Here is a 144,179-nt window from a genome sequence, read left to right on the forward strand (position 1 = left end):
TGAGGATCGAACACATGACCTCATGCTTGCCAGGTAGGTAAATGCCACTGAGCTAAATCCCTGGCTCCTAAATTTCTCTGTCTCTCTCTTTCTCTGTCTCTCTCTCTGTCTCTGCCTCTCTGTCTTGCTCCCTGTCTGTCTCTCTCTGTCTGTCTCTGTCTCTGTCTCTCTCTCTCTTGCTCTCTTTTAGTATTTTAGTCACTCCTAGTAGTAGCTTTAGAACTGATTATCTTTGCATATATGACTGATCTGATTTTACTTTGAAGTAGGAAAATTTACAGATGAAAAATACATTTTTCTTGAAGGTGAAGAATTGATATCATATTCTATGCTAAAATTAAATTGTGTTGGAACTGGGAGACAGAATAATAAATCCAGAAAATAAAAGGGAATTTTAAGGTGTTTTTAGGATCAGATTTGTGGAAATCTTGCTGCTGGGCTGAACATTAACCCTTCAATTGTTGGATCATGAAGAGGGATGGAAGCCCAATGAAAGGCATGGGGCAGGCAGGGAAAATGTGTACTGGGAAGAAAAACCTACAGGCTTGTGGAAGCAGTTTCTTGCTAAACCATTAAAACATATTTCAGTACTGTAAGAAACCATAACTTTAACAACTTAAGCAGGAATCCTTCCTGGATAGAGTCAAGAAAAAAAATTTCAGGGATATCAATTTTATAGTTAAATAACACTTTCAGGCATAGAGGTTTTTGGTTTTATAATTCCTAAATTTAATGCTAAATAATTTTGCAAGGTAGAAGTTGAGATCTTTGAGACATCTGTAAATACTTCTCTAATTCTCCATTTGAGGTAACCAATTTCTTATGTTTTGAATTTATTCTTATGTATGTTTCATTCATGGATCTTTTAAGCTCCTCATATAAGAAATACAATTTGTCTTCAACTGTTTACAATCTAGCAGTTGGGACAGATCCCTATAACAGAATATAGATGAATAAAAGGAAAACAGGCACACTTATTAATGTGTGCAATGCATATAACAAAGGAGAAAATTTAATTGAAAAAAACAATTGCTTATAAAATCTGGTTTATATAGCATTTAAAAAAATAATAATAAATTTTTAGAAAATTACAAGGAAAGGAAAATAGTTTTAGTATCCCAAAGGTAGAAAACTATAGGAATATGTAGGGAAAAATTAATGGAATAAATTTTGCTTACAGATACCTCTGGTGACATGTTTGGCTTGATAAAACCTATCTCTAGCAGAGAAAAAAATTAAATCCTGTCTTCAGAGGAAAACATGGGTGTTAGGGAGAGATTTTGCTCCAGTTTCAGCTTTTAAATTGTCTTTAGCTCAAAAAGAATTTTTGTGTCAAAAAATATACTTTGGATAATATAGTCTGGATTAAATTAATTCTGGTAATTATACTTTTAGGATTAAGTGAATGTCATTTTAGGATTAAATGAAATATAATTAGCTTTGGCTTTTTTATCACTAAAAAATAAATGACACTTTACTATCTACATTTATATGCAAACATTTGCCACACGACCAAAGAAAGTCAATGGTATATAATTTCACCTGTCCTACTTTCTGCTTAGTTTCAGACTATTAATTTTTATACCAGGTTTATATATTCTGTCTTCACAATATTTTACTATTTCATTTCAATTGAAAAATTATTAACATAATTGATTTTTAAACCTTAAAAATAAATATAGAAAACAGAAGTAAATTAATAAAAATTCTGTAATTAAAACTACAGAAAGGACAGAAAGCATAAGCTCTGAATTTATTGGCTAAAATGTTCCTAAACAATAGAACATTTTCCTTTTAGCTTTATGTCAAAGTAGTTTGATGCAGAGAGTTTATGGTAAAGCAAGGATATTTTAGAAAATGTGTGCAAATGCATCAGAGATTTGCTAAAGTCTTAGCATAATAGTGATTAAAATACACTTTGTTATAACAGATAGAAATTGAAAACTAAGTTAAATATACAATGTATACACTAGAGAATTTTTAAAAAGAGAGGGAAGTTGGAGCTGAATTAAGCCATTATTGTAGTCACCACAATCTTTATTAGATAAATGCAAGGAAGTGAAACATAAAGGTGGCCATTAATAGATGTGTCGTGCAGTTGGTGTTAAAATTGACCGGAGGGATTTTCTTCAGCTGTAATATGCAAACATGTTAGAAGTTAATGCTTCATCTTTTATAACAAGAAAAAGCTAGAAAAACAAAATAAGTTACTTCTCTTGACCCCTCACAGAATTGAATTTAGAGAAATTCTAGCCCAAAACGTGGAGTGATAGTAAAATCTTTAGATTTAGTTGAGATTTGCTTACCTGGGTGCAGATCTTCAATAAGTCTTAAATTCGTAGAAAAACTTCAGTAATTTTGAGGAATTGCTAGAAACTGATTGTGTTATAATGCAAGAATGGGAGACTTAGGAGCTACACCCTTGGAGAAGCAGTCACACATTTCTGGGATTTATTTCTATGAATCTCATGAGATTCTCACATTATGGAGCCCAGTAAATCTTGCTGGATGCACTGAGGGGGAAGAGAAGAGAATAATGCAGAGTGTTCTCCATTGAAGAGGCCTATTCTCTAGCAGTAAAATCCAACAGAACATTGTTCCTGGGGTCAGGGAAAAGAGTCTGTTTCTAGTCTGCCTGTGACACTTACCTCTGGGGGTGGAAAAAACAAAATTGAAAAAATTGTAATATATATATATATATATATATATATATATACTAATATACACACTAAAATATGTACATTTATTTTAATGAAATTTACACACATATTATTTATAATATTTTGTATATATATGTATAATAAAACATTTGTTATGGCATTTTGCTGAACAAATAGGCCTTCTAGAATTTGAGATTTAATTGAAAGATTATGAAATTCTATTTCCCTATGCCTTATCACCATAATAACAGAAATCTAGTTTAATATTAGTGATCATAGCCACGTTTTACAAGATGTATATTTGTAAGGAAGGATACTTAGAGAAGACCAAGTTAGGAGTAACAATGAAGAACATGGAAATTTAGCTTACTGGTGCAGCACCTGCCTGTCAAGAGTAAGGTCCTAAGTTTGATTCCCAGCACCAAAAACAAAGTAACAATGAAAATAAGAACAATGGTGAAATGTGAAGTTTTTGTCACCTATAATTACAACAAATATTAATTAAAGCACGATTTCTAGGCACAGCACTGTGCATCATCAAACTTAAGGAACATTTACCTCTGTTTCTATTTATACATTATTCTTAATTTTCAAAGTTATAAATATAGATATATAAACAGATATAGTGGTAATATGGCACACCAAAATAGCAAGTGAAAATATGGTCTGAAGAAATAATAATTGAAACAAAATAAAGCCAATCAAAACAAAGCAGTGAAAGTGGTATAGAACTTCAAAACAAGACAATAGGTCATCAACGATGGCTACCATAGTGTATCTTGCTGTCTTCATAATCATTGTCCATTTCCTCAGATATAGTAAAATTGAACTAAACAAAACAGAATAAAACCTATCAAGACAGAGCATTGAATAAAACAAAACAATAAATCGGAACAAAACAAAACAGTGAGATCATTATTGGATTTCAAAACAAGATAGAAGTAAATCCCGCATATTGGCCATATTACATACTGTCATCCTTCCAATAGATACTTAGACTGCTGGCCTCAGTCTTGTAAAGTCAATCAAACAATACAAGCATTTATCTGTCTTTGTATCTTGATTACTATCAATTGAGCCTGTCCTGTGAATCAGCTGATTACTTGGGGGTGGAGGTCCTTGATTCTCAGCCAATGTGCCACTTGGCTCACAGGAAATCCAAACTTGCTTCTCTCTTTCTGTGCCCCACCCGGGTTGTTTGGCTTATGGGGAGATCAAACTAGCTTATTGATGTGCTCCTTCCAAATCCAGCATTGCCTCTGCTGACTCATGGGAAAAGCAAACTGATTTCTCTCTGCTGTGCCTCCAATGGTCTGCATGGCTCACAGGAAAGATTATCTGGCTTCTCTCTTCCTGGTTCCCACTTAAATCACTTTCAGATTTGACAGAAATGTTGAATGTACTCTGCAAATTTACAATAATTATGATTACTATTTTGAGGATGCCAATGCAAAAAAATAGTTTGGTAATAGACATAGATAGTATAAGCAGAGGGGTGAAAACTCCAGTAGAACAATGTAAGACAAAATTTTAGAAATAAAATAATTAAAAGGAAATGAAGGTTTTCTTCAATGAGTTCATTAGTAACCCAGACAAGATAAAAAATAAGTCAGATTGAATGTATCTATAAAACCTTTCTAAAATGAAATAAAAAGCAAAAAGGTACATGAGACATTTTAAAATGTATTAAACATACCTTATTAAAATGACCAAGCAAAATAAATATTTCACATAAGTATAGACAAGAAGTATATAAAAATTCAAAATTAGTCACAGATATCAAATCAAAAAACAAGGAAACTCAGACAATACAAAATACAAGATCCCAAGCCCTGGGAGAGTTTAAGATGATCACTTCTAGTGGTCAATGATCAGACCAGCTTCTAGCCACACTAGACTTGGCTCTGCAGGTTTTGGACTTGACTGGGCCACTCCTAATGCCCTTCTTTAAATCCAGGGACATGGGCTTCAAGAGGGGATGAGTTCCTGCACACCATCTCAAGCCCTAGGAGAGTTTAAGATCATCATTCCCAGTGGTCAAGGGCCTTCCCAGACTCCAGGCAATGTTAGACTAGGGTTGGAGGTTTTGTGGCCCGACTGGATTATGCCCAGCTACTTTCTTCAATCAGGGGAGTTAAGAGCACGTGAAGTGAGATCCATTGCATTGGTTCTTGCCTGTAGAGAGCTTTAGATAATCATCCACAGTGGGGAGGTGGCCTCACAGCTTCTTGGAACACTGGAGGTGGCACAGGAGGTCCTGTGGGCCTGATTGGACAATGCTCATCAACCTCCATTCAGTCCCAGGAGCTGAGGGCATGGGAGATGATTTCCAACACATGCCTAGGAAAAGCCTTGGAATGATACTTGAAACATGGAAATATAGGAAAATGACAAAATGAAAGACCAAAATGCAAACTCAAATCTCCAGCCCATCCCAAGAAAGCCTAATAGCCATGTACATAGAGGAAAATATATGCCATACGCCTGAACTAATACATACAACTCAAATAAAGAAGCAATTCCAGGAAGTTTTAAAGGAATTCAAACTAGAAATAATCCATCATATAAAAGAAGAAATGATAAAAGTAATGAAAGAAATGCTGAACACATCTAAAGAAGACAGTTAAAAAATTAGAGGAACAAAACAAAAAGATACAATCTCTAGATGAACAATATAAGAAACAAACAGAATACATGAAACAGATTCAAAGAGATATATACAGGAAATCAAAAATTCCATTAAAAGTTGTCAAAACTGCCTCAGTGAGAGTGAAGACAGAATTTCAGACCTCGAAGACAAGATTGCAGCTAGTGAACAGGAAAGGAAAGATCTTTTAAAAATAACAAGGAATCAGGAAATAACAATTCAACAGTTGCAAGATGATGCAAAGAAAAACAACATAAGATTGATAGGGATAAATGAAAAGGAAGGGGATGACACAAATGATATCAAGAGGCTATTTACAAAAGTAATAGCTGAAAATTTCCCAAACATGACAATGGACACTGACATTAGGATTTTTTAAGCATATAGAACTCCAAATATCCATAACCAAAATAAAACTTTAATTCAACAATTAAAATTAAACTACACCCAGACATATAATAATCACCATCCCAGAAATTGAACATAAGAATGGAATGTTAAAAACTGTTAGAGAGAAAAGACAGATCACCAATAAAGGAAAACCTATCAGAATCAAGGAGACTTCTCAATACAAACAAAGAAGTCAAGAAAAACATGGAGTGAAGTATTTCAGATCCTAAAGGAAAATGATTTTCAACTTAGACTCATGTCCTCGGCAAAACTGTCCTGCTAAATGGATGGAGAATTGATGCTTCCATGACCAATAACACCTGAAAAACTTCACGATCATCAAAGCAATCCAGCAAAGAATGCTGAAAGACAGTTTGGGTACACACAAGAAAAAACCACTAAGCAAGGCAGACAAACAGAATGGAAAGATAAAGATGCAACAGAAGAAAAATAGCATGTCAACAATAAATCAATATGTAACAGTTATAACCATTAATATAAATGGACTCAATTCAACAATTAAAAGAAACAGACTGGCAGAGTGGATCAAGAAACAACATTCAAACATATGCTGTCTACAAGAAACCCATCTAACCCAGAAGGAAACTCATAGCCTGAAAATCAAAGGATGAAAAACAATACTTCATGCAACTGGAACTGAAAAAATAAGTAGGGGCAGCTATTCTGTTTGCAGACAGTGTGAACTCAAATCAGGAATGATCAGAAAAGATAAAGAAGGTCACTACATACTGGTTAGGGGAAAACTTCAAGAGGAATAGATAACAATCTTAAGGATACATGCACCAAATTCCAGAGCACACAGTTATGGAAAGCAAGTATTAATAGAAATTAAAAATCAAATTAGCAATAACACTATTATAACAGGATACCTTAACACACAGTTGACACCAAGGAACAGAATCAACCAGACAGAAAATCAGCAAAGAAATAACAGAACTGAATCACACCTGTGAACAAAGAGACTTGATAGACATATACAGAACCTTCCATCCAACAACATCAGAATACACATTCTCAGCAATACATTGGAAATTCTCTAAAATAGACCATATACTAGCCCACAGAACATATTTAAATAAGTGTAAAGGAATTGAAATTATCCCATGCATGTTATCAGATCATAGTGCCATGAAACTAGAAATTAATGATAAAAGAAACTGTAAAAAGCCCACAAACACATGAAAATTGAACAATACACTTGAGCAATCAGTAGGTTACATGAAAAGTTAAAGAAGAAATTAAACAATACCTACAAGCAAATGAAAATACAAATACAACTTATTGTAATCTGCGATATGCAATGAAAGCAGGCCTCAGTGGAAAATTTATTATACTGAGTTCTCACATAAGGAAATCAGAATGAACACAAATAAACAATCTAATGCTACACTTCAAACATCTAGGAAAAGAAGAGCAAGTCAAGCCCAAAGCCCAAGAATGGAAGAAATTATAAAATCAGAGCAGAAATTAATGCAATAGAGACTAAGAAAACAATCCAAAGCATCAATGAATCAAAGGGTCGGCTCTCTGAAAAAAAAAATAATACTGATAGGCCCCTAGCCAACCTTATTAAAAATAGAAAAAAATAAAGTTCATAAGGAATAAAAAAGGTGAAATCACTACAGATCTTGTGAAAATATAGAAGATCATCAACACCTATTTCAAAAAACTCTACTCTCATAGGTTCAATAACACAGACGAAATGGACATATTCTTAGAAACATGGGCCAAGAAGATGTACAATTGCTGAATAACTCAAATTCTATTAATGAAATTGACAAAGTAATTAAGTCCTTATCTATTATCAAAAGGCCTGACCCAGATGGATTCACTGTAGAAATACTATACTATAAGAAATACTATAAGAAATACAAAGAAGACTTTATGCTGACACTCCTCAAACTTTCAATGAAATTGAAAGGGAAGCAATTCTTTCTACTTCATTCTTGGAAGCAGATATTATTCTTGTACCAAAACCTGAGAAACACCCAACTAAAAAGAAGAACTACTGGCCAATCTCCTTCATGAATACAGACGCAAAAACCATCAATGAAATATTGGCAAACAGGATGCAGCAAGTCATCAAGGTTGTACACCATGACCAAGTGGGATTCATCCCAAGCATGCAGGGATAGTTCAACATACATAAATTAATAAAATCCACCATATCAATGAAACCAAAAGTAGAATCACAAGATCATTTCTACAGATGCAGAAAAACTTTTGATAAGGTTCAAAATTCATTAATGATAAGAACTTTTTACAGAAAATTGGAAAAGATATTCTTTAACTCAATATGATAAAGGCCATCTGTGACAAAACAATGGCTAGCATCATACCAAATAGCCCAAAACCGAATGCCTTTACCTTAAAAATCAGGCCCAAGACAAGGATGTTCCTTATCACCACTCCTATTGAATATAGTACTGGAAATACTAGCCAAAGCAATTAGACAAGAGAGAAAAACAAAAGTGTTAAAGGTAGGAAAAGAAGAAGTTAAATTATCATTATTTGCAAATTGCCTGATGCTCTACCTAGAAGATGTCCAAAACTCCCTTGAAAGTCTCCTAGATATTATGAATAAATTCAGCAATGTAGCTGGATATAAAATCAATACTCAGAAATTAATAGCATTCCTATGCACTAACAACAAAATCACTGAGAGAGAAATAAGAGAAGCCACACCCATCAAACAAGCATTCAAAAAAATGAAATACTTAGGAATTCATCTAATGAAAGAAGTGAAAGATCTATACAGGGAAAATTATAATCCCCTGAAAAAGAAATCAAAGAGTATCTCAGACATTGGAAAGATATCCCTTGTTAATCGATAGGAAGAATGAATATTATGAAAATGGCCATTCTCCCAAAACTGTTATACAGATTCAATGCAGTCCCAATAAAAATACTACCAAGATACCTCATAGATCTAGAAAAATCACTCCTAAAGTTCATCTGGAGCAAGAAGAGACCTAGCATAGCAAAGTCAATTCTAAGCAGAAAAGGCAAGGCAAGAGGCATCACAATCTCTGACTTGAAGTTATACTACAGTGCAACTGTAATAAAATCAACAGGGTACTGGAATAAAAACAGAGCCAAGGATCAATGGAATAGATTAAAAGATACAACCACAACTACAAACACACTCAACCACCTTATCTTTAATAAAGGGGCCAAACATGTTCACTGGAAGAACAACACTCTCTTTAATAAATTTTGCTGGAAATACTGGCTCTCCATCTGCCTAAAACTGAATCTAGATTCAGGCCTAGCACCATGTACTACACTAAAATCTAAATGAAACAAAGCTCTGAATATTAGAACAGAAACACTAAATCTAAGGAAGAAAATTGGGGAAAAGTCTTGAAGAAATAGGGGTGCATAGAGATTTCATGAATCGTACTCAAACCGCATGGGAAATACTTCCTAGATTCAAAAACTGGGATCACGCTTTACTAAAAAGTTTCTGCATGTCAGCATAATGCTAAGAAAACCACAAGTTGGGATAAAATCTTAATGAACTGTCCTTCAGACAAAGGAACTCTGTCTAAAACATATAAAGAATTTAGAAAAATCAGACCCCCAAATTCAAGGATCCAATCCAAAAGTGGGCATCTGAGATGAATGCATAGTTCTCTGATGAAGAAATACAAATGGCAAATGAATATATGAAAAAATGTTTATCATCACTAGTCATTAGAGAAACATAAATTAAAACCACACCAAGATTCCATCTCACTCCTGAAAGAATGGCCAGGATCAAGAAAACTACCAACAACAAATCCTGGAGATGCTGTGGGGTAAAAGGAACTCTCTTGTACTGTTGGTGGGAGTGTAGAGTGGTGCAACCATTGTTAATGTCAGTCTGGAGATTTCTCAAAAAGTTGGGATTGGAAGTCCCATTTGATCTAGCTTTTCCACTTCTAGGCATATACACAGAAAAAATGAAAACTTCATACCACAGTGATACATGTGCATCTATGTTTATAGCAGCATAATTATTAATAGCCAGAACTTGGAAACAACCCAAGTGTCCAACAACTGAGGAATGGATAAAAAAGATGTGGTATTTTTATACAATGGAGTACTACTCGGCCATGAAGAAGGATCACCACAGTGACACATGGGCATCTGTGTTTATAACAGCACAATTTTAATAGTCAGATCTTGGAAACAACCCAAGTGTTCAACAACTGAGGAATGGATAAAAAAATGTGGTATTTTTATACAATGGAGTACTACTCAGCTATAAAGAAGGATCACACTGAGATATTTATAAATAAATGGATGCAACTTGAGACCATACTCATAAGTGAAATAAATCAAACTCACACGTATAAATACCATATAGTCTCCCTAGGGTAAGAAATGGTAAGTGTACGTAAGAGTTTATGGTAATTATGATTCCCCATTACAGTACATTGGAGCCTTATATGTTTCCATTCATTAGTTGGAATGGTTTTATCCTGGGTTGTTTGCTTTTATCATCTATGGTGGCATGAACAGCTATTTTGAAGGAAACAAGACATCATAATAACCAGTGCTGATTTAATATTATCTTGTTTTGATGTCCTACATAATTTTGTTGTTCTATTTTCATTGGTACTATCATGTTGTATCTTATTGGATGTCATTATGTGTAGTAGTATAAACAAATTTTTATGTACAATGAGAAATTATAGTAACCATTATTCATTTTCTGTTATTTGGTGCTCAATTCCCAGTAGTACTTTTATTCTCTTTAACGGTTTTATACTATTTTGCTATGTTTGATACTATTGTGTTTGAAGGAATGCTCAACTATTCCAAGGAAAAAGACATTATGATAGCTATTGTTATCATATCAGGTTATCTTGTGGTGAAATACTGTGTTGCTTAAATTGTTCTGTTCTGATCTGCTTTGTCATATCCTCTTTTATCTTAGTCATTTTGAAATTTTTAAAAAAATTAAAAATCAAAATAATATGAAGTACAATAAATCCCAAAATTATATTCAAATTGAATAAAACCAAATGCAAAGAGACCAACATTTTGTTTGTTTTTGTTTCTAGATAGAATATACTGTGTAGTACAGGCTGGCCTCAAACTCATTACATTACTCCTCACTCCAAAATCCTGAGATTACAGGCATGTTCTGCCATGCCCGATTTGAAGAAGGTAAAATAGCCTTGAGTGTACGTTTAAACACATGTTAGAATAGCAATAAGAGACCCAACATATTTCTCATAAATAATCATAGAAATTAGGAAATTGTAGTAAATAGTGTTGAGAGAAACAAACACCAACACAGAGTTGCACATCTAGTGATATAATACTGGAAAAATAGAGGAGAAATAAATGCCTTCTCACACCACAGATTCTTGCATCCTGCACAGATGTTGATGTTCCCAGTGTGTCTTGGTTAGTTTTCTCTCTTTTCTGAGACTAAATGCATGACACCCAAATTTAGGGCAAGAAAGGTTTATGTAGATTAACTTTTCTGAATGTTTCAGTCCATAATCTGCTGACTGAAAGGAAGGGTGGCATGGGGCAACACTTCAAGGCAACAGCCAGTACAAAAGAGAGAAACAAGCCTCTTCCCCTGCCTTATATTGTATACACTCCCCCCAGGGTGAGTGCAACACTAACAAAACTTTTGTGCCCTCCTCTTGCATAGCATGAAGATATTTACTGAGTAAAGATCCTGGCTCCCTGATGAGTCTGTTAGTTAAACTTCTAAACTTCTCAAATTGATGCAATATATCAACCATAACAATCCACCCATTGTAAATTTGGCAAGCAGACATTTTTCTTTAAACTTGTTTCCAGAAAAAAGTTATGCTTATTCTTAACATTATGCCATTAGAACATTGTAACACATCTTAACACACCTTAACAACACCAGCATTAAGTCTGTCAACATTATATTAAAAACATAGCATTTTGTCCTTGGCCCGCCAAAGACTCATGAATATCCATTTATACAAAAGACATTTATTCCATGTACAAGAGTTGCCAAAGTCCTAATAGTTTCAGCATTGCTGAAAGGTTTAAATGTCAAGTCTCCTCAGAGATGTAAGGAAAATCTTAGCTTCAAGCCCCTGTACAAATGAAAACAAAGTTAAACACTTGCAACATACAATGACACAAGACAAACATTCCCATTACAAAAGGTACAAATGGGGATTCAAAGGATTGAGACCAAGACAAATCCAAAATCCAGCAGGATATATGCTAAATTCTGTAGTTTCTTGTCCATCACTTGAAGCAATATATGGCAAATTGTTAGCACCAATGTGTTTGTAACTTCTGATGGTTACCGATCCCATGACTTCTGTCTTGGGCTGGCTTTGCTCCCTCCTTGTAGGTTTCCCTAGATGATCCATGTTTGTGATTTTTCCAAACTTCTGCAGTCTTCTCTGCACTTCTGGCTTCACACTCACAGCTTCACACACTGCCCTCTCAGGACTGCATTGTCTTGCCTCCCAGTCCTTCTGAAATTGAGAGACAAGTGTTTGAAGCCTCAGAACTCATGTATTCTGTATGCATCTAAAACCATCACCACATAGATGATGCTGAGTTCTTCAAACTGCTGGAGCAGTAGCCAGGCTTTCCTCTCATTTGGCTGTAAGGGTTGAGTACCTAGATCACTGAGCACTGTGAATCTCATTCTGAGGAACAGATTCTCTATGCCACTGCCATTCTGAAACCTGGTGTGAATTTTCTTCATTTTTTTTACATAAAAGTAGTTTCCCTTTTTACTTTTAATAAGCAAATAAGATTTGTACATATGTATTGAGGAGATTATAATTTCATAAGTGAAATACACAATATTTTGTTGTATCTTTGAAAGGAATTTTCATTTGCTATAGAATCTGAGTTGATGATGAGTCTCTTTATTTTACATGTGTTATTTCATTCTTATTTGTATACTGTCTAATGAGATATCTATATTAATTTTTGTATAATATTTTTTCTCCCTGATGGCCTTCTGCATTTTCTCTTAATCATGAGTTTGAACAACATCAGTATGATGTTTCTAAATTTGTGCTTTATCATCTTGTTCCCTCTTCTCTCAACTTTACATTATGATGATTTTATATATTAAAAAATTCTTGTCATTTCATATAGTATTTCTACTTCCTTTTTCTGTCTCTTCTATAATTTAGTCTTTCCAGTGTTAGAATGGTATTGTTCTTCCCATGTAGAATTCTCATTTTTTCTTTCTTTTTTTTTTCTTTCTTTAGTACTGGGAATCAAACTCATGACTTTGTGCTTATCGAGCAGGCACTTATGCCACTGAGCTAATCCCCCTGATCTCTATCCTTCTTTCTATTGCTGTTTTGTTCCACCACTATCAATTTAAATATTTCTTTTACTTTCCACGTCATTGGTTGTTTTTATAATGTGATGGACACTATCTAAATAACTATTAAAGGCATTTTCATGTCTATTACCTTGTCCTTAGATTCAAAATTTCAACTTGACTGCTTTATACAGCTCCTTTCTTTTAAATTAAATTCCACATTTATATATTTATAGTGTCTCTCTTTTCCAATATCACTTTTAAAATATTTAATCATAGTTATATTAAAATCTGACTGTTAGTCTTACCATATGGCTCTCCTCTGAAACTGATTTTGTTGATTGTTCTGAAGATTGATAGATATCCTTCCTTCCTTTGTTATTCCTCCAATTAATTGATAAATATCATATGTTCAACATTTACAAATTGGTGTAAATGTTATTCCTGAAAAAGGATATTCTTCTTCTGGTAGGTCTGTAATCACAGAAAGCTTAACAAGTCTTCTCAAAAGTTGCTTTCAGGTGGTGTTTGTTTTTGTTACAAGTACAGAAGACAGTTGCAAAGGACAATGTCAATAAGATGTTTGCTTAATTATAAAGGCCAACAAGGAAGTTTTGAACTGATAAAAATACTTTTTGTCTTGATCTTAATGGCAATTATGCAACGTATTTCCCAAAATTTGTAGAACTGTACACTAAAAGAAACAGATTTTACTACATGTAATATGTTCCTCAACATGTGTTTTAAAGGTATTCTTTGTGGGAGAGTTAGGAGGAAGATCAAAGTATGTTATATGCATGTACGAAAGTGTCACAGTGGAACTCAGTATTCTGTATAATTAATATGTACTAATGCATATTAAGCAAAAAGGAATAAATTTTCCTGTATGCACTTAGGCCTTGAAAAACACTAAACTTTTAAGTTATACAAAGAGTAATTAAAAGAGCAATATTAGGGAGTTTATATGATGAAAATATATTTAAGTTTTACATTAAAGATGTGTCATACATTTAATGAGTATAAATGCTGAAGTACATTTTCTGAATTTTCTTTCTCTAGATTTATTTCCATATCATGTTAGCTTTTTAAAATTTATAATTTGTATTTTCTATTTTAAGTGTTCTAAGTTCTAATTTTCATAATTATTTTTGCATTTGTAATTCTGTACTCTTTGACATAAAACATAATCTCTAAATTATAAATGGGTCAGCAATATAAAATCCATATTCACGTGATTTTTCACATGTAAGAACATAGTTGTCACATAAGCACTCCAATCTTCTAAACACCACAATTTTTAACTTGAAGCACAGAAAATTGCTCTTTTCTACATTTATGACTTATTTTTAGATCAGTGTGGCCACTACCATTTATGTTATGGTAATTTTATATGGATGTATATGTATGTATCTTTCTATGATCATATAATAAAATAGTAAGTAATGTACATCAGTCTCACTCAAAAAATATTTTTATAAAAAGCTTTATTCAATCCAGAAAAACTTTCCTCATGGCTAATAAAATCAAACAAAACAAAGCAATGAAAACAATGCAGTACTTCAAAACAAGATAATAGGAAATTAAAAACATCTATTATAATGTCTGTTGTTATCTTCAAACTAGCTCTCCACATCATCAGATATAAACACATAAAATTAACCAAAAAATGCAAGAAATGAGTTGCTCCTTCATTCCAGTTATTATCTTTTCAGAAATTTCAAATTATTGACATCTAATTTGTACTATCTGTGTATCCTGAACTTTTCTGTATGGGCTGGAAGTCTGAGATTTTATTTTGATCTTTTGTCATGGCATTTTCCTGTGTTCCTGTTAATCAGCCCATTGCTGCATCCCAGGTTCTTTTTGAATTGACTGTTAAATCCTCACTGTAGTGGAATGGACTAAATAACCGGGGTCCTCCAATCTGTGGTTACTATTATTGGTAGATAGGCATGACACAGTGGTTCACTTATGCTTTTTGATGCAGTGGGGTCTTGGGGTGAGGTTTCTTCTCAAGACCTGTGCTGGGCTCACTGAATCCCTCTGGGCCATTGGGTGTAGAGTTTCAGAGAATTGTTTCTTTTCCAGGCCTGTACAAGGCTCAGGTTGTAACATCTTCTCTGGGCCAGCACTGGGCTTGTAGATTCACTAGTTCTCTTCAGGCCACTTGTGTGTGGCCTCAGGGTGTAGCTTTTTCTCTGGGCCTGTATTGGGCTCATTGGATATCTCTGGACCTGTACTGGGCTCACTAGATCTCTTTGGACTGCTTGCACATGGTCTCAGGGTGTGGCTTCTTCTCTAGGCCTGTGCTAGGCTCAGCAGATCTCTTTGTGCCCCTGGCATATAGCCTTTGGTGTACTTCCTATTAAGTTCATTGGTTCAATTTTGATATTTCTTTGCTGATTTTCTGACTAGTTGATTTGTCTTCTGTGATAACGGGGCATAGAATTCTGTTATAATTGTGTTACTGCATATTTGATTTTCTATGTGTATTAATAACTGTCTTATAAATTTGGATGTTCCTGTATTAGGTATATATATGATTGTTATGGCATTTGTGCTGAATCCAGCTTTCTCATTGACTTGAATCAATCTTGAGTTATTTTTTGCTTTGTTTTGCAGCTGTTGGATTGATTTCTCATCATCTTTTGCTATTTTGAAGCTAACTTTGTTTTCATAGAAACTACTGTCTTTAAGATATGAAAATCTATCCATTCTGTGTTCAATCTGTGGCATATACTTTCAATGGAGGTTTTACTCTGTTGGATCTCTGTTTGGAACTGTTTCACGAATTCCATTTTTCTCATATATTAGGCATTTTCTGTTTCCAACTTTCTTCTAAGCTTGTCTATTCGTTTTCTTGTTTCTTCTCTAATATCTTTGATTTTTAAGCACCATTTCTTTTTGTATCTGAGGAATCATTTTCTCTATAGCCTTTTCCACTTGCTTTTTTTTTTCACTTTTGTTGTCATTTAAGAAAGTTCCAGTCTTTAACTTCCAACTTTATTCACCTCGTTGAGTTGCAGGTCTATCCTAGATGGGTTGGGAGTCTGGGGCTACCTCTGCATCTTACCATTATCCGTATTCTCTATCTCTTTTTAAATTTTATCTTCTATGTTAATCTTTGCCAATCTCCCATGGTATATAGCTCTTCCACTAGCATTGAGGGCACTCTCAAGGAGAAAAGTTGTGTGTTTCTCAGAGATGTCCTCCAGATGTACTTTTTTCCTTAGAGTTATCCTAAGAACTTACCTTTTTATGGTGATTACAGTTCTGTGATAATGCCCATGTTTCATCTCAGAGATATGCTGGTTATTAAGCTGATCTTGGCCTCTGGATGTGGGTACTGGGGCTGGTCTTCGGTTAATGGAGTTCTCCAGAGTCCAGTTGCTTCTTCAGATGCTTGCACATTACTGACCTCACTGACTATTTCACCCTTCAAAGATGTGTATGTCTGTGTACCAGGATACTGTACTGGATTTAGGAGTTTAATTTGTCTTACACCCCTACAGCCAGCCTTGCCATCTGGTGGGGTAATAGAAGTGACCAGGAGCATGAATTCACTGCCTTCTAGCTTGCTCCACTGTATCAGATATAACAGAGCAGTGCAGAACATTAACTCATTGTCCTCCAGTCAGGCTGCCAACCAGGATGCAATAGAGAGACTTGGATAGCAAACTCACTGCCTTTCAGTCATCTCCACCATCAGGGATGTCAAGGAAGGGCACAGAGAGTGAATACACTTTCTTCCAGCCTGCCAGCCCTCCAGGATGTAATGAGGGGATGTTGTGTGTAAACTCACTGTGTTCCAGTCATCTCCACCATTAGGGGTGTAGTGGAGGAATGCAGTATAAACTACTTGTCTTCCACTATCAGGAACATAATGGAGGGGCACAGAGCAAAATCTCACTGTTTTAAAGCCAGCCTGATCTCTGGCATATCTAGATGACTTCTTCTTCCCCTTCATCCTCTTCCTCTTCCTCCTCCTCCTCCTCCTCCTCCTCCTCCTCCTCCTCCTCCTCCTCCTCCTCCTCCTCCTCCTCCTCCTCCTCCTCTTCTTCTTCTTCTTCTTCTTCTTCTTCTTCTTCTTCTTCTTCTTCTTCTTCTTCTTCTTCTTCTTCCGCTTCCGCTTCTGCTTCTGCTTCTGCTTCCTTTTCCCCTTCTCATTTTCCTTCTCCTTCTCCTTCTCCTTCTCTTTCTCCTTCTCCTCCTTCACCTTCGCCTTCACCTTCTTCTTTTTCTTTTTGAGACAGTGTCTCACTATGTAGTTGAGACTATTCTGGAGCAAATTCTAACAGGAAGAAGCTCAGGAAGAATCCAGGACTTGGAACCAACCTGTTATGACTTCTTTGATAGTATCAAAAAGTTTGCCTTTCAGAGTTATTTTGATTTGGGGGAAGTCAGAAGTTGTATAGTGGCAAGGCTTGTGAATAAGATGAACTAGGACAGATGAAAATATTTTACAAACCTACATTACTGTTGGACGGCACCAGGTATCATAATTCACTGTATTTTTTTTAATAACACCACTTAAAGACACTTACAAAAAAAAGAACCTCCCATAACTACTTCAGAGTAATAAGATAAATAAGATAAAGCAAGTGGAATGCTTGGAGAGGGGGAAATGGCAACATTTCTTTTAGTGTGATAAATTTCTTAAAATTTAAACATCTGCTGTATTTTTCAATACATCTTTAAAAATTAGTAGCTTCTAGGTGTGTCTAGATGATCATGAAGGCATAAATTTGGGTACAATGTGTTTGGTCTCTATACTGAATTCCTTTTTGGCACTATTCCCCGCCTCCTAGTCTACCCTAACGACCATCTTTTCCAAAATATGCTTCTGCCATGATATGTCTCCCTCTGAGCCAGCCAACGATAGACAAAATTCCCTAAACTGCGAGCCAAATTAAAGCTCCACTCCTTCATCTTATGGGTGTCAGGTATTCTGCCCCAGCATCAGGAAAGCTGACTATTACAGGCATTTTATAATAGGGAATAGTCCAGAATTTTAATGTAGTTAAATCTTTCAATCTTTTTAATTTGAGGTTTTAAGTGTACATGGTTCCTGTGAGAAACATTTCCCCAATTTACAATGTCCACATTTTTTTTTATCACTACCAGGGTTTGAACTCACGACTGCCTGCTTGCAAGGCAGGTGCTTATGCCACTGAGCTAAATGCTCAGCCCCTTTTTCAACATTTAATATATTTTCATATACATTCTAATTGTTTAAAATTCTTTTAAAACGCTTAACATACTAGCAAGGTTTTCATGAATTCTGTACCTATAATTTTCTTCTTTGTTTAATTACCACACTTTATATTTTATGTACACAAATATTGTCTTTTTATTTTTCCAACAATTTGCTTGAGGTTTCTTAATGTTATTATTATATTAAAAATTGGTCTCAATAATTTTATGGATTAAATTTTACATCATTAATTTCCATGGTTACTTTTGTTACTTAACTGGTTTTAAGATTCCAAGTATAGTGAGCAGTCATCTCAATCCAGCAACACACCAATCAGCCGGTTTGGCTGGCTGGGTATTTTAAGTCCTTTGTCTATGTTCTACTAGTCTCTTATGACAGACTGATTTTAGTTTCAGGGTGTGTATTTCTCCTGTTTCTTCCAGTCGCTTGTGTTTTAGTTGGATTGCTCTGAGTAGCTCTGAATGAGACTCTTCCTCTATTCAGCCATGTTGTCTCCTCCCTCTTTAACTGCTTTTGTTTGGAACTTTTATGTTGAGCATTCTGTAATTTATATTGTATACTTACTTAAATATCTATTAACTTCTTTCATACTTATCTATTTACTTGTATTAGTGCTCAAGAAATGTATCCCGAGTTTTAATACATAGTATTTTCTTTCTTGAGTCTAAGCCATGATTCTGAAGTAAAATACTATTTTTTCAAGTTTCTATCAAAGTTTTGGCTCCTTATCCTATATTGGCTATATGTATCCAAAACTTATCTATACTCTGAAATCACATAGAATTTTTAGGCTTTTGGAGTGTCTTAAAAGGTATAGAAAAACCTCATGTTCATCTGGAATATACTTTATCTTGTAATAAGCAATAATGATCTAAATATTTTTATTCATAGTTAATGCATTGTCTCTACTATATATTCTTATATCACTCTCTATTATTATTGATTGTAAAGTTGACTGGATTAAGAGAAATTTTTTTTTTTTGGTACTAGGGATCAAACTTATAACCTTGCACTTGCCAGGCAGATTCTTGTGCTGCTGAGCTAACTCACCAGCGCCAGATTAACAGAATCTTGTTGAGGTAGTTAAGTCATGAAGGCACAAATACTATTAGTGGGTTAATTCACTGATGAAATGTCTGTTAGGATATGGGGCCTAAATGATGAAGTAAATCAGGTGCTATGACCTTTGGTACTGTACCTTTTCCCTGGCCATTTCCTCTCCAGTTCTCTACAAACTTCTCTCAATACCAGCCACCTGAGTTAAACAACTTTCTTCCTCCATACTTTTCTTCCATGATGTTTCTACCTGGGTTCCCAGTAACATGGACTGAAACCTAGTAAATCACAAATAAAAATAAACTTCTCTTTTAATTTGTGTGTACTGAACAGTTTGTGCCAGTAGAGATACTGACATTTATTGCTGTTCCTTACCATATTCTTTCCAGCCCATTCCTACCCATTTTACACATGTAGCTAATCTCATTAGCTTCTTGTTCATTCCTTCTATTTTTGTTTTTGAAATATTCATTACTTTTCAACTGCCTTGAAATTCCTCCCTTTTTACAAGACAAGTATTGTACTATAGATATATACCCTCTCCCCACTAATTATAGATTGCAGATCATTCAAGGCCACTTTATAGTTTTATCTACATTCTTTATTAAACTTTTATGAGATTCCAGTTTGTAGTTTTACCCTGATTTATTCAAGCATTGTACTATACCATACAATATAAGGATATTTCATTTCTTTTTTACAATTATGCTATTGTCTTTTGGGTAAATTTTAGAGTTTAGATTAACGGGGAAAAGGTCAGAATTTCTGTAGTCCTATTTAGTATTGTTAATTGACATCCACAAGTGTGCCAGTTCTCATATCTATTATTAACACGTGAAGCATACTGCTTCCCTGTCTCACCAGTAGACTATGTTGTCATATTATTTGTTTGCCAATTTTATTGGTGAAAAATCAGTGCTTTACTGTTGTTTGATTTACATTTTTTAATTATGGAAAACTTGGATATATTTTTAATTTTAGTTATTTTAATGCATTTCTGATAAATTCTCACTTCATATTCTTTTTTCTAATACATGTCTCCAGATTGTGTTTTGGTATTAACTTGTGTGTCTAATCTTTCACTAAACCCACAGTGCTTTGATTAGTGTTCTTCTTTATTTCTTGAACACATATTGATATCTAATTTTGTTTTATTCGTTGGCTCTATGAATCTTTTTTTATATTTTTATGGTTGCGCTCTAGATTTGGGTGTATGTTCTTACAGTTTACTTAAAGAAAATATAACTATACAGATATATTATTCTCTCACTTTTATTTTGTAGTTGCCAAATGTGTCATTTATATATATATATATATATATATATATATATATATATATATATGTAGGTATATATATATACCTTAAAATGCCTTCTAAGAAAGTGTCATATTTTTTTCACCAGTCATATATCTTATATCAAACATCTTTAAAGGAAATACAATATAAATTCCATCTATCTGGGTGTTTATCATGTTTTTTAGTCTTTCCTTAATAATCATGTTTGATGATTACTTATGATACCTTCTTTATTTGGTCTGAAGAAAGTCCTCTCATCTACTAGTAATTTGTTTATTTATTTTTTCATTTAAAGCAGTTTTTGTTTTGCTTTCATTTCTGAAAGTTATTTTTACTAGTCATACATTCTTCATTGACAGTTCTTTACTTTGAGCACATTAAAGATATTTCAGCATCTATAGCTACTGATACAAAAATCACAATTATTCTATTTTTGTCCTCTTTTATGGGGAAGCAATACTTTTTTCTTTATTTTGGGGGTTCAGCAGTTTAAGACATTTCAGCATTATTTTCCTTGAGTTTATCTAATTTTTGGTTTGTGAAATTTTTAGATTCTATTAAGTTGTATATTTTATCAAATCTCAAAATTTCAGCATTAGATTTACTTTTACAAGTTTTCAAATACTTTTTCATACCCTAATCTCCTTTCCTGAGAGACATGATTATTAAATGTTTTGAGTAAGTTTAGGAAGTTCCTAAATTTCTGTTTAATATTTTTATTGCATCTTTCTTTCTGATTTTCCCTTTGGATCATTTTTGCTGATCCCATTTCAAGTTGACAGATCTTTATTTTTGTCAATTCAATTCTACTACTGTCATTACTTGGTGCATAATTTATTTAAAATATTGTACTTTTAAGTTAAAAATTTCAATTTTTCTTTGTTTATTCTTATTCTGGAGAAATTTATCTCTACATTTGTTTAGAGCTTTTTTGTTTTATTTTAATTGTGAATAATGTTACAATCTGTTCTAACATCTTTCTTTGAAAATATTTGAATACTACTTATCCCATAGCTGACACGTCTCTACTGGTCCTCTTCATTTGTGATTTTGTTAGATTTTTCTACTTAGTATGTTGAGTAATTTAGTACTGTGTCTATGACATTTTGAATATTCTCATATGATCTTTGTTGATCATTCTTCCATAACTCAAATGCAAATTTAAATACATTCCAGTCAAACTACTAGTAACAGTTATCACAAAACTACAGAAAACATTTCTAAAATTCATATGGAACAACAAAAAATTAAAAATAGTGGAAATAATTTTGGACAACAAGAGAAAAGCAAAGGCATCACAATACCAGTTGTGCTACAAAGCTACACTGATTAAAAACACTAAGATACACAAAGACAAAAATGTATATCAAAGGAAGAGAATAGAAGATGCAAAAATAGCTCCAGGCACATTCAGCTGACATTTTAAAAGGAAACCAAAAACACACTGCAGAAAGAAAAATCTATTTAACAACGATTGTTGGGAAAACAGGAAATTTACAGCAGAAAATTGTGTCTAGAACTCTATATCTCACTGTGTACCAAAGTAGAATCAAATTGGATTAAAAATCTAAATGATAAAACAGAGATAGTCTGATGGAACATAAATTGGTAAAAGTTTAAAGACATAGGTATAGTCAAAGATTTTAAGAACAGAACCCCAGTTGTAAGGAACATTGGCCAAATGAGTGTTTGAAGTGAATATGAAGAAGAAAGGACTCTGCATAGAACACTTTAGGACTCCTAGAATGAATAGACTAAGTGTAGAACTGATCTTCAGGGCAATAGTCAGCAGAATTAATACACGTATTTTCAAGAAATGTTGACTTGGGGCAGTGTGTTCCCAAGCCTCCAATAAGCTTTGATGGATTTGATGGGCATATGTCATATAACAAACCATCCTCCTCACTCCTTGTCTCTTGGCCAGAACTCCTGAAGTAAATTTTTTTTTCTACTTTTTTGTTCTTGTGTCCTTGAGTAACAATCAAGCAACCACAGAGGTCTCAGGTCACCGTGATTTCCCTGAGTTCCTTAGTTCATTTGAACTAAGTCTTGTCTCTGAATAATCTTTGGCAAGCTGTTTGTAGCGGTGGTTTCACACTGCAGCACCCACTTACACGAGAAATAGCAAAAAATCAACAAATAGAACTTAAAAGTTTCTACATAACAAATAAAACAATCAATAGAGTGAAAAGATAACATTAAAAATGGGGAAAAAATTCTCAGCTACTGCTCAGACAAAGCACTAATATCTAGAATACATAAAGACCTCAATAAAATTAGACCCGCAATATGAAAGCCCTAAACAAAAAGTGCAACTAAAATAAATAGATACGTCTTAAAAGAAGCACAAACGGCCAATAAATACATGAAAAAATGTTCAATCTCTGGCCTTTGAAGTAACGTACACTAAAGCAACATGGGTTCCACCTTACTCTAGAATAAAATGCTTTTGATCAAGAAATAAACTATCAGGGGCTGGAGGTTTAGCTCAGCGGCATAAGCGCCTGCTTTGCAAGCAGGCAGTCGTGAGTTCGATCCCCGGTACCGATAAAAAGGAAAAAGACACACACACACACACACACACACACACACAAAATCTAATAAGAAAAGCTGGTGAGGCTGTGGGTAAAACAATGTTTCTGTATTGTTGCTGAGAAAGTAAAGTAGTACAACCTCTGGAAAATCAGTATATCTAACAAAAATTGAAACTAGAAATTCTATTCAAACCGGTTATTCCACTTCTAGATACCTTTCCAAAGAATAAAGACATAATATTTCTTTCCAAAGATTAAAGATATAATCTTTAATCCAAAGATTAAAGATATGCATAACGACATGCATAGACATGTTAGAGCCTCACAACTCATAATAGGTAAATCTTGGAAAAAGCATATTTATCTATCTATCTACCTATCTATCAATACATGAATGTTAAAAAAAATTGATATTTGTATCCAGTGGAGTACCACTCTACAATAAAGTTCACTTTGAATTATTTCTAGGAAAACCGTCGCACCTTGAGCCTATATACTTAAGTGAAATAAATCAGACACCCATGCTTAAATATTACATGGTTTCTATTATATGATAAATATAAAATATAAATACAAATCAAAATAAAAATAAATAAGGAAATGTATTGCAAAACAGAAGGGAACCAAGAGATGGAGAGGCAGAGGGTAGTAGAAGAGGGGAAGAGGATTAAACAAAAGAATGATGTACTCTACACTTTCCAACTCTCCATGGAAATGTAAATATTCTGTACTGCAAACATAAAACCAATAAAACTTTTAAAAATTAAAATTGTCTGGAAAAGTTTATTTGTGACTGCTGCTGCTGTTGTTGTTGCTGGTACTATTATTGGTGCTATTAGAACTGGCTCTACTCCTAGTTAGATGAGCTTTGCCTTCTGTGTGAAGAATTCAATGTCAGCTCATTTTTCAAATTCCTTTCAGTAGTATTTGTTAATGTTCCTCATGTTTTAATATTTAAGCTTTGACTTGGACTTTAGACAATCTTTCAGTTGTTAAATGTGCTATCCTTTTTTGGGGCAACAAACCATGCATCCATAATTTGGGGCTGGCGCCTGAACTTTTGTTGGTTCATACCCAGAATCAGATATTTTCAGGTTTTGGTTTTTTTTGTGTTTTGTTTTGCCCCCCCCCCCCCCGCGCGCTCAGGATTTATCCTATACTGTCTAGCCTTTGCAGAGTGGGGTCTATTTTCTCACTTGTCTCCCTAGAAAGTTAGAATTCTCTCAGTTTTAACTCCCTGTGATGATGTACAAATTCTGGCCACTTGGACTGTACTTGGGATTAAGTGATAAGAGAAAAAGTTAGATAGACAAATTATGAAATTGCCCCCTGCACAGCACGTAACAGGGAACGCTTTTCCAAATTTATGTATTTAAAGAGATGGATCTTCTCTCCTGGTTTCCAAATTTATGTATTTAGAGAGATGGGTCTTTCTTTCCTGGCAGAGTGATCATGCCATACATCCTTTGCCTTTGGCTTGCATTAAGGTAGGGCTGAGAGGGAAAACAGGAGTAAAAGAAAATAAAAGATATCAAAAGGCAGGCTTTGTGGTGCAGTCTCTTACATGACCAGCCTGCCACTTAGTCACTGGTTTGATCTTAAAACTGGAGTTACAACTGGAATATAAAGAAAGAAATGAAAGGCCAATAAAAGAACAAATACCTTCTCCATATTTTCATTAAGTTTTGATTTCCTGCCCCAAGGTTCTAGGAGTTTTCTTTTTTAATTGTCAGGTAGTCATTTGCTTTTGTAGTCTGCATATTGTCTTTTTTCAGATGTAATCAGTGTAAAGCTTAAATGTTGTGCTTTGTGACTGGAATCATTATATATATATTGCTACCAAGGATCGAATTCATGACCTCGCACTTGTCAAGTAGGTGCTTGTGCCACTAAGCTAAACCACTGGCCCTATGTTTTTATTTTAAAGTGATAAATAAATGAAATTTATTAGTTAAGTTTATTGAAAAGTGTTAAGAATTGGCAATGCTAAATCCTAACCTTTTTTTTCCTATGTTAATATTTTGTGAATAAAATCTTGTTCTCTATACCATCAGTAACATATTAGTTTAAAAATATCATTAATGTCTAAAGCAAAGAAACTGTACCACTGCATGACCTTCACTTTTCATTCTGGTCTTTCTTTTTGTTTTTCAATGAGAAACCAGTTCTCATTTTATCTCAGCCTGAGTAAAAAGCAAAATAAGACTGCTTTATCTTAACATAAATCATGGTAAACAAAGCAAACACAGGAAAAAGAAAAGAAAGTTCTCATAATTTACTTCCAAACAAAGTTAAAGGTGATTTTTCAACTGTCAACTTATCTTCAATTTTACGAAGAAAAACTATTTTTTTGTAAACAATTGTATCCTCAACAATCTGAGTAGATTAGGAGTTACAGAGCAATTTCTTTTAAGCTAGAGTCTTTACAAAGGAAAAGACACATCACAGCAGGCAGAGTGAAAATTGAAATAACCAAATAACAGATAATCATTTTCTAATTTTCAGACTATAACTGCATATATTTTCTTAGCAAGTAATTTCTTCAAATGGCAATATCATCAAACTTGTGTGCTTGCTTTTTTTTTTTTTTTTTGATGATCATCAGAGAATAATAAAACTTTTCTGTAGGAACTCTGAGAGTGAAAATATGAAGTGTGTATGATTTTTTTTTCATAAAATGGATTACAGAAATTGATAGAATTCTTCTTTAGTAGTTATATTTACTTATGTTAGTACATAAAAAAAAACACAGTATGTTCCATTTCTTTCAGTGAAAGTCAGCACCATTCAGGATATTAAGTTAAAACAGATACTTTTTAAAAATGTATTTGTATATATTTACAATACATGAAGTTTGCATTTACCTTAGGGAGTAGGTACATGTACATAACACATCTTGATTATTTTTATTCCCCTTCCCATTCCCACTGATCTTAGTCTCTCAAAAAAACTCATGTTAAAGAAAAGCACTCTAAATAATTCCTCTGAGAATTAATCAAATTCTGTTAATTTAGGAGTTAAATTACTATCTGAACAATGCATTTACAAAAACAGATCCTATACCTAATGACACCTAATGAGATGTTTACTACAAATCAATATTCATGGATATGATTTATAGCTTGGGCTGAGTCTAGGTAAGACTGTTCATAGGAGCAGTGTTGCACATGACCATTTCCATTGACTTTAATGAGGATGACATGGTGCCTTTTTTATTCTTGACATATGGGATCATTTTCAGTTAATTAAAATGTAGCATAAAATATAGTCTTTGAAATGAAGGTTATTATAAGATTATTACCCAATATGAAGTATTAGTGCGCAATAAAAAATAACCTTATTTTCCTACAGTCTGCCTCAATATGAAAATATTATGGCTCAAAATTGGATTCAGAATGAGTGTTAAGGAGTCTTTTTTTCCCAAGTTTTGCCCTCCTTGCCTCTGTCTGTTCTGCTTTCCACTTAACTTGCCTTATCTCTTACTCCAATTCACAGATTTTACCATTCATGTGAAAAACATTGACTGCAATTGCTGCTACACCTTAAATATAAAATAGATTCCAAAATATGCAATATAACTTTGAGCCACTGTGCAATACAAATAAATAAATTAGTAGGATAATGTGTTACAGTAGTAATGTGCAAAAGATATTGGGGAAATAGGAGCAAGGCTGGATATTTCAAATTGGTATAATTAGGAAAAGCTTCACAGAAGAAATCTGTTTTAGGGTAGTCTGGATGAATGAATACTCTCCCACATGTAAAATGGAAAACACATCACAAATATCAGAAACATTATGATTAAAAGATATTATTGAAGGCTTGGATTTAGTCTCATCCATCTTTTTACACACAGAAATTCATTTAGTGTCTGGCATACTACATGTAATTATTTTTTGCTGTAAAAAATAAAAAAATATGTAATAGAAGTTATAAATACTTTGGTTTGATTAGATTATATGATTAATGTGAAGGAGAGGTGTAAATTATGAAGAAAATATCAGTTTAAGGCATGTGAAGGACCACTTGGACAACTTTTCTTAAATAAAGAGCAATTGTCTCTATTTTGGCAGGCCCATTTCTATGTATTGTTATATAGAGAGCTGACTAAGCTATTTTTAATTACTTTAATTGGCTTTAATAGGGCTGGCTGAGGTGCTGGAATATAATTTTTGAAGCTAGGTAACAGTCTGTTTTTCTGCCACTTGACTCACAAAAATCATGGTTGACCTTAGCAGGATAAAGAGCCACTGTTCTATGCTGTCAACTATGATAGAGTCTCAAGATAAGGGGCTAAAGCTTCACAGGATAAAAAGTTACATAGCAAAATTAAAACACTGTTGGAAGTAAGAAATTATTACATGTATGTAGGTATACACATATAACTGTGTATAAGTACATGTGTGAAAGATAGATAACAATACTGCTAATTCTCTGTTATTTCATCAAAAAGAAGTTTGTACTGTCATTACTTGATTCTTTGATTATTTTTCCTACTTCTTACACCTGAACTACTTCTAAGATAAAATTATGCAATGCATTAAGTGATGCTGATTTCTTAGTGTTTTTTTTGAAATTCTATATTATCCATCTTTCTGTTTTGCTTTTTTAAAATTAAAAAAAACACTGACCCAAAGTCATTAGATGTAAATTGACTGTGTTATGCAGATTGCTCTTTCTGCATATGCTTCCCTTCTGCATACTGATGGGTGATCACAGGCTATCTATCTAGCTCAGTTCATGCATACCGTTCATGTACTTCCCAATATTATCACAGTCACTTATCCTCAGAGAAATCTCTTTTTCATGAGTTAACAAAATTCTGGTTGGGCCCTGGGTCCAGGCCTTAGTTCTAATAAATCACTAACTTTGCTAGACTTAGGACCCCTTTGGCTCCCCATAATTATAAATATGTCTTACTGTCTTTATTTTCTCCATGGATTGCAGTAGATGTGATATACTAAAGTTAACTTATTACAATTCCAGTAAGTTTATCATGGGATCATAAATATAAATTTCCCAGATCAAGATGAGAACTGACACAGGATCACAAATCCTGACCCAACTGACACAAATCACAAAAGATCATTAATACCAAGCTAATGATTTTGAACTTTTATAATGATTAGAATAAAAGCACTGTTACAGGACTCTGAGTTAGATAGAAATATTAATAGATAGTCAGCTAGTATTTGACCCTTAAAGAAGCCAGTACAGAAGACCAGAAACCTTGAAACTGTGGTGGAGACAGAATCTCCCAATGTGGGCCAGAACTCAAGACAAAAGATTAAAAAATATGCACCCACACTCTAAGGATAAACATCAGGGACTGATATTCCAAATAAAGCTCTATCACACTGAGAAAGTCAGAAGGAATCAATAACCCAACCCCTTGAAGACAGAGTCCCTGCTCGATATGCATGCTTGCTTGCTATGTGACTCACTTCTCCATTTGCCCCCAATTTAATCATTTTTACCTAAGCAATCATTTTGTCCCACCTCATGTCTACCTTGCAAGTTCTCATTTATTCCCCCACCTTGCACGTGTTTCACCTTTGTGTTTTACTATATAACTGTTCCTAATAAAAGCAAGGTGCTTGGTAAACCACTCTAGATCACTTTTGTCTATTTTTCAGAGAGAAGCTTTCTTTCTTTCAATAAGTATATTCTGCTCCTAACATCTGTTGTTACTAAAATTCATTCTTCAATTTAGAGAACATAAAATCGTACTAGACATTTAGTAGTGTGGGAGTTTCTTTCCTCTATGTCCCTTGGAGGTACCACCTAGCTCATTGGACAGATATAAGAGTTTGCTTTTGTTTTATAGACCCTAGATTAGAACATGGTTAGGTAACAAATTTTTATGCTCCAAAAATTTTATGTCTTTGCTCATTGCTTACAATTGCTTATGCTTTCTCATTTATAGTTTTATTAAATGATGTAAATCTAAGATAAAACATGGGGAGGTTATAATATTTTCATACTTCTTTAATGAGATATTTTTGTTCCTGTTTTGTTCTTATACATGTTACATTTACATTGTTTACTAAAGTTAGTGGTACTCCTTGTTTGACTTTATTTAGACAATAGCACTAGAGAGAGTAACATAAGAATACCCATAGAAGACTTCAGTATGAATTTGTGTAAAATGTATCTTCTTAAATAAAAACTAGCTCAGAATTAGGAAATATACCTATGTATAATAAAATATGGGACTTCTTCAACTATTTAAACAGCACAAGGCTGGTGTTTAGCCTTAAGATTTGGAGGACAGGTTTCACTGAGACAGGCTGGCTCTGATCCTCCTCTACACCCTAGAGTAAATAGCAATTTGTTCTACTTCAGTTTTCTTTCTGACTTTACTTCTACTCTTTTCCCATCACTTTGTACTTTCCTTTTTAGAGGCATGTAAAATTAGAAAGAACTCCCAACTGTTCAACCTTCACCTCCTAGTAAGTTAAGTTTGAAGAAAATGAAGCATTTATTAATGACAAACACAGGGAAGTCATCTTAGATGAGAGATACATACCCTGTCTGTGGCTCAGAAGAGATAACAGAATTTGCTCATCCAAAAGAACATATAAAAGTCTTCCCAGGTTAGTGTCCTGGGCAGGTCTTCTTCACGCAACTGAACCCGAAACACAGTGGAAAGAACTGACTTCTTTGTGAAACCAGAAGGAGTTATTTCCAAAAAGAGCACACTTACAAGACCAAATCACATCTGTTCAGGAGGCTTTCCAACCTTTCATTTATATTTATAAGAAAACACTCCAATAATAAGTTGTAGACTTTAAAACTTTTGTATCAATTTATAAAATGCTAGCTAATAATCTTCCTTGGGGATTTAATTGTCCCTTATAGAATGTTTACAAGCAATGGTTACTTTGCCAGCTAAATATCCATTCTTACAGTAGCTACCACTCTTGAAATAGAGAACATGTTTCCCCAGCATCTCTTTTATGAATCCCCACTGAAGCTAATAACCAATGAAATGCTTACCAGACAGACTGCTGGATTCCTTTCTGAAGACTGAACTCTGATAAACTGGGCCAAAATAAACTGAGAACATCTGAGTGTCCGTGGCCATGGTTACCATCTGGCTGATTCCCAAAGGTTCTTCAGGGGAAACTGGCTCCTGAACATAGAAAAGTCTCCACTTATCAGTCTCTGCTAGTAAACTAAAAATGTTCCCTAAACTTTTCAGGCAATTAAACTACCTCTTCTTTCAGAGATTAGACTGAGGCAGTTTGAAACAACTGTTTTCATTTTAAAGAAGCTGGTAGGGAATTACTGGCATTTGTGCCTTACTTTATGTTAATTAAGAGTAAATAGTCACCCTTCTCTTTTCAGTGTGCATAAAAGACTATTGTGTCTTTACTAACATATAATTGCTAGATGATAATACATTTAATCTGTGAGCTTCACGGATATGAAATTTAAATAAAGCATAATTATGTCCAACTGCTAGGAACTATTGCCTAGTTGGTTAGATGAGTAACACAAGTGTCTTGGAGACTTCTTTGCCCCAGGGCAAGGGGTGGAGCTCCCCAAGTCATTTGCTGACTTTCCCTGTTTCAGGAGGGGATCTCTTTCACAGCACAGCCAGAAAAGTGTCCTAACAACTACCAACTGCCTTTTTACATACTCCCTCTTCCAATAAACAAAAAGCAACAATTTGTTATGAAGTTATTCTTCCCCCTTTAAACATTCCTGCCACAATTAGGTTTATGGAAACAAAGTTCACATGCTACCTGGGAAGATAAAGCTTCATGCCAGTTCGAGGGTGGGTAGGCTGGCCAAATTTTGTCTTTTACTCTCTCCAGATGGCATCCAACTGCACTGGAGTGGAATCAATATTAGGGATTTCTGAGAACATTAGCAAATAGAAATAAGACAGGAATACCTAATTATTTATTTTTGCATAGATATCTCAAAGTCACAATCCCATACCATTTTGGAATGCACACTTAAGGCCTGAAAGATGTTCAACACTTACACTTAGCTATTTGCATTACAGACATGAGTAATTCAATGTGAAAACCATTTCCTTCTTTGCAATGTATTCTTAAGCACTGGAAGATGTTTAAGTCTTACATGTTGAGAAAAAGCTGTTTGATATTTCTCTGAACATGTGCATAGCCTACCTATCACCTAGATCTAAAATGGAATACAGAGGGAAGTGTTAATTATGACATTCTTTTGCAACCAAAATCATACTATAAGAGAGAGGAAAAATGCTCATAATTGCTTTATGTTCAACCTTTCTTTATACCAAGAGATAGGTCTTATTTATGATCAAGGTATAACTGTATTCCTTATATGACCATACCCATTCATAGTTCTCTTTCTATCAGTGACTGAAAATACATTAAGATAGAATTTTTCAAAATTTCAGATGACTCTGGTAAGTACATCAATGTCTTTAGAAGTTTTGTCAGACCTATAAGCTAGGCTGGAAAGATGTAATGTTAATCTTAAGTCAAACATTGACTTCTAATGATAGGCAAGCAGCATTACAAGCTGTTATTGTATTTGGAGATGAATATCATATTGTTAATTTTAGACAGCCAGATCAACAGCCAGTGGAACCTCCAGTTCCCACTGGAGCATAAGCAGATCTCACACAAGACTCCAACAGGTTTAACAGCCAGACAGAATATTTGAGCAGGAAACATTTTTCAAATCTGTGTTCTTGAGTGTCTAAAAAGGACAAAATCCAAGCCTTCGGGTTACTCTAGACTGTCAACTCCTTTTGAGGATAGAGATAAAAAAAAATCTCTCTGACTTCTAGGATCACTTGCTAGAAGCATTGTCGAACATACTTCCCTAGATTCTGATTCAATAGAATGACAGATTTTGCTTAAAGGCATGTTTATTACCCAGTCAACCCCAGATATTAGAAGAAAGTTACAAAAGATAGACTTTGTTCCAGAGAGTTCACTTCATACTTAAACAAAAACTATTCCTTAGTATTTTATAATCAGGACTGGGAGAAAGTCAAAGAGAGAAAACAAAGATCAAAAAGTAGCTGCCCTTGTTGTGGCCTTAAAAGAAACAGACCTGGTACTGAATAAGAACTCAACAACTAAACTCAGCTGCTCTCCTGTGGTAAACCAGGCCTCCTTAATAGTGATTGCTTTTAGATGCCCACAAAACCATGACATGAATGTAAAGGTTTCCACTGGAACAAAACTGAACTCTAAGTCAGAGTTCCAAGAGCTCAGATTCATATTGCCAGGTGGTCTTTCTGGACATAAGCATAAGTCTCTTTGTCCTTCTCCAACTGTGGCCTTCCTTCCAGGAAACATACCTCAAAAAGAGTCAAAAAAATAGCTTACTTACATCAGTAAATGGGATAACTTTCTTTTTGCCCATTTCTTTTAGTTATGCCTAAAAATCCAACTCCAATCCTGGAAAGATTTTATCTCTTACCCTACGTAAATACAGGTTGCCAACTAATCAAAATGATGCTGAGACTGGCTTTTACAAAACAGTGCATATTGTTGTTCTCGCACAGAAATCTAAGAATTTTTCATTGGTCAAAATAATATATTAATCTTATTCTATAAATGATCAAAATGTAGAGATAACTGTAACTAACTCTAGAGAAATTTTGACAAAATATCAGACTTCATCAGTAAAGGGATCTAAGAGCCAGTAGATTACAATTGCTATGCCTTAAAAATAGTTTCTAAACTTACCTGTCTGCTGTAATGCTCGTGTTTCCATTACACATAGCTTTGCCTGCAGTCTTTAATTACACATGATTTTATTAAAATTTGTTCTTGCCTCAAAAGTGCCAAACTCCAAGGCATCATACAGATAAGATCAATAGCAAATATGCCATATTTCTTTTAGAGGCTTTTTTTGTTGGAATCCACTAGATCTTGTCCAGAAAAAGTTATGACATATACCAAGGCCTTAATTAACTATGGTCACTCTCTCCTAAATAAAGATGAAAAATTAATGAGACAGGCCATCCTCCCAAATCAGATAGCATTAGACATTCTAATGGTATACAGTAAAGTACTTGTGTAGTTTTAAATACTACATGTTGTTTGTACACTCCTAATATTTCTGTTAATATCACACTAACTATTCAAAATATTAAATGGCAAATCAATTATAAGTCAGATTCTAAGAGTCCCTGATTCTTATCCTTATTTCCTTATGGGAAATGTTTTCTCTTGGTGAAAATCTTAACTGTACTCAAACTGCCATATGGGAGTATGGGCAATGACCCATCTGGCTTCTTCAGGTCTTTGCCCATTATTCCCATATGGCAGTTTTGGTTACTTCTTCAAAGGGGGGATTGTGACAGGCAGCTGAGATACATAGAAATATTAATAAGCATTCAGACAAGTTTATGCCCTCAAAAAAATCAGTGCAGAAGACCAGGCAACTTGTAACTGTGGAGGATACAGACACCTCCCACTGTGTGCCAGAAATCAATACAAAAGATGAAACAAATGCTTCCACATCACAAGGGCAAACATCAGATGTTGATATTCTAAACAGGTCTCTATCACCCAAGAAAGCCAGAAGGAATCTCTAATTCAACCCCCCAAGACAGAGCCCCTGCTCTATATGCATGCTTACTTGCTGTGTGATTCACTTCCCCATTTGTCCCCAATTCAATCATTTTTACTTGAACAACTATACTCAGTATCTTATTGGTGGGTCATGGTCCTTTCCCATCTCATGTTCAGTTTTTGAGTTATCAATATTTCCCAAACATGAAATGGCTACCTTGGTATGTTACTCTATAAATCACTAAAAATGTCAGAATCCTCAGCAACTTACTGAGGATTCCTTCTGTCTCTCAAACAGAAGCTTTGTTTCTCTCAATAAATACATTCTGTTCTTAACATCCTTTGTTCCTAAATTCATTTTTTGATTTTAGAATACACAGACTCATACAAGAAATCTAGTAGGCTGGAAGTTTCTTTCTCCTTTATTGCTATGATGAGGTTACCCCATAAATTTAGCTAATTTGAGGGGTCCAGTGGTGGGAGGAAAAGAAGTTCTAAAATGTTTGATAATTACTATGAATTGGGAAGAAATTATTCAAAAGGAAATAAGAACTAGGATGGCTGCAAGGGGAAGGAACAGTAGGGAAACGGGAAAAAATGCCAACAAGTTATACTATTAGTGTCTCTTAGTTCCTTAAAAAGGATGATTTGTGCTAACATTGATTGGAGAAATTTTTATGCACATATCTTGTACCCTGAGAAACTAATTTAAAGATAATATGTAAATATTATTAACTACTATGGTTATTCTCCTATTATTTGTTATGAAATCTTATATTACATTTTTCATTAAAAATAAATAAATATAGTAGGAGTAATAAACAAATTAGTAAGCCCTAGAAGTAGTCCTAATAAGAGACAATATGCCTTGATGATGAAAAATAGAATTTGACAACAACACAAAAAAGACCATATAGATGGGACCAAAGTTGGTGGTAGCAGAATCAATTAGGAAATTATAACAATACACGGAGAAAATAAGTTTTGAATGAATACCTTCATGGTGTAGGCTAACAAGAAAGGATATATTTTAAAAAATATTTTGAAGGTATAAATGCCATGTCATAGTGCCTGTGGATGATTGCAGTAAAAGAAATCAAAGATGAAATTCATGTTCCTAGATTAAACACACATTTAGATAATGACGTAACTTTCTTAGAAAGTGAAGAAAAACAAAATTTTAGTGAAACTCTGAAGCTGAATATTGTATTAACATGAATTCACACAAAATAAGTGAAAATGACAGTGAAGAAATTATCTGGAGTTTAGAAAGTAGCACAATTATATTGAGGTAGCTAGATATTTTACATTTGTCCTCTTTCAAGGTTTCTTGACTGCAATTTTATGTACAATTCTTTCTGTAGGAGGCTAAACTTTGTGAACTACATCACTAGATTCTCTGGTCCTCAGCCTCGCCATGAATTTAGCCAATGACAAGAAGCAGCACATAGTGAAAGGACAAGTGAAGAGGAAAGTATATGCATTTATTTATTTTTTGAACCATCTATTTAAGGTCATGGCTTGGTTTGGTCCCTCTATTGAAGCACATTTTTCCTGTTACTTTCTCATCATTAAATCAATCGTGTTCTCCCTGTCTCTGTCTCTGTCTCTGTCTCTGTCTCTCTCTTTCTCTCTTCCTCTTTCTTTGCCAATATTGTGTTAATTGCGCTCTGTCCTTTTCTCCCTTCAAGTCTGGGAGTTTATACTAGTCAGTTTTTCCAAAACCCTCAACACCCAAAATTCAAAGAAGGAGAGGTTTAATTTAGCTCACACTTCATGGCTTTTTCAATGGCCTCTATTCAAGGCAGAAATATCAGTAATGAAGGGCATGGCTATGGAAAGATGCTCAGTCCTTTGCAGCTAGGAAGCAGAGGGAGAGAGGAAGGAAGGATTCAGGTGCAGGAAAGAGTAATTCATCCTTCCAGGCATTGGTGACCCACTTCTTAGTATCCGTTCCCAACTCATAACAGTTCATCTAGTCATGAACTCAAATCAACAATGGAGTAATCCACTGATGAATATAATGCCCCTATAGTCCAGTCACCTTCCCAAAGTTAATCCTCTAAACACATACGATTTTGTAGTAATACAGATCTAAGCCACAAAACAGTTCTAAGAACTTTCTTCTTTTTTGGTACAGAACAACTACACCATTCCTTCTTGTCTCTTTTCAAACCTTGCCCAATATGTAAAAATAATTCATTTTTTAAACTCACCTTAATTCCTTGTTTCTCTATTGTTGTTCACTGTGGAACCATGCTCCATACAATCAGAAATGTACATATTTGCCATAAACATGTATGAAGCAATTGTGAAAATGAAAATTCTATTAGAAAGCCAAATGTAGGAATATGACAACATTTAACAAGAAAAGGATATATTTATAGCATAGATGAAGGATTTGAAATCTAAATAACTCAGTTATAGAAGTAATTTATTTTTATACATTGGAAAGAAATAGAAAACATAGAACAGCATTGGACTTAAATTGAAAAAGAGAGGGAAACATAAAACAATGATTTTTCCAAACTCTCCACTGCAATAGCCTCATTTTTCCACCTTACCATCATCAGTAAATATCTGGAATTATTTCAGTTTTAAGTTAGAGAGTTTAAGTTAGAGAGACTCAATGACAAGTACACTTCTCCAGCAAAAATAATGAAGAAAATTGTCCAGTAATGGTGAAACAAATAGGGTTTCATACATGTTCTTATTTATTCTGGAAAGCAAAAGTGTTTTAAAAGTGACTTAGGACACACTTAAAAGTTCTATATTAAAATGCTTTGAACTAATTCCCTTGTGAACATTTGAACACAAAAGAAAAATTATTAATTATAAATAATTGAACCATGTATTCTGTGAAAATATCAAAATTTTACAAGTCTCAGTACTTAACATAAAGATTGTAGAAATTTGATACAAGAAAATTTAAGAAGAATGTAAATGTTTTAGTTTATGGATATGCAATTTTAACAACTATACTTATTTCTTTTTAATTAGGAAAGAGGTTCATATTTTATTTTTTATCCTTCTCATACATGCCAGAATCCTAAATTCCAAAAATTGAATATTTGTTCTCATTTGTAAAGTTATTCTTTGATAACACAGCCAACAATAAAGTTGCTGAAAAGTGACAAGATTTATTTAAGTTATTTTGATATTTAGAGTACACTGTTTTTAATAGTTAATAGGTTTATTTTTCTTCATGGTTGTTAATATTATATAGTTGCATCCATTTAACTAAACTTAATTTTAATGTTGTTTTTTCCCAAACTTCTTCATTTATTTCTAATTTTGAAAATGTAAAACAGGCACAGATTTAGACATGAAACTCATTTAAAAAGTGCATTCACTATGAGGACCTGTCCATTTTTCCAACTGAAAGGACTTTTGTAAGTTAATAAACTATAGATGCTGATTTTTGAGACACTATGGTTTCAAAAGACACCTAATGAGAAATACATCTTTTCCCCAACCATCAAAACAGAACTCTGGGAAAAGTGAATTTTTTCTCTGAAGTAGGAAAAATTATTCCTAGATTAACTGTCCTCTTAACGTAACTCCATAACATCCTGTAGAAAACAAAATAGAGAGCGGCCTACAAGGTAAAATTTACTATGTCTGGGATCTAACAAAAAATTTAAATGCATATAAGAGAGTCAAAAAAACTTGACACTAAATAAGGAGGAAAGTCAAAATGTATATTGAAGGGACTATATGCTACTATCTCCCAGAGAATATTGGTTTTAGGGTTTTGTTGTTGTTGTTGTCCTTGTTCTTGTTCTTGTTGCTACTTTTGAAATCTAATGAGGTTTTATGACCTCATATGTGGCCAATTTTGAAGATATGTCATGGTAGTTCAAGAAGATATGCTTTCATTTTTAGTTTATGCCATTATGTCATATAAAATTTCTGCATTCTTGAAGTGTCCTTCTTAAGTATTGACCAGAATTTAGTATTTCTATCATCAGGATCATTGCACCTACTCATTCCTTCCATTTCCATTCAATACACTTGTTCATTACTGTATAACAGAACGTTCTGGTATGTATTATTACCAGCCAAGTTTGTGTTTTACTTGGCAATCCACCTGAAATTCTTCTTTTAACAGGCATGGAGGCCCTTATCCTTTACAGAAATTGAATATTTTCATAACAATAACTTCATACTGATGTATGCTACAATAATTTCTGGTATATTTTCTAGATTAGTTTCCTACATCATCTGATGCTTTTTTGCTCATTTGTTTGTATAAATATATATAGTGTATCTTTATAAATATATTTATCTCTTTCCATGATATTCTGTATCCCCTCTTTAAATTTTTCTGCCTTTTTAAAATCATTTTTAAATATGTTTTGACCCTCAGTACTTTGTTTTGACATAAATTTAAATCGTAAAACTTAGCATTTTGGTATACATTGTGAGATGATTTCCACAGTGTAGTTAATTACCATAAACATAAATTTATATACTTATCACGTGTGTGTGTGTGTGTGTGTCATGTGAATATTTAAGCTCCATCTTCGTATCAAATGTCAATAAGGATGATAATTAAAAATACTCTATGAACCTTTCCTTGTTAGTATTGTCATCTCACTGACTCAGGACTGTAGTTCAGTGCAAATATTTACTCATGAGGTCAGAATTCAAACTTCTGCAGAGATTTAGGAGACTAAGCTTCCCAGTTTTGCTTGGCATGGAGGAGGTCCAGAGTTCAATCCTAAGCACAAAAATAAAACAAACCCTTGATGTGCTTTTATTTCTGTGTTTAGGACTGATGGACTGAAATCTCATCTACAAATACATGCACATAGGCTCACAAGTGAGCCTATAGGTTTGTCAGGCATGGAAAGCCTTTGTTTACAATCACACAAGTGACCAGCATTCAGATCATAAGTAAAGTCTGCTCGTAAGTTAGACCTAAAGTTCTGGTCGTAACAGAAGTTGTTCATATGGGAGACCAGTTTTGATTTCTCTGTATGAGTATACTCATTTTTCTAATAATTGATAATATACTGGTGCTATAGTTCAAATATCAAATAAGCATTTTTAGCATGAAATATAGTCAACATATGTTTTTATCCTACATACAACTTACATTTAAGATCTAAAACATAATATGCAAATATTTTCTGTTTACACATGGAATCAATATTTCATCAACCTATTATGAGATAAGTTAGCTATCATTTCCACAAAGTTGCTGAGAGTTGTTGCATTGGTGTTTGCTTTTTCTTGTAATTTCTAAAGCTACCATCATTAGTCACAGGTGAAAGGTAATTTATTATCTTTTATCCTAGCAATAACACAAATAAATTTAAAACAGACTTCTTGCTTATTCCCAGGAACATGCTTGCTGATAGGAAAAGTATGTAACTAGTGCATTTTTCAAGATTTTTAAAGGCTTTTAATACTATAGTGATGTGTATGGATTTGATTCAAAACTAAAAGCAATATCTCTCAATTGTACTTACTGAATTTTGGTATCCCTAAGGGAATTGTATTATAATCAAAGAAAAAAGGAAATATACAAGAATAACAAAGTTCGTGAAAAGTGAGCACCCAAATCATGTTGAATTAAAACCAGATATCAATAAAAGAAATGTACTTACATTATATATATATATATATATATATATATATATATATATATATCTTATTTTTCTTTCTTCCTTCAATTATCCATCTTTACTTCATACTTTTTCATATAAGAAAAACCATGTAATGTTCAAGTTTGTCTCTAATTTACTTCACTGAATATGAAGTCTCAATTCCCTTCCAGTTTTCCCATAAATGCCTCAAGTCTATCTTTATATCAGACTATCCATAATGTATAGATGCCATAGTTTCTTTATCCATACATCTATTCTTGGACATATAGTCTGTTTCCATGATTTACATGTAATAAATTGTGCTGCTGTAAGTGTGGGTATGCCCTGTACAATGTCTTTAAATACCTTGGGAGGACATCTTAAATGAGAATAACTCTGTCACATGGAATTTCTTTATTCAGTTTTTTGAGAAAGCTCCATACTAATTTCCATAGTGGTTGCATCAGTCTACACTTTTCTGAACAACTAAGAAGAGCTCCTTTCTACCCACAGACTTGCCAGCATTTGTTATTTATTGATTTCTTGATGTTACTATGAGTATGTTCTATTTTGAGTGAATAAATAAATTAATCAATTATCACAATAGGATAATATATAAAGATAAAGAGTAGCTCAGTTGTTTCCTAGGTTTAGAGGGGAAGAAACTGGGAGACAAAAGCTAGTGAGTAAAGTGTTTGGGAATAATAAAAGTGATTTCTATTTAATTGTGTTCATGATTCTACAACTTTATCAATATGCTAAAATCTACTGAATTATACATTTTAAGATTTTCAATTGTATAGGATGTAAATTTAAGCTCAGGAAAGCTGTTATATGAAAAAAGTACAAACCTAATAAATACTAATACCCAGAGCATGTACTTCTTATTAAAGAATGTATTATTGTAGTTAACTGTACTAAGTCATGTATATTGCAACTTGTTCAACAACTGGATTAGAAAGTAAATGTGGCATGTGAGCAAGGAGACCTGCACTGGAGGAGTCTTGCATTCCCCCATGGCAGCAAGGTGACAGACCAGACAAAGACCTTCCCTTTCTGGAACTAGTGGCCTGTGCAAAACAAGCAGTTCTACTCCTCACAAAAGCAAGCAGGTGTTAAAAGCATTCGCTATCTGCAAATGACAGCAAAGGCACTTTGTTTGGACAGATGGCATTATCCTGGTGGGGGAACATATAAAACGTCTATGGAGAGCAACTCAGAAACCCATGGGCCTTCAACTTAGCCATAAACCATGACGGGCTAAATGTAAAAATTTCAGATCTCGGAAAGAAACCACTCCTTCAGTTACAGAGGAATTTTTTTTCTTTGACTAAAAGCCTTGATTTTTCAATTTTGTTTTATTTTTGGTTTTCCTTCATTGGCTTTTGGAGGGGTTTATTTATTTGTTTTTCCTCTTTCTGTATATTTTATCTATTTTGCCTTTTCTGTTTAAATGTTTTATTCTCTGATATTTTGTTCTTATTTCCTGTTTTTATACCTTTTTTCATATTTTTCTTGCTCATTCTTTCCTGTGGTTTTCTGTATCACTATTAGATCATCCTTACTTCTTGATATGAGCCGCTACCTCAGTTTTCTCTATTCATTTTCATATTTCATCAATTTTATAATTTTTTTTTTCATTTCCCTTAACCTGCCCATCTTTACTAGTGTAACTCTGAAGCTTTAGAAATCTCTGGACAGCTAGATAAATACATATTTTTGCTGTTAAATATTGCACTATTGCTAGTAGAGCTAGTAGTACTCAATTTAGTAGATATTTACTGCAGGTCAATATTTTGTTCATCTTACCATTCATAGTATAAATATTGATCACTTTACTGTCATGTAGAATGTGCTTTATTGACTCTTATGGTATAAGAATTTTCAGTTTGTATTTGGCACTACAATTGATGATGATATTCGTACTGCAGCCAAAGTGACAAGACAGTTACTAATAGATTTTCTTGGGATGCTAATAATTAGATCACCTTGGCATTGTTAAAAACATTGTTGCCCATCTCTGAAAATATGGCACTGCAACTTCCCATCTCAAATAATGAGACACGGTTGGATCCTGGGAAAACGTAAAGACTAATAGCCCCACTGAAAAGGGCACCACTGAACACTAGACTGTAACTAAAAAATCTTTAACTAGAAACAGAGTTTTCCAATAGGATAAACTCACAGCTACACACACACACACACACACACACACACACACACACACACACGAAGAAGAAGAAGAAGAAGAAGAAGAAGAAGAAGAAGAAGAAGAAGAAGAAGAAGAAGAAAAGGAGGAGGAGGAGGAGGACGAGGACGAGGACGGGGACGAGGAGGAGGAGGAGGAGCCAACAAAAGGCCTCTGAATCCTATCAAATTGGCCAAAGTTGACACACATAGCAATGAAATGGAGGAAACCAAAACCATAGATCTAAATTATTTAAAACGTTATCTGACATGACAACAAATGAAATTACTCAGGTAATTGGCAAGTTCGTAAGAGATACAAGTAATAAGATACTGAGCCAAATGAACTAAAAATCAACAAGTCTATGGAAGGCACGGATACAAAGCTAGAAGACCTAAAAAAATAATTTGAAACATGCATGCCCGGCAAAAGAATTGCAGTCCATAAAAAATCTTGAAACAGAAATTCAGATTGAAATTTCTATCAAAAGAGTCGGCAACAGCAAGACAATTGTGAGGACAGAATGGTACAAATACAAGGTAGGAAAGAGGATCCCAGTCCCAGAGGGATTCACTGCGGAATTCTATAAGGACAAAGAAGAATTAATGCCAACACTCCTCAAACTCTTCAATGAATCAAAAGGGAAGCAATCCATCCCAAGTCATTCCTGGAAGCAAATATTACTCTAGTACCAAAACCTGAAAACACCCAACTGAAAAACAGAACTACAGGCCAATCTCTCTAATGCACACAGATACAAAAATCCTCAATAAAATATTGGCAAATAGGATGCAGCAAATCTTCAAGAATATTATACACCATGACCACATGGGATTCAACCCAGGCATGCAGGAATGGTTCAACATGCGTAAATCAATAAATGTAATCCACTATATCAATAAAGCCAGAAGTAAGAATCACATGAACATTTTTATAGATGCAGAAAAAGCTTTTGATGAGGTCCAAAATTCATTCATGATAAGAACCTTACAGAAAATTGGAATAGATGGTCTTTACCTCAATATGATAAAGGCCATCTATGACAAACCAACAGCCAGTATCATACTAAATGGACAAAAACTGAAGGCCTGTACCTAAAAATCAGGCACAAGACAAGGATGTCCCTTGTCACTGCTCCTATTCAATATAGTACTGGAAATACTAGCCATAGCAATTAGACAAGAGAGAAATAAAAAGAGTAAAGATAGGAAAAGAGGAAGTTAAATTACCATTATTTGCAGATGACATGATACTTACATAGAAGACCCCAAAAACTCCATTGAAAGACTCTTAGATATAATAAATAAATTCAGCAATGTAGCTGGATACAAAATCAATACTCAAAAATCAATAGCATTCCTGTACACTAACAATAAAATCACTGAGAGAGACACATAACAAGCCACATCCTTCACACTAGCATCCAAAAAAATGAAATACATAGGATTTAATCTCATAAAAGAAGTGAAAGACTTGTACAGGGAAAATTATAATACCCTGAAAAAAGAAATCAAAGAGGATCTCAGAAAATGGAGAGACATCCCCTGTTCATGGATAGGAAAGATAAATATTGTGAAGCTGTCCATTCTCCCAAAACTGTTATAAAGCTTCAATGCAATCCCAATAAAAATACCCTCAATATACCTCATAGATCTAGAGAAATCACTCCTGAAATTCATCTGGAACCAGAAGAAACCTAGAATAGCGAAGACAATTCTAAGCAGCAAAGACAAGGCAGGAGGCATCACAATCCCTAAGAAGTTATTCTACAAAGCAAATGTAGTAAAATCAACACGGTGCTGGAATCAAAACAGAGTTGAAGATCAATGGAATAGATTAGAAGATACAACCACAACTACAAACACACTCAACCACCGTATCTTTGATAAAGGTGCCAAACAGGTTCACTGGAAGAACGACAGTCTCTTTAATAAAACTGTGTTGGAAAAACTGACTCTCCATATGCCGAAAACTAAATCTCAACCCATGCCTATCATCATGTACTAAATTAAAATTCAAATGGATCTAAGATCTGAATATTAAAACAGGAACACTAAATCTATTGGAAGACAAATCAGGTAAAAACCTTCAAGACATAGGGGTAGGTAGAAAATTCCAGAACAGGAATCAAACCGCATGGGAAATACTTCCTTGAATCATTAACTGCGATCACGTCTAATTAAAAAGTTTCTACACATCCAAAGAAATCTGCAGCATAGTGAAAAGAAAGCCCACAGACTAGGAAAAATTCTTAGTGAACTGTACCTTAGACAAAGGACTTCTATCTAAAAGATATAAAGAATTTTTAAAAATCACACCCCAATCCAAAATGGACATCTGAGATGAATATACACTTCTCAGATGAAGAAATACAAATGGCCAATAAATACATGAAAAAATTTTCATCATCTTTTTTCATTTGAGAAATGAAAATTAAAACCACACTGAGATTCGATCTCACTCCTGAAAGAAGGGCCAGGATCAAGAAAACTACCAGAGTAGAGGCTGTGGGGAAAAAGGAACTCTACTACACTGTTGGTGGAAGTGTAGACTGGTGCTGCCATTGTGAGGTTAGTCTGGAGATTTCTCAAAACCTGGGATTGTAAGTCCCATTTTTTTTTCATCTGTTCAACTTCTAGGCATATTCCCAGAAGAACTGGAAGCCTCATACCACAGTGATATATGTGCACCCATGTTTATAGCAGCACAATTTGTAATAGCCAGATCTTAGAAACAACCTAAGTGTTCATCAACTGAGGAATGGATAAAAATGTTGTGGTATTTTTATGCTGAGTATTGCTCAGCTGAGTACTACTTAGCTGTAAAGAATGATCACATTGAGATATTTATAAATAAATGTGTAGCTCGAGACCATACTCATAAGTGAAATAAATCAAACTTACATGTATAAATACTGAACAGTCTCCCTAGTGTAAGAAATGTTAAGAATACATAAAACAATGTGTTAATCATGATTCCCCATTATATTGCTTTAAATCCTTATAATGTTTTCATTCATTAGTTGGAATGATTTTATTCTAGGTTATTTGATTTTATTGTCTATGATGGTATGAATAGCTATTTTGAAGAAAACAAGACACATAATAGCTAATGCTGATTCAATACCATCTTGTTTTGAAGTCCTACCAAGCTTTTGTTTTTCTGCCTCCATCGGCTTTGTCATGTTGTATCTTATTGGATTTTACTATATGTGACAGTATAAATAAATTTTTTATGGACCGGGAGATAATATAGTAACCATTTTTCTTTTTCTGTTAGTTGGTTTTGAATACCCTGTAATACTTTTATTTTCTTGAATGGTTTTATACTATTTTGTTATGTTTGATACTATAGTGTACGAAGGTATACTCAAATATTTCAAGGAAAGACACTATGGTAGCTACTGGTATGTCAGGTTGTCTTGTGGTGAAACACTATGTTGCTTAATTTGTTCTGTTCTGATCTGTTTTGTTATGTCCTCTTTCATCTTAATATTCTTAAAATAAATTTAAAAAAAGAAATATAAGCTAAGATTGTTTTCAATAGACAATTTTTGAGAAACACCTTAAAAGCAACATGAAAGATGGATCCAAGATCTCATGATGACACAAATAAAACTAATCTTTGATTAATTGCAACTAGTGAAAAATCAGAAAGCAAGAAAATTTGTATTTAAAATTTTAGTGTGATAATAGAAAATTCCCCAAATGAAATTGAATTTAATGTACATATAATTAAGGCTCAGTGTCTTCATTATTTTCTCAACTTTGAAAAAAAAATTCCCCTTACCCAAAGTTTAAATGAAAAAAATACCAGTTAATTTTGATCCAAAGTATACACAGAATTCAGTTCATTCTTGGTTGTCTCCAGCATGGCAGAGGAACATTGCTTAGGGCATGTCGACAAAGCAGAGAATAAACAAAAGAGGATGGGAGGAGATAACCCCTTCTTAGCCATACTTCCATAGCTCACCTTCTCCATCCTGACTACAGCTCTCAAATGATACTGAGCTATAAATTTCTTAGAATAATTCACTGATAAGTATCATACCACCGTGATCCAATTAACTCCCCAAACACGAGCACATAAGACTTTGTGGAAGATATCTAGATATGAAACATAGCATTCTGGTCTTGCTTTCCAAAAGACTCATGTGCATCCCTTTTTTGCAAATGTATTTACTCCATCTTTAACAGCTGTCAAAGTCCTCTAACATTTCAGCTTTGTAGAAAATTACAAGTCCAAAGTCTCCTTTGACATACAAAGCAAACTCTTAGCTTTCAGTCCATATAAAAATGAAAAGTTAAACACTGATTAAGAAAGGCACAGGGAAAATAATTCAAAAGAGAGAAATGGAAGGATAAAAGGAGTAGGATCAAAATCCAGTAATTAAAACATTAAATCCTGAAGCTCTGTGTTCATCACTACATGGCTGATGCCAAGGCCTGTCACAAGCCTGCACAGCATATAAACCTACTGTTGCATCATGTTGGTGGTTTCAGACATCATTGCATGCCTGGATGATTAGGAATGCTGAGCTCAATCCAAGGAATCAATTTTCTATGTGAAAGCTATTCTGGAATATGAAGCTCTAGTGATGTCTTCTCAAAGCAGTCTTTTACTTTTTCAATTCTGAGGGTTCAAAGAGTGGGGAATTACTGGTTTCACACATTCCCTTGAGGCATGTTCCTGTTGTAACATTGTAAAGTAATAGAGTTCTTTCAATGCTAACCTTTTCAACAGCAAAGCTCTCCTTTGTTCCATTTTGTAGGCCCATACATTACAAGAGCTTCCTTTCTCACAAAACTCAACACTTTTAAATAATTTAACTGTGATTTTTGCTCTTGATTCTCAAGGTAGAACTGATTTAAAGCACCAAACAATAACCATACTATTGCCTAAACATTAGCTTGTCTTGAAATTTCTTCTACCATAGTAATTAACAGTCTGTCCTTAATCTTAAACCCTCAAAATACTTCTGGATATGAGCTAAATGCAAACACATTTTATGACACAGAAAAACACATATGGCTGGAATGCAACTGCTAATACAGGCATTGTTATTAACTGACATCTTCTGAGCCTCTCCTTTAAGGGCTGCATTTTTATCATCATTAATATTCTAATCTCTGACTAAAATTCTCCAGAAAGCTTGGCATAAAGCATGCTAAGGCACCTTCTCAGGCACCATGTCCAAACTTTTTCAATCTTCTAAAAGCTATTTATAAAACCTTCTGAGAATCTGAAATAAGAGACTCACAGAACAAGCAAAACACAGATAAAAGGCTTAAAAGAGCGAGTCAGATCACCTGACTTCTGGTGGACTGCTAGATTGTAGGATAGCTTAAAAGAGGGAAAAATGGATATTCTAAAATAGCATGACTAAAACAAGCCACACAGGGTAGACTTGGTATATAAGTTGCACTGCTTCTTTTACCTTCCTCCATACAGGGAATGCTGCAGCACAACAATAAATTCATCTGTCATGCACCACCAAAGTGAGTAAACTGTTCCCTCCCAGAGAGTCAGCCGCTTTTTGTTGTTTTGGGTTTTTAAATTTATTTCTTTCCTTTCTTTTCATTTTATATACCAAAGTGGTAACTGGAACCCCTGGGGACAATATTAAAGACTAAAGATTGTATAGTAAGTGGAAGAGCTAACACATCTCCTATGACTTGTGGCAAGAGAAGAGAAGGAATTAAACTGCCTGGCACCATAGGATTGTGGAGTGCATGGCTGTCTCTAGACTGGAGGCAGGAGTAAAAAGGCACCCCACAGCACCCCAACCCACCTAACCTCACCTGACGAAGCTACAGACTACAGCAGAGGTTGGTGATGCTGGCAGATCTTAAAAAGCAAAGAAAATTTAGCACTCTCCTTTTGGAAGAGTAATAGGAATTGGGACTGAAGAGCCATAGATTGTACCTTTAGGAGCAGAGGGTAAGACCACATCACAGTATCCCACGCCACCCTACTGCAAATGACCTCAGAGAACAGAGACTTACCAGTGGAAGAGAAACACAGAAGGCTGAGCAAAGACCAGGAGGTGCCAGCTGTGAATAGAAAAGGGAGAAGCACCTGGCTCTGACTGAAAGGGGCGCAGCAAATGGGAGACAGATGCAAAGAGAAACAGAGTAAAGAGTGGACAGGCTACCACGGAGGGATACACAGAATGTGCTGGATGAAGACTCTGGCCCCAGATATCCACATCAGGAGGAAAAGATTATGCTCATATGCAACAGAAACAATAATAGACTTGACCATGTTATCCATTAGTCACAAGAGAAATTTTGTTTTTTATTATATTTTATTTTGTCTCCTTTGTTTGATGGCTTTTGTCTTTTTCCTTTTTTGTCATTTATCTATATTTTTGATCTAATCTATTTGTGTTATTTCCCCTTTCCTCAATTTGTCTTTCTAATTTTATTTATTTATTTATTTATTGGTACCAGGGATGGAACTCACAAGCTCACTCTTACCAGGCAAGTGTTTATGCCACTGAAGTGAATTCCCAACCCCGTCTTTCTAAATTTAAGCATATTGTCGTATGTGGGAATATCTCCCTAATTTTTCTAGTTAACTTTAATAATTCCTTGCTTATCCTTCACTTTTGTCTTTTGCTCTCTCCTCCAATTTCCCAAAGCTTGAGTGATCATTCTTTGTTTTCCATCCCTGCTTGTTATCTCTGTTTTACTCACTATCCTTCACAAATTTCCCCCTTCATGGGTTAAAATCACCCTACCACATGAAAACACTTTGAATTCAAGCTCAAAATGTATGATGGATTTTGCTATATAAAGGTAGATTTTGTTCTTATGGTTTACGGTATGAATCACCAGTTACCGCAGTTTGTCAGTTTCTAAGATATACTTGATGCTATAGTTATTGCTAAATATACTACATTAGCTAGGATGTCATATCTTCTTATCAGTTGTTCTCCATTCTATAACAATACTGAGAAGCTAGGGGCTAATAAACTCATCAAAAGTCAGAACCCAAGCACTCTGACAGAGTCAACAGAGACATAGAAATACCAACATGTCACTCCTAATAAATTGGGAGCCAAGGATGTTGGGACAGACACAAACCAAGTACCTCCTACAAACTGAAGAAGTCCTGAAGAACAAATATTTCCTAAGGGGGCCTTGATAGTCACAAAGCTGCCTACTACAAAAACTTACAAGAATCAACACAGAAAGGAATTAAAAGAGAAAATGACAAGACACAAAAGCAAAATGCAACCTCAGCCCTCCAGCCCACCCAGAACAAATTCAGAGGAAAAAAAGATATAGGAAATAGAAGGAACACACCTGAAATTTCTGAAATGATAGCAATTGTAGTACAGAAATAAATCCAGGAGCCTACAGAAAAATTAGAACAAAAATAATTTCTCAGAAAAAAAAGAAATGAAGACCACAGTAAAAATGTTGTTTAAAAAATCCAGAGGAGATATAGGTTAAAAAAGAAATAAAAATGCAACAGAATAATGACATACCCCAAGAATTCCCAATAGAGGAAAGAAATAGAATGTATGAAATGGATTCAATCAGATATTCAATGAGTTAAAGATTTCACCAAAGCTTTCAAAATTGCTTGAACAAAACAAAAGATAGAATTTCAGACTTTGAAGACAGGATTGTGGCCAGTAACCATGAAAGGAAAAATTTGTTAAAAATAACAAGGAATCAAAAAAGAACTATTCAACAGCCTCAATACCATACAAAAATCCCAAGCAATGTAATCTTGATTGGTGTGAATGCAAAACCAGGAGACAAAGCAAATGACATAAAATGGTAACTGCAGGAATATTGAGAGAAAACTTTCTAAGAATGGATGAAATTATGACATAAAATGAATGAAGCATACAGAATTATAAACAACCATGATCAAAGTTAAAGTATAGCAGGATATATAATAATTAAGATTTCAAAAATTCATCACAAGAACAGAATGTTAAAAGCTGTTAGAGAAAGAAACAGATCATCTATAAAAGAAAGCCCATCAGAATCATGACTGACTTCTCAACACAAACACTCAAATCAGAAGGACCTTGGAGTGAAGTAGTTCAAATCCTGAAATAAAACAACTTCCAACCAATATTGATGCATACTTAAAAACTATCTTTCAGAACTAATGATGAAATAAGATACTTCCATGACAAAGAACAACTGAAGAAAATCACAAACACCAAACCAATATTACAATGGGTACTGAAAGGTATTTCAGGGAGAGATTAAAAGTGGACACAATTCCACAATGAAGAATAGAAAGAAACCACAAGGCTGGGCAAGTGATTAAAGAGAGAGGAAGAGCAAGGACCCAACAGTAGGAAAATATAATGACAAAGATAAGCCAACACTTATCAGTCATAAAGAGCAATGTAAATGATCTCGGTTTCCCAATGAAAAGAAACAGACTGATAGAATGGACCAAAAACAAGATTTAACATGTTGTGTGTAAGAACCACATTTAACTAAAAAGGAAATTCATAGACTTAAAGTCAAAGGTTGGAAAACTATACTGCATGCAATATGAACACAGAAAAAGCAGGGGTAACTATTTGGTTTGCAGACAATGTAAACTTCAAACAAAGAATGATCGAAAGAGTTTTAAAAAGGTCACTACATACTTGTCATGAGAAAACAACAAGTGGAAAATATAACAATCATAAATATGTGTACACCAAATATGGTATCACACAACTATATAAAACAAATATTGATAGATGTGAAATATCAAATAAAGAATTACACAATTTTATTGGGAGAATTTAATTCTCCATCATTGCAAATAGATCAATTAATTAAACAAAATTAGCAAAGATATATCACAACACCCATATATTTACTGTTTAACTTTTTAAAAGATCATAATATGCAATGTGTTAACTAAAGTTATACTTTTATCATCTTGTGAATTACTGTTTTACCTTTATTCAATAAAATAAAAAAGAAATAGCACATCTGAAACAAACCTGTGAAACAATGAACTTATTAGACATTTCCAAAGTGTTGTATCCAACAACGTCAAAATACATATTCCGCTTAGCCGAATATGGGGTGTGCTCTGAAATAGATCATACCCTTGCCCAGAGAACATGTTTAAGGGAACGCAAAGGAAATGAAATTACCCCATCCTTATTATTTGAACATAGTGCAATGAAATTGGGAATCAATAACAAAAGAAACTGCAAAACTGCCATAAAAACATGGAAATTAAATAATGCCTTCCTGAAAAACAAATGGGTCACAGATGAAATAAAAGAGGAAGTTAAACTACATCTAAAATTAAATATAAATTCAGATACAACATACAAGAACTTGTGGGATACAGTGAAAGTAATCCTAAGGGGGAAATATTTAGCAATGGATTCTCACATCAGGAAAACAGAGCACAAATAAGTTAATGTTGCACTGCAAGTTTCTAGGAAAAATAAAAGACCAACTCAAACCCAAGTCCATACAAGAGAGGAAATTATGAAGATCAGAGGAGAAGTTAATGTAGTTGAGAATAAGAAAATAATACAAAAAATCAATGAATTGAAAAGGTGGTTCTTAGATTAGATAAAATTTATCAAGCATTAACTAAACCCATCAAAGAAGGAAAAAATCCCCCAAATTCAATGAGTAATGAAGGCTACAATCAATATGGATCCTGTGGAAATACAGATGATCAAAAATACTTTAAGAACCTTTGCTCTAGGCAGAGTGACTTCCAGGTATCTGGAACCAGCTGCATGTGAGCTGAAGCCTGCATCAGTGATTCTGACCTAACTGTGCAGCCATGGGACTCTGTTTGAAACTGGTAAATCCTTGTCCAGCATCCCTAAAAACTTCAGGATTTACATCATCACTCATGTCCTGATTGGGCCCGCCCAGTGACCTTCAGGTAGCCAAGAGGTGCAGCATGTGAGGCTGCCATGTTAATCACTACCTAACTGTGCAGTGGCAGGCCTTTGCTCAGAACCCAGTAAAGCCACACCCAGAGACTCTAAAAAGTTGGGGATCTTTGGTGTGTCATGTAGCATACACTGAAAACCTGCCAGTATGCTCCACATATTAGTTAGCCTTACTACAACTCTCAGAATCTGGTAGGGCCCTACCCAGGGACCTCAAGGAAACAGGGAGCTTTGGTGAGTCAAGCGGGGAGCGTTGAAGCTCCACCCAGTGTGCACCTCCAATCTCAGGAGCCTTTAATTGCCACTAAGGATGGGAGGAATAAGGAAATGACAAAACAAAATAGCAAAATTCAATCTAAAACCTCCAGCCCATCCTAAAGAAGGCTAGAGGACACAGACATAGAAGAAAGTGCCATACATGTGATACTTCTGAAATAAATAGATCTACACCTAGACATATAATAATCAGAAATTCAACGTAAGGACAGAATATTAAAAAACTATTAGAGAAAAGAGACAAATTACTATAAAAGAAAGCCTATCAGAATCACAGCAGAATTCTCAACACAAGGAAGTCAAGGAGAGCATGGAGAAAAGTATTTTCAAAAGAAAAACAATTTCCAAACTGGAAATGATTTACCCTGCAAAACTGTCTTCTAAAATTGATTGAGAAATAAATTGTTTTCATGGCAAAGAACAGCTGAAGAATTTCATGACCACCACACCAACCCTGAAAAGGATATTAAAAGTTATTCTAGATAGACATAAAAACAATCACAACTGCAAGAACATCAATAGAATAAAGCTAATAAGCAGGGCAGATAATAAAAGAGAGGGGAAAGGTAAACCAACAGCATAAAGATAGCAAGACAAAAATGAGCCAATATATACCAGTTATAACCATTAATTTGAATGATCTCAACTCACCAATTAAAAGAAACAGACTGGCAGAATGGATGAAGAATCAACATGCAGCCATATGCTGCATACAAGAAACGCTTTTAAAATAAAATAAAATTCAAACATTTACATAACCAAGGAAGTAAAGGACCTCTACAAACAAATCTACAGTACTCTGCAAAGGAGATTAAAGACACCCAGAAACAGAAAGATGTCCACCAATTCTGAATAGGTAAAATAAATATTGTCAAAATGCTCATATTCCCAAAACTATTTTATAGATCCAATGCGTTCCAGTCAAAATACCAACCACACACTACAAAACTAGGAAAAAAAAATCCAAAAACATGTGGAACCAGAATCTTCTAAAATAGAAAACTCACTTTTGGGCAACAAGAGCAAAGGTATTATTAAACAGAACTTGGATTCTATGAGAATTAACAGCAAGAATCAACAAATAACATTATATAAGACCAAAACCTTCTGTACAGGGAAAGAATCAATCAATACAGTAAAGGGTCAACCTAAAAAATGGGAAAAATATTATCATCTACTCTTCAGGTGTCTATTATCTAAAAATATAAAAAGAATTCAATAAGTGAAGCTTCCTAAAATTAAAGATCCAGTCAAGAAATGATAAATTATAATGAACAGAAAATTCAGAGTAAAAGAAAGACAAATGTTCAAAAAATATTTAAAAATATGCACAGCATTTCTGGCCATTACAAAAAGGCAAATTAAAACAATACAAAGATTCCATTGTACTCCAAAAAGAATTAGGATAGTTCAGAAAACAAAGAGTAACAAATGCTGAAGAAGCTGTGTTGAAAATAGGACCCTCCATCACTGTTATTGGAAAGAAAAGGAAGCACAACCTCTTGCATAACAAAATAAATCATAAACATAGTGAAAAGACAACCTACAGAGTGGGGAAAAATTACAGTCAGTTGTTTATCAGACTGCTATGTGGGAAAAATAAAGAACTGAAATAAATCAGACCCTCCCTCAAATTCAAAGACTGAATCTTAAAATGGGAATTTGGAATGAATATACAATTCTTAGATAAGGAAATACAAATAGCAAACAAATACATGAAAAACAAAGTTCAGCATCATTGTTCATTTGAGAGATGCAGATCAAAACAACACTGAGATTCCATCTCACTCCAAAATGGTTGCCTATCTTCAAAAAAATCAACCAATGACAACAAATGCTAGAGGGGTTATGGGGGAAAAGGAACACTTCAGCAATGTTGGTGGGAGTGTAGACTATTGCAACCACTGTGGAAATCAGTATAGACATTCTCCAAAAAAATGTGACTCAGGTATTCCCCTTCTGAGTATCATCCCAGAAGAATTAACAGCATCTTATCATAGTAGTATATGTGTATCAATGTTTAAAGCAGCAACATTTGTAACAGATAAATTGTGGAAACAACCAAAATGCCCAAAAACTGATGAATGGACAAAAAGACGTGGTTTTTTTTAATACAATAGAATACTACTCAGCCATAAAGAGAGATAATCTATGGACTTTTTTAGGTAAATGACTGTAACAAGAGACCATACTCATAAGTGAAATAAGCGAGACTCACATGTACAAAGATCATGTTGCCTCCCTGGTGAGAGAAATTGAAAAGTAAATAAGGTGGCCTGGGGATTTAGCTCAGCGGCATAAGCACCTGCCTTGCAAGCAGACAGTCGTGACTTTGATCTCCAGTACTGATAAAAAGGAAAAAGGCAAAAAAAAAAAAAAAAAAAAAAAAAAAAAGAAAAAAGAAATGTAAACGAGGGCCAAAATATACAATAGATATTTTGAAGTGAGAAGAAACTATTCAAAAGGAAAGAGGAACAAGGGTAGGGAAATGGTAAAGGAAGTAAGGAAAAAGATAATAATACAACATAGGTATATTAGTAACTCTTCTTCTTTCACTGAAAGAAAGATTTGTGCTAATATTAATCAGAGAATATTTTGTGACCATATCATCTTATATACGACTTTAACAATATCAGTACATACTTTAGAGCAGGGAGCCACCATGTGCTAGCTGAAGCCTTCCATAACAATCTCTAACTAGCTATACAGCCGTGGGACTCTGCCTGGAACCTGATAGGCCCCAGCCCATCATTCTCAAATACTACAGGACATTTGAGTCATGACTCTGGTCCTGGGTGGGCCCTGCTCAATGACACAAAGGTATCATGGAGCTGCTGTGTGTGAGCTAAAGCCTAGCATAGAGATCTCTACCCAACTGCAGCCGTGGGACTCTGTTTTTTTTTTTTTTTTTTTTTTGTCTTTTTTTTTTTATTTAAAGAGAAAAAAAAGCAGTAAAAAGGTACAAGTAATACAGAATTTCAAGAAAAAATATACAGTAAGAAATCACTAGTTAATAGATTACATATTGTCATCTTAAAATCAGTTGTCCAAATTACAAAATTAAAGCATACAAAGTGGACATTCATACAGTGAGATTGCAGACAGTTCTGTTCAGTAATCCAACAAAAACTCAGTAAAATGGTTTTCTGTACTACACATTTAGTAAAATCAGTCAGAACAAGATGAGGAGACCAATACAGGGGTTCAAATCATGGGGCTCTGCTTAGAATCTGCTATGTTCAGTGTTCCTGAATGCTGTTGGAACTTTGGGTCATCATTTAGGTCTTGGATAAGCCCCACCAAGCAACCTCCAGGGAGCAAGAACTTACTGCCTGTGAGTAGAACCATACCATAGTGATACCTACCAATCTGTGCAGTGGTAGATCTTTGCTTGGAACTTGGTTGATCCATACCCAGGGACCCCAATGAGCCAGGGTACTTTGGTGTGCCATGTGGTGTGATATTAAAGCCTTCCTAGTAAACTCCACATAACATTCAGCCATACTACAACTCTCAGAATATGGAAGGGCCATGCCCAGTGATCCCAAGCAGCTGGAATAATTCAGAGTACAATGTGGGGAGTAGTGAAGGTCCACCTAGTGCACACCTGACTTCTGGGGAGTCTCTTACTGCCACTAGAGAACCAAGGAATGCAGGAAATTGAGAAAATGAAAGAGCAAAATGCAACCTCAAACTTTCAGCCCAACCCAAACAAGCCAAAGTGATATGGCCTTAGAAGAAAATGTAATTCATTTTCTTTTATGAAGTTTACGTGCAACCTCTTACATGAAACTTCTGAAATGACAGCAACTAAAGTAAAGAAGCAACTCCATGAAGCTATAAAGGATATCATATCAGAGATAATCTCCCAGGCAAAAGAAATGATATACATAAAAAGAAATTCTGCACACATATAAAGAAACCCTAGCTAAAAAAAATTGAGAAACATTAAAAAAGATGGAAATCTTGCATGAACAACATAAGAAACCAATGGAGTACAAGAAACAAATTCAAGGAGACATCCAGGAATTCAAAAAATAAAAACAAAAACCATTGAAAGCTGGCAAAAATAGCATGAATGCATGTGAAGGTAGACTTTCAGACCTAGAAGACAGGAACAATCTGTTAAAATAGCAAGGAACCAGGAAAGGACAATTCATCATATGTAAGACGATGCAAAAAATCAATGTCACTATAATATTGATTGGTGTAATTGAAAAAGTGACAACACGAATGATATCAAAAGACTCTTTTCAGAAATCAAAGCAGAAACTTTCCCAAACATGGGAAAAGAAATTGATATACAGATAAGTGAAGAAGATAGAACTATAAGTAGACATAACCAAAATAAATCTACACCCAGACATACATTAATCAACAGCCCAGAGATTCAATACAAGGATAGAATATTTTAAGCTGTGAAAAAAAGACACAGATCACCTATAAAGCAAGCCCATCAGAATCAGAGCTGACTTCTCAACATACACAATGAAATCAAGAAGAGCACGGAGTGAAGTATTTCAAATCCTAAAGGAAAATGATTTCCATCCCAGATTGATTTACCCTGAAAAACCATTCTTTAAAATTGATGAAAAAATAAGATACTTCCATGACAAAAAAGAGCTGAAGAATTTCATGACCACCAAAATAACCCTGAAAACAATACTGAAAGATATTTTAGGTAAGGAGCTGGGGATTTAGCTCAGCGGCATAAGCACCTGCCTTGCATGCAGGTGGTCGGGAGTTCAATCCCCGGTACAGATTAAAAAAAAAAAAAAGATATTTTAGGTAGATATAAAAACAAATACACTTCCAATAACACCAAAAGAAAAAAGCAACTAATCAGGGCAGACAATAAAGCAGAGGGAAAAGGTAAAGTTCCAACAGCAGAAAGATAACATGACAAAAATGAGCAGATATATACAGGTATAACCATTAATGTAAATAAACTCAACTCATGACTTGAAAGAAACAGACTGGCAGAATGGATGAAGAAACAACATATGGTTATATGCTGGATACAAGAAATCCATCTAAAACAAAAAATTCATAAATTGAAATTCAAATAATGAAGTACAATACTTCTTGCAATAAGAATGCAAAAAAACAAATCAGGAGTAGCTGTATTTTTTGCAGACAGTATGAACTACAAACCAAGAATAATCAGACATGATAAAGAAGGTCACTATGAATTGTTAGGTGAAAAATTCAAGATTAAGTGATAACAATCCTAAATATACATGCAACAAATATTGAAGCATGTAAATATGAAAAGCAAATACTAATAAAATTGAAAATCAAATAAGCAATAACACAATGATAATAGAAAACTTTAAAACCACTTTGACACAAAGAGACAGATCAACTCAGCCCAAAACCAGAAAAAAAAAATAACAGAATTATATCAAACTTGTGAACAAATGGACTTAGTAGATGTGTACAAAGTGCTGCACCCACCAACAGCAAAATATACATTTTTTTCTCATCCTCACACAAAACAGCCTCTTAAATGAACCATATATTAACCCATATAATATGCTTAAGTAAATGCAAAAAAATGAATTTGTCTCATGCACATTATTTGATCATAGTGCTATAAAATGGAAATTAACAACATAAGAAAGTGCAGCCAAGGATTTAACTCAATGGCAGAAGCACCTGCCTTGCAAGTTGATGGTCATGTTTGATCCCTGGTACCAAAACAGAGCCAAATAAAACAAAACTGCAAAAACTCCAAAAATACATGGAAATTAAATAATATACTCCTGAACACTCAATGAGTCATAAAAGAAATTAAGGGAGAAATTAAACAATATCTAAAAGTAAATGAAAATAGAAATATATCTTATCAGAACCTGTGGTATTCAATAAAAGCAGTCCTCAGTGGGAAATATATTGCATTGAACTCCCTCATCAGGCAAACAAAATGAACACAAATAAACAACCTGATTTTAAATCTCAAAAGTCTAGAAAAAGAAGAGCTACCTAAGCCCAAAGCCAAAATAGAGGAGTAAATTAAAAATATCAGAGTTGAAATCAATACAATAGACAATAAGAAAACAATACAAAGAATTAATAAATCAAATAATTGGTGCTTTGAAACAATTAATAAAATAAATAAGCCCCTACCCAACATTTTAAAGAATGAAAGAAAAAACACAAATTCAGGCAATAAAGAAGGAAAATGATGAAATCAATACAGACCTTGTGGAAATACAGAAGATCATTAGTACAAATTCAAAAAATCTTACTCTCATTAGTTTGATAACGAAGAAGAGATACAGATTCCTAGAAACATATGAATTGCCACAGCTGAATCAAGAAGATGTAAAATTGTTGAATAATCCAATTTCAGTTACTGAAATAGAAAATATAATTAAAATCTTACCAACAAAGAAAAGCCCAGTTAAGGACAGATTCACAGCCGAATTCTACAAAAAAAAAAAAAAAAAAAAAAAAAAAAAAGAGACATAATGCCAACACTCTTGAAATTCTTCAGAATTTGAAAGGGAAGCAATTTTCCCTAACTCATCCTGAAAGCAAGTATCATGTGAATACCAAAATCAGAGAAAGACTCAACCAATTAAAAAAAAAAAACATTACAGATCAATATTAGTAATGAACATAAATACAAAAATCATCAATAAAATACTGGCAGACAATGCAGCAAGTCATCAAAATGATTATACACTATGACCAAATGGTATTCATCCCAGAAATCCAGGGATGAATCAATATATGCAAATCAATAAGTCTAGTCTAATATATCAGTAGAGCCAAAGATAAGAATCTCATGAACATCTCAATAGATGCAGAAAAGTTTTGCTAAAGTCCAACATTCTTCACGATAAGAACCCTATGGAAAATTGGAATACATGGTTTTTACCTCAATTTGATAAAAGCCATCTATGACAAACAAATAGCAAGCATCATCTTAAATGGTCAGAAACTGAAAGCTTTCACTCTAAATTCAGGAACAAGACAAGACTGTCCACTATGACCACTATTATTCAATATAGTGAAGGAAATATCAGCAATAGCACTTGGACAAGAGAGAGGAATAAAAGGAAAAGAAGTGGTTAAACTATCTTTATTTAAAGATTACATGATAATCTATGTAGAAGACCCTAAAATTCGATTGAAAGATCTCTAGATATAATATCCAAATTTAGTAATGTGGCTGGATGCAAAGTCAACACTCAAAAATCAGTAGCATTTCTCTACACAAACAAAAAACTCACTGAGAAGGAGTTTTTTGAGGAGGAACCACACCATTCACAGTAGCATCCAAAAAATGAAATACATAGGAATCAATCAAACAAAGGAAGTAAAATACCTATTCAGTGAAAATTACAGTATTCTGAAAAAAGAAGTAGAAGTGGATCTCAGAAAATGTAAACTCTTTCCTTGTTCATGGATAGGAAGAACAAATATTGTGAAAATGACCATTCTTCCAAAATTGTTAGATTTAATAACTTCCAATCAAAATATCATTATCATGCCTTACAGATCTAGAGAAATTATTCCTAAAATTCACATAGAACCAGAAGAGACCTGTAATTGCAAAGGCCATTCTGGGAAACAAAGGCAAGACAGGAGCCATCACAATCCCAGACTTGAAGTTACACTACAAAGCTATTGTGAAAAATCAGCATAGTACTAAAATAAAGACAGACTTAAAGGTCAGTGGAGTAGATTAGAAGATACAGCCATAACTACAAACACACTCAGCCCTCTTACCTTTGACAAAGGATCCAAACATGTTCACTGGAAGAAAAACAGACTCTAATAAGTGGTGCTAAAAAAAAAAAAAAAAAAAAAAAAAAAAAAAAAAAAAAAAAAAAAACTGGCTTTCCACATGCCAAAAGTTAAAACCAAACTCTTGCCTATCACCTTATACTAAAGTCAAAATGGATCATCAATCTAAATATTAAAAAGAAATACTAAATATGTTGGAAGACAAAGTAGGTAGAAACCTTGAAGACATAAGGGTCAGAAAAGAATTCATGAACAAAATCAAATTCTGGGAAATACTTCCCAGAATTAACAATTGAGATCTCATCTTATTAAATATTTTTGGCATGTCAAAAAATATCTCCAACAGAGTGACAAGAAAACCCATGAATCTGGAAAAAGAATCTTTGTCAACTTCCCCTCAGACCAAGAACTTCTACCTTAAAAAAGCAGGCCCCAAAATTCAAAAGCCCAATACAAAAATGGGCATCTGAGGTGAATACACACTTCTCAGCTGAAGAAATACAAATGGCAAATAAATATGTGAAAAAATGTTCAACATCATTGGTCATTAAAGAAATGCAAATTAAAACCACATTGACATTTCATCTGACTCAATAAAGAATAGCCAAGATCAAGAAAACCACCAATACCAAATTCTAGAGAGACTATGGGCAAAAGGAACACTTATACACTGTTGGTGGCAGTATAGACAGGTGTAGCCACCATAGAAATCAGTATGGAGATTCTGCAAAAAGCTAGAGTTGGAAGTCACATTTGACACAGCTATTCCACTCCTGGAAATATTCCCAGAAGAACTGAAAACATCATGTCACAGTGACATATTTGCGCCCATGTTTATAGCAGCACAATTTGTAATAGCTAAATCTTGGAAACAAAACAAGCCAAATGTCCATCAAACGAGGAATAGATAAAAATGTGGTATTTTTATGCAATGGAATAATACTCAGCTATAAAGAAAGACCATACTGAGGCTTTTTTAAGTAAATGGAGGAAACCATTCTCATAAGCGAAATAAATCAAACAGATGTTTAAATATCGTACTGTCTCACTAGTGTAAGAAACTGAAAGACTATATGACATACAAATCTTCAATAAATATTGTGAAAGGGTAAGAACCTTTGCAAAGAGGAAAAATAACTCAGACAATGAAAAGGAGAAAGGAAGGTAGAGAAATATAAGATATATTAATTTGTAATATACTTAAGATTACTAATATCAGAGAGCACAGCCAGCGGAGGGACTCTGGTCCAGCCCTGCCCACTGCCTCTCCCATCCAGGGAGTGCAACACAGCTGCTGGCCAGAAGGAGGGAGCTGGGCCAAGCGGCTAGAACCTGCTCTGGCCTTTTCTGAGACCTTCTTTTGAACTGGAGAGCACCAGCACTACTGTCACTGCCTGGAGGAGGGAGCAGCCTTGCTGAGGAGTTTTGAGAAGTACCTAGGCCATAGGGGGACCCTCTATCAGCCTGGGGAGCTTTGCCATCCAAGGAGGTGGATGACTACACAACATACAAACCCTGGGAGAGTATGAGATCCTGGCTTTAGGGAGTTGGGAGGTCTGCTGGGCTTACACCCACACTAGATTGGGCTTAGCAGAATTTGGGATTTCCTGGACCACACCAGGTGGCCTTCTTTCCCTCAGGGGAGCTTTACTACCAGAGGGGGAAACTGTGCAGCTTGAGGAGGCTTTAGGTCTACCTGAGAGGAGCCTGGCAACCTTCTTTTAATCCAGAGGCTCCACTGTCCAAGGAGGGAGCTACACTGCCAGAGGAGTCTCAAGAGCCCAGGTCATAAGAGATAATATCCAACATGCCCAGGGGAAACTCTGGTACAACACTTGGAACACGGAAATATAGGAAAATGACAAAACGAAGACCAAAATGCAATCTCAAACATCCAGCCCAAGCCAGGAAAGGCTAGGAGCCATGTACATAGAAGAAAATACATGCTATATACCTGAAATACATGAAACAATAGTAACTGAAATAAAGAAGCAACTCTGGGAAGCTTTAAAGGAATTCAAACCAGAAATAATCTCTCAGGTAAAAGAAGAAATGATAAAAATAATTAAGGAGTTGCTGAACATATCTAAAGAAGACACAGTTAAAAAAATTGGAGGAGCTAAACAAAAAGATAGAATCCCTGGATGAACAATATAAGAAACAAACAATATGTAAAACAGATGCAAAGAGATATACAGGAAATCAAAAATTCCATTGAAAGTTGTAAAAACCACCTCAATGAATGCAAAGATAGGATTTCAGACCTCGAAGACAAGATAGCAGCCAGTGAACAGGAAAGGAAAGATCTTTTAAAAATAAGAAGAAATCAAGAAATAACAATTCAACACCTGCAAGATGATGCAAAGAAAAACAACATAAAGTTGATAGGGAAAAATGAAAAAGGAGACAACATAAAGAATATCAAGAGGATGTTTAGAGAAGTAATAGCTGAAAATGTCCCAAACATGAAATTGGTAACTGATATCAGGATCAATGAAGCATATAGAACTCCAAATAGCCATAGGCAAAATAAAACTACACCCAGACATATAATAATTGCCATCCCAGAAATCAAACAAATTATAGAATTTTAAAAGCTGTCAGAGAGAAAAGACAGATCACCTATAAAGGAAAACCTATCAGAGTCACAGCAGACTTCTCAACACAAAAAATAAAGTCAAGTCCAGGGAGCATGGAGTGAAGTATTTCAGATCCTAAAGGAAAATGATTTCCAACCTAGACTGATGTAGTCTGCAAAACTGTCCTTCAAAATCGATGGAGAAATAAGATACTTATGACCCAATATCTCCCTAGGAACCTGTGTTCTGAGACATTCTGACACATTCACATATACTGCAGAGGGGTAGCCAATGTGGAAATCACCAGAGACCCCACCATCAGCTTATTGGTAGGAACCCAGGAAAATGTCAACACAAAGGAGAAAAAGGCAATATCAGACTTCCAGCTCAAAAAGAACAATTCCAGTAATATAGACATGGGATAAAATATAGTCACACATCTGAAATCTCTGAATGGGTAGTACCTAATGTAAAGAAACAACTTCATGAGGCTGTAAAATTAATCAGATCAGATAAAAATAAAAATCACAAACATAATGAATCAATTGCTGAGCATATCTAAAGAAGACATAGATTTTTAAAAAAGAAGAACACAGGAAAATGATGGAAATCTTGAATGAAAAATATAGAGAGGAACTATAAGGCATGAAACAAATTCAAGAGATATCCAGAAATTAAAACTACATCAAAATCTGGCAAAACCACATGAAAGAGAGTGAAGATACACTTTCACACCTTGAACACAGGACTGACACTAGTAATTTTGAAAGAAAAAACTCTTAACAATAACAAGGATCCAGAAATTAACAATTCAATGACTGCAAGACATGCAAAGAAACATACTTTAAGAGTGATAGGTATCAGCAAAAAGCTGGGATCAACACAAATGAAATAAAAAGACTATTTACAGAAGATATAGCAGAAAACTTCCCAAACATGGGAAAAGAACCTGACATACATATATTTGAGACATACCTTCAGGCATTCATAATCAAAATAAAGCCACACACAGACATATGATAATCAAGATCTCAGAAATACAGCACAACAGAATGTTAAAAGCTGTTGCACAAATGAAAAAAAGATCATCTGTAAAGGGAAGCCCATCAGAATTATGATAGATTTTTCAGCACATACCATCAAGTCAAGAAGAGCTTGTCATGAATATTTCTGTTCCTAAAAGAAAATGACTTCCAACCCAGATTGATGTGTCCTACAAAACTATCTTTCCAAATTAGTGGAGAAATAAGATACTCTCATGTCAAAGAAAAACTGAAGGAATTTATGACCACCAAATCAACTCTACAAAGAATATTGAAGGACATTCTAAAGAGAGATAAAAATGACCATGGTTCCAGGAAAAGTGGTAGAGTGGGATTGCTGAGTAGGGAAGCAGTTGGATGGAGGTTAAAAGTAGGGAGCCAATGGCAGGAAATTAGTGAGGCAAAGATGAATGTTGGTCATAACTATTAATGTAAATGACCTCAATTCACCAGTTAAAAGAAACACAAGCAGAGTGGATCAAGAAACAAAATCCATGAATGTGCTGTACACAAGAAACCCATTTACATCAAAAGGAAATCCATAAACCAAAAGTCAAAGGTGATAAAACACTACTTCTTGTGGCAGAGAATTATAAAAAAGCAGAGATATATTGCTCATTAAATACAGAACGGATAAAAAGATATGGCATTTTTATACAGTGGAAAGCTACCCAGCTATAAAGAAGGATAACCACAAGGTTCTTGTAGTTAAATGGATGTAGCTTGAGATCATCCTCATGGGTGAAATCATTCAGAGTCCCAATGGCTTTTTGTATTTCTGGCAAAAATAAAAGTAAGTAAAAAGTAAGAGAAAGAAGAATACAGATGTGTTATGTACACATATCAATTTCTTAAAATAAATGTAATTATTTATTGCCAAAATGTACTCAAAATTTAAAACTAAGAAAGACAATAGTAAGTAAAATAAGTCTGTCAGTCATACAAGTCTAAATATCACATGTGTTCCCTAGTATGAGAATTTCAAAATATAAATAGTTTAAAGAATAAGTTAAGAAATAGGTTAAGAAGCAGGAAGGTAAACTCTGTAGCATTTAGAAGTAAATCTTGCAAGGGGGAGCAAGTGAAACATTCATAAAGATGAAACATATATATATATATATGTGTGTGTGTGTGTGTGTGTGTGTGTGTGTGTGTGTGTATCAACCCCCAAGGTGACTATACTCACTGTCCCACCAACATATGCTAATAATATATATATTCTGACTACTACTTATGTAAACTCGTGAGTTTTTTTCATTTATTTCTTCCTTTACTTTCCACTTTTACATGCTATGTTAGATTCTCATTACTGTAACAAAATACCTGAGAAAAGCAACTATTATGGTTCACACTTCCAATGGGTTCAGTCCACATTCGACTATCTGAAGTAGATCATCTAGTTTTATTTCTGAGTAATTATCAGTGGTATAAATTTATTCTATTTTTAAAATCTATTTAGCAGTTGGGCATGGAAGGCATTTCCGGCATTTGGATTACAAATAATGCAGTTGTGAATAATATTGTCTTAATTCATACACAAGTCTCTTGTGGATCTATTCATTTATTTTGGTAAAATATCTAAGAGTAGAGTTTCTGAATTGCACAGTACATGTGCACTTAACTTCGAAAAGAATTGTCAAGCTGTTTTTTAATAATATTTTACCATTTTTATCTCTTGCCACCAATATCTTCCCATCTATCACTACTAATTGATCAATTGTTTAGGTGTGCTGAATTTTAATAATGTATTTTTAATTTATTTTTCTGATATTTAGATATTTTCTGATATTTCTGATAATAACCCATTATTTGTTAACTGTCCATTTATACATATTTTTGTATTTAGTGTTCATTTAAATATGTTGCAAATTTTAATTGAGATATTCTTCTTAATATTTTCTTTAAATTTTCCATTCATAAACGTTACCCAGTTCTGCTTGCAAATATTTCCTTTCAGAATGTAGCTTATCTTGTCATTTTCTTCACTGTTTTTAATAAACATACTTAAATTTTTTGAGGTTGGTACTAGAGATTTAACTCAGGTGGTACTAAGTAGTCTTTATATCTTTATATTACTTTATTTCAAAAGAGTCTTGCTAAGCTGTCCCAGGTTAGGCTTGAACCTCACCCTCTCAAGTAGCTAGAATTACAGGCACATGCCATTGGTCCTATTTGATTTAAACAGAGAGCATACTGCACTTAAATTTTATGATCTTGTTAAATTAATCCATTCTAGTAGAACTATTGTGATTTTCATTAACGTTCTCAAAACAGATAACTGTGCCATTTGTATTTCTCAAGGATTTGTATGTAGACAAGTTTTCTCTAAATACAGATAATTTTGCTCACAGTGATTAACCTGTATGTCATTTGATACCTTCCCTGATTATTCCAAGCACAAGATATCAATTGATCAGGGCCTGTACCAGTGACATAGAACCTGCTGATATTTTCAAACTAGCCATTCTTGAATATGCTTGCAGTCAGTGTATGGTTGCCCAGAATGAGTACCTTACACGAGAGGTGCTTGAATGTATAGATTTATGTGTCTGTTCAAGTAAAGAAACTAATGTGTTTCTAACCAGAGCCTTAAGACTGGGCCAAGCAATATGTTTAAAAAACATAATACAGGAATATGCCATTATTTCACAATCCTCAAATGCTTCATGACATCAAATAAAATGTAGGAACTTTTTATCCACCATAGTCAGCTTGTCTCCTTTGAGTCTGTTTCTTTTTCTCTCTTCTTTTCCTTTTTATTTTATTTTGTTGAAAATCAAGCCCAGAAATTCACACATAAAGTACTGGCTTTTAACTCCAGCAGTCCATCCCAATCTTAGCCATTTATCTCCTCTGTGGTACAAAATACCTGATATTCACAAATTTATAAAAGAGAGACTCATTTTTAGCTGATGTATTAGAAGTTTCAGTACATTATCAGTAGGCTTAAATATGGAAAATAGCATGGTGGAAGGGCCTGAGTTATCAAACGCTGCTCGCATTATGGTGACAAGGAAGCAGAGAAAAAAATGGAGGAGGATGGAATGTGTTTGTGCGTGTGTGAACGTGGATGGGTATACCCATCAAGGTCACATCTCCAACTAACTTGCCTCTATCCAGGCCATGTATCCAAATAGCAAATTAGTGGTTACAAACACCAACGTTCAATCATTTTCTAATAAAAGCTCGGTCTCTGAGTGGATGAGGTTCTTGGGGGACTATCTAGATTAAAAAAAAAAAAAAAAAACTATGTATTACATCACTATAGGTCATATATCTTAAATGTTAATGTTATACAGTTTTCTTTAAATTATTATATATTTTAAAAGAAAATAAATATTATCATTTTTGGGACTGGGGATTTAGCTCAGCGGCCTAAGCACCTGCCTTGCAAGCAGGCAGTCGTGAGTTCAATCCCCGGTACCGATAAAAAGGAAGAAGACCAAAAAAAAATTAAATAAATAAATAAATAAATAAATAAATAAATAAATATTATCATTTTAAATTTTCCATTTATTGAGCTTGCCATTTTTTCTGAGCATACACGCTTCCATGAACCTGAAATCAAATTCCTCATACCTAAATAACCTCTATTACTCATTCTTGTGATGCAGTTATAAGAGAAATAAGTTCCTTTATGTTTGTTTTATGCAAAAATGACTATTTTTTTTCATTCTTCAAAGATATTTTCACTGGGAAGAAACATAATTGGAAGATTCTATTTTATTTTACTTTTAATTCAGTACTTTAAAAATATGTCTGCTATTCTTTCCTCCTTATTCATGATATATAGCTAAATATTAATTAAATTATTATTCTCTGTATATAATACACTTTTCTGTTGCTTTCAAAGTTTTCTTCATTTTGACTTTCAATTATTTAACTACGAAGTGCTCAGACAGAGACTGGATAATGTTTATTCTGCCTATAGTGCCTTATGCATTGATTTTCTGTAAATTTATATCTTTCATCACATTTGAAAACATTTTAGTCATTTTTGGTTTAAATTTATTTCTATTCCATTCTTTGCCTATTTTCCTTTTGTCTCAATTTAAATATACTTTATTCAATTTGTTATTTTCAATAAGTCCTTAAGTGTCTACTAATTTTATTAAAAATAAACTTAAAAGATCAATTTGACATTCACAGCAAAACTGAGTAGCTAATACAGAGTTTTGATATATTCCCTCACTTGTGTGCCTTATAGAACCTCTTACCCTGTCCTAGTTCTTTTGTATGACAATCAGTTTGATGTTCCTAGAAGAAACATTGGAAAGGATCATAAAATAAAGTTTATTTTATGTACATGTCTGAAAGCTTTCACACTAAAATCAGGAACAAAAAGAAAAAATCATAAAATCAAGAGCAAAACAAGAGTATCCACTATTACCACTCCTGTTCAATATAGTTCTGGAAACATTAGCCAGAGCAATTATACAAGGGAAAGAAATGCAGTATGGATAAGAAACAAATGATTTAAATTATCAGTATTTACTGATGACTCCTAGATTTAATAGTCAAATTCAGCACCATAAAGAAATATCAAGTAAACACTAAAAAATCAATAGAATTGCACTACACAAATAACAATCTCATTGAGATATTAGGGAACCAGCAATTTTCACAATAATAACAAGAACAATGAAATGCTTTGGAATAAATATAGTGGTAGAAATGAAAGCCCTTCATATAAAAACTACAGTATTTTTTAAAAGGAAATGTAAAGCATATCTGAAAATAGTAAGATATTCCTTGTTCTTTGTTAGACAAACTCAAGATACTGAAAACAGGCATACTTCTTCACTGCTGACTCAGATTTGAAGAAATCCTAACCAAAACACCAATGGCATATCTCACAGTAGTAGAGAAACTGAACCTAAAATTTCTGTGGCACCAGAAGAGACCTAGAGTCACAGAAGCAACCCTGAGCAGCAAGTGCAAGACAAAGGAAATCACAAAACACAATTTGAAATTGTTCCACAAAGATGCCATTATAAAATATCTTATTATTGGCAAAAATGAAAACAGCCCCCATGATCAGTGAAAGAGGCTAGAAGATGCAGAAAAAAATTTCCCAAGCACACTCAGCTGCTGAATCTTTGGAAAGGGGACCAAATAACTTCACTGGAAGAAAGGTAGCCTCTGTCATAAATGATGCTGAAATAACTGACCTTCCATAGGCTGAAGACTGAACTCAGAATCACATGTCTTACCATGCACCAAACTAAAATTGAAACAGACCAAGTTCTAAGTATAAAAACATAAACAATCTGAGGCTGACAGATTAGATTAGATAAAACTTTTAAGATATAGGTGTAGGCAAAGACTTTATGAACAAAACTCTAATCTCATAGGAAATTATATTAAAACATTTTTGCATAGCAAAAGAAATCCCCAACAGAGTGAAGAGAAAACCACATAATGGGAAAATATTTTTACTAGCTACTCCTCAGACAAAGGACTAACATCTAGAATATATGAAGAACTCAAAATCAAACCACCAAATTTAAAGACGCAAGCCAAAAATGAGCATCTAAAATAGATGTTTCTCAGATAAAGAATTAGGACATTAACAGAAGAAAAATAATCAACATTACTGACATTTGTGGAGCCCAAATTAATACAACAGAAATTCCATCTCAATACAAAAAAAAGTGACTATCATCAAGAAATCAATCAATGACAAATGCTGCAAGCCTGGTGAAGGAGTTGTTGGTAGGTATAATTGTTGATAGAATTGTAAATTGGTTCAAGCACTATGGAAATCAGTATGAAGATTGCTCAGAAAACTGAAACTAGAGATTCCATTTTACCTAAATTTTCCCTACTAGGTATCTTCCAATAAGAGTTAAATGCACTATACCACAGTGATATATTCCATAGTGATATATGCATACCCTTGTTTATAGCAGAACAATTTATAATAGCTAAAACTTGAAAGCAGCTCATATGCCCTTCAATAGATGAGTAGATCATGAAAATGTGGTTTTTATATGAAGTGTAGTACTAATCAACAAGCGAAGGGAGAGGGGGAAAGAAGAAAAGGAAAAGAAAAAGAAGGATAAAATGGAAATAAAATTTTTGTAAATGAGTGGAAGAAGAGTTGAAGGGAGGGGAGGGGAATGAGGAAAAAAAGAATTAAGCTATATTATGTACAGGTGATAACTTGCTATGATGAATGTGATCATTATATATGTCATTATATATATATATATATATATATATATATATATATATATATACCATTCTTTATATCATTATATGTATGTAACAAAATGTTAATTTAGGTAAAAAGAAATTAAAATTTTAAAAAGAAGAATAAACAACACATTTTTAGGTGATGAATATTTCTCCTAGGCCATAATTTTAATTGAAATAAGTCGGATACATGAGGGTAAATATTGCATGTTTCTTTTGTGTGAAAAAGCCAAATGGTAATTAAGGAGAAAAATGAAAAATAGATAATGGTAAGGAGGAAAAATATGTTTAAATGAAACTAGGATCAAGGGAAGGAGGGGAAAGGATGGAAGGGAAAAGTAATTTTAAAAAAGAATTTGGAGAGAAAAAATAGCTTTTACACATGGGAAACAGATAAAGGGTTGAAGGGAGGAAAGAGAGGAATTGGAAGAAAAAGAGAATTAAGGTATATTTTATACATATACCAATTCCCTAAAATGAACACGATCAGTATATATAGCAAATGTGCACTACTAAAAATATAGAAAGGAATCAGGGTATATTGCATAAAGCCACACATAAATGTATTCGTTTTGGCCAAGAGAAAGAAGAGGCAGGAGCAAAGAGGATAGCCTGTATCATGTCCTTCATTGAAGTTTCTATAGAAAATGCAATACAGAGCAAAACAAATTGTTTAGGACTTTTAGTTTGAATAATCTTGACAGATTTGAAACTGTAAGGATAAGCCCTATATAATGAGTTGTCTGATACTTAGCAATTAGGTGATTGAAGGGCAAGAAACATTGCTTCAGAAAGGCTAGAAAGAGAAGATAATAACTCTATATTAGTTAGTTATTGAGATATAACTCTATATTGGTTTAGTTCTCACATCCAAAGCTTGTTTCTGTTGTTGAGAATTACAAAGAATAAATAAAGGAAATCCCTCCAAAGTCAGAAAGGTTTATAAGATATCATAATATATAGAAAATTAAAAATAAAAATTTTGGTAAATATGTTCAACATCTTCCTCCAAATTGATGCTTGTTACAATTGATGTCCTTATACTGATGCATTATTATCATCAAAAAACATAGTTTGCATTACAGTTCATTGTTGTATAATCTACTGGTTTTATCAAATGTATAATGACACTTGTCCATACTTATAGTATCACCTAGAATAGGTACATTGCCTTGAAAATCCTGTGTTTCACCAGCTGTCCATTCCAATCCCCAATCCCAGGAAGCCCCTAATTATTTTACTCTATTCTTAGTTTTATCTTTTTGAAAATGACATTTACTTGGAGTTACATAGTTCATAACCTCTTTGTCAGTCATTTCCATGCTAGAGTAAAGTTAATCAGTAAAATGTGTTGTTTTGAATTTCTAATAAAGGTTTTTCTCACTTTTATATTTCTATTGTTTTCTTGAAATTTTAACTTCTGAGACATTCTATCTTTTGATGATTCATATTTGTACTTTCACATCATTGAAAATCTACTTCACTAATTTCCATAATTGTCTTTTTTAAAAATATGTGCCAGGTTGTTCTCTTTTTCTTCTGAAAAGGACTTACGTATTTCCAGTTCTTATATCCTATCATGTAGATCATATCCAGGATATTATGTTTGCTAAATTTTGGAGACTCTCTATTCTCATATATTTCTCTAAGTAGTACTCCTTTAGTTTGAACATATAGTAAAGTTGGTTGAGTTCAAACTGAAACTCTTCCTTGCAGAGTTGATATATTTGTGCTTAGTTGAGTTTCTTTGCTAACGCTCCATGCATATATGGCTTTGGAACTAGCCAGAGATATTGAGAAATATAATTTAAAGATTTGTACTTTTTTTATTCTTGGCTTTTTGGTTTTCTTTTCTGTTTTCAGTGTCAGAATTGCTACAATTTCATCCTTCATCACAAAGCCTGCACTATATCCTGCAGCTTCCAGTTTGCCAATTCTCATGCGAAACACGGGGAAAATGGGGGCTCATGCAGTGCATTTGTCACGTCACTATAACTAGACCTTCCTGCTTTAGTTTACCCCCCTGTATCTTTATGTCCAGAATTTATAATTGTAATTTATGGGAATGTTTCTTCATCATTAAATAGAACTTAGTCATTTTTCTTCTCTTGTTTTCCTCTCTTATTAGATACTCATTTGATACTACATGTGATCTGAACGAAAGAGTTAAGAAGCTATTGATACTCATTTGAATCTGTCCTCTTGGAAGCCTTGCAAATAATCTTCATAAGTAAAACTTTTCCTTCTGTTCTATCCCTGAGTTAAATAAGATTTCTTTTCTTTTTGCTTGTTTGTGTAGTGAGATTTTGAATTTCTAGATGACACTTTTATATCATATCCATTATTTTAAAGATTAAATTCATGTTAAAGTATTCATAGTTCTTTGATATTTTTGCTTTGATTTTTGTTTTTGTTTCTGAAGAATTTTTATGAGCTGAAAAATTAAGCCTCATTTTATTTCTTCATTGTATAGTAGTTATATATGTTGTCTGAAGTTCTCTTTGTTAAATGTTTTCCTTCTTTTAGTCTAGCAAAACTTGCTAAATACAAAGTGGTTTTGTTATATCCTGAGTAACTTATTTTAAATGAAATGTGTAATTTTGAAACAATGTTGTATTTTTTAGCAAGTAGGAATGTTTGATTTTATAATTTACATTTTGTTTTTCAATGATCCTTAATCCTCCTTCTTTGTTTCATTCATTTTTCTGTACCAATCATTGAAGAGATTCATTCTTTTCCCCAGATGCTACTCTTGCTATTGAACATATTATTTTCTCAAGATTGCTACTTGTAAATCTGTGCACTTCTGTATCCATTTCTTATAATTTATCACTGATCAAGTCTCAGAGTATTCTAAGTATTTTCTTTCTCGGAGAGAACTCCTTTTTTCTGAAATATTGGTATGTTTCTGGTTCTGCTTCTCTTATTTCTATGTTGCTTTCTCCTGTTTTCAACATAGTCTAACCAATTTTCCACTTTTCATGGACATGATTGTACTAGTTTGGAATGCTTGCATCACTATTACAAGGTACTTAAAATGTGTACTAGTCATGATATTCTCATTAAGTTTTTGACATGAGAGTTTAAGAATGTAGCTTGATCCTTTTGTTTCTCTGTACCATATTTGAATGATATATGTAACAATTCAAATGTTTGTACCTGAATTTCTCCTCTGGGGACCCAGCAATCCCTGGACTGCTATTGTTTGCTATTGTACACAAGGACAGCCCTGTGCCTGAAAAACTTACGTTGCTATTTTTCCTTTTGTTAAAAAGATATGCTATATTATTTCATTATGATATGTAGTGACAGAATGGCATCCTATTGCCTTTTGTTAAAGCAAAATTGTTAACACTATTCAAATTCCAACTCTTCTTATAATGTGCTTTGGAAAATGGAGATATTTTAGAAGAGCGAAATGTAGCAACTGTAATTTTCAGGTAGAAGGGAAAATACTATTAAATATAGTTTATTATGGGCCTCTTTTTATTGGATAATTAAAATGCAAAATTTCTATAGCAAGATCATTTTATAAAGTCTATTATCTTGTTTCACTACAAATCTGTTAAAATTTTATTATGTGGAACTTACATATTTAGAAGCAAATAATCTATTTTTTTTAATCAGGGCTAGATCTTTTATGTAGCCATCTGTCCTCAGCAAACCATAAGACCCAGAAAAGGTCTCTAAGCTCTTCTTAAAAGATTCTATTGCAAGTTCATGATGCTTTTTTAACTGCCTTTCCAATCAGCTGGTTCACCTCAGAGCATTTATACATCTTTACTTAACATATGATGATTTATTCAGTATGTCTGATGAGCCTTTGCTGAAGTTTCTGAATAAGAAAACATTGGAAACCACTTAAGAATCTAGATAACAGACATTCTTAATTCTGCAGAAATCATTTTCAAGCTTTCTTTAGTGAAATGCTCCTAACCAACTGAAATTTATATTTTTCTATGTTTTACAACAAAAATATCTTAGTTTATATACTTTTTCCTTTTTTTTTTTTTTTTTTTTTTTTTTGGTACTGGGGATATAACTCATGACCATGCACTTGCAGGCAGGCACTTATGCCGCTGAACTAAATCCCCAGCTGTATGCTTCTTCAACAGGACCGTACTTTAGTTCTCTGTCTTGAAAGTCCTTGTTTTGTTGTCAGGATACAAAAATCAAATGGTAAAGAAATAATCCAAAAAGAGGTAAAATATTGGAACAAGGCACAGGGGCCTATTTTCTCATTAGATTACTTAACAAAGGCTTGTTGATGGTCTTTCTAATAAAGTAGCAAACATTATGTCAGGTCTTAGGATACTTACAGTCGAAAGATAAAACAAGCTACTCTGATGCATCTCACTGTCTGGTAAGGAAGAGTCAAGGAAACTCCCATATGGCACTGTGGTAGTGATCTGATGAGAGGGATGTAACTGTGCTCTGAGAGTACAGGAAAATGACTCCTAGCCAGTGAGCCAAGCATCTTCACTGCTGCATGAAGCCTCCATATCCTGAACAACTTTCTTTACTATTTATGGTGGCTCTGGAAATAAACCTGGAAATGGAGAGATTTATCTTCAGAGAAAGTTGCATTGTTTGTTTTGTGCAACAGGAAAAAGGATGAATCTTATTGTCCTTAAACCTTACCTCAAACAAGTTGAAGTTTCAAGGATACCACAGGGTGGGTTTGTAAAGATTTTCTGAATTTTGTGAGACATACAAATGATACTTGTGCAGAAAACTAAAGGTGAGAGACTCTAGTGCTATTGGCCTAAGGCAGAAAACCAGAATTCTCTATTGACAGCAAGCTGAATTCCTCCTGAAAGTGGAGAAAAGGTGCATGTTTCTAAAAAGCAAAGGAGGGACTCCTTTAGGAACAATTCTCCTGGCTCTTAAAAGTGATCATGAGTGGTAACCTGACTCCAGTACTCTGATGAAACCTGAAACTTACAAGTTAAAGAGGAAAATTTTCAGAAGTCAGTTAAAGAAGTGTCATTTTCTTATAAAATAAAGAGCAAAATAAAAAGATAGTAAGAAATAGGGAGCTAGATCTTTCTCAAATGGAAAAGGATCAACAGATGAAAGGATGGGGGGGAGAAGAGAGGGTAGGAGAATGTGAGAAATAAATAAGATGTGTTATGTATGTGTGCCAACTACATACAAGGAACAGAAACATTATGAACTAGACATATATACAAAAAATTATTTAAGAAAAAAAAAAAAAGATCTGCACTGTGAGAGTTCAAGTGGGGAATCTCCAATAACAATGCATACCTGAAACAATAAGCAATACTTTAATTTCCATTTTGAGAAGGAAACAGTGTCAGTTTACCATAGGTTCCTCCATAAGTAAAACTTTGGAGAGGTCAAGAACCTTGGTTAGTGAATAAGGAAGAAGATTTTAAAAACAGAAAAATTCAGGGGAGGCACATACCTGTGATACAAGCACTCAAAAGGCTGAGGCAGGAGGATCATGAGTTCAAAGCCAGTTTAGGCTACACAATAAGACCTTGTCTCAAAACACAAACAAGTAAACAAACAAAAATAGAGAAGTAATCGATTTGCTCTCCTCCTTCTTGTTAGACACTGACCTCAACTGAAAGAAGGCAGAAGCTTTAAATTAAATTAGAATTTAAGTTTTCATGGTCATTTTGACTGAACTAAGTGGTATAACCATTACCTAAAATTAAAACTTTCAATGTTAAAGGAAGTATTTGCTTATGACCTAAGAAAAAACAAACTGGTACAGAAGTGAATAAAGAAGAGAGTCCCAGAACAGGTTTTATGGGATAATGAAAAATACAATAAAATTGTTCTTTATTTCGAAATATTGATTGAGTCCTGGTCATTCAGTAAAGCACTTTTAAAAAGCATCGGAACACAGGATCTGATAATTGTTACACACAATAAACCATCTAAATATACAATGAATATTTAAATTATAAAAACATTAGCATAAAAGACAGATTGACCTTAATCCCCATCAAATACACCCCTTCTCCTCAAGCACGCTTATTTCATCATTCTTGCCAATTTCTCAGGCAGTTCTGGAAGTCCTCTTTCATGAGTGTGTTTATGAAGTGTGACAAAAAATTCGGGGAATGCTGCCGCCCAGTGATACCCAGTAGAAGGACAGGCTCAGAAAAACTTTATAGTGTGTTCTCATCCACTTTGTTCACCAAATCTGGCACCATACAACTTTCCTAAACACAAAATGACTCTGAAAGTAAATGTGTTCAATTAAGTAAGGACATTGAGCAGCCCACACATCACAACTAAAGAGACTCATGAAAAAGAACTTCGAGAATGTCTTTAGAAAGTAGCACGAATAAGTGTTTAAAGTGAGACAGAGTATTTAAAGGGAATTAATGGCAATGCTTATCATAATACATTTTTTTAAAAAATTTAAATGTCCTGTATTATTTCACACCTTTTATCTCTTATATGGCTGAGTTTGAATTTGTGAATTAATTTTTATTAATAGACTTATATTGTAACTTAATTTCTGTATTTTTCTTTTGAAAGACAATTTAATACAGATTTAAATGTTGATTTATACTCATTAAAAATTTTGGATTCATAGAAAGGCAGAAAGGAAAAACGATGTGCTACCCACTTGTCAGTAGTCTCCATATTTATCTTTAACTATTTTGAGTATGGATATTTTTAAACTTGTTTCTAACATATGTGCAAACGTACTATTTAAAAATTTGTGTCCTGAAATTTTCCCATTTAACATTAAAGTGTTTTCAATATTGTCTCAATGGCTATGAACCATCACTTTTTCTTTATATATTTATTACTGAGTTTATGTTTGATATATTAGGATGAATAGATATCCATTATACAGTTCTTTAAAGTTTGTTAATATGCATTCATGTAACCATCAACCAAAAGTTTACTCTACCTTCTAAGTTTCCTAGTTTACCTGGAAAATTAAGATTCTCTGCCAAAGGCAAATATTACGCTAATAATGTTTTCAACTATAGATTAGTTTTGTTTACCTTTGATTTTCATAAAAACGGAATCAAACAATTGATACACCATTGGGCCTGACTTTTTAATGCTCAGTGCATTTCTGAGATTAACCTATGTTGTATGTGTCTGTAGGTAATTCCTTTTTCTTGATGAATGTTATTTCAGTGCATGATTACCTTGCAGATTTGTTAATCGTTCTCTTGTTGATGGACAGTTGAGGCTACTTCCAGCTTGAGGCTATTATGAACATCATAATGTAACCTTTAACATCACTGTAAAATCGTGTGTGTGTGTGTGTGTGTGTGTGTGTGTGTGTGTGTGTTCTGTATTCTCATTTCTCTTGGAGCAGAATTGTTGAGTCAAAGGTGATTGATTAAAACTTTAAAAATTATGAGCTTTTTGATTCCCAGGATGTTTGTAATATTGCTCATATCATTAGTAAATTTTGACAGTTCTCCTTGTTCCACATTCTTTCTAACAGTTGTTCTTCTCAGTCTTTTTGTTTAGATTTTTCTTTTTAAATAACTATAAATTTATGAGAAACTAAAAAACTACATGAAGTGCTTGTTATATATCTTTGGTATGTTAACATTAGAAAATTTATTGCTACTATATTAACTACAGATTTTCAACAGTTTTTAAATGCAAATTATTTCAATATCTATGGGTGTGAAAGCACGTGCATTTGTGTGTGTTGGAAAGTTCTATGCAATTATATCCCATATGTAGCCACTATAACAGTCAAGATACAGAACTGCTTCATCACCACAGAGGAATTCCCCTGTTCTTTCTTTTTTCTCTTTCTTTCTTTTTCTCTCCTCTCCTCTTTGTTTCCTTCCCTTTCCTCCCTTTCCTTTCTCATTTCATATCTTTCTTTCTTTCTTTCTTTCTTTCTTTCTTTCTTTCTTTCTTTCTTCCTTCCTTCCTTCCTTCCTTCCTTTCTTTTTCCCTCTTTACCCCTTTCCTTTCATCTATTTTCTCCTCTTCTCTTCTCTTCTCTTCTCTTCTCTTCTCTTCTCTTCTCTTCTCTTCTCCTCTTGTCTTGTCTCATCTCTTCTCTTCTGTCTGTCTCTGTCTCTGTCTCTCTCTGTCTAGTACTAGCAATTGAACCTAAGCGTTTTGCACTGATCTCCAGCCTTCTTTAATTTTTTTTTTTTTGTCACAGGCTCTTACTGAGTCACTAAATTGTGTAGGCTGAGCTCAAAAGTGTAATTCTCCTGTCTCAAGCTTCCAGGGTGTAGGGGTTACAGATGTGCACCACCACACCATGTACATATTATCACTTATTAGTTGCACACAGCCACCAATCTGTCTGTGCTCTGGCAACCACTAATGTGTTTTTAATATTAATTATTTTTGTCATTTCAAGTACTTTATATCAACAGAATCATACAGGGTGTGATCTTCTATGATTTAATATTTTCACTAAGTATAATATCCTTGAGATTTAGACAAGTTGTTATGTATGGCAATTCTTAGTTTTATTTTATTGTTGAGTATTATTGTATCATAGGCATATACCAGAGTAATCTCTCAAATGTTGATTAATTTCACGGCTGCTTCTGGTTTTTGTCTTTAAAAAGGACACATTCAACTTGTAAAAATAAAAATACTGTTAAAATTCATACACAGGTTTCCATGTGGATGTTTTTATTTCCTTGGAATAAATGACCAGGAGAAAATTGGTCTGGTTTGCATGGTGACTTCATATTTAATTTTGTAAAAATCGCCATTTACTTTCTGGAGTGACTGTGCCTTTTGTTTTACTTTCATTGCTCTAATTGGAGATGGTGAACACCTTATCATCTACTTATTTGCATTCTGTGTATCTTCTTCAGTGAAATCTCTCATTTTATCTTTGCATATTTTCTAATTGAACCTTGTGTTTTTCTTACTAACTTTTGAGAATGTTTTGTGTATTCTATGTGTGAATCCTTTGTTGGATGTGCGCTTTATAGATAATTTCTAAAAATCATGCCTTTCTTTTTCATTTTATTGAAGTTTACTTTAGAGAAAAATTTTTAGTTTAGGTAAAGTGTAATTATCATTTTGCCTATGTACAGACCATGGTTTTGGTGTCATATCTAAGAACTCATCATCAAACTTTGAGTTCTAAAACTTTTCATCTAAATGTTCTGTAGTCTTTAATTTTACACTGAAATTCACAATCCATTTCAAATAATATATGTAGAATGTCAGAGCTTCAAATCAATGTTCATGTTAATTGGCTGTGAATAGCTAAGTATTTGAGTTATTGGCTGGAAACAATTTCTACCATTTAAAAGTTTTTGCAAATTTGTCAAAAACAAGCTATGTGGGCCTATTTCTGGATTCTTGATTTTATTGCATTGATCTCTGTATCTGACTTTCAGTTAATAATGCACTTTCTTGTTGCTATACCTCCAGCTTGTTACCCCTGATGTATGTCTTCTCTGCTTACTTCACAATGAACTCATTCCCCACTTGTTTTTCCCAGGGTTTCAGTGATCTGTCCAGATTATATTATACTGATAGGGGTTTCTACCCCAGGCAAAGACAGTGGAGATTTGGCTAGTTTAATTTGAGGATATAGAGCCAGAATTCATAGGGATCTTGTCAATTAGATTTTTGCAAGTTATCTTTTGTTTTCCCTGGAAAAGTACAGTTTGTATGACTACTTTTCTGTTTTACATACTGTTCATATATTAGCCATAAAGTGTTTCATATTTACTGATAACTGTTCATGGTGAGGGTGTGTATGTCATCAATTTCTGAGTGTTCTGTATCTCACAGTAATCAAAATTTTCTCTTACCTTAGTCCCACTCCTTCTTCATATTTAGTAGCACCTCAAATTTGGTTAGAGTATAATATACACTTTGGTATTTTAGTCCATTATCTTGTAGGTTGAATATATAGTTCCACAGTCCATGAAATTCAAGGATTTCTTTTTATACTAAAAAAAGATACATTAAGAGTCATTGACTTTCTTCATTTCTAAGGCAACTAGAAATGAAAGCTAGATGTTTGATTTCAAATTTAAAGCTGGTTTCCATCACATTAGGCAAATAAAACATATTATATATCATAGGACTGAATGCAATAGTTTAGTTAGATGAAAATAGTAGTAACAATACGAAACTGTTATATATATATATATATATATATATATATATATATATTCTAGAAAGACTATTTTAGTCATGAAATTATGTGTGCCCTTCTCTTTTGGGGTCTGCAATTCTTTTTATTCTTTTGATTGTAGTTTCTGTGTAGATCCAATATGTTGGTTAATTTCCTACCAAAAGCAAAAATAATTTCCTCCTTCTTCTTTGCAAGCTATAAAATACTATGTGTGTGATATTTTAGAACTCAGTTTTCAAAAACATTGACAACTAGTATACTGAAAATTGCATTGGATATTGTCAAACAAAAGCTGCTCATTTGGCAGATGAACAAAGCTAGGGCAAGCATCCAGTGACTGAATTTGGATGAGAAACAATTTTCCTCATGGTCAACCCAGGACTATTTTAGATACAATAGGCCACCTCTCCCTCCCTTCATTTACAGACATCCACTAGGACATCTTTACCTATGCATCATCTCTCATAATTCAGCTTCACCGACATCATTTGGAATTTTCAGGTGCACATAGTGCTAACTTCCTTTATAATATACATACATATACAATGATAGCTATTGCACAATTGAACAAGCAAGAAGCCTACCCAAAGTGCAATTGATTTAAGTTTATCACAGAGTACTTACTACTTATTTCACCTTTTAACCTTCTATACACGATTGTATTAGCATATTTGAATTTCCTTGTAATACTTTCATTCTCTTGAATGGTTTTATACTATTTTGTTATGTTATATGAACTTATGCTTAACTATTTCAAAGAAAGAGACATTATGGTAGCTACTGCTAATTACAGGTTGTCTTGCAGTGAAATAACACAAAATCTGTGTGAAGAATGTTCATTATACATATATACATATATATATATATATGTATATATATATATGAAATACTGTGTTGCTTACATTGTTTTGATCTGCTTTGTTATGTCCTTTTTGTATTAATCTCTTTAAAATAAAAAAACATATTTGCATTTATCTGAGTGCAAAGTAAATGGCAGTGAATTATATTTTATAAGTGCAGAACTAATTATTACTGTATTATACTATAAAATTAAAAGAAAATTATACTTCTGAGATGAATACAGACTTCATCAAAATTCCCAAACGTTTTTGTGCTCACAAAATAAGAATTGATTATTTTTAATTATCAAAAGCAAAATGATTAGCGAGTTGCAAGAACACAGAATTTGCTGTCATTTATTTTTTAGAGCTCAGCTCTCCAGCATGAAAAGTCTCCAATGAATATTAAAAAGTAGCAAATGTGAATTCAAATACATTGGCTGATAAGCCCCACCTACCTGTGAACCAATTGATGCTTGTCAAATTATTATTTTCAATTTTTTAATCAGAAAACAATTAGTAACAGTTTATTTGCATATGTGTTAGAGATAATGACTTAATCATATTTTAGGTTATTAGTAATTCAGGTGGTATATGTATTTGATTCTAGGTAGTATTTTAAAAAACATGTAAAATCTAGAATTTCAATATTTTTATTTTCTGAAAAAAACAAATTGTAACAATTTTATCACTGTCCCAAGCTTATTGGTGTCAATATTACTGTATCAGCAAGAAGATATTTAGAATATGTTCTTTGATAATGGTGAGGAAGAGCTCCTAAAGAAAACTTGATGTTGTAACATTAATGGGTTGTAAAAGATTTTGAAATGTCATTTAGTCTTATGTCCAGCTTTTGAACTAAATCTTGATCTCTTTACTCCTCCACTTAATTTTCAGTCAAACAATTTAAATTTATTATACTGAGTAAATATTTTCAATTTGTTGAAAGCCTCTCTACTATGTTCCAAGTTAAGTGGTATATTGGTCAGTTTCAATCATTGTGACAAAACAACCTAAAAAGAGGAAAGTTTATTTTGGATCATAGTTTCAGTACTGTTTGTCTTTTTTTTTTATAAAAGGAAATTTGTTTCTCTCAATATGTTTCTAATATGTAATTTTTTTAAAAAAGATACCATTTTAGGCAAATAAAAGTATTCACATGTATGTCACTTGGATCACCCAAAACTTTATAAGTAATGTTATCTAAAATTTGAGCAGTGATTTAAATTTTACGAAGTCAATATTAGCAATATTAATGCTATGACCAGTTATAGAAGATAGAGAGTGCTGGTGCTATGTGACTTAAATTGATATTAAAATGGCAGTTGAGATTATATATGAATATATTTCATTTATACAGCATATGCTTTATATATATAGTGAGAGGCCACCAAAAAATGTATACATACCAGCAGTCTGCCATACAAATAAATGTCAGAAAGCTAATGTCCACCTCTTTGAGACCCCTATATAATTGTATAGACTAAAGTTAATTTGTATCAATCTCATGATGTCTCAATAATTTAGCATTACAATATATTTACAAATTTTTCTTTCCCCAGTGCAGACATTTTTTCCTTTATGTATACATTTGAACCAAAGTCTTTTGTCTCACGTCCATTCCTCTTCTCATTCAACCACACTGTTTCTCTAACTTAACTTCTCTAAATGCACTTGATAACTCTATGTCTATGTGGGACCTCAGGTCTGACCATAAAAATGAGCATAGTATCCAGGTAATTTCTTCAAATAAATAAATTTCCTATTAATATTTTAACTTCTTCAACTCTTATTCCTGGAAGTCTTATTTTATCCTCTAAAACTTGACTTAATGGACCTTCTCTCTCATTACCCAGCACAAGTTAATATGCTCTAGTATATTGTTATCTTCCTGTATTTATAACTGTTCCATTATTTGCTGTCTGCTCAACTAGAATATATACAACTACAGAATAGACACTTTTTTATTTTGCTATTCATTCCATAACTCTAATACCTACTATAATACCTCTCACACGATAGATGTTTTTAGTTTGACGTAAATATTATATAAAAATGTACACTTAATGAAAGAACAAGTTTAACTATCTGTTGGTGGTAGAACTCATTAGAAATGGTACTAAATGATTGCTATTTCAAACCTCTGTTGAAATCTGTCATAGATCCGAGTTTGATACAATTTTGTAGTGAATGAATAACTTACTCTGTTTCCAAGGCTGCCTTAAACTGATGGATCGAAACTCACATAAGAGGAATAAATAACATTTTCCTGCCAGTTGCACAGATGTTCACTCAATATTCAGGCATTACAAATTTAAGATCTAATCATTATTGATGTCTAAGGCAATGATTTTGTTGTTGGTTGATTAAGTTTTCTGATAATTAACAATTTTTAGAAACCTGCCAAAACAGAAGGCTTAGTCCTACTTTCTCATGGGGTCACTGATTTCATTCTCCTCAAAGAAAACTGTCTGGAAGAAATTGGTTAAAGATTATGGCAGACTTGAACCAAATATCAATGCTGATCAGTGGATACACAGCCAAAAGTACCAGGTGAAATTTTGACAGCATAATTGTTGCAAAGGAAGCTACAGATGGTAATTATGTGTGGCTCTGAAATTATGAGAGTCAGGAAAACATCATTCTCAGAAATTTTTGGTGATTTGGGCCAATGTTAAATAGATTAGACTGGTCACACATAAAAGTCTTACACCATAAGTGATAAATTATATTATTTTGAGTGGGGTCTCTTCTTGATCTTGATCCAAAGCCATTCTACCATCTCATCAAAAGGACTAAATAATAAAACCAGTAATCTATGACACATATTTTTGTAAAACTTTGTTAGTAGAGATGTTTTCTTATAGAAAGTTCCAAAATGAAGACTGCATTAGTGTCCAGGGAGCCCTGTTCAGGAGAAAAAGTGTCTGCATTTAGCAAATGTAATTTTTCTGCCCATACATTCACAAAAACTGTTGAACAGAGTGAAATTCAGTGTATGGTCTGAGTCTTAACCATCTCCATCGACTACTTATATTCTTAAACATCGTTTACTTACTAATGGTCCTCTTGTTGACATAAATATTCAATGCCTCAAAAATCGCATGCCAAAGTAAACAGAGATTATTGTGAATGTCCTGCTTACTCATTGTATTTTTTTCAGATTGTACATTTTGAATGTATCAATCCATTTTAAGAAGTTGGCAGGGAAGACCAAGTGAAGAGACATCCACAGTCCTTCTATATTCCAGCTAATAAGAGTATGCATATAACAATTTGGATAATAATGCATGTGAGTGTTCTGTCTCAGGAGGCATGTTATTCTTTTCCTTTTCACTTTATAAACAGCATGTTTTCCTCCAGAGCATGTGAAAATAAAATACTTTCTGATGCTTAAATACAAAACAAAAGGCCCACCTTTTATAGAAATGTCCCCTTTTGGGTGTTCATTTATATTCCACTTTGAACATCATTTTTACTTCTAGGAAAAACTATGCTATCAACTCTGCTTATTTATTTGTAATGGAACCTGTGAGCATCTAGTTGTACATTACAAACATTAAAACATAAGTTATTCAAAATATCGTAAGAGAAGCCATTCTTTGCCTCACTATGCTTTATTGCCATAGCTCATCTGTGCGAACTCTCACGTCTCTTTCATAATGACAGGAATTTTCAATATCAAAATGGAAACCTTTGTCTAAATATTTGATTTCTACAGAGGTACAGGCATAAAATTTAAATTACAAGCCCATGTAAGTACTTGTGCAGTATTTTCTGTAGACAAATGCTCCCAAATTGTATATTATATATATTTTCTATGTATGATTCATGTAAATTTGGCTTTACAGGTAGACATAATTTACAAGGTAGTCAAATTAGAGAGGTTTATTTTCTCCTGAATACACCACACATACACACATGTTATAGTGTTTAATGTGCGTCATTAGATACACATTCCTTTAGATTTTAAACATGTTTCTGCTTTAATAGGACTTCTATTTAAATAGAAATACAACTGAGTAGAACTCTTAAATCTTTATCAACATAAATTATTTGCTAAGATTCATGTAATGCAAAAATAACATCCAAGTTTTAAATTGGAGATATTTCAGGAACACAGCAGCTTAATAAGCATGCTAACAGCATGGCAACAGAAAAGCAAAAAGCTCTAACATTTTTCATTTCAAATTTTTGTGAGAAATTAATGTTGCCATCTATGTGAGCATATTTGTTCAATGAAATATTTTAAGCATTAAACATTTAGTAAGGTATTGGAGCAGGAAGGAGCATGAAATGCTCTAATTCAAATCACTTCCACTTTAGGGGATGTTTAATAAGACCAGTAACTGAGTCTTAACCCAGTATTTTTTATAGTAAATGGATCTCATTACTATGCTGTATAGAAATTGTTGGTGCTTACTTTCTAAGTAATAGTTTTATACTCACAGACTGCAGCTTGATTATATAACCATATGATGTGACATAAACCCAACCTTTTAAAGTGTGACTACAAAGCAAGGCCCTTTCTCAAAAAACAAACAAAAACCCCCTAAATAATGAAAAAATAAAATATGACTAGTCATGGCATAGAAACAAGATAAACTGCTTACCACACAAAGTAAGAGAATTAAGTGCCATATTTTAACATACACTAAAAGCTCATTTATACTACAAATGATCTTGAAAGTGAAGTGCTAGGGTTAGGCAGGCATCATGTATATATAGAGTAAGTTGCTTTCTAGTATCTTATTCACCAATATTTCCCACTGTAACTGAAATTCCACTATGAAAGAATCACTTATCTCTGGAAGTTTTCAGTTTGAAACAATATTCATAGTTAAAATCTTCATAATTTCTCAGATTGCTTTCCAGGCATTCCACTACACAATGGCAGGTCCCATATTAGTAAATGACAAATAAAGGAATGTTTGTTAGTGAAAAATAAAAATAAAGGCTACAGCTTAGACATACTTCAAGGGCAACCACTTATAGTTGTCATGTAGCTGATTTTTTTTTCCCAAAAGATTGTTCTAATCATAAAAAAATGTAAGTTTTGTGTCCTTGACAGTATGGGTCAGTGAAATTAAACTACTTTGCTATAAATAAATCAGGATAAGCAGCTCTACTTGCCTAACCAAGAATGTTAATGTCTAAAAAACAATAATTAGAAAGGTCAAACTTCTTTCTACTTTACAAATGTGCTGCATTGGCTATGAGTAGGACTCTTTATCACACTATTTGAAATCTCTTAGTTCACTAAACTAAAAATGTTTCTGACTTGAGATCATTTTAATTTTGAGAAGTTTGGTGGAAAACTGAAATGATATACAGCATTAGAGAACTTTGGGCAATAAAAATGTGCTTTTCTACATACATTAGATTTGAAGATAGCATCTGTCTATTAAAGCATGTATTGCAGTTTCAGCCTATAAAAGAACTAAATTCTGTTCAAGCTTAGAAATAAAGAAAGTAAAAGATTTCAAGTTCTTAACCAGGTCCAGTTCTCCAGATTTATCATTCTGCAGGGCAAGTAGTTGCACATCATCGGGAGACTAATGGTGGAAAATTAAGAGAACGTTTAAATTTATTTAAATCTATTGTATCATTACCAGCATAACACAATACACTGATGATTTCAAATCCATCCTTGCTACAAATTATACTAAATCCTGACTATGCTATGAACTCCTCTTTACAATGAGAAAGTCAAGGATTAAATTATTTTAAGGTCAATACTATACTTACTTCCTTTCTTTCCAAGTATGTTTCATTTTCCTTCAATTGCTGTATCTTGCCTCAGATTTTGACTCTAAACTAAGATTTAAAATTGAATTAGATTACTTTGATGGAAAAGAGAAACACTTGTTTCATGAATGTTTCCTATTTTGAAGTGGTTCAACAGCCTGTGGTAAGTTTGAAATGTAAAAGTAATCTCACTTTTTTTCTTGTGATATTGTCTGGCTCCATGCTGTGAGTTAAACTAAATCATTTTATTTGTTCAGTAAGTATTTTCTAGGAGCTGTGGAAACCTAACATGCTAAAACAAATGATCTGTACATACTAACATTGGTCTCCTTTTTTTGAAAATCCTGCTGTGTCTAACTTGAGAAGATTCTTCACTTGTGTCTGGGCCATTACGAAGTCTACATTTACTAGTTCGAGGAAGTTCCTAGCCTGTTGGGTCAGACTGTTTGGATTCAAATATTTGTTACAGTTTGAGCCTGTGGGATGTAATGTAACATCTGTAGGTTTCCTTGGAAAACTAGGATACTAACGGTGCATGATGTATGTATATTTTTGAGGGCTAAATGATACATCAATGTACTTAGAACACAAAAAATACCGAAGTGATTTATTATTTAAATCTTTTATTTTATATTACTCTTTTTCTGGGAGCTGGAAATGAAGGGATGAAAATAGTTCTTAGTAAGGAAGTGAAATAATTATCATACCCCGTGACCATTAAGGTAACCTATCAACTCACAGAAGGATCAGGGAAGATTTCATTGACAATATAATTTTAAATTAGAAAGATAGAGGAAATGAGTAGCTTCTAGGTAGAAAATGAAGGCATGTAAAGGGAGTACCAGTACTCTAAAGAACACAACAGAGCATGTGATGAGTTCAGTGTACTGAGAAAAGTTACTTATCATCAGTGATGGACCATATTGCACAAAAGACAAAGACCACAAGTCTGAATCAAGAAATTTAGACTTTAGACTTTTCTATCTGCACAATGTAAAATCTCAAAATATTTTAAGCAAAGATGAATAATCATATATGCATTTTAAAATGATTAGTATGGCTGGAATATCATAAAGATACCAAAAGTAGGCAGAATAATTAGGAGGTTGTTGAGAGGAAAAACTGAGCTGATACAGTGAAAATGAGGTTTAAATAAGTAGAAAAAACACAGAGATAGTAAAGAGGTAGAGTAAGCAGTACGTGTTGCCTGATTCTATGCAAGAAAGAACAGGAAGATTCAACGATGTAATTAAGGGAATGATTTTGGTTCACCTACAGCATAGAGACCAAAGACATCTCAAGATTTGTCTTAAACTTTTTTTCTATGCCCTTGTGTAGGAAAAAGAATGAGTGCCGTAATGGAGAGAAATAAGCAAAAAAAAAAAAAAAAAAAAAAAAAAAAATCAATTGAATTTGGTTCCGTGCATTTTGAGTGGAAGTCCCTGTAGAGCTACACAGGCTAACACTGTTTTGAAAGAATGGATTTGAAGCTAAGGAGAGAAGTCATGGTGTAGATTATGTCTTAATAGGATCTATCTATGGTCTACTCCTTGAACCTAGACTAATTACATAATCTTCTTAAAATGACTTTCAATAGGTTTTATTACAAGGTATTGCCAATCATACTCTAGTGGTGCTCTCAAGTCTTTTTAGATTTAATCTTAAGAATGTTCACATTTTGGTCTGGATATAGCTCAATCTAAATCAGCTGAGTACTCAACACACTACATAGTTCTAAGTTCCTCTAGATAACCATGACATGTCTGGTCTTCACCACTGATTTTCATACTAAGCATGAATTTTGCAAAGGCTGTTCATCTCCTTGTCCAATAACATATCTTCTTTCAAAGAAGGGATGATAATAGTCAGAACATCTTGTCCCTGCTTTGCAGAAGAATTTGGAAAAAAGTGATGACTTAATCATATATGCCTGGCATCAAATATTAATTTTAAAATTTTCATGTTCCTTAAAAAGTTTCTGATTCCCATAAAACCTTACATTTAAAATTTCCTGCTGGTAACCACCTTAGGTCTGGAAAAGCAGTAGCCAGCTCCACCCCCATGTGCTCCCCAGATGGCTGCTACTTGGCATGCTTCCCATTGGTGATCAGCACCAGCAACTTAAAGCAGCACTAATCCTTGCACCAGCACACCTCCTGGCTACCATTTAGTACCCACAGCCAGCTATGTCTCTAAGAAATCATAGATAATGTGGGAAGTGTCTGGGACTCTACAACCCTCTTTTCCAGAAGAACTCAGAAAAATATCAAGACAAAGAAGCAAAGGCAGTCTCTGTCCTCCAACCCAAGCAGAGTAAGTCCAGGAGATATAAATATAGAAACTGGAAGATGCACCTGAAGTAAAAAGACAACTTCATGAGATTATAAAAGAAATTACATCAGAAATACTATCTCTTACAAAAGAAGAAATGAAAAATATAATAAAAGAATTGTTTAGCATATTTAAAGAAAGCATAGATATAAAATAGATGCATATAGGAAAATGAGGGAAACCTTGAATGGACAATATAAGAAAGCTTTAGAATGCAAAAAAAAAATTCAAAGAGATATTCAGGAAATTAAAAATTCCATTGAAAGCTGAAAAAACTACTTGGAAAAAAACTGATGATAAACTTTCAGATCTTGAAGACAAGTTTTCAGCCAGTGATTGCAAAAGGAAAGATGTCTTTAAAATAACAAAGAACCAGGAAACAACTATTCAATGGCTCCAAGACAGTTCAAAGAAAAATAAGAGTGATGTGTCAGCAAAAAAGCAGGGTCTAAACAAAAGACATAAAACAATTTACAGAACTAATAGCAGAAAATTTATAAGTGAGTCATGTAGACCTCAACGTTGGCGTAATCAAAATAAATCTATACCCCCAAAACATAATAATCAAGATCTCAGAAATTCAGCACAAAGCAGAGTATAAAAGCTGTCAGAAAAAGAAATAGATCATCTACAAAGAAATACCCATCAGAAACATAACAAACTTCTTAACACAAATTGTCAAGTGAAGAAAAGCTTGAAGTATTTCAAGTCTTGAAAGAAGACAACTTCCGGGGCTGGGGATTTAGCTCAGCCACATAAGTGCCTGCCTTGCAAGCAGGCAGTCGTGAGTTCGATCCCCGGTACCAATAAAAAGGAAAAAGACCAAAAATAAATAAATAAATAAATAAATAAATAAAATAAAGATTAAAAAAAAAAGAAGAAGACAACTTCCAACCCACACTAATGTAATCTTCAAAACTATCTTTCAAAATTAATGAAGAAATAAGATAGTTACATAACAAAGAACAACTTAATGTATTCATAAACCTCAAACAAACCTACAAAGAATATTGAAGGACATGCTAAGAGAGAGAAAAATTACCATAGTTCCAGGAACAGTGGCAGAGGTGTATCACCAAGTGGGGCAAGCAGTCAAATGGAGGGGAAAAGCAGGAAGCCAATGGCAGAAAAATAGCAAGCCAGAGATGGGCCTGTGCATGTTGGCCATAAAGATTAACATAGATAGCCTCAGTTCACTAATAAAAAGAAATGCAGGCAGAGTGGTTCAGGAGACAGGGTTCATCAATATGAATTATTCAAGAAACACACTTAACTCAAAAGGAAATTCATAGATTGAAAGTGAAAGGAGAGAAAGCAATGTTCCATGTTACAGGGAACCAGAAAAAGCAGGGATAACTTGCCCATCAACTGTAGAATGGATAAGAACGTTATGGCACTTTTAAAAATGAAAATTACTCAGCTATAAAGAAAGATAGCCACAAGGCTCTTGTAGGTAAATAGATACAACTTGGAATCATGCTTATGGGTGAACTGGTTCAGTCACATGGGTGAACATCGTGTGGTCTCCCTAATATAAAAAAGTGAAGCTGGGTGTGGTAGTGCATGCCTGTAATCCCAGCACTGGGGAGGCTGAGGCAGTAGGATTGTTGAAAGTTGGAGACTAGCCTGGGCCACACAGTGAACTCAAGGTCAGTCTGAGCTGCATAGCAAGACTTTGTCTCAAAAAGATAAAAAAATAAGTGAAGGGGTTAGTGGGATCCAAAATGCACAATAAATATTGTGAAAGTGAAAGTGGAGGGAATGTCTAAAAAGCAAAGGGAGTAGCCATTTTTAATTTCTTATTACCTTATTTTAAAACTTTGTATTGTTTTATTTGAGTTTATTCTGTTTTGTTTTATTTGTTCTTATTACATCTAATGGTATGGGGAGCTATTTCAAAGATAATAAGATACACTATGATAGCTAAGGTTGATTTCCTATAATCATGTTTCAAAGCCCTGTATTGCTTTCATTGCTTTGTTTTGATTGATTTTTATACTGTGTCGGTTTTTTTTTATTTTAATATTTTTGGTGGTATAGGTAGCTACTTTGAAGATAACAAGAGGCATTATGGTAGCTGTAGTTGATTTCCTGTAATTTTGATTTGAAATCCCGTATCACATTCACTACCTTGTTTGACTGAATATTCTGTTTTATTTTGTGTGGTTTCATTCTCTTTAAAATTAAAAAAAAAAAAACTTACATTTAATCAATGAATGTATTCAATAGAAAAACTGAGTCACTAATTTGTCAATTAGTTATCAAAGTTATCAAACTTTATTCTTTGGACTCTACTCCACATTCTCACAAAGTTTTAAAAATAATATATTTTCTATTTTATATAAGTATGTATCTGTGGCTCCTTACCAAATGGAGGCTGATAATGAAAAATCAAACTAAGCTGATTTAGACATGGTGATGTGAAGTGCACCCCGAAGAGGTCCAAATACAACATTTCCAAATATTGACTTTATCCTTGAATACTCTAGACCACAATAATAGCTCTAAACTCTGTAACATTTATTATCCATTAGTAGTTTTCATTTTGCTATAGTGATTATGTAACATATCTTTGATTTTCATTGATCTACCCACGACTAAAACTGTAGAGGCTGAGAATGTGACTCAGTGATACAGAACTAAATAATGATGCTTGAAACTAGGGGTTAAATTTCGTGCACTGTAAAAAACAAACAAACAAAAACATGCTTTAAAGGAGGAAGAGCTACATCTTAATGGAAGCAAATGTAATAACATTTGTAAAAGCATAGATTGAATGTCTTCTGTATGAAATTGCTGTAAGTGTACACACAAGGATCAGTTAAATAAAATTACAGAGCTAAAAAGAAATACTTAAAATTTTTGTCAGTTGAATTTTACCAAAGCAAATAAAAAAACCAATAATTTCAGTACGTGATGCTCAGACCACTGGATATTTTAATACAAATGTCAATGCATTTAGATCTCTGATTCACACACTATGTAAAAATAACCCCACATGTATTGTAGACATATATTTAAGAACTAAAACATTAAATTTACAGGAGAAAAGTAGAAGAGAAATTCTTGGTGATCTTGAGTTTCATGAAGAATTTTGGACCAACATTCAAAATATAATCCATAGAATAAAAAATGATAAATTGGACTTCACAAATTTTTTTAAAAAGTTCTTTAAAATGTACCATTAAAAAAATAAAAGTAAACCAGTCATGTGCTGCATACTTGTAATTCTAGCTACACAAGAGGCTGAGTTAGAAGGAACACATGTTCAAAACTGGCCTGGAGTACTTAGTGAGATGCTATCTCAAAAATAAAATGGTTTGGGGTGTTTTTCAGTGAGTGCTTGTTGGTTATGTGGTCTCAAGGTCCATTCATTTAGCAATAAATATCTCAACTTTATCTTTCTTTATAGCTCATTGTAAAAAAAAAAAAAAAAAAAAAAAAAAAAAAAAAAAAAAAACCCACTTTTTTCTCCCTAAACTGTGCTATTATAAAAATGGGTGTGCATATATCATTTTGGTGTGATGTTTCTAATTATTTTAGGAAGACATCAAGAAAGGGAATAGCTGGGTCAAATGGGACTTCTAGTTCTAGATTTTGAGGAGTCTTCACACTGATTTCCAAGTCGGTTTTACCAGTATACACTCTCACAAGCGAAAAGTGTTCCCTTTTCTCCACAGCCTCACTAGCATTTATCGGTTGATTTTTTTTTTTTTTTTATGATAGCCATTCTGCTGAAGTGAGATCAATCTCCCAATTTTTTTTTTAATTTGCATTTTTTGAATGACCAGTGATATTGAACTTTTTCATATATTTATTTGCCACTTGTCTACTCCTCTCATATGACCATTTTTGGATTGGGTCTTGTGATTTGGGAGTCTGATATTTGAGTTCTTTATACATTCTAGAAACTAGCCATTGGTCTGAGAAGCAAATGCCCCAAAATTTTGCCCACTCTGTGGGTTGTCTTTCATTCTGTTAGTTATTTCTTCAGCTGCACAAAAGACTTTTTTTTCTTTCTTTCTTTCTTTTTACCAGTACCGAGAATCAAACTCATGACCGCCTGCTTGCAAGGCAGGTGCTTAGGCCGCTGAGCTAAATCCCCAGCCCCTACAAAAGACTTTTTAATAAGATAAATCCCAGTTGTTGATTCTTCCTATTACATAATCTGGGTTTTGTTCATGAAGTCTCTACCTACACCTATGTCTTTAGTAATTCTACCTATCTTCTCTTCCAGCAGATTTAGTGTTACTTTTTTCATATTTAGATCATTAATCAATTTTGATGTTAATCAATTTTAATTTCATTTTAATGCATGATGATAGACATGGCTCTAGTTTTTTCTTCAGCATGTGAAAAGTCAGTTTTCCCAGTATCATTTATTGTTTTTATTTTTATTTATTTATTTATCTATCTATCTATTTATTTATTTATTTTGAACTCACAACTGGCTGCTTGCAAGGCAGGCGCTTATGCTGCTGAGCTAAATCCCCAGCCCCTTCCAGTATCATTTATTAAGGAAACTTTCTTTCGGTGAACATGTTTAGACATTTTGTCAAAGATAAAGTGGATGTGTGTGTGTGTGTGTGTGTGTGTGTGTGTGTGCGTGTGTTGAGCTCTTTCTGCATATTGTAGTCTGTTAAATTGATCCTCTAATCAGTACCTAGTGTTTCTATCACAGCAGGAGTTCTCTAGTATAACTTCAAGAAAGGGATTGTGATGTCCCCTATCTTGCACTGTTCCCTAGAATCAGTTTTGTTATTCTACATCTCTTCTGGTTCCAAATTAATTTTGAGGTTGTTCTAATTCACTGAGATATGTTCATGGTATTTTGATTATGATTGCAGTAAATCTGTATAACAGTTTTGGGAGTGTGGCCATTTTTACTAAGTTGGGTCTTCCTACCCAAGATCAAGGAATAGCTTTGAATTTTCTGATATTCTCTTCAATCTCCTGTTTCAGGTTACTGCACATTTCAATGCCAAGATCTCTTACTTGCTTTGTTAGATTAATTCCTAAGAATTTCACTTTTTAATGCTATTGTGAAATATGCTGTTTCACTAATTTCTCTCTCAGGAAGTTTGTTATTTGTATACAAGAATGCCATTAATTATTGAATGTTTATTTCATATACAGCTATGTGAATCTATTTAGTTATTAAATCTATGTCTTTGAGAGAGTTTTGGGTATCTTCTATATAAAGTGACATATCATCCACAAAAAATGGTTATTTAACTTGTTCATTTCCTACCTTTATTCTTTTTATTCATTCTTTTGTCTAATTACTCTCACTGATGTTTCTGGAACAATATTAAATATCAGTGGGGATAGTGGACCTCTTGGTGTTGTTTCTGATTTTAGAGTGAAAGCTTTCCATTTTTGACCATTAAATGGATGTTGGCCTTTGATTTTTCATATATGGCTTTTGTCAGATTGCGATAAAGAGCGTCTATTCAAATTTCAGTAAGGCTTTTTAATAAATGGATGTTGGACGTTCTCAAATGCTTTTTATGCATCTATTGAGATGATCATGTGATTTTTTGTGTTCAGCTCTGTTGAAATGGTATACCACATTTCATTTATTGATTTACATATGTTAAATCGTCCCTGCATTACTGGTGTGAATTCTACTTTGTTATAATAAATAATCTTCTTTATGATTTGCTGCATTCTGTTGTCAGTATCTTTTTTTAATTTTTTTTTCATTTTTTTATCAGTACCAGGGTTCAAACTCACTACCATGCACTTGCAAGGCAGGAGCTTATGCCACTGAGCTAAATCCCCAGTCCTGTTTGTAAGTATCTTATTGAGGAATTTTTTTAGAGAGATTGACTTGGAGTGCTCTTTTTTGGTTAGGTCATTCTCTGCTTTTTCTAGCAGTGTAATAGTGGCCTTCAAGAATGACTTAGGGTATATTGCTTCCCTTTCAATTTCATTAAAGAGTTGAGGATTAATGGTATTATATCATCTCAAAATTTCTTGTAGAATTCAGCAATTAATCTGTTTGGACTTGGGCTTTTCTTTGTTGGTAAGTTTTGAATTACATTTTCAATTTCATTGACTGATATTGGGTTATTTTGAATTTTTATATCTTCTTGATTCTACTTTGGAAATTTACACCTAAGAATCTGTCCACTTTTTCTATGTTTTATATCATATTAAGGATTCCAGAAGTAGTTACTGATAATCTAAATTTCCAGAGTAGTGTAATCATCCTTTTCATCCTAACTGCATGCATTTGATCTTTTCTTTCTTTTCCTCTTTTTGATATGTCTAGCTAAGAGTTTATTAATTTAATTAACCTTTCAAAGAACCAACTGTAATTCACTGGTTCTTTGTATTGTTTTCTTTGTCTCAATTGTTGCTACTTTTATGGTTAGGAAATGGAGGTTAACCGTTAATATAGTATACAATGTGATAAACGTTTACCACTAATTTAAGTACTACATATTTCCCCAGAGGCTAAATTTTTTTCTGATAACACTAAAAGTATAAATAATAAAGTAGGAAGAACACCAGAATTAATTTTGGCCCTGGTTCTCTCCATATTCACTCATTTATTTATTAATAGTTTTAGAGAATTTTTTTTAATTTTATTTTGAAGATAATAAAACCAATTGAGAAAAAAATGGGTCAGTCAAAACAAAAGGATGGACATAGTACAGGACTTAAAAACAAAGTGTAAGGTGATCTACAATGGTTACCATGATATCTCTTGCTATCTTTAATAGAATTGCCCAAATCATCAGGCATGATAAAATTGAACATGCAGTACAGAACAAAATCAGTAAAAACAAAACATTGGAGACATTATAGGACTTCAAGGGAATATAATAGTCAAACCAGAATGGGTATCATAGTGAATCTTATTGTCTTCAGAGTAGGTACCTATACTCTAAGACTTATCAAACATGACAGATTTGAATAAAATCAGTCAAGACAAGACAACGATCAAACAAAACAAATTTAAATAAAATCAGTCAAAACAAGACAATGAAAGCAATATAGGGCTTCAGATTAAGTTAATAGGAAATTAAAAATGTTTACTGTAGTATATTCTGCTATCTTTGGAATAGTTTTCCATGTCATCAAATCTAGTACAAGTAGACAAACTGGAACAGAATAAAACCAAACCAAACAGAGTAATACAAACAATATGAATTTCAAATCATGATACAAGATTAACAGTGTCCTCTGCCTTTCCTTTTTAGACAATTCCTCCCTTTTCATTTTCACAGGGTACATTGTATATTTTGTATCCCACTAACTCCTTTAGTTTTTAGATTAGAGAGGCAATCTGCTAAATGGTTCTGAATCTTTTTACTCTTGAGTTTAATCTCAAGTTGTATCCATTTAGCCCCAAGAGCCTCAAAGTTTTCCTTCCTTATAGCTGAGTAGTTCTCCATTGTATGAAAGTGTTATCTGTTTCCTAACAATCCGAAGCTGAAGGGTGAGCTACCCCCAATTTTTTCTGGTTTCCTTTCACATGCAACATTATTTTCTCATCTTTGACTTTTAGTCTATAGAGGTTTCAGGTTAATTATATTTCTTATATAGAGCATCTTGATGGCCCCTATCTCTTGATCCTCTCCAGCTATGTTTCTTTTTATTAGTGTATTAAGGCCATCCATATTAGCAATTATGGCCAACTTTCTCTGCCTCATCTCTGCCATGCTATATTTCTGTTGCTGTTTGTCTACTTTTCCCTCTAATTCCAATGTTTGCCCTATTCAGTGAGCCCCTCTGCTGCTGTTCCTGAAGCCATTATCTGATCCAGCCCACAGATCAAGGCCGTGGTCCTCACCTGGAGAGGGGATGAGGATGGGGGGATGGGCAAGAGAAAAGAGAGATGGAGACAAGGTGGGATTCTATTCAAGTCTCCTTTATTCTTAAAATGGCTACAACCTATATAGGGTGGAGGCGGGCCAATGGGGCAGGAAGAGGGCATGGAGTGTTATCTGATAGGTCATCATCACATCCGGATATGTGATGTAAGCAGGAGAGGATTATGGGTAATATAGGCAAACATGAGGATCATGGGAAATGTAGGCAGATGTGGCAGAGGCCCACAGGAGGGCAAGATAAGGTGGCAGCAGTGAGATATGCCGCTGCCTACAATTATTTTTTTCTCTCTCTCTCAAATGTCCTTCAGTATATTTTGTAGGGTTGAATTGGTGGCCATGAACTCCTCCAGTTCCTCTTTATAATGGCAGCATCTTGTTTCTCCACTAATTTGAGAGAGATAATTTTTCAGGATACATCTATCTGGATTGGAAGTTATTTTCTTTCAGGGCTTGGAATATTTCATTCCAATCTCTTCTTGATTTGATGGTTTGTGCTGAGAAGTCTGTCGTGATTCCGATGGGTTTTCCTTTATAGGTGATCTGTTTCTTTTCTCTTGCTGCTTTTTATATTCTGATCTTGTATTGAATTTCTGGAATATTGATTATTATATGTCTGGGTGTAGATCTACTTTGTTTATAGCTGGCTGGAGTTCATTATGCCTCATATATATGAATATCATTTCCTTTTCCTATGCTTGGGAAGTTTTCTCTAATTATTTCTTTAAATAGTCTTTGTATTTCATTTGTGAGTATATATTGGTGAACCACACAAATACAGCACCTTAGTTTACGTAGCTTACATTCTGTTAGGCATGAGAGAAAATAATCAAATAACTGTATAAGAAAATTAGCAAGTTCAATGAATGAAATGAATAGAGATAATTGATGGAGTGTAATGAGGGCCTCCTGGTTGGCATAACCTTAGGGATAGTGTCTTTCAAGAGTTAAAGTTTAAGATGATTCCTGAAGAATGATAATGTGTATCATGCTTTGGATGGAGAATGCCCTACCACACAGAGGCAGAACTTTTGGAAGGCAATGGAATCGTGTTGGTGATATAGTGGACTCATTGTTAGAAGGCAGGATATGATTAGATGGAGCTGGTCACTGGGGATATGAGATAGAAGAGTATAGCATACTCCCCAGATCCTCTTTTCTGTCTGCTTCCTGTGTACCATGATGACAGCTGCTTTTCCACACTCAAACTCTTCCACCATGTGCTTTACATTATTAAGTTTGCCAAGCATAGACTGACATTTTGCAGCTGTGAGCCAAAATAAAATCCTCCTGTCTTAAACTGTGAGTAACAGGGCTTTTGCCCTAGCAATGAGAAAAAAAAACTTTAAAAAATAAACCATTCATGCAAGCAGAAATGGACACACATTCTAGATGAGAGCAGAGACATGTACCAAAGCTCCAAAGTGGGGAGTGGCATACCATATATGAGGAAGCAAGAGATAACCTGCCTGATTACAGAATAAGAAGTGACTGTGGGCAGTGTATGCATTGAATATGAAATAGTTAAAGGACAGATTATTTAAGAGCTACTGTGCTATGGCAATTAATTTTGATTTTGCTTCAAGCATGAAGAAAAGACATGAAAATATTTTAATAAAGAGAACAGTTTGATACATTTTTTATGTTTTTTAAAAGACATCTCTGACTTCTATGTGCAATAATGATTAAAGAGGTCACCTGAGTCACAAAGATTACTTGAGACACAAGCGGTGGTCATGGAGAGACTAACAAGAGAATAAACTATGCTAGCTATATTAGAAAGTATTGAGGATAACTATAAGGATTATGATTTTAAAAGCTAGGTAAATTTTTCTACTATTTACTGAGATATGAAATACTGAAACATAATAGGTCAGTGGCATTGGGTAAGAGTTAAATTGGAATTATAGATTTGACACCCAAGATATAAAAGCAATATAAATCTAAAAGTTTCAGTGGTAGACCAGAGAAGAGTATAGAAAGATGAGAAATTTAATGTACCCACTCCATTTGTGGTCATAGACTTACAGATACACCTTTGAGAAAGAGTATAGGTAAAGGAAGGGTGCAAGTTCTGAGTACTAAAACACTTTAACAAATGACCAGTAAAGGGGCCCTATCTCCTGCAGTCCCAATTCTGCTTTCATTTCTCTTCCTCACTGATATCATTTCAGTTCTGGATACCAGTAGAATTCTACAGAATCAAAAGGACGTAAAGTTTTGAGCTTCTCGTCCTCATTTTTCTCTACTTTTGTGTTTACAGAGCCTCTGAAATTATCTGAAGTAGAAATAGAAAGATTCAAATGCTTCACACTAGCACCATCACTTTCTAGGTGATGTACCTCTGTTATGTGAAACAGTGTATTAACAAAGATATTGATGAAATTGTTAAGAGAATAATACCAATTTGGTGAGTCTTTCTTAAAGTGTAACCTTCATGCAGGATATAAAATTAAGTATATGTAAGTGCTTCTGATGTTGATACCATTGTGAGATTTTGACACACTTCAAAGCATTCCCCATTACAACAGATTTGCCAAGATGAGAAAGTAACAAGTTTCCTCTGACTTTCAAAATAAGTGTAAAGCTGATAGTATGGGCAGTTATTTTGACAATAATAAGATACAATATTATAGCCACTGTTGATTTCCTGTTATCCTGTTTTGAAGTTCTTTATCACTTAACTGTTTTGCTTTGATTGTCTTTATTATGTTTTGGTTTGTTTGTTTTTATTGCCTTCCAAATATCTTTTTCAAAAATGTGACAAGAACTGTGGAAAACTCTTCCATCATCCTTTCTTTATGGTCTCTGTCATTTCTATGAAGTTAAAATATTAGAATGGCAGGGTTGAGTGCATTTTGTTTTACATGCATTAAGTATCTTAAAGTGGGTTAGAGTGACAGGAAATTAATATGCCAATTTAATCATCAGTACGTGGATTTCCATTAACCTATCTATATAAGAATATTAATATAGACTTGTGGTACAAATTTGGCATTATTTCTAGAGTTTTCCAATAGTTCCATGCCATTAAAATTAATATTTTTTCTTTCTTTAGAGAAAGACTCTATTCAAGGGGGGGGGGCTATTACAATGAGGTTTTGTACTAGAAGAGGGGGGATCCAAGCTCAACCTTCTTTTTATACATAGGTTTTTAAAGAAGATATAAAGAATGTGTTCTATTTACTTTACCATACTGTTAATTTGTTTATATTGGAAGCACTTTTTGTCTTTTTTGATGCTAGAGTTCGAATCCAGGGGCTGGTACATGCTGGATTAGTGCTCTGTCATGAGATATACTTCCAAGTACTCCAAATAATTTTTGTATATTGCAGTCTATCATCTGATTATATTACAAAAGTTAAATTTTACTAATGGGCAACATTAATAATTGCTACCAATTAAGCATGTCACAAGACATTTCCCTCTCAATATGCACAAGTTCAGTTGTCTGTTTTAGAGGAGGACTCCACTCATCATCTATTAACATTAACACCATATGAATTTAAAAGAATGATACCCTTCTTTCTATAAATCTTTAACAAAAATTTATTAAATCTTCTGTAATAGTGTGCATTAATACTAGAAATAGAAATGTTAAGCATCTGAAAAGTTTTCAACTACATTTATGATGCCATTTTGTTATTAAAATAATAAATACAAGTTATTAGAAAATTGTGTGTATATATTTATGTCTCTATATTTTAGCTATTGATCAAATATCATGTAAGTTACACTGAGAAGAGGTAATATGAAAATTTTCTCCTTAGAGGAGACACAAAATGCATCAAAATCATTTTTGTATTCCTGGTACCTATCATTGTACAAATGCATCAAAGATGCTAGCAACATAATTGCTTGAGAGTATGATAATGTTTAATTTGGATCTGATCATATTTCTGGAGTATTAACTGGAGGAGCACATGAAAGTAAATTTTACTGGCTTTCTTCAGTTCCCCTTCAAAGCATCTACTTTGCATTGTTTTATTATTATGAAATTAATATTTTAAAAACACTGTATAAATCAATTTCTTATGTTCATTGTTGAAAATGATAAAGATTTGAGTTATTATTACAGGTGTATTAATCATTGGTGTGAAAAAATTTGATTGACTGGAATTCTGAATAGAAAGACTCTGTCACCTAATCTTACATTTTAAATATTTCCCTCTTTAAAGGGAATTGTTTAGAAAGGAAACAATCTTATTCTAAAATACGAAAGGGTTGCCATGTGGTCATTTCTTTTTGCTGCTGATGCAGCCTTCCTTGGGCTGCATAGCTGCTTCTGAATCTCTCACCAAACTCTCACTTCTGAAGCAAGATTCATAGTGATTTAGGGCCAGGCTAAAGAAATCCTTACAGTCAACCATAAATGACCTGATTTCTAGGAACTCACAAATATTTCACTTGCTTGAAGTTAACTTTGCTTAAAGGTTTACACTACCCTCTATTGGGAAATACATGCTAAACTCAGAAATGGTGCAACAACATTAACACTATTTAATCAATCCTGAAATTATGTTGAATAAAAATTCTACTGTATATGTGAATTTTCAAACACCATGCTAACAACACTCTGAAATAAGTTACATTTTGGTGCAAGTTTTTTTTTTTTTTTCATTTGGGAGTTTCAGAGATCCTATAAAGATAGCATTAAAATTCTCTTCATTTTCTTCCATAGGAACTGAGGAACTTTTGCTAATGAGATACCTGCTAACTTTCACGAATATTCCAGAATTCTTGAGATGTTCCTGGATATAAGTCACATCTTTGCTCTCAACCTAACTGAATCAAAGACAAAAATGTCCCTCTCCACCAATTTACACAGTCAAGACTCAATATACTCTTCAACTATGCATTAATGAAGTTCAAAAGTTAAAAATAAACATCATTGACAATGCAATGGAATAAAATATTTATACTCCTAGACCAATCTGGGCCAAAGCTGATAGCTCCACATCTGCTACTTCTAAGGTATGAAGGACAATTGCTTGAACTCACAATGAACCAGTATGAAATGCTTTGGAACCACTAGTCAGTGTGGTAAGAAATATAAATTTTTGTGCAAGCTAAAGTGAAAAAGGCAGAAAATATTTTTAGTTATGATATAAATTCTTACTAAAGAAAAGTCACACACATTTTATATAAGTTTTATAAAAGAAATATTCTCAAAGGCTCAATTTCAATTTGCAGCCTTTAATATGTGTGTATCTTGAAACACTAAATCATATTCTTCCATATTTTGAAGATATTATAAAACAATGGATAAATTTGTTCACATCATAGTCAAATTTTTAAGGCACTGGACAAAATGACTCATTAGATATCCACTGATGTGTTGTGTCTGTCATCCCTTAAAAAAGGTAATGCAATATCTTTCTTTCATTATTTACATAGATCTCATTGATAATGTTTTTGTTAGTTCTACAGCACTTAATGGTTTTAGATGAAATTATCATGTTTCCCCATATTTTAAAAATCATCTAGGTCCTCTTTCACAAAATAGAATATGATGTAGTCGACTAAAATTCCTAAAGCAAAAACTCCTGTGTGCCAAATGATTTTTTTAAAGAAATAGTACCTATTGTATATTTTAAGTTCCCTTTTCTTTGATGTGGAACATTTTCAAATTCAAACTACGTGGGGGCTGGGGATTTAGCTCAGTGGCATAAGCACCTGCCTTGCAAGCAGGCAGTCATGAGTTCGATCTCTGGTACCGATAAAAATGAAAAAGACAAAAAAAAAAATCAAGCTAAGTTTCAGCTTTACTTTATTTGTTTGTTTTCGTGAGACAGGGTCTTGCTATATTTCAGGCTAGCTTTGAACTTACTATGTAGACCAGGCTAGCCTCAAACAACAATCCTGCCTGTACCTTCTGAGTGTTCAGATTACAGGCTAATAACTACAAACTTTTCTCAGACAAATTGTATTTTATTCTAATATCCCATGTGGTGCACTGACTACTAGTAGTCAACTTGCATATACCCAGCCGAATTTAATCAGCATAGTGCTGGGAGTGGAGCACTTAGCTGAAGATTGTTGTCAACAACCTTAAAAAGAAAACTGAAGAAGGTGTAATTCTGTTGGTTCTGTTGCTACTGGTTCTCCTGGAGGAACTTATCAAGCTTCTTTCCTGTTATGAAATTGGCTGTTCTCATCATCAGAGGTGCTCAAGACCTTGTTGTCCCTAAGAATGGCTGCAGTTCATTTTGGGGGAGCTCTGGTTCTTACTTTGATCATGGAGCTTTCTTACTTTGATCAGGAGCTTTCTGGCTCCATAGTGGAAGATGGCATTCTGTTAACTCTCTTGACTAAAGCTTATCATGCTGGATTCTTAATATGAACTTTGCTGTTCTCAGCTTCAAAAGAACTATGGATATCATTGTTACTGAGGATGGCTGCAGTTCTTTTTGGGAGAGATCCGGTCTTTGCTTTCAGCATTGCTTCCTGGATTCAGTGCAGAATCTTCAGTCTCCTGGCACACATCCTTCATCTTGCTGGCACAGACTTTCTAAATTCCACTGCTGACCTTTCGACTTTCCAACATAGATTTATGAAACAGAATTGCAAGAGGTATTGTCATGGGCTCTAGGCTTCCAGCTGGACTCCTGGTGGTGGTGGAGCATTGTTCTGGGCTCTAAGCTGAACTCATTCAGGATTCAGGCCCTTACCTGCGTTCTTTCTGTCTTTAGAGTGTGGACAGATATCCTGCACTTTGTTTCTGTATTTGACTCTGGGTGATTGTTATAAAATAATTCCATAATTTTGTGTTCTTCATTCAATCAATTTCCCATCAAACTTTGACTACAACACCTTGCATTCTCCCTAGGATCAAACTGAATCTCCAAGGATTCAACCTTGTTGGGAAGAGGTATTTGCCTTTTGGTCCTTGACAAATAGATATACTATTATCTGCTCAAATCTATATAATAACCAGTTAATGATAAATGCGGGCTGCTCTTATCCTCTTAACCCTGCTTTCTTTATATTTGTCAACCTTTACTTGACAAGTTGTTTATTCATGGGAGACAGGAAATATTTGAATGGTTTCCTCATCCTCTCTTGGGCTTATGCAACCATTGGAAAGATTTGTGCCCTCTGTCTTAGACACATCACACCACTACTTCTATTCTATTGCTGCTTAACCATGTTGGCACCAGAAAATTTTCAAGGCTTGTAACCACCTTGAATTTCAAATGAGATATCAAAAACTGAAGCAGGTAGAGGAGTGGATATAGAGGTAAGGGTTAATTAGCCATACAGCCTTCATACAAATTCCCAAATATATTACCCTATCCCCATCTCAGGATACAATTTGGGAAAAGCAATTCTGAGAACCAGTTTTTGGAAGTATCAATCAGAATTTTCTATCTTAATACTTATAGTCTCCCTCTTTTTCCAATTCTCTTATTTTCTTTGGCGTAGAAAAATCTGTCTATGCATCATTATACATTCTGCCAAATCACATTTTATGGTTTTGTTTAATGGTTTTCAATACTTCATTTTTGAAAGTTTTTACCAATCTGTTTAACTTGCACTATTTCCAAAACAGTCTTTTTAAATTGATTTTTTCTCTACATGTCTTTCATAACTTTTATATCCTAAAGCAATGAACAAGAAAGATTAGCTTAAAATGGAAATATTCAGCAAAAAAGAATGACATAATTTTTTTAGAAACACATTGGTTGATACTTTTAAATATTATACTGAAACAATTAAGTTTCCAATAACACTGCAATGAAAGTGTAGGGATTTGACATAGGACTGTAATCTGGATGTAAAATATCCAAAACATAACATTTTGTTTGAGCCTCAACAACTACCACAACAAGGCACAGTCTCGTACCTTTCATCCATCAATCATATTGGTCTTCTCTGTGCATTTTAAGAAGAGGTCCACTCCAGAGAGAATATAACCAAAAGTTATGAAAATCTACCATTCTGTATAATATGTCTGTTATTTGCTTCCAGTTTGTGAATAAGAAGAAAATTTAAATGAGTGCACTCCATCCAAATCTTAGAAACACAAAGTTGTAAGCAGGATTTATCAAACTACCAAGCAGAGAAATACAACAATTTTTCTCTACACATGAAATTATATTACAGACATATCTGTATAGGAAAAAACTTAGATTCAATACTATTCACAGTACTATGTAAATGTTCAGATGTTCAATGAGTATCTTAGAATGTGTTCTCCCACGTATAAGGTGGTACTACTGTAAATTTGTCTTCCAAATCTAGTTTTTGGTTAGGAGATAGAGAATAAAGGCATTTTATCTAAGTATATAGGGTTGCTTTTAATGCTTGAGATTTACTGCCTTTTATTTCTCTTTTAACCCTTAATCTTTTTTCTTTCTTAAAATCACCTTCACATGTCATGTGTACACAGTGAAACATGGCTTGGCATGCTAGCATATAAGGATGTCACTCAAACCAAAAGTACTCACTTTAGGTTACAAATACCACAAAAAACCATATTCTTCATTTATTATATTTAGGTATGAAATGACCAGCCAAAGCCTCACATGCTCAGAGATGGGACTTTTGGAAGCTGATGGGATCACAGGGGCACTATGCTCAGCAGTAGATTTATCCAGTGGAGACTTCATTAGCTTAATGTGCTGTTAGGTGGTGGGACCTGGTTGGAGGTGGATCACTGGGTGGGTCACCCTAGAGGTATATATTCTTGTTTCAGGCTCTTCATTCTTTCTCTGATTGCTGAAAGCTGTAACATGAGCAATTTTCTTCCATGATGCCCTTGCATCATGAGGAAACATAATGGAAGCTAGAAAAGCCAAAAATGAATGGAACCTAGTGAATCTGAGCATAATAAGCATCTGTTCTTTTAAGTTGTGAGTGTTGGATATATTTCCCTAGCAATGGGAATGTAACTAATGTACTTTTAATTTAAAAGTTTCCCCACTCACCACTGTCTTGCTCATTATGGTCTAGGTGCCCCCAAAATTTTAATGTCTCATTCTAGATAACTTCAATTACTATATGAGTACCACTACATGTGCTGGGTCTCTTCAGTTACTATATCACTACTTGGATATGTTGATGCCCCATAATTTCCTTCATCTAAATAAGTATGCTATACTGTTCAGTGATAATTCTGCACCAAATGCCTTCAGAAATTTGCTCTGCCATACAGAAGAGCAGTTGAGAATCACATTTCAGAAAATATTTTCTCAAGTTTTCTGGTTAAAATTTACAAGTGAAAGATATACACATTCTGGAAAGCAAAAAGAAGTAGGAATATAGAAGTAGAAGAAGAAGAAGAAGAAGAAAAAGAAGAAGAAGAAGAGGAGGAGGAGGAGGAAGAGGAGGAGGAGGAGGACGAGGAGAAAGTGGAAGAGGAGAAGGAAGAAGAAAAAGAGGAAGAAGAAGAGAAGAGAGGAAAGGAAAGAAAGAAAGAAAGAAAGAAAGAAAGGAAGGAAAAGAGGAAGAAAGGAAGGAAGAAAGGAAGAAAGATAGAATATTTCTCTCGCTTAGCAAGCAAACTGAAGTTGGAAACAACTTTTCCAAAGAAATTCTTAAGAATAATCTGCATCAATGCTGCATGCCTACATCAGTGGTGAGAGCTGTTCACATATTTCTGGCATATACAGCAACTCCAGGGAAATTTTTACCAAACACTCATTTCATTTCCCCAGATTAAAATAATCATAGAATCTTGTAAGTATTCTTAGAAATTTCTGTGCTGTGGGGATGAAGTTAGGCAAACCACTTGCTTCAATCTGAAGTCTAAGTTAATTAATTGGTTGTGGCTTTCCCAACCTCTCCTTATTCCTTATGAAATTTAGCAGTTTCCTCATGAAAGATGAGTAATTTCTCATTCCTCCAACTAAAACTCCTATACTTTGCACATAAAAAGTAGCTCTGGTTTTGTGCTTTAAGCCTATCAATTTGATGCATCATGTTTTTCTGATTTTTGAATTTAACAAAACATTTAACAAGATTTCTAACTTACAATCTCCCCCTGTTTGAGACAAAGAGAAGCATCCTCCAGAAGCTTTTGCTCTGATTTGAACTAGTAGCCTCAGTGAAGATTATAAATATTGCTGTTATTTGATATGAGTTTCATCATTTTACAAGACAGGAAGCAAACAAAGTGTTAAAGCATTTACTTTTCAAGACTGAGGCTCCATGGAATTTCTTATTTCATATATAACAAAATATACTTTTTAAGATAAAGAATAGGTTCAATAACCTCCATGTTATTCATTATCTTTTTATTATCTTCAGGATTGGAGAGTATAAGATGTAATCTGTGAATTGCATATTAAGCAGAAAAATCAAATTGTCATCAATATGTAAGCTTATAGAATTTTCTTCATAAAACAATAATTTATGTGGCTCATTCCTCATGTCCATTTCAGATAATAAACTCTTTGTGAATTGAGATACCAGTTTTGGAAAATTAAATTCTGAAATCTTTAGTTCTTCAATACATAATTGACCAATCAAAATGTCAACAGAAACATCTACGGCCCTCAAATACTTTTATATAATTAAACTTCAAGGCATATGATTGATCAAACTTATACCTGAAATTCCAGTGTGGAAGATGTACCTAAAAGTGTATCTTGATTTAGTAGAATTGTCTTACATGTTTTATATGTTCTTTGAAAGCATCAGTGTGACTTTCTATCTGTATAAGTGATAATTAACTTTATAAAGTCTTATAAGTTAAATAAATGAATCTGATTCTAGAAAACTAAAGGGAGCTGAGGAAAAGAGAAAAATTTAAATAAATTATTCACATATACCAATTCCCCACAGTGAGTGTAATTATTAAGTACTACAAACATGTTCTAATAAAAGTCAAAAAAGAAAAAAAATTATACCTGAAATGACCAAATATAGGCAGGTGTTCACTAACACAATTTTATTTGTGAAGATATTACCAGTTTTAAAGTTCCATCCTTACTACTCGAAGGAATACTTTATAAAAACCATGTGACATTCTAATAAATTTTGTGAGCTACAGGAATCTTTATCCTGGTACACAAAATAATGATGCAAATACCATGTCTCACTTCTCTTGGATATAAAATGGGTAAAAACTTGCTTTCTTAAAACATTATGAATAATTACCAAAAACAAGAAAGTAGACATTTGTACTTTGGGTTTGTTTGCTGTACTAGATGGATTCCAGATGTCTAAACCAATAGAACACCTGCTGAATCATTTCAAAAGGTATGTTATACATTTGTTTTGACCATTAAGACATCAATAGCACAGATGAGTAACAGTAACTTTACTAGAAGTGTCTCCAAGAAACATTTCCCTATGCAACTTTCATATAAAGATAGAACAAAATGAACAAATTCATAATGTACAATTTTGTGAAGCCAAGCAGGAATTTCAGCTTCCAAATTGTTTTTCATTTGTCTACAAGCACCATAGAGATAATCATAAAACTCCAAACACATACTAGAATTTGAATTTCAGAAGAAGAGTTTAAAGTTAAAGAATGTGGGTCAAGTGAATGTGCACTTTTCCCACAGAATTTTTTCTCCTTTTATAAACAACCTTCCCATGCCGAGGCATTTATACCCTCAAGTTCCTTGTGCATCTGTGATAATGAATAGTTCCATAAAGTCAATTGCTCTAAAGAGTCATGGACTTGATGTCCAATGAAAATTTAGCTAAAAAATTACTGAAAAAGTACTGGTTAAGTCTAGTGGAATAAATATTACTGGAACAATTAGAAATACTAACAAGATATTTAGTACAGTAGAACATTTCCTGGTATCCTTTAAGTCAGCATGCTGAGGTTCCATGTAAAGCTAATTTTGCTTATTTTGTATCTGTTTTTATTTATTTCCCTATGGATTCCATTTATCTGGACACATATTTGATGTCAGCAACAGATAGAGGCTTTTGTCACCAAAACAAGTAAATCTAGGTTCATTTTTGCTAAATCTAGCGTCCTTTGTTTCTATTTCAAGCTCCACTACATGTGAGCCACCCAGTGTTTCCATGACAAATCCAATACACAAGAGAGCTATGGACATATTTAATGGCTCACAAGTACACTCTCTTTCTAAGTCTACAAATGTTCCAAAGTAATTATGGAATAAGTGGGACAAAGTGTCAAAGGAATCCATTAGATAATAATGAAGTTCTATAAGAATATCTAAAATTTTACAAGAAATTCTTACATAAGAACACTCATAGAAATCCCTAAAAATTACCTACCTACACTTATTCATATGAGATAAAAGGTGATCTATGTTTTTAAAATCCAACAACACTTACTATGGTCAGAATGCTGTACTTATTCTGCAATGTCTTTGTAATTTTATTCATCTCATAGACAGTCATTGGGGAAATACCAGTTGTTTCAGGACCATAAAGAACTTGATAAGAGAGACACAATATGTGAAACCTAATTGTAGATGATGACAAGTAAACACAATATAGTCACAAGAAAGAAACTGTTTGGCAAAATAAAGAATTGCATAGCTATCTTTGGCTGACCCTATTCCTATATATAATAAGGAATTAGAACTCAACATCACCTGCAAAAGAGTTATTTTTAGGAAAATATTTACGTTTTTTTTTTTAGCTTTTTGAGACAGGATGTTTCTATGTAGATCTTGCTAGTCACATTTGCACTATGTAGCTCAGGCTGGCCTTGAACTTGTGGAAATCTTCCTGTTTCAACCTCCCAACTGTTGAGGTGAGGTAACGGATATGTGCCATCATACCTAATATATATTTAAATGCATATAGAGAGATATTTTAATTACAGAAAGGAGAAACCTGGCCACTGAACTTCCTCTGATTGTGTGTGAGTGTGTGTGTGTGTATGGTTTTTATCCCTCATTAACAATATTAACTGATATTAGGTAAAACTGTGCTACTATGAACCAGCCTGATAATGATTCCTATGTACTTAATCATAAAGAAAGCATTTGCTCTAAATCAGGGAAGCCAATTTGAGAATAAAGAAAATATTTGAAGACAAACATATTATCTCAGAGATTATACTACAGAGAATTATGGTATTGTCATAGAAACTTTCGAAGGAAACCCAAAATGCCTTGTAAACAACCACTTCTTTGTGATGTTGTTCATTTGTTTGTCAAAATGCTATTTATTATTCCCAAAAATTTTAATTAAGAAAAATATTGCTTTAAGTGTTACGTCTTTCAAAATGTTGTATAATCAATGTTCTATAAAGAAAATAATGTGCAAATTTGGCAGCAAGGTAGCAGAAATTCAGAAACTCAGAAGTGTCCCAAGAGCATTTTTTTCCGGTTTGAGGTTTACCTGAAGAGACATATTCTGGCCTCGCAATGTGAGTGTGTCTTGTGTAGAAAGTGAGATAGTTATTGTGTCTTTCATGTGGCAATGCAATATTTCCCTCTGTTAATAATTTTTTTCAATATTAAAGATTAAATCCAGTGTCTTGCAACACTTCTGCCACATTATATTTGTAACTCTAATCATGTTTTTAAAATTTTAATGTCATCAGCCACCTTTGTTCTCTTTCCAAACACAATGAATAGTTTTAAGACAAAGAAACTGAGCTAGCTATCTGTTGTTATATAACCATTTTTATGCTCATTAACAATTTAAATTAACTTGACATTAATTGAATAACCCCAACAATTTAGTGCTAGGTATTAAAGCTAATAATCGTCCATAACATTCATTTTGTTAAACAAATTAAAGATCAAATGGTAACACACAATTAGTGCTGAATACATATTTCAGAATGAATTAATTTGCTATTAAGAGTCCCATAATTAATGTTTTTTGCAAAAATTCCAGATCTATTCTGCTGGATTCATTGCCCAGCAAAATTCTTTCCTTTTTAGTTATTTCATAACTGAGGCTTCTAAACAGACATATGAAAATACAAAACACATTTTATTTATGTTTTCCTAAGAACTTATCAAAAATGTCAAGAATTTTATTTGGTTTTCACATAATACCAAAGTAACACCAATATCCTAGACCCAGATTTGTTTTCCTAACTATAGTTCCAAATAACATATATTCCCATTTTACAGAAGAAAGATCAATGTTAGTATTGATTCACTTACCAATAAACTGAAAACCTAACAAAATTGTAGAATCACTTTTCCAAGAGAACTAATATTCCCTAACCCACTCCTAAAGGCAAGAATTACCCTGATACCAAAATCAGAGAAAGACTCAAACAAAAAAAGCAAACTACTGACCAATCTCCCTAATGAACATAGATGCAAAAATCTTGAATAAGACATTAGCAAACAGAATGCAGCAAATCATCAAGAAGATTATCCACCAAGATCCAATAGGATACATCCCAGGGATGCAGTGATGGTACAACATACATAAATCAATATATGTAACACACCATCTAAACAGAGCCAAAGGCAAAACTCGCATGATCATCTCAGTAGATACAGAAAAATTTTTGATAAGGTGAGACAGTCATTCAGGATGAAAACTTTACAAAAATTGGAATACATAGTCTTTGTTTCAATTTTATAAAATCTCAGACAAACCCATAGCCAACATCATCCCAAGGGGAAAAAACTGTTAGTATCCACTGTAAAATAAGGAACAAGACAATTTCACTTTCACCCCTCCTGTTCAATGCAATTCTGGAAACATTTGACAGATTAGACGAGAGAAAAAATAAAAGGAATAAGAATAGGAAAGGTAGAAATTAAATTATCATTATTCATAGATGACATGATATTATACACAGGAGAACCAAAAACTCAAGATTTCTAGATTTAATAACCAAATTCAGCAGCATATCTGGATTTAATGTCAGTTTTCAAAAATCAATAAATAGCAGTGTGTACACAAGCAAAATACTCAATAAATGAAAAATTAGGGAAAAACACATTTTACAAAACTTTTTAAAACAAGAAATACTTAGGTATCAATCTAACAAAAGATTTAGCAGATTTTCATATTGAAAATTATAGTACTCTGAAAAAGGAGACTAAAGAGGATATCAGAAAATGGAAATATATCCTTCACTTATGGATATGAAGAACCATCATAGTGAAAATGGACATACTCCCAAATAGTTATGCAAATTTAATGCAAACCTGACCAAAATATCATTAACAAACCTTAAAGAACTGGAAGAAACATCCCTAACATTGAGTTCAAAGTAATCTAGAATACAAAAGGCAGTCCAGAGTAAGAAAAACAGTGCAGGAGGCATCACAATCTGTGCTTGAAAGTATACTAAAAAAACTGCTGGGATAAAATCATCATGTTCTGGCAAAAAAAAAAGAAAGAAAGAAAGAAAGAAAGAGAGAGAGAGAGAGAGAGAGAGAGAGAGAGAGAGAGAGAGAGAGAAGAAAGAAAGAAAGAAAGAAAGAAAGAAAGAAAGAAAGAAAGAAAGAAATGAGTACCAGTGGAATAGATTAAAAAATGCAGATACAGCTACAAATACACTCAGCCACCTTGTCTTTGACAAGTTGGCCAAAAAAGTTCACTGGAAGAAAGACAACTCCTTTAATAAATAGTGCTGGAAAAATTGGCTCTTTATGTGCCAAAGACTAAAATAACATGCATGTTTATCACAATGTACTAAAATAATGTCAAAATGGATTTAAGATCTAAATATTAAAACAGAAACAGTAAATCTACGGGAAGAGAAAGTAGGTAGAAATCTTGAAGACACAGTAGGTAGCAAGTTCATGAACAAAACCGAAATGGCACAAGAAATATTCAAAGGCTCAACAATTGGGATCTCATTTTACTAAAAAGCTTTTGCACAGCAAAAGAAATCACCAACCAAGAGAAAAAACAATGATAGTGTAGGAACATTTTAGCCAATTTCTTTTCAAAGAACTTCTATCTAGAACATATACAGAATTGAAAAAAATCAGAATCATCAAATCTAAAATTTCCATCCAAAAATGGGTATCTGAGAAGAATACATATTTCTCAGATGAAGAAATACAAATGCAGAAATATGAAAAAATGCTTAATGCCACTGGTCATTTGAGAGATACAAATTAAAACAACACTTCAATTCCATCTGATCCCAGAAAGAATGACTATTATCAAGGAATCAACGAATAATAGAGGATGTGTAGTAAAAAGGATCCTTCTCCACTGTTGATGGAATTATGAACTGGTGCAATTACTATGGAAATCAGTGTAGAAATTCCTCAAAAAAAAAAAAAAAAACACAACAACTGGGATTAGAAGTCCCAATCTACCCAGCTAGTCCCCTTCTGAACATCTTCCCAGGTTAAATAAAAAATCATATCATGGCAATATATGTGCACCCATTTTTAGAGCAGCACAATTTGTTATAGCTAAATCTTGGGAGCAACCCAAATGCCAATCAACTGAGGAATAGATAAAATGATGTTATATTTTTATACAATTGACTACCACTCGGACACAAAGAAGGGAAAATTGAGACTTTTAAAGGTAAACGGATAGAACTTGAGACCATACACATAGGTGAAATAAATCAGATTTATATGTGTTGTATTATCTCCCCAGTGTGATAAACCGAAAAAGTAAATGAGGCCTAAAAGTGCAATGGATAATTTGAAATGGGAAGAAATTGTTTAAAGAAAAAAAAATGAACTAGGATGTGTGGAAAGGGAAAGGACAATAAGAAAAGGGAAAAATGTAAATCATTTATGCTATCAGTGTCTCTTAGTTCATTAAAAAGGAAGTGTGCTAATATGGATTGGAGAAATTTTTATGTTCATATCTTGTGCACTGAGCAACTATTTTAAATATAACCATATGTAATATATTAACTAATGTTATTCTCCTATTATTTTGTTATGAAATGTTGTTTTATGATTCTTCCATTAAAAACTGCCTTTCCATCATTTCAACAAAGTGGAGGGAGATATTTCAAAAAGGTAGTTTGTGAAGACTATTAGAAATTCTATAAATTAAACACATACCACTAAATACAATATTTGAGGATACACTAGAAAAGATAGCTGAACTACATTTCTTGAATATACAGTTTTAAAATGATTACACTCCTCACTTGTGTGGTGGATGTAGTTTTAATATGTGAATATTAGATTATTTCACAATAAAAACAAGATCTAATAATGAGGACATTTGATTATACTTCTAAAATTTCTCTGCCATATAGTTTTCAACCGCTTTTGATCAGTTTTCTTTATTAATCCTCACATCATCTATTCCAGTTCAGCAGAAGTTAAACACCTCATTCTTGTTCTACAAGAAAAACAATGATCTGCTGAAAGATAAAGTGATTTTTCTGCAATCTGCCAAAGTGTCGGAAATGCAGTAAGGCAAATAAACCTGCTGTGAGAGAGAAGACTAAGGACAGGAAGCAAAAAAAAATGTAGGAAACTCAAGGTGATAGTCAAGCTAGTCTATTCAGTTGGTGTTCCAAGTGTGTAAACACACCACACAAAAAATAAAATCATATTTCATGGAGAAGCAGAACAAGAAAATAATCTCAAAATTATGAATTTTCAAAACTACTGCAATTTCAAAACACAATAAATATGAAGGCAAGATAAGATATCTTACTGAGACTAAATTGGAAATGGAAAAATCTAGTTTTGGTGTCTGTTTAAAAGTTATTTTCCGTGTGTTCTTGGAGGCTTTACATTTCCTCATTATTTAAGCAAGTGTTGTCAAAATGAACCAAAGAACTTCACACATTTTAGGTCCCAAATTGAATGCTTCACTATGTCTTTTCTTCCATTTGACACTCTACTAATGGGTTCACTTTTTCAGTTACCTTGGCTAGATACCAAAGAACTTTTCTTGTTTTATATTCTGTTGGTAGAACTGAAAACCACAAATTGGCTAATATTTAAAGAAAAGGGATCATATACTTATATCTATGAAGGTTGAAAACTTCAGGCTTGAGAGTCTGCATCTGGGAGAACCTATCTGTTGGAGGGATCTCTAGACAGTCCTAAAGTAACCCAGGCCATCACATGGCAAGGCAGACCTTTCTAGACTCAAAGAACTCATTTTACAACAACAGAATTACTCATTGATACCTACTAATACATGAATAAATGAAGCAATCTATGAGGCTTCATGATTGACTCATTTCCTAAAAGTTCCCTTCTTAAATATAGCCATGCATTGATTAATGAGAATATTTTTTAAAAAGTACATCTTTTCATTGGATGAACATAAGAGTGTGTTCCTGTACAAACACAGACTTGGGCAACAGACTTACAGGACATGTTACTATACTCAGTAGTATAAGCAATTATAAAACAAAAGTCAGTATTTGTGTACCAAAACATGTCTAAACAGGTTTGTTTATACCAACACCACAAAGAGGTGAGTAATGTGTTGACAAGTGATACAGCATTATGACATCACTAAGCACTAGGATTTTTTTCAAATTCATTTTAGTCTTTTTGGACTATCATCATTGTATAGCTCATCACTGACCTAAATGTCATTATGTGATGTATGACTGTACCAAAAACATATGATTTTGGGGATTAAGTGTCCAATATGTGAAATTTGAGAGAATACATACAAACAATACCGCAACTGAACTTTGGAGTTAAAAAAGTTTAAAAATCACTTAGTCCAGTGTTTCTTACTTTGTTCTGAAAAAAATTGAGTCAACAAAATATTTCCCATAAATGTGCTAGTCAAATAAGGGTGTGAAACGCTGTATTTTCAACTTTTTAAATAGGTTTGGAATACACCTATTTAAAATTTAGAAATATTAAATGCTCTGAAATGTAACCATGTAAGTAAACTTACATTTGTTGCAGTCATAATTTTCAATTATTTTGTCTTGAAATTATCATTATGCAATTTAATCATGTCTATGTAACACTTGTGGAACATAATTGAAAACACAGATCAAGTCTAATCCATTCATTTTATATTTTACAGAATGTTGAGAAAGAGATAAATAATATATTCTCATTCACATGGATAGTAGGAACACTCAGAATGAGAATCAAAGTCTCCAAAGTTTTAATATTATATTTGTTTGTTAAAGAAAGAACGAAAAAAAAAAAAACAAACTAGAAAAAATAGAATAACACATATTTTAAAAATTAACACTAAAAATTCACTAGTTGATACATTACATATTGTCATTTTAGAAACAGTTTTGTTGAAGTTACAAAATCAATGCATAAAAAGTAGATTGACACTCAAACATTGACACTACAAACCATTATGTTCAAGGATCCAACAAAAATTTAGTAATATGGTCATGTAACTAATACACTTATACACACATTTATATCCTTTAGAGCACTTTCCTTCCATTTCATTTCTACAATATCTGCTATATATTTGGATCTTATTACTGTTTCAGTTTTTATTATATTTTACACTTGAGAGACAATGTGATATTTATTAATGTGAATCTTGTTTATTTCACTTAGAATAGTCTCAAGTTGCCTCCATTTACCTATAAAGTCCTTAAGATCATCCTTTTTACAGCTTAATAATATTCCATTGTGTAAAGATACCACATTTTTTCATCCACTCTGTGGATGATGGGTATTTTGGTTGCTTCCAAGATTCAACTATTGGAAATTGTGCTTCTATGAACATGGAAGCACATATATCACTGTGACATAACCTTTTCAATTTTTCTGGGAAAATACCTAGGAAGGGAATAGCTGGATTGAATGGAACTTCCAATCCTAGTCTGTTGAGGAATCTCCATACTGATTTCCACAGTGCCTGCCCTAGTCTACACTACCACCAGCAGTGAAGAAGTGTTGCTTTTTCCCTGCAGCCACACCAACATTTGTTATCAGTTGATTTTTTGCTGGCAGCCATTCTTTCTGGGGTTCAAAAAAATCCCAGTGTTGTTTTAATTTGCATTTCTCAAATGACCAGTGATGATGAGCATTTCTTCGTTTATTTATTTGCCATTTGTATATCTTCATCTGAGAAATGTGTGTTCATCTCCGATGCCCATTTTTGGAGAGGGTCTTTTTTTAGAGAGCTTGATGCTTTTCAGTTCTTTATATGTCCTGGATATAAGTCCTCTGTCAGAGGGATTGTAGGATAAATTTCTTTTCCCGTTCTGAAGGTTTTCTTTTCACTATGTTGGTTATTTCTTTTGAAGTGTAAAAGCTTTTCAGCAATGTGAGATCTCAGTTATGGATTCTTTGAAGTATTTCTCTTGTGGTTTGCATTTTGTTCATGAATTCTCTGACTATCGCTATGTCTCCATGATTTCTACCTACCTTATCTTCCAGTAGATTTGGTGCTTCTGTTTTAATATTTAGGTCCTTGACTCATTTTGACCTAAGTTTAGTGCACGGTCTACTTTTAGTCTTTGGCATGTGGAAAGCCAATTTTTCCAACACCATTTAATCTTATAATCTTTCCATCCTTTTTATCTCTTCCCTCATTCTCAAACTACAGGACAGATATCATATAATACTTTACAAATTATGTTATGGGAATATTTCCTGAAAACATTACCTTCTTTCCATTATCATCAGTTCATTACCTCTATAGTTCTCAAAATTTATAAATTAACAGAATACTTGGAGGACTTTCTTTTAGAAGTAAAAACTCATGAGCTCCAGATATAAATCAGGCTTTCTATGTGTAAAAACCCAATATTATCTTGTGATGCACAGGTGATTCTGGTGGTCATTAAAGAACAGGAACTAAAGCCAAGTAGAGTGGTGCAGATCCATAATCTCAAGCTACTTGGGAGGCTGGAGCACAAAGACTGCAAGTTCTAGGTCAGCTTGGGAAATTTAGCAAGAATTTGCCACAAAATATCTAGACTTAGGGATGTAGCTTAGTGGTGGAGCACCTGTGGGTTCAATCCCCGGTTCTAAAAGAAGGGGAATTAGTAGGCTAATAAGTGAATGCAGCAAAGCAGCAAATTTATCCAGGTTAGTCATTCTGCCCTGTTTTTCTATCTAGAAATAAGCATTCTGTACATTGAATAATAGGTTATTCACACAGAATATATTCCATGTATCAAGTTATATTCATATATAAACCCTAAAACTTATTCAGTGACCACTCCACAAAAGGAATAGCTCCAATCTGGAACAATGGTAACAGTGACTATGATCATAAGCAGAGCTTTGTTTTTTATTGGAAAAAGATCCTCACAGACAGATAAAATTTGTCACTGAGTTTCATTTGGTTCATCAGTTGTTCATTATGTGCTTTCATGTGCAAGAGTTATGATATAAAGAATACAATGATGAGTAATACTTATTCTTATAGGAAGAATGAGGTAGGAGAGAATCCAATAAACAAATCAGCTCAATATACAAAAGTTCTGAAATGGTGTTATGAGGTAATTACAAAGAGACACACTTAGCCCATTCTGATGGATTTGAAAGTAAACTGAATCGTGGAAAATGAGCTGGAATTAATCAAATGAAGAAAAGTGATGGAATTTCATTTTGGATGCAAGTACAATTTGAGCATAAAGTTAGTAGTTTGGAATAATTTATAAAGTATACATATAGCTAAAAGAAGACTCTCACTATTAATGATAATTAGGAATAAGGGAAGAATGAATGAATCAGGGGCTCATGTAGGAATTATGTATCTGTAGCAAAAATGCTACCCTTGATAAACCTTAACTCTTGGGATCAGTACATGTAAGTTCTTCTGACTCTGAATAGTTTTTGAAACATAGTCACTTTCCTTCCTGAAGATACCTAGAACTTCCCTAATCCATTTTTGTAAATATATGCTAATTTTTAGTTCAGTGACCAGAAGAGATGAGAACAGATTCTGATAGAGATTCAAACTGAGTTGCAAAGTAGAATCCTTTGTACAGACTTTAAGCAAAAGGGAGACTGGGAATCCTTAATAGCAAAAATGAAGTATTTAAGAAAAATATAGGATTTCAAGCCATTGGTGACTCAGTAAAAATGTTGCCACAGCCGAGGATCTGGGTTCAAATCTTATTAAGGTTAGGGTCCTAAAGTTAGCAAGCAGACATACCAGAGCTGAGCATTCCATCTCTTCAGGACTTCTGTAACTCTTATAATTAAGTCCAGGGTACAATTATTAGCTTGTTTTGTTCTTTAATTGCTTGAAAAAAGGTGTTTTTCTGTCTCTGTGCTCCAAAAAATAGCTCCTACAACTTTCAAATGAGATCTTCACTTTGAATGATGAATAATCCAATGACTTTCATTTTTTGTAATGAATTAATGGCATGTAGCAAAAACCATTTGATTCCAGTGTCCTTACGAATAGTACTCCACACAATTCTTTGAAACATCTGAAATATTGTCCTTTTTCTTTTCATCTGTCAGTATTCCATACTTCTTGACATCTTGTTAAGGGTTTGATAGTTTTCATGTATCACAAGGATTAATCAGTGTGTCTACATCTAGAGCAAGGATCCCAATTGCTTGCTGATCTGCAGGATACTCAGCTGCAGAAATCCTGTTCAGGAGCTACTTCCATGAACCATTGTTAGCACCATTCCTCTTTAGAGATAATGTTACCTGGAAAACAGACCTCTATCATTTGGGGGAACTTAAAGTTTCAATGGTAAATATTAAAATAAAAAAATACATGACAGGGAAAATACAGTCCCTGTTAGATATCTCTTTCCATGCAACACTTACCAGAGAACCCTTCTACTTGATAGTGATTACAGTGAGCAGATAGAGGCATTCTGGGTAATTGGTCTGAATGTACTAGGAGAAATGGGAAGTTGAAGATGAAAATCTTGAATTTGAGAAACAAGACTATTCAGTAATAGTTTACTCCTAGAAACTATTGTCTTTTAATTCTTCACATATGAAAACTAAATTTTGGTTCTGACAGGTCAATAAAATTATAATGAATATCATAATTGTCCGTGACAAAAGCCGAGAGAGACAGAGAGAGAGAGAGAGAGAGAGAGAGAGAGAGAGAGAGAGAGAGAGAGAGATGTTAACCATCACCTCTTTATGTCCAGCACTGAGGCAACAAGATAGAGTACTAATATTCCTCAGAGGAAAATGAGCCAGAGCAGTATTATATTTTTCTTTTGTTTGTTTTCTTTTGTTTTGAAACAGTCATGCTATGCAGTCCAGATTTGTCTTTAATAATCTTGTCTTAGTCTCCCAAGTACCAGAATTACAGATATGCACCACCCTCAGGGAACATTTTGTGTGTACAACATTCCTTTTCATTATCTATTTTTATTATACATTTGCAGTTCATATGACTTACATTCCTTGTGTGGAGTTGATGCATCTAACTAACACATTTGAATTTCTTTTTCATTCATTGTCCCTCTCTTCTCTCCACTTTTATCTCTTGAGCTCTGTCCTCTTTGAGAAAGATCTCCCTTCTTCCTATTATCTATCGTTTAATGTGCTCTTTATAATTTGAGTTTTTCATGTAAGAGAAACCATGTGGTATTTAAGGTAGTGTGTCTGCCTTATTTCCCATAATACTGTGATCTCAAAGTGTATATATACTTATTTTCCTATAAAATACTCGTTTGTCTTCTGTTATGGCAAAGCAATACTCCATTGTATGTAAATGTAATTTTCTTTACTCATTTATCTGTTGATGAACATATAGACTGCTTCCAAGAATTTGCAAATATGAATTGTTATGCCATAAAAATGAATACACATGTATCACTGTGATATCATTTCTTTAACTCTTTTGGAATGAAACATAAAAGGGAAATAGTTGAGTCAAATGAAATGTCTATTTTTAGGTTTTTAAGGAATCTCCATACCAATTTCTACAGTGCTTGTAATAGCTTACATTCCCAGCAACAATGCAGAAGGGTTCTATTTTTCCTTGCAGCTTCACCAGTATTTATTATTATTTGATTTCTTGATATTGGTCATTCTCTCTGAGGTCAGATGGAATCTCAATGTTGTTTTAATTTGCATTTATCTAGTGGCCAGTGATGTCGAGCACTTGTTTATTCATTTACTGACCATTTGTGCTTCTTTGAAGTGCTGGTTCATTTCACTTGCCTAATTTAAGAGTGGGTTTTTATTTTAAGGGGGAGTGTCTAATTTTTCTAAGTTATTATATATTTTAGATATTAGGTCTGAGAAAAAGCTGGTGACAATTTTCCTATTCTATGTTTTCTTTTCATTCTGTTAAATGATTTTTTGCTCTGCTTGATATGATCCCGTTTGTCAATTTTGGTACTATCTCTTGTGCAACCAAAGTTTTGCTCAGAAAGTACTTGTGTATACCTATAACTTCAAGTGTTATCTAACTTATTAAAGACAGTAGATGATTTTCTACTCCTACCTTTGCAGCTGAGGTACAAGTTTCTTATCATGATAAAAGTGTTTCTGACTTGAACTTCACCACCACTAGCGCTTCTTGCAGGACTAGGAATCATAATGAATTCTCATTACAGTGTTAAACATTTCTACTTGCCAAGGTGCTTCCAGACTGTTAACAGAAAGTGGTGTTAATGGTACTGGAAGATAAACCTAAAATAAAGCTTGGGATTTTCTCATGTTTGAATTTAAACAAACATGAATATCAATAATCCTGTAAAGTATAAAATAGCTTTCGGTAACTTCCATGGCCTTTTCAAGCAGTGATGTCATTTTGTGTTCTTTTCTAATTTGAGCGCTGTTGTAAACAAATGAAAAAGGTGACACATGCCTAATGAAGCACATTTGACAGATGAGCATACTGAGTCACAGGTAGATTGAACAATTTTCCCAGTATTGCAAAACTAATTTGAAATACAGTTGAAAGTAGAAATGGAATTCTGTCTTCTATTTTAAGGTATTCCTAATGAATATGCTATGGTGACATTGACCAGTAGAGGGAATGAGGTGCTCAAGTTTTGCTTGATGCTCAAGAGATTTAAGCCTGCTCTAACGGATGCTGACATTCTCATGTGATGGTGAGATCCCATTCTCATGGAATACTGAGGATTGTAAGAGAGTTAACCCATACATCCTCAACTGCTTAAAGGTAAGAAGGCAAGAAAATTTTACACAAACAAGCAAGCAAACAAGTAAATATATTTTTTTGAATCTGCATGATGCAACATTTAAAGAAAGCAAAAAACATCTATTGTGTTCATTCATCTCTCATGAGATGATACATTCAACAAAGTACACAAAAATTTGATAGGTATAGTCCTTGCATTCAAGAAACCATCTCAAAACTTATAAAGATTTGACAATACATATGCTTAGCCTGGAAGCAGATAAAAGACGCAGCATTCTTCCTGCATTTCCTATCCTATACAAAAGACCAGAGTTATGATCAAAATTGGTGTCTTTCAGCATAGTGCATTTTGATACTCCCATATTCATCTCTAAATATTTCTACATTCTGTCTCTTTTCCTCTTCTGTCACTACTATCACACACACACACACACACACACACACACACACACACACACACACACACACAAAGCAGGGAGTCTTTGAGAGTTCTGTCCTTTAACAACAACATAAATATTAGCCTACTCTCAAATGGAGACTTATTTTTTACTGATATCTCAAAATAAGCTTCTGAAATACGGTATTTCAGAAGCTTATCTCTGTGACCTACAAGATTTGGAAGAGTTATATAATGCAATATCTTTAAGGATTCAAAATGCTATTCAAAAGAAAGGGATTTTAAAAATAATAATCACTGTTATTTAAACAAAGCTTTGTTGATCTGGGTATGATACATTCTGTGAAAGGACTATGCCTGAACAAGGTCTTCTCACTCTTCTATCCTTGTGACAATTTCTCTATAATGAATGAACTAGACTACATTGAACACTGAAAAAAAAAAGCTAAATTCAGCTAAATTATTAGCAATTCTTTTGTTCTGTATTCAAGAAGCAATTAATCTTGAATTATGTCAGCCAGCCTCCTTCCTCATTACCCAAAGGAAACAAAATAGCACCCAAAGTTCAGATAACCAGTGCATAAAACACAATGCCAAAAGGATTCAAAACTTTATATAAAATGCAAAAAATGTGCATACTTTCTGCAACTATACATCATACATTAAAATCTGTACCTTATATAAAATAGAAATGTTTGTGGCTGGATTTCACATCTTCAGTTCTTTGTTATTAATTAAGTAATTCTTTCCTTAAATCCTGAAAACTGACTTCTGAAAAAAAGACTAAATCAATATATATCTATATATTTTCCCTTCCTTGTTTTCTCTTTCCTCATCCCAGTTTTTATATTACTTTTGAGTAATATATATATATATATATATATATATATATACTTATATATGAAAGCTAAGATAATTGCACTATTAATTATATTAATTTATTGAAAGGGACAGTTAGTGCTTATATTGTTTTATCAGTTTTACATGCTTGTGTCTGGTAATCTGAGCAACTGTTTTGAAGAAAATATTATGCAATATAATAGCCACTAGTAATTTCCTATCATCTTGATTTGAAATTCTTTAAAGTTTTAAATTTTTTCTCTTTAAAATAAAAAATAAAAGACTAGATCTATTATCTTGTACATACTAAGAGCTAAAAAAACAAATTCTGGATAAATGAAACAATCCATATGCCAACATTGTCATGGTTGGAAACAAACCATAGCAGAGTCAATATTTTTAATAAACTGACAATGAGGAAAGAAAAAAAAGAGGTGTGGTGTTGTCTTCATTTATTTCCATTTTGGAAATTAATAAATAGATAAAGAAGTCAATATGAGCTTTCATTAGGATTATCAAGGGAATTCTTTTTGGGGAAAGACCAGTTATTTTAATAAAAAGCTCTTTTCTTGATGAGTCCCACCATTAATAACTCAATAAATGAAGGTGAAAAGAGAAAAAGACTTTAAGCATTAAGTTTGTGGGAGCTTGTTTGAGCCTGTGTACTTGCAGAATACACAAAGATTTCCATTGTACAGAATCATTCATGGTGAGAAAATGTAATATCGTTTTTGTGGGATTTTTGTCTTTGTTTTGTTCATAGATTTTTTTTTTCTTTTTGCTTTCTTTCTTTCATGGAAAAAGAGCACTCAAACCTTAGCTTAATGGTGTTAAAAGATAAACTTGGGCATGTTAAAATGTTAGAGTTACTTGAGCAAATGGTGGTTCATGAGTTGGACAGCTCCAGACCACAGGCAATTTGGAGTTCCATCAAGAAGGTGCAAGAGAAAAAATATTTATAAAATGATCACAGAAGCAAGTTATAATATCTGGTTGGTATTAAAATTGGATCTGATACATCACCCAAAACACATTGAAAGTATTGAAGGCTTGGTTGCCACTTTGTAGTGTAACAGGGAGGCAGTGGCATTTTTATGAGGGAGGATCAGTAGGAAGTGGTCCTATGTTGTATCTTTGAAGGGTATATGGTGATCCAGATCTCTTTCACTTTTTATGTTTCCAGAACACAATGAGGTGAGAATTTTCCTTTGCCACATGCTTGTACTGTGATGTACTTACCTTACTATAAACTCAAGGACAATCATGTCAAGTGATTGTGACTAAAGATTATGAAACTATGAATTAAAACTTTATTTCTTATAAGTTGATTACTTCAGGTATTTAGTCACAATGATGGAAACATGGCAACACTATTCATTGTAATGGAAAGTTCTTAGAGGTTCTTGGTCATTTCTGGAACTGCGAAATCACTCCGAGTTGATGAAAATGGTGGTGCATATCTATAATCTCAGCACTCTGAAAGGCGGGGGCAGGAGGATTACAAGATCAAGCCCAGCTTAGCCAATGTAGTGACTTAGCAAGGTATCATCCCAAAATATAAAAAATAATAACAATAATTAGGCTGTAGATATAGCTTTGTGTGATGGCCATGGGTTTAATCCCTAGTACTACAATTAGTTCATTAATTAAATAGAATTTAGAAATTACTCTTAGTTGAGTTTTAGCATAGTTACTTCAGAATTCTAGAATCATTTTACCCTACTAAATAGCGTTTTTAACAATTGGGAATAAGAGCTGAGATAATGGTAGAACTTCACATGGATACCAGGTTGTTATTATTGATGCATGCTTAAGTTTTCTGCAATTGCATAGTAATAAAGCATAGCTAATTAACACACAAATATATCTTTATAATGCTGTTTTCATAAGGAAGCAATTTACTACAATGTACTGAGCACTGGTCTAGAAATCAGAACACCCGAGTTACCATTCCAAATCCCTCATTTACCAGTTGGGTAGTCACATAGTTACATATGTTCTCTGAACATCAAATTATATAAAAGCCACAATAAAAAATAAAAACCTGAAACTGATGCTAACATCTGTGCCTGCCTCACAAGTAGTTATAAGGATAGAATGACTTAACTTATATCTATTAACTTTAAAAGCAACATATACATATAACTGGCCAGTTTCACTTCATGGACCTGCCCACAAGGGACAAACTGGTATTCTTGTGAAGTTCTACCATTAACCCAGCTCTTATTCAATCCCAATTGTTAAAAATGCTATTTTGTAGGTGAAAATGATTCTAGTATTCTTAAATAACTGCTAAAACTCAACTAAGATTAATTTTTAAAATTTATTTAATTAATGTACTAATTGTTTTTAATTAATGAACTAATTTAGTGTGGTATTGTCATCATCTGGAAATTCTTAATAATTTTTAAATAAAAGTCTCATATTTTTATTTTGTTCATGATTTCACAAATTATCAAATAATTTATGAATATAAGATATTACTGGAAAACAGAAACATACTATAGAAGAAGAAATATATGTGAATTGCTTAGCAGTTCACTCATATAATTTTTTGAATTTCAGACAGAAAATAATGAAAGAAATTAATGACACTATCAGAATTATTTTTTTGTAATTCATTGTTGAAGAATAACAAGAAAGCTGAATAGGTCAATTTTGAATTGAGTTTAAATAACAAGTTTGAATTTAGCAATAATGTATAAATGAGAGAAATAATTGCATATGTCAATTTGTATCAGTCATTTTTAGACTGTGTTATAGGGCATTTAAAAGGGAAGGGTGTTATGAACATTTTTGTAAATGTGGCAGGCAGGAGGACTGTCAAGTTCTTTATTATTGCCAGGTACAGCAGCAGCAGTGGGCTATGAGGCAATCATGCAACTCCTAGACTACTTGCTATTTCATGACCTCAATTCCTTGGTAAGAATTTCTTCTCTGTGATGAGGAAAGCAGGGCTGAAAATTGACCTCAGGGTCTTTTTCAACTGAGATAAATCCCCAGAGTCTTTTCTGAGTTTTCCGTTTTGAGACAGGGACCACTAAGTCTCTAATTTTTTTGGTCTAAATTCAAATATGCAAACCTCAGAGTGCTGGCATGTACCATCATGTCTGCTTATAGTCAGAATTCTTAAATGCAATACCACAAGATTATTTCATGAAGCCCTATATGGCATGGTGCCATCTAAGGCAGTCAATGTTTATGCACAAGAAAAGACTGAAATACTCCCCTACTGGATCCAATAAGGGGCTTATTATGGGGTAACTTCACATAGAAAATTAAGAAAAACTTTGTACCTGGAATTTAACTATATCTATCTATATATAAACTATATCTATATCTATATAAACTGTATATATCTGTATATATATAAACTATATCAATTCTTTACTAACATCTTTGTTATGAAATATATAACATAAAACTTGACTTATTTTCAAATAAGTAAATTACCTGATTTTCAAATAAGTACATCATTAACAGACAATGTCTTTCTTGCATTAAGATTCAGTTACAGATGGGAACATAAGCAGGAATCTAGTGAATTAATCTAAAAACTTCATAGACTATCCCAAACTCTTCCTTTGGAAAATATAAAGAAATGCTTATCTCAGGATGAAGCACGCATACTTATTTAAAAAGATAAGAGTTAATTAAATAGGGAAGACATTTCAAACCTATAAAGAAGTTGGAGTTTTTGAGATAAAATTATAAATGGAAATCACAATTAATGCTAAAAGTGCTTAAGTTCTTGGTGAAAAATGAAAGACTACTGGATGTGTGTGTGTGCACGCATGTATATGCATGTGTGTTACCTGCATTTTCCCCAAAAGAAAAAGTTTCTAGTTATTTGAATTTAAAAAAAAACCCTCTGTGATCATTAGATCTGTGAAATCAACTTTTATGGAATTCTTTTATTGCATATTTATAGCAGTTTAATCATGGGTGGGGAATGTATTTTGTGTAGTTTAGATTTTGTGGATTGCATGTGTGTCAAAAATGAATTAAAAATAAATGTTATCTAGAATGGCTGGACAATATATGTAGTTCATCCTCAATAACTGAATTATTTACTTTTATGAATAAGGAATGATTTTATTTGATTTTTTGGGATCAATTTTAAATATAAATGGATTGACTCTGCTTACAACACAATATACATTATCCACATAAAATGAATTTCTTAACCAAAATTTAAGTCTAAAAGAATGAATGTAGCTTGAGACCATAATAAGTGAAATGAATCAAATAAAACTGCAAGATACATAATATGGAGTATGGAGATAGATCTTTTTTCAAAGAAGAGTTGAAGAGATGCAGGCAAGGGAGTGGAAGGATAGAGGACAAAAACAAGGAACTGGAATGTGTTCTGCATATATACCAATTCCATCAAGGATTGTAGACATTATGTACTGCAAACACGTACTGAAAAACCAATAAATTTTGTTAAAACATAATTTTTTTAAAAATCAAAAGTAAGTATGAAAGTAAAATGTCTTTGTTATCTTTTAGCCCATTTAAATTACTTGTTGCTTTCAATGCCAAAGAATTCATATTGGCATTATTACTATCTTTCAGGGTTCAATGAAATAAATTCTGTGATGATATTCATAGAATTCACAGTTATGAAAGAGAGGCAAATTTTTCATCAGGTATCGAAGTAATAAAAGCTATCCTTGGGGCCTTTTTCTTTTGTCTTGAGTCTTCTTCTGCCTTTTAGTACCTTCATCCCTGGATTCCAGACTTTCAATATAGAAAGGATGAACACTATAAGCAGCAATGTACTTATCATTTTGCTCTCTTTTTTCTCATTAGAGTTTAGATTTTGATGAATTATCTAATATCTGTGATTGAATTTGGGTATTTTGGGAATGTAAATAAAAATTAAGTCAAATTTCCCCACAAAGTAGGCACTGTGCTACTCTGAAAATGCTGTGTGATCATTAAAATGAGAAATCAACCATTCTTTCCAAAGCACTTATTTTTGGTTGTAGAACATCACCTTTCTTATATTGGTTAATGTTTTAGCACAGAAACAAGAAATTCAGGTAATTAAATTGCCCTGAAATACTTTGTACGCACAAGCATATGAAGATTTCTTTCCATTGCCTTCGTTTGCTTTTCGTTGAAATTGATTCTCCTTAGTTTTTGGAACCTAGGTGGATTATACCACAAAGGTGTTAGGAGACTTAAAATTTCATAATATCTGCTCAAGAGTTTTAAAACAAACTTGCGAAATTGTATAACTTGTATTTCTGCTTCCAACTAATTATATTAGGGCAGTTACAATGAGTATTTATGACTACATCAAAAGTTGTTCCTAACTTTTTGCAATTTAGATTTGTGGAAATTCAAAAAATATTAAGAGAATCTTCTTTCTGAGATTCATTTCATTTCTCAGGAATAAACCTTTCATGCAATGATTTTATATTTTACAAGTCGGCCTTATGATAGACAATATTTCTAATACGGTTCTCAGGGCCGACGATCACTGTGTTGCCTTCCTCAGGTCTGTCTCCTTTCATCAGACAGCAGTTAAGGCTTTATAGACAGTAGGTTTCCCTTAAACTTGTCAAAATATATACCTTCCTGTTATCACTTCCATTTCGAATAGTAGTACCCAAAATGCAGTCTGAAGACTGGTTCTATTCCAGGACTGGTTAAGAACAGAAATTAAGAGTACTAAGCATTTAGAAAACTCCATGGTGATACATGAAGTGAAGAGAAATTCTTCCTTTAACATATACATAGCTTGAAAAAGACTGCTTTAGAGGGCTTTTTTTCTGAGGGACTAAGTTGTAATCATATGTACTGCAATCTACTGGGATAAAAATGTTAATTCTCTGAGGCAATGTATTCATTACTAAGTGGGAAAAATCTTCAGGCCCAAGGCCTAATAATAAAAAATGAAGCATTGATCTTTACATTGTTACCCACCCAGAATAGGGCACAGGAGGAAGGTTGGATCTTCTAATGTATGAAACAATACCGGCATGGTCCTAAGCGTCTGTAATTCCAAATACTTGGAAGGTTGAGGCAGAAAGATCACTTTAGCCCAAGAGCTCAAGATCAGCTTGAACAGCATGAGAGATCCTGTCTAAAAATATAAACAAATAACAGTAAATATAAAACTAAAAACAACTCAAGATGAAATTTAATATGTTACTTGAGAAACTCAGGTGAAGAAGGTACTAGCCTAAATGACATATTAGGAAGTCATAGATGACATTTGCTTCCTGTTAAAAACTTTTATATGTTCATATATAAATATAGATACAGAAAAATCATTTGCATAATTTTTACAAAATCAAATTATACTTGAGCTACATTCAAGTTAAAATTATAAACCTGACTTTATTTTGTGCTGAAAGATTGAAATATGCTTTTTCTTTGGAGCCAACAGCTCTAGTGCAAGTTTGTTTTCCTAGAAAAATAATGCCATCTCAGAAGAAATTATATTTTACTTTCTTTGTTTTAAGGCGTCATCAAGCCTACTGGTTTCTGATGATGATGATAAGAATAGTTTTCATTCAGAAGTAGCTCTGCCTCCTCTTTCTCAGAAAAATAATGGAGAATATGTACCAATTAAATCTTTTCTAGCCTCAAGAAAATTCAGCATCTTGAATTCTTGGTCTGTTACCTTGGGCTGACAGTAAATCCCTTGATCTAATCTGTCGCTTAACTCAAAGTAGCATAGAGAGACTATACAGACAGAACTGAAGTTTATTTAAGATAGCCAAACTATTTTAGCTCTGTGCTTGCTAAACTAAAAGCAAAGTAGAAGCAAAAGGGTCGTGTTACATATTTACCTTGCATTGAAATAAGTTTTATTTGTTTTTGGGAAAGTACAATAAACATTTGTGCTAGGGTTTTAATTTCCTAGAAGTTTGGGTAAAGATTCCTTGTTACATCATTCTTTGAATGTTATGAGTTTTTGCTGCTTCCCCATGTCTCAAAATGTACATATAGAGTGCATTAAAGATAAATTAAATTTCCGAGGTGCTAGCATATTGCTTAAGAAATATTCACATTATCTTCCAACACACTTGATCCAGTAGCTCTGTTTTGAAAATTTTCTGAGAAATGTTGTCTTCATAAAGGAACAAAGTCACCAGAGCAAAAAAAAAAAAAAAAAATCTGATGTGTTATGAACATTTTATGACTGTATTTCAGTGGAAGCATTACTAAATCTAAATGTAACAATACTGTCATAACAATCGACCAAGTGAATTAAACCCATATTTGAATTGCACTGAGAGAAAGAGAGACACAGAGACAGAGAGATAGAAGAGAGAGAGAGAGAGAGAGAAAGGAGAGAGAGAGAGAGAGAGAGAGAGAGAGAGAGAGAATATCTGCAAACTGTTTGCCTAAACCACAAAAAGTTCCTTTGCTCAAGCTTCAAGTTGGAAACAATTTTGTTTCCTAGTCTTATTTTTCTTCACAAATGTAGAAACCATTTAAAATTCTAGTATATGTATCCAGTGCTCATGAACCATACAAAACGGACCTTCACAGGAACCTTAAATAGGAATAAACTATCATCAAATCTTTTTTTTATTTTTCCAAGAGCTGAGTTTGAATTCCAAAGGCTCACACATGCTAGGCAAGCAATCTGCCACTGGACTACATCCTCAGCCCCTTTTAATTGCCCAGCCTGGTTTGAATTCATGATCCCACTGCCTCAGTTTTCTGAGTAACTGGAATTACAGGTGTGCCCCACTAGCTTCTTTCTAACAATGAAATGAAGACTCTTAAAGCCTGGAGACTAGCTAAGAGCTAAATCACTTGTCTGGCATGCATGAAGCTCTGAGTTTAAGCAAAACAAACTATAGCCTCCAAATTAGGTACCATGCTTATCAGAAATTCTCCCCTGTGTATGAAGCACAGAATCTTCTATGCCAGGTATGTGAAATTTTAGGGCTGCAGTAGACTAATTTTAGTGTTCATGCACAGGCGAGCTAAACCTAGAAAAACAGCGAACTAGGCTTTCTTGCAGTAATCCAGTATCTTTATTTTCCAATTGCTGAATTTGTTTCTGTTCTTATTGTTTTCTTGGCTTTGAATTATGTTTCTGACTGCTTCAATACCTTCTTTCTATGTGACTCTGAGCATTTAGCTGATTTTTTGGCTTCTCTTAATCATATTATTGACTTCTTGTTTTTAGACACAATTTATGCTCTGACCATATTTTTAATTTTTCTTCCCTTTTCCACTACCCTTTCTACTGGAAATTCTCATGCTGACCCACCAGACCTTCTTCTCTCATGTCCGTTATTGTCCATAGCCTTGTTTATAGCTAAAGAATGAGGTGTTTTTTGTATCATACCGCATTCTACTTGACAACAGTGGCCTGCAGGAAAAAGTCTGTTCATGGTAGTAATCACCATTTTCAGTAGACTTTCTGCTACTTTGCATATTTTTCATTTGTTCCACCTTTTTTTAATACCATGTAAATTACTTTATAACATCAGATCTTTAAAGCTATAAATTAGTTAAGTCTCACAGAACCTATTTCTTGCAACATATAAAGATCTTTTTAAATTAGTATTTGTCATTTGACCATTTTGCACAGAAATTTTTAACTTTCTTATTACACAGTAATGAGGGCAACCAGAAGATAGATTGGGAGATACTTAAATTATGTGCAATAAAATCAGATGCAATGACTGATACATGTTCATCCTGGTACCCTAGCTGTCAGAAACATTCCTTTGATTTTGAGAATTCATTGTCTCTACTACTTATCTTATATATTCTGGATTTAGCTGTTATTTCTTCTTATGTATAGCATTTATTCTTATTCCCAATCTAAACTCCACACCATCTATCTCCAATACCCAGTAACAGCTTTGTATGTCATGGGTTCTAACTGCTTTATCAAATGTCACTATGTAATCAACCCTGGAGACAAAAAGGTTTTGATATCTCTTCTTCAAAAGTCATTCTGAGGACCTCTAACAAGATATATTTACCATGGAAACACTCTAGAGAAATGAATAGATTATCATAAACTCTCCAGCTGATTTTTCATCTCTTATATAGAAGTACAAAATAAGATGAATTAACAAAGAATGCGTCATGACAAATGCCTTCTTTCCAAATACAAAGCTTTAAGCCTTTCCAAATAGAGTTTAAAAATCTCATGATGTATTTATGCTAATTCATGCACTTGAAGATTATTTCATATTTGATGGGACCTTATACCTTAGTAATCTGTATATACTAAATTAGTGCAAAATCATTGTGTATTCATGGCTTTGTTTAATGTTTTTCCTTTCCTGTCAGCAACTTATTAGTGCAAGAGGTACTTTGACTATGTACCATAAACATTATCTTACATTTTATTCTACATAGAAATAACTATTTAAAGGGATCCATTGACATGTTGAAACATAACGTTTTTGTTTCCATTTTATTTCTCTTTTATCTTTTCATTTCATGATAAACCTATAAAGACCTCAATATGTAACATATCTGTGTGCTTAATACATACTATATTAAAAAATCCATGTCTGTTATGCCTTTCAGTCAGTACTTCAGTTTCCTTTATATAATGGTACTGAGAGCATTCTGAATTATAGTGCCAATTGAAGGGCAGTTCAGCAGTTCCTAGAGAAAAAGAGCCAATTCTAAAACATACGTAAGGGTTATTTCCACAAATGTTGTAATTTTAGAAACACTGATTCAAGAATTCTTTATCAAAAGTACTAAGCTAGATAGATAAGAATTTGAAAAGTAATCTATTTATTAGTTGAATGATTTAAAAAATATTACCTGTTCTCCGTGACCCTTAGTCTCCTTAACTTTGAAAAGAAAGAGAATACAGAATAATACAGTCAATATTTAAGAATTAACTTACATTACAAACACTCAATGTCAATGGTTTTTTGTCTTCTCCTTACTGTTCTGTTGCCACACCTAAAAATCATTAATTAGATGCTCATTTTGTTATTGAAGTGACACTAACAAAAACAACCCCTGTTAGCAACTTAATACTCTTCATAATAGCAACATAGTTAACAACCATGTTTTAATATTTCAGATACTATTTCACGGGCCCCTGAAGAAGTTAGAATGAGAAAATTCTTGTGAAGAAGAAATAACTGGCAAGCTGGAGCACACTAGTTGTTTCCAGAGGCAGTCACAACCAAGTAAAACATTCCAGTTATAAGACTCAGGTTATAAAATCAGGAAACCAGATGCAGGAAGACAGAAAAATCTGTACTCATCCAGGATGAAGGAGTACATAAAAGATATACATAATTGCTTCTGAGTTTTCTCAAGATGAGGCACTGGTGGAAAACAATGTTCTCAACAAGAAAACTGTGTAAAAATTGTCAATTTAGAAGATTGAAACATTAAGACATGTTATGTTTCAGGCATAGTTCTATGCACTATCTGTTAACTCATCTATTCCTGTCAACAAGTCGACAGGGAAGGTGAAAGCTGTCAACTTCACAGATTAGGAAACAAGGCATAGGATAATTTGCTACTTGTCCAAACACTAAAAGTACATCCTAGAATTTAACTAAGCAGTTTGATTCCAGAGTCCAAGTATTTAAATGCAGAGTTAGCAGTTAGCTCTTTATTTTTATGCTCAAAGCATGAATTATCATCTTTAATTCTGTATTTCTGAGGGATAGCTTACTAGTATACCATATTACAAAAATCAGCAAGCTGGTTAACAGATTTGAGTTTGAGTATGTGTTCTATTTGCCACAGGGGCCTTATACAGGTGGTTTTCTGTTCATTCAACTTCATTTTTCTGATTTTATCAACTAGTGGATTTGAGCTAAATGATTTTAAAATCCATTTTAGTTCTGATTTCTAAGAAGCATAACAAGTAATTGTTTTTAAAGTCATTTAAAATTTTAGTATGTAGTTACTCTGAAAATTGTCTATGAAATTTGAGTAGCAATCATTATAATCCTCTCTCATAACAACTATACAATTTCCGTGGAAGTTATAACTTACTTGAGCTTTGAACTATAAAATTATTATTGGCACATGTTACTGATCTTGATAACCATAGAAACACATTGAAGTTTCTCTCATACTTCACTTAATTTTTGATTTTTTTTCCTCTCTTTAAATGAAAAAAAAATATCATGGTCTTTTTATATTTTATTTTTAAATGGTTCATTCACCAAAAAAACTGCTGCCAACAGTAATGAGTAGCATAAAGTAAACCGTTCTGTTCCCAGCAAAGGAAACTATGAATGATCTGCCACACATTTAATTAAATGCGTTTTTTCTCCAGCAACAGCTTAACTTAAATGGCATTTTTAGTGTCATAAATTTCATGAAATGGCAGTAATTTCAGCTTCATTTCCGTTCTCTTGGCAGATTTTTGTACGCTTGGCCTAAAAAAGGTATAGCTATGTTCCATTTAGATTGATGGAGGATTAGAAACGTTTGATTGAACTGTTGAATTAATGCAGCAGCATTTTCGCTTGACACAAACATATAACTCTCCTTGTTTATCAGCTGTGATGCCCAGCTTTAACCTTTGGTTTCAAAAATCTGTTCTCAAAATGCATCTGCAAAGTTCTCCCGAGTTCACCTCTTAGAATATTAAGTAGAAGCAAAAGACCAAAAACTTCTTAGGATAAACATGATTAATCTCTTCCTTCTCCGTGTTCCAAATCACTTTGTTTTGTCTCTATTAAAACACTTACCACGTGTTGATTTATTTTTAATTTAGATGTATATGTGCTTATTTTGCTAACCTAACTTCCTGCGAATATAAACTACATTCTTTAGTGAATATCCAAATAGGGCCTAGCATAGCACAAAACACAAAACAGGTGCCAAGTGTACGGTAGGTAAAAATTAATCTTGTTAAATTTAGAAAGCTGTTCATGAGAATTCCTTCTAACAACTTAATGTAAATCCTAAGTGGAAATCTTAGCTTCAGAAGACATTTATTCTCTGCCAAATTAAAGAGTAGTTTGGATCCTAGAAGGCCAATGCTACTACCAGGCCCTAATGTGTTTTAGCAGAATGTATCTTCTTTCCATTATGTGAGTATTGTCTGCTTTATGAAAATATATATGTACAGAAAAATACTGACCTGATTGTCCAGGGTTTCCTGGAACTGCAATGAGTATAGGACCTTTGTTTTAAATTATTCTCGTTTTATTTCTAAGACTAGCAAACATATTTGAGACTTCAAGAAATGTAAAAATTGAAGGATGAGGACTAAGAAAGATGAGAAAAACTTTCTTTCCAAGAGAATCCTCCATGCTGGGACTTGGGAGGCCAGCTAAGAAATGAACAAGCCAGCCTTTCTGGTAAGTCCTGTGAGCTACAGGGAGAGAAAATTCAGCATCTCCCATGAGCGTACCAGTGCATGCATTCTGAAAATCAAACATTATCCATCCTCCTTCTCCCATCAGCTGTATGGTTTCAAGGACAGCTTGAGTTGACAGCAACTAAGATACATAAAGCAACTAAATGCTTGTACTGTTTATTTGATTATGCAGGCCTGGGGCCAGTCGTTTGAGCATCTCTTGAGAGAATGACACTATGCAATATAGCAAATGTGAGGTATTTCCTTCTATCTTGTCTTTGAAGTCCAATAGTGTTTTTACAGTTTTGCTTTAATCTGATTATTGTTTTGCTTTATTCAATATTCTGTCTTGATTGGTTTTATAGTATTTTGATTTTGGCTTTATTTTTCTATACCTGATATAATGGAGAACTATTGTGAAGATAACAAGACATACTATGGTAGCTATTATCGTTTTCCCAGCATCCTACACTGAAGTTCTGTAGCAGTTTTGCTGCATTGTCTTGATTGGCTTTATTCTCTTATTTTGTTGGATTTTACTATCTTTAAAATTAAAAAAAATATTTAAAAATTTTTATATACAGAATTTATACACATTTATATAAAGAATCAACACTCATTATTGCAACAAAATATCATCTCAACTGACAGGTAAAATAAGACTAACTGATAACTGAGCTTTCTTGGAAATAAGAAAATTTTCCACAATTCTGTGGATCACAATCTATTTCATTACATTATACGACTGATGGATATGGCATCATACTGAAACTGATTTTTTGAGTTGAATTATGTTCTTCAAAACAAATGCATTCTAGTCCCAAGAATTTCAAACTGCAAACTTATCTGGAGATATAATTGAGAGGGGTAATCAAATTAAAATTACATAATTTGAGTAGGCCCTAATCCTTATACCTGGTATCCTGTAGAATGTGCAAAATTTGATATACAGGGAGACCCACGTAGGAAAAATATATTTTAAAAGAAATTAGGGGAAAGATGGCTCTCCACAAGCCAAGTAGAATGGTCTGCAAGATTCTTCTTTCACACATCTCTGAAGGAATCAACTCTGAAAGCATCTTGATTTCTAACTTTTAGCTTCCATAATTGTGAGACTTAAATTTTTTTGCCTAAGCTAATCTTGACAGTTTTTTAAAGGTGGTCCTAGCAAACTAACTGTGTTAGTAAAATTCAGAATCCTGTTGCATATGCAGACTACTAAAATTAGATCACTTCTCTCATCAATTACAAAACTTAAAATGGCTTAGAAATTTAAATATAAGACATGAAGCTATGAAAAGACTAGAAAAAATATAGGGAAAATTTTTCAGGGCATTGGAATGAACAAGGATGATTTTTGGATATGACTTCTCCAAACAAAAATAAAGAGATACATGATATTGCATCAAACTGCAAAAATTTTGTGCAGTGAAGGAAAAACAGAATAAAGAGGCATTCTACAGAATGAGAGAAAATACTTGCAAACTACAGTTTCAATGAAAGGTTAATCTCAAAACTACATAGAAGACTCAAACAACTTGATAACGAGCAATAATAACAACAAACAACAGAATAAAAACATAGCAAGAGGTGTAAATATGCATTTCTCAAAAAAATAAAATATACAAATGAAAAGAGATGCATGAAAAAATATACGTCGTCACTGAATATCAGCAAAATGCAAATAAGACCCACAGTGTGATTTCACCTCACTGCATGGAAAGACCATAATCAAAAAGACAAATATAACAAGCGCTGGCTTAGATTAAAAAAAAAAAAAAAAAAAAAACTAACCCTTCAACACTGTTAGCTATAAATTAAGACAGTCTTTGTGGAAAATGGTAAGAAGTTTCCTCAAAAATGTTAAAAATAGAACTACCAGATGATCTAGCAATCCCAATACAGGCTAAGTACAAAAAAGAAATGAAATCCATATGGCAAAGAGACATGTGCACTCTCAGATTTATTTCATGCTATTCAAAATTACCAACACATTGAAACAATGTGTCCATCAATAACTGATGAATAAAGAATATATATATATATATATATATTATTCATTGATTCAATAATATGCATATGTATATATATATATATATATATATATATATATATATTATTCATTGATTCAAAAGAAGAAAATTCTTTCATTTGTGACAAGTATAACATTATGTTAAGTAAAATATCCAGGCACAAAATGTTAAGCACCACATGGTCATATTCAGAGTCTTAAAAAATTTATTGGCTAAAGCTTGAAAGTAAACTTGTGATTACCAAAAGCTGGGCAGTGTTAAGAGGAAAGAGGGGTAAGGAAAGGTTAATCAATATCTATGAAGCTATAGTTAGATAGGAGAAAGAAATTCTGTTGCTCTATGGCACAGTAGGATGATAATTATGTACTATATATTTAAAAATTTGAAGAAAATGATCTTGTTTTCACTATGTAGATATTTAATGCGGGAATAGATATGTTTGTTTGAGTATTATACAGTGTGTACCTATATGGAAACATCACATAGTGTCCCATGAATAGCTTCAATTTCAATGTATCAGTTGAAATTAATGAATTAATGAAATTCAGAATTGCAAAATTGGAACAGACCTTAAATATCATTGTCTCTGGTTCCTTCTTTGCATTCTGCTCAATGTCTAAGACATTTGCAACAAAGAATAGTCATTTTGCTTAGGAAAAAAAAACTAATAAAGTACATAGCCTTGAGTGACTATACTAAAGTTTTTATTTTTCATCCAGTCAAGAAATTATTTCTTATGCATGAATATTAACCATATGCAAATATTTATTTAAACTCGATAATTTTACCTCCATGGAAGCTGCCTAACTGGTCATGCATCATATCACAAAGTTATTCATGTGCTAGAAAACTTAGATTACATTGTTTTGAAAAAAGGCTAATTCTTGCATGATAATCCTCAAAAGATTTATTTTTTTCTTTTTTTTTTTTTCTGGTACTAGGGGTCGAATTCATGACATCACACTTGCGAGGCAGGCGTTTGTGCCACTATACATCCTCAGCCCCCAAAAGGCTTGATTTCTATTCCATTAATATTTCTAGTCAGTGCTACTGGAATTTTCTCCAGTTTTTATATCTAAAAATGTTTACAGGGACAAAAATAATTTATAATATCTGGATGTGTGTTTTGTTTACACTGTCAAACACCCCAAGCACAGTGCCCTCCCCCATGCCCAATACCATTATCATATTTTCTTGACAATTTGCAATTCTTCTTTTTCTTATATATATACCTAACTATGTATTTACCTTCCTGGACAAGTGCTCTTGAGCTTTGTTATTTGTCCCTGTTTTGCAAGCTTATTTTTCACTTGGTAAAATTCATTTCAGATTTTATTATCATCTTTCAGACAGTGGAATGAACTATAAATTTCAACACTGCATTCTTGTTCATTGCATATAGCAAATAATTTATTCATTAAATATTCATTTATTGGCTGCAATTTGAAGTCACATTTCCAGACAAAGTAAAGGAGCCATTATTCTTGATTCAAAAAACACAGATAGCACATAAAGACTATATACACAAACACACAGTAAGAAATATGATACAGTATGTTATACAAGTGTCAAAATAATAAAGTACATTTCTCTAACCATAGTTTACTTAAGATTATATAGGTAATAACTAATTTACACATGACCTGCATTTCAGAACTGCATTTTAAAACAAGGTAACTTGAAATCAGAATTAATTTTCTAATAAATGCAATGTTATAAATAAATAGGTCTTAGGTTAACCCATTAAAAAATTTAACCCAAAGTGTAACTGATCTAGATGACTAATTATTTTTCAGAATTGACCACCTTGTTAATGAAGTATAGATGTATTAAGAAAATACATTTAGATTTCTAAATTAGGATACTACAAACACATCTCACATCTCTTTTCTGATTTCTATATTAATCAGTTCTAGAAGTCAATGGGAATCTGTTCCTGCCCTTATAGTTATGTAAGCAGCAATTTTCACTTTCCAACATAGCCCCGGTGGTACCGGAGAGAAGCTCACTGATTTTACTGCTAAGATAAGGATGGAGTACCAGCTCTGAGGTGGAATTTCTGGCAGCAGAGTAAAGGTCTTATGGAAGGCATTCTTATGAAAGCAGTAACAATGTTAGTGGTGAATTTCAGAATGCCAGTGATAGAGAGAGAAAATAAAGTGTTCTAGCTGCATGTAGACTCACTTATGTAAAACTGTATCAGGAATGAGAAGTAGAAGGAAAATAAAAATATATATAAATCTAAATAAATTTTTAAAAATTTTAATATTGATTAAGCTACTTAAAAGCTTCTTGCACCAGCCTATAATTTATTATATGTGAATATTTCTTTCAGAGGATGGTGTTGATATAAGTAATGTGATAGCACTTACCTTATGTCTAACACATTGGATGCTTCCAATTAATGCCCCCAAAATAAAGTCTGCATATCTTTCCAAAACTTGATAGTGTCAAATGAGAAAGAATCAAGAATCAATCAATCAATCAATCAATTAAGCTGATTAAACATGCCTTTCTCTTTGTCAGTCATGTCCACTCAATCTGTAAAGCCAGAGTTAGAATAAATTAAATTAAACTGACATGACTTGTCTTTTTCAAATCTATACTGATAAGCACACAATTCTGTGTTCTACATAGTTTATAATAGAATGTCTGATTGTTTTTCTTTCTAATATTTACAGTAACAAAGCCCAAATAACCAGTCTTTCACTTGAAGGATTACCTTTTGTACCTTTTAAATATGTGAACATGAGCATTGTGGAGCAGATAGCAATATGAGGGAACATGAAGAGGAAAGTGGGTGTCCTGGACTCAGGAAAAGTCTGAAACATGAATTTCGTGGGCTTCAGCCCCCAAAAACAGTGAAGAGAGAAGCTTCAATGAAGAAAGAGGTATCCAGTGGCACTTTCTCCCTGTAATGGGACTGTGGGAGAGAAGTGGTTGGAACCTGCAGATGAGTGGTGGCACCTGGGGACCCTAAAAGCCTTTATGGAGAGGTACAGCAGTGGAGGGGAGCAGCAGACATGAACTACTGCACTGGTTGTTGGAGACTGTAAAAGCCTCACTCTTCCTGCAGGAGAGAGTGACTGTCCTGGATCCATCTTGAATGCAGGCCGAGTTCAAAATTGCAGCTAGCTCCATCTAGTGGCTCCCAGCAGTGCTCAGACACATGGAAGATACTCAGAAGTCTGTGAGCCACATGTAACTGACTGATCTGCACTAGAAAAGTATAGGCTTATCAAGATTATCTACTACCCTGCCAAAAAGGTACTGATGGCTTCCTGGGATAGATGAGCACAGATTGAGACTTGTGTCTCTGCAGTTTGTTTGCAAGTGAAAGCAGAAATAAACCTGGGCAAACCCAAAAATGGACTTTTTTCTACTCTTTCCTCTCACATTTGTTTATGACTTTTAGCTTTTATTTTCTTTTATATCTTTTTGTTTCTTCAGTGATTGATCTTGTATTTATAAGTGTGAACATCATGTCTAGCCTCTCTGTGATTTTGGCTCTGTTGTTTTTGTCTCTTCCTTCTCTTTTTCTCTCCAATCTTCTATACCAGTTTCCCAAATTTAGTGTGTGCGCTCCTTTGTCCTCCAACCTTACTTCTAATTTATTTCTTTTCTTCCAATTCTCTATTTTATCTTTAACTTATTTTAAATTTTAACCCCCAAGGGCAAAATTGACATATCAAAGACTTGTATATTGTATATAATTTTCTGGTTTATTTTAGATTTTTGTTTTATAACCACAAATATAGTCACATGGTTAAAATTGGCAAATAAAGGTTTAACTCAGACTGTCATTTTCTCGGTGTTTGATGCTACTGGTACCACTATAGACAAAATTGATATAATGGCTCTAAACACCTGTTAGTAATGGTATTTCATACTGAGATTGCTTAAGGGTCATACAAATTACTACGGCACAAGGCCAAATTATTAGGGACTGGGACAAACAAACAACAGCGCTTCACTTCCAATGAACTGGAGAGGTAGGATCTTCCAACAAACTCAAAACTCAAAAACCAGCTACACCAGGAAGATACTGCAGAGAGACAGCCATCACCAAAAGGTCTTAAGTACTAGCATTAAAGCAGCCTATGGTAAGCATTTACAAGAATCACCCCAGGAATGCAACTAGAAAAGAAAAAAAAGAAAATGAAAAGACACTTAAACAAATTTCAGCCTCAGACATCCAGTTCTCAAAGGCAAATCCAGGGCGCAATGAGGTGAGACAACCCAATACTTCTCTCTAGGCCTTTCTAAATGGTAACAACAAAGCAACTGAATGAGGCTCTGGAAAAAATAAAATCATAAAAAATCTCTCAGATAACTACAGAGATCGTGTCCAGAATAAAGACAATGCTTAGAGATGGTAGATAGGATATAGACAAATAAATGCATGAGTTTAAGAAAATTATGGAAGCTCAGCATAGAAAGGAAATGTAACCTATAAAGTAGATACAAGCAGATATTCAGTACAATAAAAATTCCATTGAAAATATTCAATGTAATTAACATCAGTGTGAGGATAGGATCTTAGATATTGGAGACAGACCTGCAATTAGTGACTAGAAATAGAAGGATTTCTTTAAAAATGCAAGAGACCATGAGAAATCAATCTGGAAGTTGCTTGATAAGACAAAGAATAAATTCAGACTACCTGGAGTCCATGAAAAAGAAGAAGAAATCAAGAATGATATTTTTAAAAGTTCATAAATATCATGGCAGAAAAATTCTCTCACAGAGAAAAATAATTTGATGTGCAGATAAGTGAGGTACACAGAACTTCTTTTAGCCATTATTTTTAAAAAATTATGTACAGTCTGGCTTATTACAGTTGAGATTCCAAAAACTTAAAGCAAGAATATAATCTTAGAAGCAGTTAGGGAAAATAAACAAATCACTTATAAAGGAAAACCCTTCAGAATCAGAACTGACATTTCAGCATAATCCCTCAAGACAAGAGAACTTGGACTAAACTATTTCAAGCCCAAAAGGAAAGCAAATTTCAACCCGGATTCATGTATCCCACAAAACTGTCTTTCAAAAGTGATGGAAAAATAAGTTACTTCCAGGGAAAAGAACAGCTGAGGAAATTTAAAACCACCAAACCAGCACTCCAAAAAGTTCTGAATGACATTCTAGAAAGAGATCGTAAGGACAGCGCCATGAACTCAAACAGAAGGAATCTACCAGGCAAGACAAACAATTAGAGGTAAGAGGGAAAAAGGAAAAAACAACAGGAAAATAACATGACAAGGATAAGGCAAAAATTATTAATTATAACCATCAATGTTAATAGATACAATTCACCAATCAAAAAACACAGATTGCAGAATAGATCAAGAAAAAAGATCCAACAAAATGCTTCATACAAGAAAAATATTTTATGGAAATATAAATTCATAAACTGAAAGTTAATGGGTGGAAAACAATATGACAATAACCTAGAAAAAAGCAGGGGTAGCTATTCTATTTGCAGGCAGAGTGAATTTCAAGCCAAGACCAATTAAGAGAGATAAAAAAGTCACTACATCCTTTTAAAGGGAAAAATCCACGAGGGAAAATAATAATCATAAAAAAAAACATATGCAACAAATACCAGTGCACCCAACTATATAAAAATTACTAACAGACATTAAAAAATCAAATGAACCCTAATACAATTGTATTGGGAACCTCAGTTCTCTACTGTCAATAAAAAAGACAGATAAACTAGATTTAAAAACCATTCATGAAATATTAAACTAAACCAACTTTTGAACAAATGGACTTAGTAGATATCTATAGAGTGTTATAACCCACAACATCAGAATACATATTGCCCTCAGCTGCATGTAGAATGTTCTCTAAAATAGCCCACATACTGGCTCAAAGAACATGCATAAGTAAATGCAAAGGAATCAAAATTATCTCATGCATCACAGTGCATTGAAACTGGAAATACATGTGATAATGAACCATAAGAACTTCATAAAAACATGGAAATTAGGTAACACCCTCCTAAACAACCATGAGGTCACAGATTAAATTAAATAAGAAAATAGACAGTTTTTTCAGGTGAATGATAATGATGATACAGCATACTATAACTTATGAGACACAATGAAAGCAGTCCTATGTGGAAAATTTGTAGCAGTAAAGATCCATATCAGGGTTTAGATAAGCCAAAAGCTCATATCAGGGCCGAAATTATAAACATTTGAGTAGAAATTAATGAACTGGAGACTCAAAAATGCAAAAAATCAACTAATCAAAGGGATAATTCTTTCAAAGATTAAATAAAATTGACAAACCCTTATCCAACCTTATCAAATAAAGGAAAGAAAAGACTCAAATTCATCCCATTAAGAATGAAAGCAATGAAATCACAACAGACACCACAAGTCAAGAAGATCATCTATATCTACTTTGAAACTAGTATTCTAACACGAAGGAAAGCACAGAAGAAATGGACAGATTTCAAAATACATATGAATTACCAAGTGTATATCAAGCAGATATAAATATCCTAAATAAACCATTATCAATCAGTGAAATTGAAGATATAATTAACAACCTATCAACAAAGATATCTACTTTGTCTACTCTTAGTCAATATAGTCCTGAAAAATTTAGCCAGAGGAAATAGAAAAGAGAAAGAAATAAAAGGAATAAAGATAGGAAAACAAGTTAAATTATCATTGTTTTCAGATGACATGGTGCTCTCCCTAATATACCACAAAACTCCACTAACAACTGGTAGATTTAATAAGGAAATTCAGTAGTGTAGCTGAATACAAACAAGACTCAAAATTCAAAAGGTTTCGCATACACAAATACCTCACTGAAAGAGAAATCAGGAAAACAACACCTTTCACAATAGCATGCAACAAAAAATGAATTACCTAGGAATCAACTTAAAGAAGCATCTTAATGACATCTACACTGAAAACAATGGTACTTGCAAATGGAAATTGAAGAAGATATTAGATAATGAAGAGGTATCTTATGCTGTTTGGTGGGAAAAATCAATATAGTGAAAATGGCCATACTTCTAAAACTATTATACAAACTAAATGCAAACCAAATCAAAATCCCAATAGCTTATCTCACAGAATTAGAGAAAACAATCCTAAAATTCATCTGGAACTGGAAGGGAATTAGCATAGCAAAGAATACTCTGGGCAACAAAGTCAAAACGAGCTATCACATTCCCTAAATCAAGATTTTAATAGAAATCTACTATGATAAAAAGAGAACAGTGCTGGTAACAAAACAAAACAACAAAAAAACAGACCTTAAGATCAATGGAAGAGATCAGAAGATGCTAAAACAACTCCAAACATACTATACCACCTTATCTTCGATAAAGCTGAAAAACACACTCACTGGATGAAAGATAGCCTCTCTAATAAGTAGTGCTGGAAAATTGACTCTATACATGTCAAAGATTAAAGTTGGACACATATCTTTCACCATGTACTAAGCTAAATTCATACTAGATCAATGCTCTAAATACTAAAATAGAAACAATATTTGCTCAAAGACAGAGTAGGAAAAACTCTTGAAGACACTGGTTTAGGCAAAGACATTATGAGCAAATTCCCTATTGCACAGGAACTATCACAAAGAATCAACAACTCAGATCTCATCTTATTGAGAAGTTTTAGCACAGCAAGATAAGCCAACAACAGAATCAAGAGACAACACATTATGTAGGATAAAATCGTTGCCAGCTGTTCCTA

This window comes from Cavia porcellus, unplaced genomic scaffold (genome assembly GCF_034190915.1).
Source record: "Cavia porcellus strain 051 isolate PalLab524CR breed Dunkin Hartley unplaced genomic scaffold, mCavPor4.1 scaffold_3, whole genome shotgun sequence".
In the NCBI taxonomy this organism is placed as follows: domain Eukaryota; kingdom Metazoa; phylum Chordata; class Mammalia; order Rodentia; family Caviidae; genus Cavia; species Cavia porcellus.